At 38.3% G+C, this 121,896-nt stretch overlaps 4 protein-coding genes across 11 annotated transcripts; 3 read left to right on the top strand and 1 right to left on the bottom strand.

The window, feature by feature from the left end:
* Positions 1–9,183: 9,183 nt before the first annotated feature.
* Positions 9,184–23,885, top strand: LOC103049204 (sulfotransferase 1B1-like). Of its 3 annotated transcripts, XM_025175878.2 has the most exons (9): positions 9,184–9,340; positions 12,394–12,493; positions 14,883–15,029; positions 15,154–15,282; positions 17,237–17,334; positions 19,103–19,229; positions 20,711–20,805; positions 21,355–21,535; positions 21,732–23,885. In XM_025175878.2, exons 3-9 carry the CDS (start codon positions 14,885–14,887, stop codon positions 21,842–21,844), a joined length of 888 nt encoding a protein of 295 aa, XP_025031646.1. In that variant the 5' UTR covers positions 9,184–9,340; positions 12,394–12,493; positions 14,883–14,884; the 3' UTR covers positions 21,845–23,885. The 3 variants fall into 3 exon arrangements, with proteins under 3 accessions (XP_025031646.1, XP_007442605.1, XP_087991127.1); XM_007442543.4 differs by lacking the exon at positions 12,394–12,493; XM_088135001.1 differs by lacking the exons at positions 12,394–12,493; positions 14,883–15,029 and having other exon boundaries at positions 9,192–9,340.
* Positions 23,886–32,083: 8,198 nt separating this feature from the next.
* Positions 32,084–57,390, top strand: TSBP1 (testis expressed basic protein 1). Its single transcript, XM_088134447.1, has 6 exons — positions 32,084–32,226; positions 37,565–37,622; positions 38,959–39,037; positions 42,065–46,278; positions 48,305–50,742; positions 57,286–57,390. The coding sequence occupies exons 1-5, from the start codon at positions 32,211–32,213 to the stop codon at positions 48,375–48,377; spliced, it is 4,440 nt and encodes a 1,479-aa protein (XP_087990573.1). The 5' UTR covers positions 32,084–32,210; the 3' UTR covers positions 48,378–50,742; positions 57,286–57,390.
* LOC103057215 (UDP-glucuronosyltransferase 2A1) lies at positions 51,480–73,578 on the top strand. 3 transcript variants are annotated; one of them, XM_088134803.1, is made up of 7 exons: positions 51,480–61,068; positions 61,159–61,750; positions 67,762–67,910; positions 70,917–71,063; positions 71,884–71,971; positions 72,086–72,305; positions 73,061–73,578. In XM_088134803.1, the coding sequence occupies exons 1-7, from the start codon at positions 60,982–60,984 to the stop codon at positions 73,338–73,340; spliced, it is 1,563 nt and encodes a 520-aa protein (XP_087990929.1). In that variant the 5' UTR covers positions 51,480–60,981; the 3' UTR covers positions 73,341–73,578. The 3 variants fall into 3 exon arrangements, with proteins under 3 accessions (XP_087990929.1, XP_087990868.1, XP_087990904.1); XM_088134742.1 differs by having other exon boundaries at positions 51,481–61,750; XM_088134778.1 differs by having other exon boundaries at positions 51,482–61,750; positions 70,917–71,048.
* Positions 73,579–75,430: 1,852 nt separating this feature from the next.
* YTHDC1 (YTH N6-methyladenosine RNA binding protein C1) lies at positions 75,431–106,984 on the bottom strand. Of its 4 annotated transcripts, none has more exons than XM_025173256.2 (17): positions 106,827–106,984; positions 93,641–93,730; positions 92,462–92,793; positions 91,767–92,172; positions 89,277–89,366; positions 88,753–88,806; positions 88,096–88,190; positions 87,120–87,228; positions 86,921–87,038; positions 85,302–85,386; positions 83,643–83,809; positions 81,288–81,370; positions 80,514–80,550; positions 80,390–80,429; positions 80,234–80,296; positions 76,932–77,066; positions 75,431–76,393 (listed from the first exon to the last, which is right to left on the bottom strand). In XM_025173256.2, exons 1-17 carry the CDS (start codon positions 106,909–106,911, stop codon positions 76,175–76,177), a joined length of 2,208 nt encoding a protein of 735 aa, XP_025029024.1. In that variant the 5' UTR covers positions 106,912–106,984; the 3' UTR covers positions 75,431–76,174. The 4 variants fall into 4 exon arrangements, with proteins under 4 accessions (XP_025029024.1, XP_007438410.1, XP_087990794.1 ...); XM_007438348.4 differs by having other exon boundaries at positions 93,629–93,730; positions 106,827–106,983; XM_088134668.1 differs by lacking the exon at positions 106,827–106,984 and adding an exon at positions 105,984–106,238.
* Between the last annotated feature and the right edge of the window lie 14,912 nt (positions 106,985–121,896).

Here is a 121,896-nt window from a genome sequence, read left to right as displayed (position 1 = left end):
TAACTTGGGTCGAGGCCCCTCCCAATGAACATGGAACCAGACTTCCACATAGGGTTCCTGTGTTAACATTTTATGTTCCACAATGTAGTTTTTTAGTTGGGTCACCCAGTAATTACTGGGGATTCCAAGAGTATCCCAATGGTAGGGGAATTCGGGGTCCACTAGTGGATATTTTGGCCATTCTTTAGTGCACAAAGTTATCATGGTCGGTTTTTCCAGACCCCTGGTGAATGGACACAACCAGGGTGTCTCCCATTGTTGCAACAATTGTCCTAATGGAGAATCTGTGGGGATTCCCCCTACTGTGTTTTTCCCATTGGCCCCTGGCCTCTTACTCTGTGCCTTACCCATCCTTCCTGACTACGTTTCCCACCTTACAGAAGGTCCCGGACTCTTCTGTCCCCTTGCGGCGTCCAACGCCTCGTAACCACGCTAATCTCCCCGAGATTATGGATAGGTTGTACTCACCAGACCTCCCAGAGGTCCCCTCGTCGGCCGACTTCCTCTTTACTTCTGTCTGACTGGCGATTGGAGTCCCGTCCCGGACCCGACTCCGGGGAAAACGGGAGACACCTCAACGGGGTGTTACGGCCGATTACTCACCGGTTCCCCACAGTCCAGTCCATGTCGAGGACTCCTGGCTGGCTCGCCAATTTTGTCAGAAAACGACAGACACGGGTTCGGTTGTCCAGTAGACAGAAGTTTTTATTGGGCACGTTTGCAAAGGTGGGTCCCTCCCGCAGCAATGGAGGAACCCCGAAACAAAGTCTGACAGGTTTTTTTATACCCCCTATCTGTCCTCCCCCTCCTACGAGGGCTTGGCTCACAATCTCACCTTTTTTACCGCCCCGGAGCGCCGCTAATTAACCGCAAAACCGCAGACATTCCACTTTCCGAATCCAATCAGCGCAATACACATTGCAATACCCACTTGACCCAACAGCCGCCCCCTGCCGTTTCTCTTCACTCTGGTGCGAACGTGCCTTTTGCCTGCAGTATTTCCTCCCTCCTGCCGTCCCTCTTCACTCTGGTGCGAGTGTGCCTTCTGCCCATCCTCCCTCCTGCCGTCCCCCCCAAGGCTGCCCCATGGTGCACAGCGCTCTCCCCTAGCAAGCATGGTTCGTTTGAGGCCCTCACTTCTCCCTGCCTTCTCACAGGTGGGAGTCATTTAGACTCTGCGGTGACCAAAATGAAGGAGCGTTTAATTTGAGCACTTTAAAAGTAGAGTGGTACAACTTGCATCTCAGCTTCAAATCAAATACAGTGGTACCTCGAGTTACGAATGCCTCTGCTTACGAATTTTTTGTGTTACGACCAGCTCTGGCCCCAAAAATTTACCTCGTGTTGCGAACCACCTTGAGTTACGAACCGGATCCGCGGCCATTTTCCGCCCCGACACGTGGTACGCGGCCATTTTTCTGCCCCTGACACGTGGTCCGCGGCCATTTTCTGCCCCTAACCCTAACCCTAACCCATTTTTCCGCCCCTGATATGTGGTCCACGGCCATTTTTCCGCCCCTGACACATGGTCCGTGGCCATTTTTCCGCCCCTGACTCTCCCTCCAAGCAATAGCTGCCTCCCTGTCCTCCACGCCAGAACGGATTAACGGTAATTACATTGAACCTTATGGGAAAATTTGCCTCGTGTTGCGACCAATTCGAGTTGCAACCAGAGTCACGGAACGGATTAAATTCGTAACTCGAGGTACCACTGTACTACATTTTTGCCAAACATTAAATACACTACATTCTACACTTTGCAGAAGCATGTGTGTGTGTGTTAATTTGTGTGTTACTTTAATAACCATATTCCTTCTATGTAATATTATCAGAATTCTATAGGATATTACTGCCTAAAGCAGAATTTCATCCCCCTAAATTGGGTGAGAGGCTAGTAAGTGTATCTTTATACAGCTGTCCTCTCCAAAAGAAATATGAATTTGAGAAGATTTCAGACTCAAGCACTTACTGTACTGAGGTAAAGCTAAATATTAATTACTCCAAGACCAAGAAGTTGTTCTGTTTAGGTTTCTAAGAGCTATACTTCAGGATTCTATATGCTCCTGAACATGCTTGCAAAATCTTACACGCAGCATCAAAAGACTTTGCCCCAGTTCAGTATTTCAGTACTCTTAGTATTTCTGAAAGGCAAGTATGGTCACATCCCCAAATCTGAATGGTTCTTGACCTTGTGAAGGAACTGTATGCGTGTTGTTCTGCTGCCCTTTGCATGGACCTGATAACCCCTCTTCTCAACAGTTGCCCAGGTACGATAGCCTAGTGCTCTGAGACTGCCATGACATTCTTTTCTGTTACCATTGTGACATGTCTTAACTTACTGTAAATGCCCTAGATTAAGCAACCATAAAATAGTTTGTTCATGGACCATGCTACACCTGGGGTTCTCTAATCACTTTATATTTTGGAGGAGGGAATCAAAATAAATTATGACTGACTGACTGAAATTAAGGACAGGTAAGAAAGCTTGATTAAAACTTATTGACAGATCAAGTTTCTTTATCAAGAGCTAATTAAATCATCTTCAGTGCTGCCAGTATTCTGTGGATGACACACTCTAAAACTATTTTGATTTCAGGAGAATTAATTATTTTATTTAATTCTGTTCGTCTGCATATGTTAAATTATAAATGGAAAAGAATCAGAGCTGGAAGGGATCATGAAGTCATATAGCACAACTCTCTCCACAATGCAGGGTCTTCCGTACAAGTTTGCCACTACAGGATGCCTAACAGATGGCTGTCCAGGATTGCTGTTTCTGCGCAACTGTCTCTGGGAGTCTGAACTAGAATGCAGGAATGGCTCATGAGAACAGAGCCATGCTGGTGAGGTCTTAAGAACCTTGATGTTCCAGATGTTGATGAAAAGACAAAATCACGTAACAGTCCCTAGAAAGAAGAAATCCATGCCAGGAAGCCAGCACTGAAACAATTCAGATACCACTGATGATCACTGCTAGTGTAAAATCTGAGCACTGTTAGAGCTTAATTTCTCCATACAGCTTCTTAGAGGAACTAGAGATTGCGAAGTGAAAGCTACTCTGTGCATGAAAGGGTATAGCTCCAATCCTGAAGGCATCATAGTATATATACATTTTTCTAGTAGGCTCACTAGAGTTAGGCATTCTTTATTTTATTTATTACTTTGGTTTTTCACCAATATTTCCAGGAGCTCATGAATATGTCCAAACTTTCTACAGTACTGTAATCCCAACAACCATACAAGGTAGACTAGGTTGTGACATAATTATTGGCCAAATAAAATTTGTATCCAGGCCAACCTAGTCTAAACCTACAGTCCTATCTATTACTTATCCTGGCTCTGTTTTTCAAATAGCAAGATCTTTGGCAAAAGAAAGAGGGACTTCTCACAGTATCATAATACACAGCAAAAACATGACAGTAAGTGTGACATAATAATTCTCTTTCCAATAATTTTATTAAGATTTTAAAAAGAACAGTAAAAGATAATACAAAGTAAAAGAAAAAAGAAAAGAAAAGAATACAAAAAAATCTCCCCCTTTTAAGAAAGCCACTTCCCACACTCATCCCGACAAATAATAAACAATTTCATAATTTCACCCCTCTCAATTGAGAAATATGAAACTCTTCATCCCGTGACTGAATAATTCACATACAGCTAATGTTTTATCTTGCTCAGTGAGCAACAGGGTTATATAAAAGGGTGTTAGGTAACAGGATTACACCATGGTGATAATCCTCGGGGCTTTGATTTTCCCAAGAACACGAGAAAGGTATGTGAGAAGCTCTACAGCTGTTTCTTCCCCTGCCCAGGAGAAATTCTGTTCAACCCCCTGCGGTTTTCAAACACTTCAGGCTTAACACTTTATCGTCCAAGCACTTCCTTTGCCTACCATGCTAACTGTTAAAATTGAAAGATCCATATATCCTGGTTCTTCATATATGATAGGAAGGAATTGTCCACTGTTGCTGTGAAGGAAGACTTCATGGTGGCCTGGAGCAGAGGCAAACACAAGTCAGCATTGTTACCAAACTACAAAATAATGCATTGGTAGCTTCTACATAATTTGCAATATTCCCCATATTTCACTGTTGCAGTTGAGGGTTAATAACACTTTTTCATAGCCAAGAGTTTCACGACTGTTCAGGAGGCTAATCTCCAAGGTCCTCTGCTATTACTAAGTAAACAATGATGTCATGGAAATTAGAATTCCCTGCCATTATCAAGGCACTTTAAGCCACCACAAAGTATTAGTCTGGTTGATTATACATGTACCAGAAACCCTGCAGCTGGGAGAGATTTCAACTTCATAAATACCTTTTACATCACTGTATTTTCTTTATTCCTAACGGACCTATTTATTGCAGATAATCTTTCTGTATAATAATGACAAAGGATTTCATAACTAGGATATATGTGCGATTTTGACAAAACTAGAAATCCATGCTGCGTTTTACTTGTCAAGGCCTATCTCATTCCAAAGCACATTTGTAGCTGGGATAATAGTTGTTGATATATTTTTTATTGGCTTTCTTCCACTGATGGCAAAAATAGGACCACAATCTATGGGTTGCAAAAACCTTGATGACCATTAAATTGTAGCAAAGTGATATAGAAAACAGTAACTCTTTGCTGCATCTAGTGGCCCTTAGATATGGTAGACTTCAGATCAGGCATGGTTATAAAACTCTGTTCTTACAGAAAGTCAACCATGCATTCAGGAACTAGTTAACAGTGGAACTTGAAAGACTTGATAGGGCTAGATAAATTGCTTTATTGCAGACAACATCCTTTCTTTCTCTTTCTACCCGCCTCCCACATCCCTTAGAATTGAGACACCCACATTCATTCTCAAAAGGATCTGTGGCAGGTTTCATTTAAATTCCTAATTTTGGGGACATAGAAAGCAAACCAATAAATAAGCAAACAATTGCTAGCATTCTGTGGAAAAAGGTATATGTGCAGATAGGACTGACTTTCTTTCTGCAGGATCCAAAAGGGAACTGCAGAATGTGATTCATTTTCTGGAAATAAAAGTGCTAGATGAGGTGACAAAAAGAATATTTCACTATACATCATTCCATAAAATGCAGAAGAATTCAGCTTCAAAGTAGGAAATGCCAACATTTGCTGAAATGCATCATAGCCTAACACACTTCATGAGAAAAGATTGTTTTAAACTACCACTTTCTCAAAAATGGTGACCTGAGATCAATTTCTTGTAAGGACAGTGGCTTAAATTCTGCTGAGTTATTTGTATCATTTTTTCAAGGTACTCTCAACAGCGGTAAGAGTTATCAGATTGAAAATAAATTATGAAAATGCTTATACCTCTTAAAGTCATCCCAATTTAAAAGAAGTACCAAATGATGATGATGATTAGCTCTACCTAATAGATGGCCTCAGTCTTATCTGTGCATTCAGGCTGAAACAGATAGGATCAGTGGAACCAATCTCTGTGCTAAAGAGATTTCAGCATTGGTATTTAACTGCAGAACAAGTCCTAGGCCTTAAGCTGACCCAGGATTCTGGTTTCCTCATTGTCAGTAACTGGAAAAAACACTTCACTGTAACTCTGAATAAGAAATCTGATAAGGCCGCTGCAGGTGGATTTCTATACAAGAGAATCCATCTTGTTCTTTTTGTTTTTGTTTTTGTTTTCAGGTGGAGAAGGGGGGGCAAACATTTTCTACTACAGCTAGGAACTTCTCTTTATAGATGAGTATGAGATATAAAGCAGGGAAAACTTTGGCTGGAGAAAACAGACACCTTGCTTCTCTGCCTGTCATCTGTCTACACAGAAAGAAAAAGAAAAACCTCCAGGTTACAATAACTTATTTAATTATTTAAACAAGTTATCTGGCTTCCCATCTTACAACATTAAAAATATAATTGAGTGGCTAATTATTTGTCACCAAAAAAGAAGACATACATTAAATGAAAGATAGAGAAGTAATCTTAGTTAAATGTCATTCAGTTTGGGCAGGCAAAAGTACTGCTGTAGACACTTTCTGGGAAATACTGGGCGGGTTATATCCGGCGGCTCCTGCGCTGCCAACCGCTGCACTGGAGCAGCCTATATCAAATGTCCGAGCGCCCTTTAGTGAAGCTAAGAGTCCTGTGAGTGCTGATCTGAAATCTCTGTAATTTGCGGGATTGAATTTGTGTCTCCCGGTGGTGTATTCAAATCTTCAGTGACGCAAACTGGTTGTCCAGTTGCCTGTCTTCAAGGGGTGCTGGAGATGAACTCATATTAGTACTGCTTTTGCAGCCTTCTGTATAGGGCACAGAGGCCAATTCAATTAGTGGGGCAGCTGTCTTGTGCACTGTGGTTAAAGTTGCAGGGTGGAAATCCAGAAGTAGAGTTCCATCATTTCTGGCATATATCTCCAGTTACGACATAGTTTTTTTCCAGGAAGCATGGTTTTTACCTTCTTGCCACATTGCAACAGTGGCTGATGACCTTTTCCCCACCCATGCTAAATGGACATCTCAGCAAATAATTACTAACTTTGTTAGAGGGGAACCAGCCAAGTCTCTTTATTCAGTAATAGTGGATGAAAGAGAAGAATAAGGGTATTTGGATGATGAACCACAAGGCTGGGAGCAGTGTTATCTGAGAGCTCAAACTGGAGGTGTAGTTGTGCCTTGTATTTTTCCACTGAGATTACCCTGATATCTTTGTTCAGGGTTTAAAAGAATGAATTTTCCCTTCTTACTTCCAGAATATACTACTGATTCTTTTGTTACTATCCATTTTGAACCATTCTGAAAGCCTTCTAAAATTGTGTCTACACTTCGTTCTGACTTCTACAACTGCTTTTAGGCACGGGCATTAGTGGATGCTTTTTAAGTTTGGGGCCTCAGTTCATTTTTGGCTTTTAGATCAAAGACTGATTCAGGAATCCCTTAGTCTCCAAGATCATACATTCTGATCTAGCACTAGGCCAGGATCTTGGGTGTACTTTGATGCTTTTCCCAGGACTAAAGTTATCCATTTTCTTTTCTTAAATTATTTTGTTGCTTTATGAGTAAAATGATCCATTTAATTTGTTCATTTGAAAAGAAGAGTTAACATCTTGAAAAGTGCTTGTTGAATAAAAATCCCGGTCCTATACATGGTATGAGGTAGGCTTCTTCTCCCACTTTTGGTGTTTCACACCAAATTTAATCCTAAATATGATGCCTACCAAGCTGGGTTTTGTAACCAATGACTGTGATGGTTTTATTACCATTTAGAGACTTGTTATGTCCTGAATTGCATGTGGTTCTACAGTAATTTAATAATAATTGATCCTCAATTTAATTAAGAACCTGCTGGGAGAACCTGCTGTGCTAGAACCTCTATTGGATATAACATCCAGTACCTATTTTATACAACAGTGTTCTTGTGTTCTTGGCCAGCTTGAGACTTTTTATGCATTTTAGATCCATAATCAAAATTATTATTTCCCCAATCTCCATTTTTCAGTATCTCTCTGTTATAATTATTAGAAATAGTATGCTTGTCCACATGTTAGAAAGTGGATCTACCTATCAAGCTGTTTTATTCTGTTGTAATGTATTTGCCAATGTGCATGTGTGTATTTAAATTGTTTTAAATAAAACAAACATGTATTCTCAAGAAAAGAATGACCCCGTGGTGCTGAGAAGGAATTTCAAGGACCCCACTCTCCCCTTTTATTGTTATTTGTCTTTAATCCAGACTTAGACCAAACAGCTGTCAAACAACAAATGTCTTGGAAAAAAACTGCCTTGGGTCAAGTAACATAATACAAAAGTATATAGTGTAACCAGACTTATTAACTGTGGTATTTAACGCACCAGCACAAAACTTGCTGTGCCCTCCATATTGGACAGTTGAGACTGGAATTGTCACTTCAACTTTCCCAGTGCTCTTGAGTGACTGATGTTGGGCACTCTTAGGCACTGTGAGAAATTAAAAATGGCAGGGACTGTGCTTGAAATTATTATTATTCATATGATCTATACTTGTGCTATTTAGAACTTCCCTAATTGATGAGGTTAGGTTTAAAAAATGATTCTGTATAAATGGCCTTAGTCAGAAATGATCAGATTCTCCCCCCATTTAGCAACTTCGGAGAACCTCAGGAAAATGCCGTCTCCAGATTTTCTGATGCAAATGGAAGACTCAGCACCACTCATCCCACTATTACTGAGCAAGTTTAGGCCATCTTATTTATAGATGTGGTGCAATTCTACCATCAGGTACAAATTGTAAAGTGAAACAGTTGAGGTCAGCGTTGCTGTTCTGGACATCTTGTTTCAGGAAGAAAACAGCAAAGCAACAAGCAATCAACAGGGTGATGAAGCAGCAGAGGAAGAGCTGGTAACCCTGCTAAATTGGTGAATAGTATGTTCTCTGACTGCTTTTTCTATGACCCTCCACCAAATCTGCCTCTCTGGCAGAAACCAAGTCATGTTTCCCACCATATTTGGGTGGATGCAGTTTTGATTTTGTGCTGAGGTACCACAGTGCTGAAGAGCAGGTGACAGATGGATCAAAGGACATCTCTGCATTCAACTGAGCTACATCTGGCTGCTGAGAACCACCAAAGAAGACACCCTACTCCTTTACTGTGTTCTCAAAGAACCTCACCAGAATACCTCATTTTATTGTGCTTCACTTTATTATGCTTCACAGATATTGCCTTTTTTTTTACAAATCGAAGTTTTGTGGCAACTCTGAGTCAAGCAAGTTTATTAGATGATGATTAGCATTTTTTAGCAATAAAGTATTTTTAATTAAGGTATGTACATTGGTTTTTTAGACATAATGCTGTTGTACACTTAACTGACTACAGTATAGTGTAAACATAACTTTTATATGCACTAAGAAACTAAAACATTCATGTGATTCACTTTATTGTGATATTCGCTTTATTGCAGTGGTCTGGAACCGAACCCACAATATCTCCAAGGTGTGCCTATATGTAAACTTGTCCGCTTCACCAACTGCTTCTAAAGGTCGGTGGGAAAGGAAGAAGGAATCTTTTGGAAATGACTGGGCAGAAAAGTAAAACAAGAATCAGCAACAGGAGGCTTCACGCTGTGACTGCTACTTCCTTTTTTGAACCCTTTCCTTTGACAAGAAAAAGCAAGTAATTCAGCTTCGCTCACTGGCTCTCCTCCCAGTTTGCCTTCCCAGCTCCACCCATTGAGCACACAGAGATTAGGCAATGGGGACCTTTGGTTTCCTTGGCTGTATTTCTGAGGGCTTCTTCCTCTGACTGGCTAAAACCATCCACAATTCCTTCCCAGTCTGTAGAACTGGAAAGGAAATCACACTGCATTGTCAGTTTTGGCCACAAAAGACAAGGTAAGGCTTTATTTCTAATTCGCAGTGTTAAGTAACACGGCTTGCAGAAACTTTGGGCTTGTTTTCTGCAATCCCTAGTCAAATTGTCAGGCTTCTTTCGTGATCTGAGACCAGGAAAATAATGAGACCCCTCCTCCCCTACCTCCCAAAGTTGAAAAAGCAAAGAGGAAAAATCAGCTGTCAGGATTTATAGCTTTAGTAGCAGAACTCTACGGTACAATTTAATGAGAGGCTGTTTGAATTATTTCTGCTGTGATTTCTTTAAAGTGATTTGTGGTGAATGGGGCAAAGGCCTTAATCCATTGCTCTGTGATGGAGGAGTGGGACTTGTGGCCAGCTTCGGGCAATGTACTAAAGCAAACTCCACCCAAAGTTACCATTTTATGGCTTGCCCGATGTGTGAGCCTGGCTATTGTGGTTTGTAAACTGTGCTTTTGGATTACCTTTGGAATCCAGTCAGCTGTGGGTTATTAACAAAATAGTGGTTTAGTGGATCCAGCCTCTGAAGCAATACTGAGGAGAGTCTTCTGACATGGGAGTGCAACCCCACTTCCTGATTTACTTAAATCACTTAAGATGAATTTACACATTGTGTTTTGAATTTTTAAATTATGGTTTATAGAACAAGTCATAATTGTGGGTTCACGCATCTGAGTGAAAAACCAACAAACGTGTAATCTAGGTTGTTACATGGAACAAAGGTTGCTGTGGTACATCTGTATGCTGAAATACATGTTACATGGAACAAAGCCTGGTACATCTGTATGCCGAAATACATGCTCAGCCTGAACTTATCTATATAAGAATAAAGTAGTAACCAACTTCAAAAAATCCTTCTCCGATAAGCAAAACAGTGGACTTATGTGAGGTATAATTTATTTTTATTTGTTAAACAAATATTTTTAGTTCCAAAGTTTTCTGCTTCAAAGATTTTGCATGAATCAGTTATTTTCAGGCTACAGTGCTGTTTTTGAAAAGATGGCCATCAGAGTATTATCAGAAAGGTGATGGTGAACTTAATTATGGTCTACTCAGTTAACTTGATTTTATAGTGATGATGCACCGAACTATAAACTAACAACCAGGTAAGTTTGCATATCACATAGGCTAAACTATGATTGACTGATTTGTGGTTCAAGGTATTGGGTGAACACAGCCAATATAAAGCCTTCCACTTGCAAAACTACCATTCCCATAGCATCTAATTTTTGTGTGTCTGTGTCTGCCTTTGAGTCAGTCTTGACTCCTGGTGACTGCCTGGACAAGTCCCCGCAGTTTTCTTGGCAAGGTTTTTCGGAAGTTGGCATTGCCTGCTTCCTAGGGCTGAAAGACAGTGACTGGCCCAAGGTCACCCAGCTGGCTTCATGCCTAAAGCAGGACTAAAATTCACAGTCTCCTGGATTCTAACCTAATGCCTTGACCACTACAGCAAAGTGGCTCTCTAGTATCTAAATAAAGATTCCGTCAACCAGAATATCAAGACAAGTTTTGATTATTGTAATGAGTATAGAGGATGGCCTTGAAGGACAGACAGAAGATCCACTGCCAAGGCAACAATCAGATAAATGAGGCTTGAGTCCAGACGAAGAAAGCGGTTTACGAAAACACCTGAGACAGCCCCCCCCCCAATTCACATTAAGATAAAAGAGGGAGGAGGGGAAGCACATTCAGACTTGCAAGATTCTGTTACTACAGCCATTCTAATAAAAGTATCTTCAGGTCTACATGGTATCTGTTTCTTGGTCTGGTCTTGCAGAGGAAAAAGGGAATGGCCTTGAAGGACAGGAGGAAGAGCTGCTACCAAGGCAACAGTCAGACAAATGGGACTTGACCCTGGGCCAAGAAACTGATTTGAGAAAATGCCTCAGACAAGCCCTTCCCTAGTTTGCACAAAGATAAAGTGAGGGAGGGGGTAAGCACATTCAGATGTGCAAGATAGTATTACTATAGCTGTTCCGATAAAAATAGTCCTGACGTACTGCATATACTTGTGTATAAGCCGAGGATTTTAGGTTCCAAAATACACCCCAAAAATTGGATTAGGCTTATCTGTGGATGGGCTTATCTGCAAGTATAAATGGTAATACTTTTTTTTTAATGTACCCATATATACTCATGGATAAGTCCATCTGCGGATAAGCTGACCCTCATAAGCCAATTATGAAAATTAAAATGTATGAAAATTTCGATGATTGGCTTATCTGTGGGTGGTGCATTTTTCATGGTATTTTGGTTAAAAATTTGAGGGTTGGCTTATCCACAGATGGGCTTATTCATGAGTATATATGGTATATGGCATTTCTTTCTTATTCTGGTCTACCTTGTAGGGCTGACATTTATAAAGAAGCTATAGTTTTTTTTATGCAGAGAGAATAGAAAATTGCAGTTTGATAAACCATGTCTTATTGGGAACACAGGGAACTGCGCCAATACCAGGTTGGAGCAGCCCTTACATGTGGAGGGTGTCTAAATTTGCCCTTGGGGTTTCTGGGAACTCAGTAAAGAGCAACTGAAGGAAAGAGCTTTTTTTCAAGAGACTCCTTCAAGCATCTGCTAAGATATGTTCCACAAGAGAGTGGAGAGCATTAGGAACAGCACCAAATAAGGTATTTCTACTAAAATAAATTTTAACAGTCCATATTCTAATGTAGTTTCAGATCCATTTGGCTTCATGTTATTGTTAAATTGGTGCTCCGATCTCTGTGTTCCATAGTTCAGGGATTTTTCTGATGTTGGGAGCCATCCCACCATTTTATACACAATAACTCAGCCAAATTTTCTTTTCTCTCTCTCTTCCACTCAAAGAAAAGAAAAATCATTTGAGATCTTACATAAAATCTCAGCAATTTGGTATCTTTTGAGGATTATATTGATGGCCTGGTATCTGTGGGCACTGCATTAGCAACAATTGCATTAGTTTATACTGGAATCAGTTCTAACCAAATCCCCAGTGATTTGAGTTCTTGATCATTTGCAGCCTTTCCCTATCTTTGACTGATCCCCAGCATGTTACCTTTTTTAATATTTGGATTTCCATCTGTTATCATCCCTAGACAATATGACCAATGGCTGTGCTGATGAAGGGATAAATGTTGATATAGAAAACATCTAAAAAAAACAAGTTTGGGAAGGATGCCCTCTGGGATCAACCTGGTACGCAAATGGTATTTCTCAGTCATTCCCGATAGCACTGTTCCTATCCTTGCAGCTATAAACTGAGAATCTACAGACCAGTCTATATCTAATCTATTTCAGTATTACATGGATTCATCTTCTTCAGCCTGTCATATTTCTACATTATTCTACAGTCATTTTATTGGAAGAAAATCACATTTATTTTCATATACAATCTTCCCTAATATAAACTTTTTGATGAGCATATTAGGATAGCATTTGACTTTTGTACAAAAATTGATCAAAGTATGGCCAATAAATAACAGGAAAAGTGGAATCTATCAACAGAGCACTGTGTCCAGTCTTTGCTTCATGATGGCTTATTCTGATGTTCTTTATCTTGGTGCTGAGGAGGGCAGAGATAATCCAGGCTGACTGTACTGCCTCTAAACATGTTGGGTCCAACACAAGATACAGACACTGATTGTTAACTCAGAACTCTAAGCCCTAGAAATTGCCCAGTCTCACCAAGTTTTCATGTGCCAGCCCTGAATAATTAAGCCTACGGTACATTTATGCTCATCATATGAGAAGCAGACAGACTCCAGTTGATGAGAATCCTAAAGAAAAAGTTGAATTGCATCAAATCTGGCAAGCAGCAACATTTGCTTCCTAATGTATATGTTGTTTTCTGTAGAAAACTGGTGTGAGGCCTGATGTAAATCAGGAGCATTGTAGTCAAAACTAGCAGCATAACTACATAATGTTTAGTTAGATCCCAAACTTGTGGCTGTTATATACTGCATATTAATATGGATTCCCATCTTCCAGAAAGCAACTAAAATACAGGTACTCTTTGTTTAATGACACTCATTGGGAAAGGAAACCCCCTCGTTAAGCAACGCAGTCATAAGTCGAAAAACCATGTGACCGTGTCACTTAGCAACAGCAGTTGTGGAAGTCCTAGTTGCCATTGTTAAGTGAGGATTGCATGGACCATTAAGTGAGGACCTCACATAACCACGACTTCTGACTTCCTGCCAGCTTCCCCACTGACTTTACTTGTGGAAGCTGCAGGGAAGGTTGCAGATCGTGATCATGTAACCATGGTGACAATGTGATAGCCGTAAGTACAAGGTCCATTGTAATTACCACTCGTTCAGCACCATGGTAAGTCTGAATGGTCACTGAACGAGTGATCGTTAAATGAGGATCACCTGTAACTTTCAATCTTAGCCAATAGTTTCTTTATATCTTGTTCTTTTTTCCTACTTCTATTTTTTTTCTTATTGCACTTTTAGCTTTTCTGTTCTTTCTTTCTTTTTAATTTTCTCTGTTCTTAGTTTGTAGTAGTTCTTATTATAGTTCTTAAAACTTTTAATAAAGATTATATAAAACAAATTAAAAAAATCTTAGCCACTTGTGACTTTTTTCACTACTACTTGTATGTTTGCTTTTGATTTCCTCCTGAGCTCTTCCTGTGTCTGTGCTCCTATTTCATGGTATCTGCAGTTCCAGCTTATCACCGGTACATAAATCTTGGTCACATGATTTAACAGAGTACAAAGTTGTGGAAAGAGCAACCTCTCTTGAAAGAATCGTATAACATGGCAACAGGTTGTCTCCCCCATTTAAAGAGGGGAAGATATAGATACAACCCTGACAGTTAATACAGGAGTAGGTAATCTTTCTGTCTTGGTGGATTATTCAAATGTTAAAAGCATGTCATAGGTGGTCCCACAAAATGACTTCTGGTGAGGATTGGTTCCATGAGGGCAACCACCAGGCACAAAACATTCATTTTCAGAAGACAAAATTATGAATGCACCCCAAGTGTAATCTATATTATCCCAGCCATCATTTTTATTTTCTAAGAATGCCAGTGGGCCCATGGGCATTCTTGTAAACAAAGATGATACTATCTAGTTTTTCATTCAATTATTTTTAAATTGAAAGAATATTTAAATAAAAAAGTCAAATGGGGTGTTGCAAGAGAAGTATCTTTGAACACATAGACAACATCTCTTTTAGAATTTTAAAGAAATATTTCCATCATAATATAGTACAAGATGGACTTCTAATTATACAACTAATCTCATAAGTATGAGTGTATTTAACAATATTTTACTATAGGTGATTTTTTTTTTATTAAGTGTGGAAGGGAATAGAACACTGGCTTTTAAAAGCCCTAAAATGTGAAATGTTGGTAAGAAGACAGCTTATAATATCTAATCAGAAAGCTAAAAGATAAAATAAGTTTAACAAATGTGTACAGAAGCAGAAATCAAGCAAAGGAGCAGACACTAATCAACTGCATCTGCCAAAATCAGGCTTCCCAACTTATTTTGCCAAACGTTTGATAAGGAATGGATATTCTTGCATATGCCCTTTTTATTTTATCTGACTACATGGCTTGACATTTCTCCAGGGATGACTACCCAGGATTACCTTCGTCAGGACTGCCGGATGGTCCATGGTGTTCCCATGGTCTATGCGTTCTCTTTTGACTGGGATAGAATTGATAATTTCCAGAGCAGGCCAGATGATATTGTGATATCTACATATCCCAAATCTGGTGAGTTTTCAGTTCAGGAAAGGGCAACTTGATAGTTTGTCATCTTTTCATGATGTCCTAACTATATGAAGGTTTTTTTTTCTACTGCAAATTCTGGCAGACCTAATGGGCTGTTTGTTTCCAGGTACAACATGGATAAGTGAAATTGTGGATATGATTCTGAATGATGGTGATCCTGACAAATGCAAAAGAGATGCTATTTTCAATAAAGTGCCTATGTTAGAATTTGTTGTCCCAGGGAAGATGCCAGCAGGTAAGCTTCGGTACTACTTATTAATGTGTATTTAGAGAGACAGGATAGAAAAGAGCCAGAGGTACACCTGGCAAGTCAAGTTCTGTCCTCCCTTATTTAATCTCTAGGAGTGAATCAAAGCATTTCTGTTGTGAGGAGTGGAAATATGTAGGTAAAGTATTTTTGGAGGAAGGTCTATCTTTGTCCATTTACTGCCTGAAGCAGGAGAAAAAAACATGGGAAAATTAGCCAAAGATCTGCGCATGTTGTGTTAATATAAGCAAGGGAAGCCGAAGTTTGCATGGCATGGCATGGCATGGAATGAGTGTGACAACGGTGAATGGCAATCCAAATAGATGTTCTGCTTCCGGTCTTACCTCTTTGTTCCTTTAGTGTGCTTTCAGGATAGCCCATAGAAAGAAGCTTTACCATCAGACCCTGCTCCTACAAGGCTTACTTGATGCTTTTTTGGAATTAATCTGTAATAGTAGCTGCACTGATCCAGGATATGAATACAAGGATATTTCCTTAGTTAATGTTATAGATCCCCTTTTTTCTCCTGAGCTGTGAGTAATAGCACATAGGAAAAATCACTACCAGGTGTTATTTTCTTAAATTTGATGTAAAAAATATATCACTACAAAAAGGAAACATTATAGTACACAAAGCAAAATATACTATTTCTGAAAGCCATTTTTCAAAGGAAGTTTCTGAGTCCACCAGATGGATAGTGGAAGTAAAAAGAAATAAAAAGAGATCAAATATCCTCCAGACAAATCTCTACGTTCAGCAGCATACAAAGGGGGATCAAGGGAGGACAAAGGATAAATGCATTGTAAGCTTGTACATGCATCGTGATGTCACACAGAGATATGAAAGGGGCAGAACTTCACTTCGATGGCGTGATGTTGCTTTTGTTATGTTAACAAAACCATTGGATCGGGTAGACATCTGTTTAACATTCTCATATTTTTTAACGTTTGAGGCCACATCCAAATTCCTCATTGTCCATAACCATTCCTAAGGCAGATTGCCAGTGGGCTGCTGTTTCCAGTTTAGGCATACTTTGTGCAACAGCAGAGAACTGCAAACATGATAACATAGAACAGGCCTGCACACTTAGAGGGGAAAGGGCCACATAGATAAATTTAAAATCCTTGCAGGCTACAAAGGAATACCTGGCACACTGATCAGCTGAAGCTGGTAGCACCAGTGAGGCCTGAAGGCAATGGAGGCATTTGGCAGTGCGCCTTTTGGGGTGGTGGTAACAGTGAATTTACTGACTTTTTTCAAAAATGCTGGGGGGCCTGCACAAGGCTGCATGGCAGGCTACATGTTGTATAGGCCCAATGTAGAGACTCATTTTCTTTGACATAGAAGAATGAGTGTCCTGCAAACCTGATTACTTCAACTCACTGTATCTTCAATTGCTCACAAGACTTCTCCCCAGAACTCGTTAATCTGGGGGGAGGTTAGCCACATATACCATAATAATATGCCAAGTTTCCCACAAATTCTCCAACAATTGGGAAAAAGGCAGGCAACACTGAGTGCAATGTATTAGGGATGTCTATGCATCAATTTGAGGGTTTTTAAAGCTGCGTGGAAACTGATTTTAAATCTTGCTTATATCAGAGGCTATGCAAGAGTAAACATGAAACTGATGTACAGAGACTGCTGCTCAGGTGGATTGTAGAGTTCAGTTCTTAGTTTTGTAAAAATTCAATAATCATTCACCTTTGGATGATCTCTTTTAGTCATACTATATTTTTCAATGTTTATCAGTGGTCTTATAGCCTCCCTTTTAACCACTAAATACAACTAAATGGTGCCAGGAGTCCATACTGACTTGAAGGCACCCCCCCACCAAAATCTGTAGTCAGTTTAAAGGACGCCTCCTGTGTTGCCAATTATTTTCTACATTGACAGTGTCTATATGATACGCCTTACCATCTCTCACTGTTTTGCTTGCAAGGCACAGAACAGTTAGCTCAGATGCCCTCTCCTCGCATGGTGAAGACCCACCTTCCAGTAAACCTACTTCCCAAGTCTTTCTGGGACAATGGCTGCAAGGTAATACATTTGTCAGTATGTTACATTGTCAAAGGGTGGGGATGGCAGAGGGCTTCTATTCCAAAACACCCCAAGCCCTCTAGAAATAGGTTTCCCTCAAATACTGTCATCAGAGATGCAATTTACTTACATCTTTTTATGGGACAAGGTGGTATCTCTCCAAGGACTAGATGTTGCCTGGGGGATGTCAGCTGTCAATCCTTAAACCAGCATATCTGGCTTATTTGACACTAGAACTATGTGTTGGTACTCTTGTCTTCATGTCATTTTGTCCTTTTGGTAAAGAAGTAGTCTTGCTATTTCTTTGGTGATACTGGTATCAAAAAAATTAACTTTGGGGGGGGGGTACTGCCAGGTAGAACAGAAATGTTTTTTTTTTAATTATTGGTTCAGAGTTCCTTACAGAGGCTGCTTAGAAAACCTATCTATAAAGATTAAAAAGATGAAATCAGTGGTATTTCTCATGAATAGAACCGGAGAAAGGGCAACACTTGCTTAAAGCCATGGAAACAATTGATTAGGTACTAATAGCCTTGATCAGGATTCAAACCCTTTACCTGCCAAATCCAGATTATGTGTGTGTGCAGTCCTCAATTACAGATAAGGAGAAGTGGTTTTACAATCTGGAATTCGCTCTTATACCTTCCTCAGAAAAGTGTTGGGAGAAGAAAAAAGTAAAGTGTCTTACAGATACAGTGGTACCTCGGTTCACGAACTTAATTCATTCCACGACTCTGGTCGCGACCCAAATTGGTCGCGACCCGAATCAAATTTCCCCATAAGGTTCAATGTAAATACGGTTAATCCGTTCTGACCCCTCCAAATTTGGTCGCGACCCGATTTTTGGTCGCGTCCCGAATCAAATTTCCCCATAAGGTTCAATGTAATTATGGTTAATCCGTTCTGAACCATATGTTTTTTTTTTTTAAACCGCAAAAATATGAAACAAAATACAGTACGAAGAGAGAGAACGCTAACCTTGCTCGACGTGACTTCTGGCATGGAGGACAGGAAGGCGGGTGGGGAGGCGGTTATTGCTTGGAGGGAGAGTCCCCCTCCTTACAGGAAGCCGCGACCACGTGTCATGGGAGGGAAAATGGCCACGGATCCTGTTCGTCACCCGATCCGGCGTTCGTGAACGGAGGCAAAATTTTGCGACGGAGCTGTTCGTGACCCGAATTGGTCGTGAACAGAAGCGTTCGTGAACCGAGGTACCACTGTATAATTATGATTAATAAATAAATATCCCTCTAGTAAAACTAAATGGCTGACTAGGATCTTAAGTCATGAAGAGAAGGTTTGGAGATGATGTATGTTTCCCTCTGAGAAATGACAATATAAAAAGAACACTCTGAAGTCCCCTGTTTATTACTTCCTGGATGAAACACTTGATATTATAAAAGAACATATACACGGCTGCTTTCCGAGTCAGTTCTGCATCTGAACACATTCTAAATGCAGAGATATAGAGACAAGATCACTAAGTCTTTTGATTTGCAGCCCCATGTTAGTAAGTATTTACTAGTTGTACTACAAATCATAAGGAATCTGGTAACACCTTTTCAGATTAGCTATTTTATTTTAATAAAGGTTTAGTGAGGCCCTGGGCATCCACATGGAATTCTGTGAGGTTGTCTGGTTGAACACCACTGCTTTACAAGACTGTCATAATCACGGGTGGTTTTTCACTGCTCTAGACTCATCAGTGGTGAAAACCTACCAGTACAGCTTATACATACTGTATGTTTTTTCCTTTGCTCCGATGAAGATGATCTATATGGCTCGCAATGCAAAGGACGTTGCTGTCTCCTTTTATCACTTTGACTTGATGAATAAGCTACATCCAGATCCTGGCTCCTGGGGTGACTACTTGGAGAAATTCATGTCAGGAAGAAGTAAGTTTTCAGGAAACAAAGTAATGAGACTGAGCTTGCTGCTCACTAACAGAACACTAACCAAAGTCAGATTATAGATAGAACTTTCTTTTTTAGTAAACAAAGAAAATTTCTCCTTTTCAAGTGGGAACATTGAACATCTGAGTGATGCTTGTATATCTGGTTAATAGTGACTGAAAATTCACAAGAATAGTAAAGGAGATTAAAGTATTCTCAATATGTTCAAATCCATTATATCCTTTGTCTCCACAGCTGAGTTCTGGAAAAAAACAACATTAAGCATTAATTAATTTCAGGCAAATCTGGCTGTGCTAATATCTCTCCTACTTCCATACACTGGAGTGAATAAAAGCTTCCCCGCCTATTCAGATTGCAAGGGTTTGTGTGTCTGCAGGAGTGGGATGAGGGTGTTAAAGAAAACCTATTCTTTTTACGCTGCATCTTACCTTCAGCTCTGTGCTTAATTTAACAAGTAGTTCAGCCTTAAGAACCCTCAGTCCCAAACAGCTTTTCACTTTCAGCAGCTGCCTATTTTAATAAGATGGCAAATGAACATAGAAATATACGTTGCCTGAAGTTAAGGGCAACCTTCGTTGTGGAAAAAACAAGCATGATAATTGGACCAATATTTAAGTTGTCATTATGCATTTCTCCTTTCAAACTATGCAGTTGGGAGAAAGTTGTGTTGTGTTATTGTTGTTGTTTACAGGGGTGGGGGTTGTGCCTTCAAGTCAGTCATGACTCCTGGGGTCAATTTTTGGGAGTGGTTTGCCATTGCCTTCCTAGGGTTGAGAGAGAATGACTGGCCAGCTGACTTTGTACCCAAGGCAAGACTAGAATTCACAGTCTCCTGGTTTCCAGCCTGATTATTTTAACTGCTATACCAAACTGCCAGATTACAGTAATTAGGTTCAGCCTATTATTATCCATGTAGATAAAGCTAAACCAAAATGTTCATACCCCAGCATATAGTGAACTTGAGTATAGTTTGGCTTTATTTCCACAATCAGTTTGACTCTTGGTAGGTAGAGTTTTCATTAAGTTTTGATATAGCTACAGACTGTTAGTCAGCCATATATTGATAAAAAGCCTAACTTTGCCAAATTAATAGCATCTTTATCCCAAAAGCTGACTGGTCTAAATTCAGAGCATGCATAGAGGTGGCTGGCAACAATACTGCTAGAAGTCAGTACAAGCTGTTAATTGCAGGCTGAAACAGCTGTGAGATTACTAATAACATTTACAATTTAGAGATGTTTTAAGCGTTCTTTATGCATATTCTGTCATATAGGTCAGATTATTCTTGCCAGGTTCGGGATGGAATTGAGGCTGAGAAGCATGTGATGAGATGAGATGAGATGAGATGAGATGAGATGAGATGAGATGAGATGAGATGAGATGAGGTTTAAAACACTGACTTCCTAGCTCATACTTTAGGTCCTTCAGCTTGTAACTGCTTGTCTCTTTCTTTCAATATGCAGTGATCTTTGGCTCCTGGTACAATCATGTGAAAAGCTGGTGGAATAAGAGGAATGATCACCCCATGTTATACTTGTTTTATGAGGACATGAAAGAGGTAATAGAATAAGAATCCCTCCAGGTATTTTATTAATGATGGATTTATTTTATTTATTTAATCAATTTTTTAAGGCAGCCTACTTGCTGGGCAGCTTACAGAGAGTTAAAACTCTTTGAATACTCATTAAAAAAGCAACCATGCTGGGAAGAATCAGATTATTAGACCATTGTTAGTGCTTACCAGAAGGACAGATAAAACTAACTTGGAGCTTGCTAGAAGAGCCAGTTCCTGTTCCTTCCTGAAGCCCAGCAGGGTCAGGGCCATATGGACCTCAGAGGGGTTATTAGGACAGAAACGGCACAGAAGAAACTTTTTTTTTACAGATAATAGCTTGACTTTTATGTGTAAGATTTTAAGAATCTATTTCTTGAGTCAGATATTGGGTCCCTTTAGCTCAACAAAACATATAGGATTGTTTATTTTATTTTATCCTCCAAGAGGTTTCATGTGGGCGGCAAAACTTTGTGACAGGAAACGCCTTTGTCGCATGGAATGAATATGAGGACCTCATCAACATGGATGTGATTTTAATATGGTTTTCCACAGGATCCAAAGCGTGAGATTAAGAAAATCATACATTTCTTGGGAAGGAACCTTGACGAATCAGTTGTGGATAAGATTGTCTATCACACATCTTTTGATATGATGAAGAACAATCCTGCGACAAACTACAGGATGGCTCCAACTGCTGTAATGGATCACAGCATCTCCCCATTCATGCGCAAGGGTAAGGGGCTGTATGACCTCTTGGATCATTATTCCTTAATCTCTGAATAGGGACATAAACTGATTTTTAGAGATTGTTATTCCTTTATCATTCATTTTCAGCTGATTAATGTTCGATCAGAGGCAATATCTCAGTATATATGCTTCAGTCTCTATATTTTCCATGTAAGTTTGATTCATATTATTTTGCATTTTAGGAATTGCTGGAGACTGGAAGAATCACTTTACTGTGGCTCAGAATGAGGCATTTGATGAGGACTATAAGAAGAAAATGGCAGATACAACATTGCAATTCCGAACTGAGATCTGAGGCTCCCTTTAGCTGTCACAGGGCTGCTGCTTTTCCGCAGTTCCATATAGGATATGTTTTGGGCTCTTGCAAGTCCATCATTTTAAAAGAGGAAGCAGATTCTGACTTGGCAGGTTGCAGAAAATATGTACATGGATTTGGCAAATGCTTCCAGGCTAAAGGGCAAGAGTTTGTTGTGACTTTACTTGGCTTTGTTTGTTTTTGTAACTCAGGTCATAGTCCTCTTTTAATATACCTCCATAGCACTACATTATCCTTTTTGCTGTTTTTAAAAGCAGCTTGGAAAGAACAATTTGGGTAGACAATTTCAGGAAGTCAAAGGATTCATTAGCCCCTTCTGTTATATTTTCAAATTGCAGTGTTAGTCTCATAGGCTGCTATTAATTGAAAAAAGTATTAGGAAAAAAACTACAGCTAAGCATGACTTGTAGATGAAACATTAATAATTTTCAAATACGATCACATAATTTCATCCAAAATTAGGTACCAACAATTATAATGTATAAAAGACATACCTTCAGCAACTTTGAGGAAAAATAGTCATACTTAGATAATAATTTTCTTTGTTTTTTAACTTTCAGGTTATGGTATTTGATCTTATCATTCCCCTCAAATATAAATATATTATGATTTTTAATTACAATAGTAAAAACTAATAGAAACTAAACTTAGAGAAAGAGGAAGATTCTGCCCAGCCCACCTCACAGGGTTGTTGTTGTAGGGAAAATTGGAGGCAGAAGTATTAAGTACAGGTAATCCTTGTTTAGTGACTGAAACTGGTTCCAGTGAAATGGTTGCTAAGCAAATCTCATGACTGAGAGAGAGAGACGCTGCTAAGATCACTGTTTGCTGCTGTCTCATTCAGATAAAGTTCTCTCATACAGTGTTCTGTGTCTGACCCATTCTCCCCACCTTTTTTTGCCCCTTCTCAGGGCGGAGAGATTGCTTAAACAAGCTATCTCTTCCTGAGCTGCTTTTCTTGCAGTACAGCTTGTCCCTAAAAAGTGCTAAGGGTAAGTGAACAAGCTCAGCTCTTAATTAGTTGATTAGATTCACTGCTGCCTGAAACTGACTAGACCTTAATCAGTTTCACCCTGAAGGCTTTGGTTGTCCTAAATGGCGCATTGGTCAGAAAATAAATTTTTATTACCGTTTATTACAGTCATATTTGTGAATGGTTGCTTTTCGAGCAAGTTGCTAAATGAGGACTACGTATATGTTTTCCACTCTGAGCTATCTAGATAGATAGATGAAAAAGAGCAGGATAAAAATATAACAGCAACAACAACAGAGAAAAGGATTTCAATCAGAATCTGTTTTATAATCCATAAAGTGTAAATGTATGTGATTCTGATGGGAGAGTTAAATCATATTTGTTTCTATTTGTTCCTTTATGATGATTTAAATTTAATGTCAAACGAGCCTTCAGCATAGCATTATCATGTGTTATAAGAACTATTAAAATGTGAATGATGACACATTCAAACGTATGTTAGTACAATACCAATGTCTAAACTGAGAAGGCCACTGCACAGGCAAATGTATAAACACGGGTTTCCATTTAGCCTGAAAGTGCAAGCAGTTAGCAACTGCTTTGATTGCCATAAACAGAATAATTTTTCTCCCACCCACCACCATAAATTTTCTCCCTGAATGAACTGTTGGGTAGAAAAAAAACCACTTTCCAACTCATAGGGTAGGTTAGGAGAGTGGCTGGGCTGCAGGAAGGATAGAAGAATTACACCTCTTTTCTCAATACACTGCAGTTTTATCAAAGTCAGTAGGGGTCACACCTATAATTACATACATGACATTAAAACAGCATGACTGCAAGCAACTTGATTAGCAATGCTTTTTTAAAACTTTGATCCACAGACAGGCAGCAGACAGCTCTGGAAGGCATCTTCAGCCTTCAGGAAAAAAAGTTTTTTTTTTTTAACTTGTTTCTTTTAGTACTTTAAGATTTTGAACTGTCTTGAGTGCATTGGCAAAGAGGAAAAATCATAATGTATGAAATAAATGCTGTGACTGCCCCCCTCAACTCTTACTATTCTGGCTTATCATGACTGTGTGTGTGTGTGGTCCTGGGAGAAATAACTGAGTAACGTCAGAAGTGTACACCAATAGCATACATTTCCAGCAAGATCAGCCATGGTCACCCAAGGCAGCCCTGCTAAAGCAAGCACTGATACAAAAAGATGTTGGAGGTGGATGATCACTTTAGTGACAATAGCAAATGCATTATTTCATGCTGTGTGGGAGAAGGCAATGCTAAGTTGCTCCTGCATTTACCAGGAAAATTGCACGATAGACAGTATACAGCCAGTGATGGATAATGGGTTTCCCAGGTTGGATGGCACTCAACGTACTGCTGAGGATCTTTCAGAATACTAATGGTGTTTATGACATGACTAGATTAAAACCTTTAGGACATCTAGTTGCTGATGTCAGGCAGGAAAAGGAAATCTGAAGCTTGAAAGACAATTACAGTGGGAACATGGAACATAAGCACAAACCTGGGAAAGGTCAACAGAGTGGAAAATGAAATAAATGGACATTGGCATCTTTGGTATCAACCAATTGAAATGGACTGAACTAACTGCACAGTTAGGAGATCATATTGTTACTATTCAGGACATGAAAAACAAGGAATGGTGTTGCTTTTATAGTTAGGAAGGGTATAGCAAGAACACTATTTGGCTACAATACAATCCATAACCAAATAATACCAATTAGACAACCCATTAATATTACAATTATCCAAGTTTATGCTCCTATCACTGATAGAGAAAAGGAGATTGAAAAATGTTATGGTCAAGTTCAACCTGAAATTAACAGAATATGCAAGCAAAACCCTGCTTGTGGTTGGAGTTAGAACACCAAAGTTGGAAATATTAAGAAGGAAAATATGGTTGGACTCTATGGTCTAGAAAAACCAAACTGAAGCAGGAGAACGACTTATCAGTTTCTGCCAATCCACTGGTTTCTTCATTGCTAGCAGATGCCTACATACATGGACATCACCAGATGAAGTCCACGGAAATAAAATTGACTGTATTAATTAGTACAAGGAGGTGGAAGAGCTCATTTATAACAGCAAAGAAGTTGCCAAGGGCTGACGGAGGAACAGATCACAAACTGCTTACATGCGAGTACCAAGTCAAACTAAGCACAAAAGCAAAGTTAACCAGTTTCCACGATACCATACGGAACATATACCCACCATTTTCAAAGAGAACATCAGGAATTGTTTTGAAATCCTGAATCTCATTGTTAAGGAACCAGATGAACTGTGGAATGAAATCAATTTTTGTTAAGGATGAATGTGAAAAGAGATTGCCAAGATGAAGAAGCAGAATAAAGCAAACTGTTAGATCAAACCATGGAAATTTCTGAGAAGCCAAAGCCAAGAAAGTTAAAGATCTTAGGAAGGAACTTAACAAAGAAATTTAAGATGGCTGTTAGAAGCAGTATTGTAGTGATATCTGTAGATATTGACGATGGAAACAGACAAGAGTGGGTATGCTCCAGATCCCCTCTATTAAATGTTGTCATCTTGTGGTACCAAGGAAGTGTGCCTCTGTTGCAGCCCCCACCCTCTGGAACAGCATTACCCCAGAGATGAGGACAGCACCCTCTCTCTAGGGTTCCAGAAAGCTCTGAAAAACCTGGCTTTGGTCCCAGGCCTTGGGCTGATGTTTTATTATTTGTCTAGGGCCTGTTTTATTTTGGTTGATTTTGGTATCTATAAGATTATTTTAGTCTGGGCTGTCCATCTGATTTGGTGCTTTAATCTGTTTTTATGTGTTTCTAGTTTTGTATGCCACTCAGAGTCCATTGGAGTTGGGCGGCTAATAAATTCAAACTAGACAACCCTGTGGCCTGTTGGGTCATCCTTTGAGAGAAAGGTAGTGCAGTCAGATGTGACCAGAATGAACATTAAATTTTAGGCTGACCGTATTTTTTTTTACCCCAATGCTGGATGGTCCCGTGATCATCTAAGAAGAGTATATATCATAAATAGAAAAATAATTGTATTGGCAAGCAGACTTCAATAATAAGCCAATATTTACTTACCTAAACAGATAAACAGAATGACCACGGACAGGCAAAAAAGCAGTGGGAGTGATTTCCGACTTCCCCATTGACTTTGCTTGTGGGAAGCTGGGTGCATCAGAAATCACGATCACATGACCACAGGGATGCTGCAATGGCCACAAGTTTGCAAATAAAACTGGTGTGGACATATGGAAATTTCAATTTCACAGGAGTAATGGGTCCTTTTTTACGCATTCTTTAAGTTAGTGGATTTTAGGTACCCGGATTCAAAAATTGTTGCAGTATAATGTACCACTTGCACTAACTTGTGGGTACAGATAAACACAATGAGAGTTTTAGTACTATATAGATAAATAAATATATAGTAAAATAAGGAAAAACAACATTTTTCCAAAAGATCTCCAAACTCAGAAGGAGGTTCTAACCTCAAATTGGTATGCTAAATGATGGCAATGGATACTGATTCAAAAAAGATAAAGATGAATGAGTATACTAAAATTCTGTACAGTAGAGATGTCAGTATTCAAGATACCTTAGAAGTTATTTCCTATTTTCAAGAGCTTCTAATACTAGAAAATGAAGTTAGATAAACACTCTGGCATTTCCATGTTGGAAGGCTGCAGGAATTGACAGAATACTTACAGAAATATAGCAAGCAACAGAAGAAGAAGGTTCTAGCCAAACTATGCTAGCAAATCCAGAGAACAACACATGGGCCAATATATTGGAAGAGTCAGTCTACACACTAGTAGCAAAGAAATGAGACTTAACAAACTGCAAACTATTGTGCAATATCCTTAATTTCATATGCTAGCAAAATAAAGCTTAGGATCATCAAATGAAAATCAGAGTCCTACGTGAAAAGGGAGATGCCAGATCTTCAACGTGGTTTTTAAAAGGCTGAGGTACAAGAGATATTACTGCTGATGCATGCTGGATAATGAAAAAAAGAAGTCAATATCTGCTTCACTGACTATAGAAAAGCTTTTGATTGGGTTGACCATGTCAAGCTGTAGAATGTCTTTAGGATAATGGAAATCCCAGAACATCTCATTGTTCTCATGTGAAACTTTAACACAGGACAGGAAGCCATAGTCTGGATGGAACACAGCAAAAAAGACTGGCTCCGGGTTGGTAAAGGTGTGGGACAAGGCTGTACAGTTTATTTATTTAACCTATATGCTCAATACATATTGAGGGGGCTGGATTGGAAGAAGATTAGTATGGTTTTAAAATTGGAAGAAGAAATATCAATAATCTGCACTATGCTAATGTCACTACTCTGCTGAAAATGCAAATGATCTGGAAACTCTAGTAGTCAAAATAAAAAACACAGTGAAAAAAATGAAACTATTAAATATAAAGGAAAAGCTACTGAGAACAGGTACAGCAACCAGCCTTAGAATCAACAATAACTATCAGTGATGTAGTGGTGGCTAACGTCTACCCTTTAGGATCAATTACCAACAATAAAGGAAGCAGTAGTCAAGAAAGAAGCTGCAGACTTGGTCTTCTTGCATAAAACAGAAAAAAAATGAACTTATGATGTTTTGCAATTAGGCTAGATTATAGAAAGAAGAGTATCATGATGTAACTTCAGAGAAAGAGGTAAATCTACAGGTGTACTTATAACTGCTGTAAAGAAGATCAGAAGCCACTTTATATCTTTTTTCTTTTTTCCTCACCTTTTCTTTTTGTTCTTTAACTTTCTCTTTCATTTATTCCTTTTTCTTTTTTCCTTCTTACTCTATCTCAGTTTGTATTAATTTTTACTCTTGTTTTTAAAACTTTCAATAAAACTAAAATAAAAGAAAGATGCTGCAGACTAGAACCTGGTAGGGTAGCAATGAAGGCCTTGGAAAAGATACTTGAATGCCATGACTTCAATGTCTATATAGTAATCCCCTATGGAAGTGAAAGTTGGAATTTCAGAAAGCAGGATAGAAAGAGTATTGATTCTTTTGAAGTTTGTTGTTGGAGAACACTCCTGAGAATACCACAGAAAGCCAAGAAGTCAAACAAATGGATAATTGAACAAATAATCGAGAATTGTCACTCAAGGCACAAATTAACAGGTTCAAATTTTCATATTTTGGACACATTATGTGCAGATCTAGTTCTCTTTAGAAGTGAATATCGCTGGGAAAGGTGGAAGAAAAGATAACAACCAGCAGCAAGGTGGATGGACTCAATTGCAGCAGTGATGGGTACACTATTGGAAGACCTGAAGGGCCAGATTGGGGATAGACTATCCTGAGGAAGGTCTATCTATGTGGTTGTTAAGAGTTGACACTGACTTGATGTCACATAATCAGTTCTTCAACAGAAGACTTGCCTCAGGACTGGACCATCTCCTACTTTTTTCTTAGGACTAGCAACACTCATGAGGCAACAAATGGAGCTTCTCCACTCTTCCTACTGAATTCAAAATTGCAAAATATCATGAGGCATCCCTCTCTTTAAAAGTGTTTCAACTGGGAAAGGTGGAAGGAAAGAGAAGAAGAGGATGACCCAACAGCAAGGTGGATGGACTTGATTACAACAGCTAAGAGTGCACCACTGGAAGACTTGAAGTTCCAGGCTGAAGACAAATCCTAGAGAAGATCTATGCAGTTGCTAAGAGTCAACACTGACTTGATGGCACATAATCTGATTTGATGGCACTGTGATTGCAGATTCAGATGACATGCATACACTTCCAGTCTGAATTATAAGATGCTTAAGAATTAAATTTTAAAAAGATGGGGGTTTTTTGGAGGTGGCTTTGAGTCAGTGTTGACTCTTGGTGACTGTCTAGACAAGTCCCTGCAATTTTCTTGGCAAGATTTCAGAAGTGGATTGCCATTGCCTGCTTCCTAGGGCTGAGAGGGAGTGACTGGCTCAAGGTCACCCAACTGACTTCATGCCTAAGGTTACACCAGAACTCACAGTCTCTCATTTTCTAGCCTGATGCCTTAACCATTACAGCAAACTGGCTCTAGTGTGGAATTTAGTGCTGCACTAACTGAAAAATTCTTCAGTTGCAAGTCCAGGTTCTCTGCATAAAATACCTCGGTTCACGAACGCTTCTGTTCATGAACAATTCGGTTTGCGAACAGCGGCGTTCGCAAAATTTTGCTTCTGTTCGCGAACTCCGCATCAGGTGACGAACACGACCCATGGCCATCTTCCCTGCTCTGACACGTGGTCGTGGCTTCCTCTAGGTGAGATCGCGGTTGCAGACGGACACTTGCAGTGAAGCTTTTTGGTGTCGCCTCAAGCAAGGTTAGTGTTCTCTCTCTTCATACTGTACTGTACTGTACTTTGTTTCATATTTTTGTGGTTAAAAAAAGATACATATGGTTCAGAATGGATTAACGTTATTTACATTGAACCTTATGGGGAAATTTGATTCGGTTCGCAACCAATTCGGCTCGCGACCCGAATCGTGGAACGAATTAAGTTCGTGAACTGAGGTACCACTGTATTTTCAATCTCTTTTGCTCTTTACTTTGTTAAGAGATTGTGATACAGTAATTGTGGTAATAAGGTAATGACACCATTGAATTGAGCTCTACTCTGAGTGACTGTATCTGTGGGGTTTTCTTGTCAGTGTTAACAGAACTATGTGTTCTGTTACACTTTCTTCAGGAAAGGATAAAAATGAAATCCTTTGTTGCAAATAATGCAATGGGGGTGGAAAATGCAGCAGAATAGCCATCATGTAATAAATCTTTATTGAAATTGTTGCCCACCTTTTCTGACTCTTCCACCAAAGAGATTGTATAGAAGTGAAGAAATCCATCCCTGGTCAGTGGTGATATAGCAAAAGTTGTGTACAAAATTGCATCCCTGCAATCTTGCTGATACTGCAGTAATAATCAGTGCTTCACACTGCCTCTTAATGGGTATTCCTAAAGTAACATAAAGCACTTCCATTCTCCAATGCCTCAAAAGTAGTTTGAAATTGATGTTCAATTATCTTCACCTCTATTGAGTTGCACTGAGAACAAAGAATCACTGAACACTCTGTCAATTCCTACAGCAACAAAAAGTTTGTATTCCCTCTCCATTCTAAGGGAAATCCCCCATATGTATCCTTCCTTACTTCATATTGCATCCCACTACTTCCTCTGAGGAGGGTGAAGAAAAACTTTTATGCTATCTTTGAAAGACATGGTAGCACAGCTGCAGCCCAGAAGCTGGGAGGTGTGGTGAGCAAAGTTTCTGCAAATGGTAAGCACTTGCCAATAAACTTGAGAGAGTTGCAGTGTCTCAAAAAAAGAAAAAAGCAAACTAGCTTTTCAGCAATTTCAGCTATACTGCAGTTGAAAATAAATTAGTTCAGCTGACCAACAGGGATGAAAGTCTGGTATGACAAACTCTGAGTTAATCTTGCAGTGGTACAACTATTTCTGGAGGTAGTCTGAGATTAGAACTAAATTTTGAGAAAAACCAAGGTGTCAGAACCTTAGTCCATTTGAAAATTATTTCCACAAGATCTTTGCACTTACTCAAGAACTGATTTCATATAATCTTACTGGATTGCTTCTTGGCCTTTTGTCTAAGATCAGCTATCATGATTAGTAGCTCCTTTTCCCTGAAATGCTGGAAATACAATGAGCAGATTGGATTTTCCTTCCATATGTAGTGGCAATGTTGCAAAACTCAACAGTACTGAGAATTAATTCATTGTAGCATAGAAGAAATTTTGAAAGTCTTAATTCCATTCCAACCAGAGACATTTTTATTGAACTTCACCAAGCCACAAATTCCTTCAAAATATACTGAATTGGCATTGTATATGATAAAAGCTGAAAAAGTATTATATGCTTTTTATTGGAAAAGATCTCTGATCACCTCTATGGAAGAATGGTTTAACAGTAGGAATATAGGAATGTGCTTCAATGTCTAGAGCTGTGTTTCTCAACCTTGGCAACTTTAAGAAGTGTGGCCTTCAACTCCCAGAATTCGCCAGCCAGCATGCTGGCTGGGGAATTCTGAGAGTTGAAGTCCACACAACTTAAAGTTGTCAAGGTTGAGAAACATTGGTCTAGAGTAACTTCGTATCTCAAAAATAAATGTGATGCACAATTTAATCTTATTTTGAAACTGTTTCAGGACTATCATTCTACACATGGAATTGTGCTACATCACAAATGTGGGTTCTAGAGTCTTTTACACTATTTTTAAAACATCATGTGGGTTCTAGAGTACTTACATTATTTTTTAAAACATATTATTAGTTTTTCTTGTTCCTTTTATCGATTCCAGTTGGGTCAACCACATACTGTATATTAGCCATATGATACTTTACACTTGCTGGTTATTCGAGATGCATTATATATATAATATAATAATAATATATATTTATATATATTTAAAAATAAGACCAAGGGTAAGGTGCGATACAGTCTGCTGGTTTTGCCAACAGGGGCTGGGGCTAATTCCTCAGGGAGCACGCATTCAATCTAGCAGGGCTGTAGGCCTGCATTTGAAAAGGAACCTAATTCTTTCCTCACGATCAGGTCCTTTTAACAACGCCGCAGATCTGAGGGCCAAATGTTCATATGACCCCTCTGCGTCCACCTCTTCGGCTGTATCCTACCTCAGTATAAATTTTTTTTCCTCCATTTTTTTTGCCCATCGATGTCGGTAGCCCAGTAATCGAGGTGAGGAAGGAAACCTGAACTAACTCTTGGCATTCTTTTGTACCTTGCAAGTTTTGCTACTTTGAATGAAAAATACTGATCCATGGAATCACTGCAAACGCAGGATGGAGCCGCTCCTTGGATGGGGTCCGGCTCACGCAGTTGGCGTGACCCCCAGCCTCCCACCCCTCAAAAGGCTCAAGGCGTGAAAGGGCGCCATTCTCTGCCCACGAGCGAGGCCTTCGGGGTCTGGCTGAATTCGAGCTCCAAGGCAGCTTTTGAACTGGAGACTCCCTGCCCGGCTGCGCACCTAGTTGATCAGCCCGCCCTCCGGCTTTCCCGCCTGCTGTCCTGCAGCCCATTCCCCAGAGGCGGTGGGATCGTGGCTAACGAAGGGACGGCTCGGACATTCCCCCAGGAGCCAAACGAGCAGAGGCGCTCTCTGGAGGCGCTCGCCGAAAAGCGGCGGCGGCAAGGCCTGGGACAGAATCCCAGCGTCGTGATGTCAAAAAGCCTCCCGGTGACGTCGGCCCGCCGTCGTGCGGAGCTGTCCCTTGGTAGGCTGGGCGCGGTGCTGGGGGCGCTCAGTGCCGGGCCCGGGGAAAGCCAGCAACCCGCGCCTTCCTGCTGCTGCCGTGTTACCAACTACATGCGGGACTACAGCGGGTGTTGAAACCATGGGGAAGAATAAAGGTGAGGGGCTCACGTGGGGAGCCCGCTGGAAGGATCGGGCTGTTTTTGTGCGAGCGGGAGAGGTTCAAGGACCGGTTTATTACCACCCACGGCGACCTCTGGGTCATAGGGAGGGATGCCCCCGAAACTCAGGGGCGACTTGGTGTACTAGCGAAGTGTCCGAATAGGACTGCGAAGACAACTCAAAAGCCAGTTTCAAATCTTTAGTCAGCCCAAAACTTCTCTGGGTCAGTCATTAACCAGTTTAGCATATTGCATACTGTATGAGCAAACAAACCTCATTATGACTGAAGCAAGATGAGCGAATCCAGACCTTGTTTCCAGTTTCACGGACAGAAATAGGTTGCTGTGAAGATAAAAGTGGGGGTGAGGAAAGGCTGCCATCTTCTGATCCTTGATCCTCTTGAGACAACCTTCCATAATTACAAAAAATAAAACAGCTGCAGGAAGAGTGCAAAGTTTTCTGGTGCTTTGGACCAGTCATGAGTCCCATCTACCTCACAAGGCTATAAAAATGAAGTCATACTTAAGAAAATACAGTTATAAGGTTGATGGAGACATCACAAATATCAACAAGTTTTGAGATCTCCAGACCTCTTTATTGGGAAGATGTTAGGAAAGGTTGATTGACACCCAGCGTGTTGGAGTGAGGAAGAAAGGCTAGTAGTGTTAAAACTGGGAAATTGACAGATGAAATGTGGGAACAGTGTAAATATTCAAAAGAGGATCCTTCTGGTTCTGTGATATAGGCAACCTCTTTTGGTCCACAAATATTCGTCATTTCTACACCATTCCTGAGGCAGCCTTAAGTAGTTCTTAGCTGTTCTGGTTTTAAAGTATAATAAAACTTTGATTTAGTGAATTTTGATGTAACAGACTTTGGATGTAGCAGATGGGTTTTCGTTGCATTTGCACCATTTTATGTCATTTGCATAACAGTGTCACTGTGAATGACATACTTTTTGATTTAATAGTCAGCCTCAAGTATAGGTGTATAACATTTTAAATGAACCACAAGGCCCATAGTCTTTCTCCCCACATAGCCAAATCTGCTTTTTGTAGTATCTTGTCTGAAGCCTTCCTTAACATGGGTTTTTGAAATTCTAATGATTCACTTGTAAGGAAATCAACATGCATCTGCTGAAGGTACACCTTGTTTTGGCTGTAGACAATTTAGAATTAAGCCCTGGAAGTGAGAAGAGATATTAGGACAGAGCTATAGAGAATGTTGGCAGAAATTAATCTGATCTCCACATTGCAAGATGATCTCTGCAAATCAAATCTTAAGGAAGCTAGTAGTGGTGGTATGGGAACTTACCATCTGAACTACATGTGCCTGGCTCACAATTTTTGCCACGTCAATTGAGTTGGCTTTAAGGTGACATTTGGAAAGCACAAGTAGTGTTAAATGCTTCTGTTCAGGATCCCCGGGATTCTTTCTACTATCACAAACCATTTTTACACAATGATCCAATCTGAGAATTGAGCATTCCATGTTCAATGAGAATACTCAGGCTTCACTTGGCTCAGTTTTTGAGGTATGTATGAGAGGGGGTTTCTCAAACCTTGGGACTTCCTCAAACTGCTGGTATTTCCCTCGTTTTGGCTATGATAAGAACTGGGATCTGAGACCTGAGATAACTATTAGTATAAAGAAGCAGAACCTGTCTGGAATTCTTTCCAATTGCATCTTTTTACTCTGGACACTGCTTTCCATTTTCCCCCTTCAGTTCTCTACTCCCTACTAATAATAATTTATCAGCCATTAACAGCTAAATGGAACATTTATGTTCAGTGTCACTGATTCACAAAATACAATTTTTAGGAATTGATAAAGGCATGGTTCTGCAGCCATAATGAATATTTGTTTCTGTTCTAAAGCAGCTGTCACAATGTTGAAAATATTTTTGTTTTCAACAGCAAGGCAATGTTCCTGTTGTTCCCAAACTTGACTAAGGTGCACTTCCTCAAAAGTAACGAACCTCTTCACGAACTGTGGATCAGTTTGTGTTGGTTGACACACTCTTGTGCATCCTTTGTATCTATGGCCACTTCTGGCTCATATCAGTCCTGGCCTCCCAGTCCTGCTCCCTGCAGAGACCCAATCATAGTACATTAGAAGGACACAAAAGGGTTCATTTTGTTTCCCATGCATTGATGCGGGATAGATTATTCTGAGAGTTGCATGTGTAACACATTAGGAGGGGCCCAGATGAAGCTATAGATTGATCTCTTGTGTGAAGTAACTCTGTAGGGAGAGGAAGGCAACCTTTGAGGGAACCTATTGGCCATAGTGTGTTGGCCTTATTTTTTCCCTGGTTACGTGAGTCTTGGTTTCATAAACTACATTAAGCTAACAACCCAGTGGCCAACTGATTGGAAGAGGTCAGTCTACATTTCAATACCAAAAAAGGGAGACTTAACAGTGTGTGCAAACTATCATACAATATCTTTAATTTCACATGCTAGCTAAATAATGCTTAGGATCATCCAATGCAGATTAGAGCCCTACATGGAAAAGAAGATGCTAGATGTTCAGGCTAGGTTTAGAAAAGGCTAAGGAACACAAGACATTATTGATGATGAATGCTGGATAATTGAGAAAGCCAAAGAATATCAAAAAGAAGTCACTATATGCTTCATCCATTATAGAAAAGCCTTTGATTATGTTGATCATATCAAGCTGTGGAAAATGCTCAGAAAAATGGGAATCGCAGGACATCTTATTGTCCTCATGAGAACCTTATATACAGAACATGGTGAAACAGACTGGCTCCTGGTTGGCAAAGGAGTGCGACAAGGCTGCATACTCTCTCCTTTTTTATTCAACCTATATGCTGAATATATATTAAGGAAAGCTGGATTGGAAGAAGATGAGCGTGGTTTTAAAATTGGAGGAAGAAACATCAATAACCTGCGCTATGCTGATGACACTAGCCTGATAGTTGAAAATGCAAAGGATCTGTAAGCCCTAGTCAAAGAGCACAGTGAAAAAATGGGACTAAAATTAAATATAAAAAAGACCAAACTAGTGACAACAAGTAGAACAATCAGAATTGACAATGAATATATCAAAGTAGTGGATAGCTTCTGCCTTTTAGGATCAACCATCAACACTAAAGGAACCAGCAGTCAAGAAATACGCCGCAGGCTAGCATTTGGTAGAGCAGGCATGAAGACTTTGGAAGAGATATTTAAATGCTGTGATGTGTCTATACCTACAAAGATGAGAATCATGCAAGCCATGGTATTCCCTGTGATACTCTATGGAAGTGAAACTTGGACTTTGAAAAAGCAGGATAGGAAGACTATTGACGCCTTTGAACTTTGGTGTTGGAGAAGATGCCTGAAAATACCGTGAACAGCCAAGGAAACAAACCGTTGGATCATTGATCAACCCAGAGTTCTCACTTGAGGCACAAATGACCAGGCTCAAATTATCCTACTTCGGACACATTATGCAAAGACCCAGCTCTCTGAAAAAGGCTCTAATGCTGGGAAAGGTGGAAGGAAAGAGAGGAAGAGGACAGGCAACAGCAAAATGGAGGGATTCAGTTACAGTAGTGATGAGTGCACCTTTGGGAGACTTGAAAGAACAGGTTAGGGACAGATTGACATGGAGAAAATCTAGATATGTGGTCGGTAGGAGTCAAAAATGACTTGATGGCACATAATCGTTTGTAGGATATATATATGAATAATTTTTAAAAAATCACATGGTTGCACTCTTTTTGCACTGAATTTTTCAACACTATAGGCAGCGTATTGCTTCTTTTCATGATTGATTATTTGTGTCTTATTAAAAAATTCATTCACAAATAGACAACTGTAAAAACTATTTATCATTTTGTGTGTTACCAGTTGGGATACTCCTCATGAATATGATGTGTGAATGTGATATGTGTTGGGAAATTGGGCACTTTATTACTATTTGAAAAATCTCCATCTTTTGGGTCAGGTGGATGCACTTGGAATCTTGAGGATATGTTACAGGCACTATCACAAAATGGCTACTTCAGTAAGCATGGTCAGTAAGCATGGCCATTTCCCTGGCAATAGTGTGGAAGTTGCTTGCTACAGCTTTCTTCCATTTTCAACATTCTAGTCTAGCCTACAACTCTGGAATTTCCAAATACTAACCATATCTGCACCTGTTTAGATTTTCTGAGATTTGCCAACATAGCTAAGTGCTAAGCATTTTATTTACCAATAAATATGAAGCAAGACCCCTTCATGGATCACTGCCTTGTCGTGGCGAAGGGACTTGCGTAACTCAGTGAAGCCATGAGCTATACCGTGCAGGGCCACCCAAGACGGACGGGTCATGACAGAGAGTTCTGACAAAATGTGGTCTACTGGAGAAGGAAATGGCAACCCACTCCAGTATCCTTGCCAAGAAAACCCCATGGACAGTGTTGAGCATGAAACTGAGGAAACTCAGGGAGGCAGTGAAGGACAGGAAGGCTTGGCGCGATATGGTTCATGGGGTCACGAAGAGTTGGACACGACTTAACGACTGAACAACAAAAATGAGGCAGGGAGTTTGATGAGCACCAAGAAAGATGGTTCATGGACACATTGGTGCCCACAGGCTATACTTTGGGGAATTTTGCAGCCGGAACCTATGTGGTAGCATAATAAATAATTGTACAATTTTTTTTATATGAATTAGATTGGAGGGCTGTTGCTATTTACAATTTTACTGTAATTAAAAAAAAATTCTTTGAAATATTTTGTTGGAAAATGTTTTCAGGGAGGTAGGTATATCTTTTACTATTTTCTTCCTTGGCCTCTATTAGCACTTTGGCATTCAGTAATTGGTAGTTTCTGATCCACCACTGTGTACATTTTACACAAAAAAGGATTATATCAAGCAGCTGGCCATAATTTTTGTTCTTGGCTTCTGGTGCTTACAGGACTGCTGCCCAGAGTCACTTGTTGAGATGGGTGGCTATACAAATGAAATGAATGAATGAATGAATGAATGAATGAATGAATGAATGAATGAATGAATGACACGCTAAGTAAACCATAGAAGGAACTATGTTAATTTGCTTAGTCACCCCCATGCAAGGAGATTAGGAGCAATGGAGGTTCATCCACAGAAGGGCAGAAATTTATATTACTGTCATACATTCAATTTTTCTGTTTCTTGTCTTTGACTTGGTCAACTTAGACAATGAAAACCAGCCCATGGGGAAAAAAGCTATATTGAGATTTTTAGCAATTACTTAAATTCAGAGATCTCATTACTAATTATCTGATTGTTGGGGTGCTTTCTTAATAAAATGTAGATCAAAACATTTTTCCCTGAAATTGTCTTCCATCTGTTTTATAGGCAGTTGGAGAAAATTTTTCTGTTGTGCTGTTCCATCAGAAACTCAGTCCTCAACTTGGTAAGATCCATCCCTCTTTCTTAGTTAATGGTACCTTTTAGAAGTTGCTTCAGACATTGATTTTATGCCTTATTGCTATAGTATATTATTGTACATACATAATAATTGTATGAATACACTGAATGTATGATAGTTATAGTTTGCTTCTTGTTTGTGTGGCTCTCAAAAAATTGTGGAATAAATGTCATGTGAGAAATGATAAAACAAAAGAGTAAAATTAATGGATGTACACTCTGCTATCATAGTGATTTGATAAAGAGAAACACTTTGTTAAAGACAAATAACTCAGACTTTGCAGATTGTATTATACATTGCTCAGCCAAAGAAAAAACTGTTGTACTGGAAAATATGTTTAAAAGAAATTATTCTTCATTGTTTCTGGTGAGTGCTGATCTGTATTGTGACACTTGCTCATGCAACCTGCAGATGCAAACTGAGCACTGAAGTATTAAGGCTAGCAGGGGAGTGGATCTCCATACTAGCCTTTCCCAACTTTGGACAATCCAGATGTATTTTGGAAGTGGAACATTCAGCATGGTGTTTCACCATGTTGGTGCAGAATGCTGGGGTTGCAATTCCAGTATACTTGGAGTCTGCCAGTTTGGGGAAGCCTGGTCTATACAATGGCTCCTGAAAATTAGTGGTGGTATGGAACAAATATTATCAGACTGATTTGTACTGCAAATAGTTCCCAAGTGTGGAATGATTTCCATTCCTTGAAATGGAATCAAAACTAGCCTTCAAAACTACCTATAAAGGTAATGTATAAGCTAGAGATTTCTCTGTAACATGATGTAGAGTGAGGCAATTGTCAACAGACAATTACTAAAACAGCCTATTCAGGATTCTGTCCATCCAGGACAGTTTTTCTCTTAATAAACTAGCGTATATATTTACCCCTATGCCTAATAAATTGATATGCCACATTCAAAAGATCAGTTTTATTTCCTTTTTTATAAACTGAAATAATACCATAAAGTAGGCAATTGTTAAATTTTACTCTCGTGGACTGTTAATATTCAGAGGTTCAGTCCTGGATTCTTCCCAGGTTTTATTTCTGCAACTATACCTCTTTTTATTTTAAAAGGGTTAGCAGTCAGGGGTTTCTTATTCTTTGATTTTGCAGTAATCACAAATTCTGCAATTTCAAATGTAAATATAGAACAATTTAATTCATGAACTAGCATTTCTTTAGTTAGTTCTGTAATGTTTTCCCAATGACTTAATTTTTTAAAACTTTCCATAATGCTGATTTATAGTCCTGAAGTCTCTGGTATCTGTTAAAGATGTAGTTGCCTACCAGGCTCTGAAAGCTTTTGTGTCTTATATATTTCAGCATTAATATTACTGGGCCTGAACACTTCAAATCTTCTTCAGAACTGTCTGAGCCAGATCTGGAGCTAGACCAGGATGAGGTAATTCAGTGAAGAAGCTAGCTTTTACAGTGTTTTCCCCAAAATTGGAAATGAACAGGTTGATGTCATTACAGATATTTAGTCTTTAAGTTACTGAAATGTACTTTGTGAATTCTTTATTTACATTAGTACTTGGCAGACTGGAAAGGGCAGTTGGGGAAAGAGTGGTGATAATGATGGCTGCTTGCTGCTTTTTACACTTAACACCCACAGCAACATCTATTTCAATAATGTCTCTTTTTAAAGATTGAAAGTTGATAGGGTTGACAAACTAATCCCCAAATGGTTTTGGCAACAGGTTACCTTCACTAGAAAACCAGAGTTTTTTCTCTCCTGCCTAGCTAAGCAGCTGTTTCTTCTGTGTGAGAAAAGGGGGGAGGAAAATAAATATAAGCCCTCCCTTGAAATAATTCTTTATGTTTCTACCTTCCCCTTCAAAATTATATTCCCTGTTGTGGGGATAGAAATGTCCCCAAATTTTGGAGAAGCACCAGGCTGAACGAATGTACGTCAAATGCAGATAAATTTATTGCAGCTTTCTTTTGTTGGTATGAGTAAGGTTCTTGGGCACTGTAACAATCAAAACAATATATGTAATGACAGATTTTGTTGAAAGACATGAGATTTGTTAACTGGAGGAACTATCTTCCTTTTAAAACTTCATCAATGAATGACTGACATATTTTCTTGAAAATCTGGAGGTGATTAATTTTTCTTTACCCAGACAGATTTGCTTTTGGGATAGTTTTTCAACAGTGCATATGTGGGGTAGAAATGCAAGCTGGGCCTTCCCAAGTGCCCCAACTCTTTTTCTCTCCTCTTAATTCTATCTTGCCTGATCAGGAGTTCTTGAAAACTGGAAAGTTTGCAACTATTTTGTGAACTTTCAACTGGTTTAATGAAGGTGTTACCTTCATAATGGATATTTTTTCTCTCATGACCACTATGACCGCTGTTGTTTTTAATGGTTTACCTTTGCATGTAAAAGAAGAAAATCAGCTTGGTTAGGCTGAAAATTGAAGAAAGAGAGGCAGAAAGATTGCTTGACTTTCTGCCTTCTAGCAATTGTTAGTTCAAAATCACTAGGTTATAGGGAAATATTTATTTATCAAGCTTAATTTAATTTCCAGTAAACTCTGAGCCTCCATTAATAAATCAAACTCATCATTTCTGGCTATGGGGGATTTTACAGCATCAGAATAATTAGTATCACTAAAGTGTTTGTACTATAATTTCCTCTGTTTCCAGTAGTCAGAATATGAATGCTATTGATTAACCAAAATAACATAAAAAAGGTGTTTTGTTTATGTGTTGGTAGCCCTTGCAATAACATATCAATAATAGAAGTTTGATAGTACCTTTGCCTTCATTATTAAGCTTTTTACAAGTCCATCCTCCCATGTAACAACAACATTTGGAATTCCATGTCAAATTCCAGTTGTTGCTTTGTTCAAAATTCTTTCTTTTTCACAAAGTAGAGGAAAAAAAAGAGTGGCTCTACCATTGTTAATAAAGGGAGGGGGAGGAGAGAGACATAGGTAACTTAAGTGATTTATTTCGTTCTGTGGAAGCAGATATTTTATTTCATCTAGTAACACAATAACAGCCAATAGTTTTTCCACTGTGAGAAAAGGATTTTTATCTGTAAAGACAACATATGGTTGTTAAAAGTTCAACTCAGTTTCCAGGTGCTAACAGTTTCTGTACTGTATGATTGTGATGCATTATATCACTTATTTCTTCCCAATTTTTTACACTTTCTGGGGAAATACATTGCAGGAAAATATTCTGATGTTTTATTAACTAATAAAATTCATACCTATTATTTAAATATGTATATTTGTCATTTTTCCATTTTAAAAGACAGTAATTGCTCCATCTTTAATTGGTTTCAAGAATACACCAGTTAGTCACAACTGAAAAACTGAACAGCAGTATGACTAGGTGGGGGTCTACTGCTGTACTGACATATTTTAAAAGTTTCATGTGTTTGGTATGGAGTTTTTCTACTGATGATTCTACTGTCATGAAGAAATTCCACTAGAGAATCCTAACACTCTGTTACAAAGCAGCAGATTCCAGAGAGGTATGCTAGGATTTTTGCAGCAAAAATAAGAAAGTGTCTTGTGTTGGGACCTAAACTTTGGTGGTTGAGAGCCAGGTTCAACTGATCATTAAGGTTTACACCACAGATACAAACAATTAACTTTAGGATAGCACAAGACTCTCCCTTAAAAAAAAAAGATTGTCACATATTCGTTTGTCCTTATAATGTACTGTACACTATAATGCTGAATCAGTTTTATACTAATTTTAACTACTTGGCAGAAGGAGCATGTTCTGGGCCCCATTTGTCAAAGAGTGTTGGCTGGCAGGGCCCAGGAGGAGAGCCCTTTCTGTCATGGCACCTGCCTTCTGGAATATCATCCCTCCGGAGATCAGATTGGCCCCATCTCTGCTGGTGTTCTGTAAGGCCCTGAAAATCTTGAGCCTGGGGCCCCAGATATGTGAGGGATCCTGCCTTTTGATTATGTTGATTGCTGTTTGTTGTTTATGATTCTCTGCTGCTATGGGTTTTATGTTTTTAAATGTTTTTATTATTTTAGTGTTGTAAGCCACCCAGAGTCATTTATTTGAGATGGGCACCTAAATAAATCTGTGAAATACATACATACATATATAAATATCTTGGCATTACCCAAAGGAGGCAGGAAATTGTAATTTGGTGAGAGTGTTATCTCAGAGGGTTTCCTGAGAAAAATGAGTATTATCAAACCAGATTAAGAACTGATGTGCCCAAAGGTTAGATCTCTGCTTAATGTGAATTAGCAGTTCAGTGCAGCCAGAAAAAAACAGCTCTATTTATTTAAATTGATGTTCCCTTCCCTTTGGCTTGCCTCTAAAGACTCAAGCAGTACATTACTTAAGAATCCAGACTTTTGGTACTTGCAAGCAAAAAGTGTCTTTCTCAACTCCAGAAGGTAACTTTTACTTTGAATATAAGATAATCATATTTTCTCCAAACAGGATGAAGATGAATTGTATATTGAAGCTGAGGTACAGACATCTAATGTGGAAATTCCAGAAGGAAATAGGTGGCGGTGGTCACGACTCCATAAAGAAGTCGAGTTGCAAACTTCCATAATTTCAGTACCCATTGCAGAAGCAGAGTCATCATCTGAGGCTGATGTTCAGATCCAGACTTCATTTTCAAGCATACCTAGAGAAGTTGATGCTCGTGCACAAACTTCATTTCTCTCCCTGCGGAGCCCAACCCCAGTTGAAACCGATGCCCAAATCCAAACCTCATTTGCTGAATTACGAAGAATTGTTGAGGCTGAAGCTCAGGTGCAAGCATTGCTGCGTTCGTTACCAGAGGAAAAGGAAGCCCAGATGCAAACATCACTGTCATCATTACGTGGAGAAATGGAGGCCCAGGTGCAGACTTCACAGCTGTCATTACCTGAAGGAAAGGAGGCCCAGGTGCAAACATCACTGCTATCATTACCTGAAGAAAAGGAGGCCCAGGTGCAAACATCACTGCTATCATTACCAGGAAGAATGGAGGCCCATGTACAAACATCACTACTGTCACTGCCTGAAGAAAAGGAGGCCCAGGTGCAAACCTCATTTACTTCCCTACCAGATAGGGACTCTGCAATATCTTTGGCAGAGTGTATCCAGGCCCAGCCCTCTTATCTAGAATTGTTAGAGAAGATTGCTTCTTTGCCAATACTAGTTGAGGCTAAAGTGCAAACTTCACCTACTGATTTTCTCATTCCTTCACGGACAGATATGCAAGTGCAGACTTCATTTTCAGACTACATGTCAGAAAAGGAGGATGTATCCTCTGTTGAGAATGAATTCCAGACTAAGTTGTCATCGTATCAGTCATCACTGGTGGAACTGAGCAACTTATACCCTACATATGTTAATGCTGAAGTGCAGACTTTACCTGTGCAAGTACCACCTGGGAATGATTGGCGCACTGCACGATTGAATGCTGAGGCCCAGGTTCAGACCTCATTTACTTCAGTGATAGAGGAACCTGAAATCCAGGTACAGCCATCACAGCTTGAATTAGAAGAAGAAGAAGAGTTGGGAGCTCCTCTGCTCATAGAAAAGAAATCTCTCCCATCTCATTTGACTGAGGCTTCTGCACAAACATCTGACACTTTGATTCGGCAATGGGACAAGTGGCATTTATTACATCCGCAAGCTAGCGTGCAGGTCCAAACATCAACTGCTGAATTGCTAAAGAAGCTTTCTTTGCTGTCACAGATTGAGACCACAGAATCACTTTCCCGTGCTGAATTACTAAAGAAAATTTCTTCACTGTCAGTGGCTGAACCCCAGTTGCAAATGTCAAGCCATGAATTAATGCGGAAGGCTTCTTCTTGGTCAGATACTGAGGCCCAAAACCTGGTCTTCAGTGATGAGCTTTTGGAGAAGCGTCCCTTTTCAGCACAAGCGCTACCAACCTCAGATTATGAATCTGCAAGACCACTTTCTTCATCATCATTCAAAAAAGAAGCTCAAGTGCAAACATCTGACATAGAACTAATGAAAAAACTCTCTTCCTTGTCACAGACCAAACTCCAGGAGAAGTGCTCCTCTTTGTCCTTGATTGAGGCTGAGAATGAAAAGCAGGAGGTAACAGAGGGAAAGGAGTACCTTGTTACACCACAAGTAATAGAAGCTCAGATCCGCAAATGGTATCATGAGCTGCCAGAAGTTCAGACATCAGCTTCTCAGACTCCTTTTCAAAGAGACCGTCTTTGGTCTTCAGCAGTTGACAGTGAGGTACAAACATCATATGTTGAAATACCATTTGGAAATAGATGGCGGGAGTCACGTCTGCAAGCTGAAGCTGAAGTGCAGACTGCAGGACTTGAATTGTCCAGAGAAGAAATAGAATCTCTTTCCCCAAAACAATCGGAATCTCAGAGACAAGCCTCCTTGCTTGAAGTATGGCGAGCTAGAGACTTAGCTGATGCCCAGATGCCTACTTCAGTATTAGACTCACCCAAGACAGTGGAGTCTCCTGCTCCATTAGTAGTTGATAGTGAGGCACAAACATCACTGCTTGACATCTGGAAAGTAAAAGAACAAATGGATGTTCAAGTGCAAACTTCTGTAAGTGAATTGTCAAAGCAAGGAATTATATCTCCTCCCACAGAACAGGTAGACAAGTTGGCTCAGACCTCCTTTCTTGATGTATGGAAGGCCAAAGAATTGGTTAACATTCAGCAGAAGATATCTGAAACTAAGTTAGAGGAGACAAAAGTGGAGCCTTCTCCCCAACTGAAAGCTGACTTTGAAATGCAGACATCTTTGACAGATATATGGAGGAAAAAAGAACAATTGGACACCCAAGCACAAACCTCCTTTGTTGATGTAGTAGAGGGAAAGGAAGAGCCTTCTCTTGTATCTCAGACTGGTGATGCTGAGGTGCAAACATCAGATATTGATATTCCATCAGACTTGTATGCTGACTTTCAGCAGCAGACTTCACTTGAACTAGATGAGACACCTCCACCATCACAAATGGATATCCAGCCACAAGCCTCTCTCCTTGACCTATGGAAAGCAAAAGAAGAGTCTCATCTAGTGTCACAAATGGATGCTCAGATGCAGACCTCAGATACTGACATGCCTGGGGAGGATTCGTGGCATCCATCTCACTTGTATGCTGACTTTCAGCAGCAGACTTCACTTGAACTAGAAGAGTCACCTCCACCATCACAAATGGATACCCGGCCGCAAGCCTCTCTCCTTGACCTATGGAAAGCAAAAGAAGAGTCTCATCTAGTGTCACAAATGGATGCTCAGATGCAGACCTCAGATACTGACATGCCTGGGGACGATTCGTGGCATCCATCTCACTCATATGCTGATTTTCAGCAGCAGACTTCACTTGAACTAGAAGAGGCAAAAATTGAAGCACCACAGATGGACACCCAAGTACAAACCTCCCTCCTTGACATATGGAAAGCAAAAGAACTGAATAATGCCCAGCTGCAAACATCTTGGATTGATTTGCCAGAATCCACAGAAAAATCTTCTTTCCCCTCTGAATCTGAGATCCCAGTTCACCCATCCCTGGTTGTAAAGGCAGAATCTCCTCCTCCAGCCCAAGTCACTACACAGGTACAGACCTCCTCCCTTGATATATGGAAGACAAAAAATCTAACAGATGCTGAAATTCAAACTTCCCTGTCCTATTTGCCACCAACTACTGAGGTACTTCCTCTCTCACCACAGACTGAAAGCTCAAAGCAACCACCTACACCTGAAATATTGAGGGTGATAGAGCCAACGGAAGATCAAATAAAAACCACTATGACTAAATTTCCAGTTACCAGTGCTCAAACCTCCCCAACTGATATGCAGGCTCCAGATGACCTTCCAAATGCCCAGGTACAATCTCCTGGGACCACTTTACCAAGTTCCCCATCATTCACAGATGTGTCATCCATCCCATCACGAATGGATGTGTCTCCTGCTCCTTTGCACACACAGGCGTCTCCTGCTCCATCACGCACAGAAGTGCCTCCTGCTCCATTGCACATGGAGGTGCTTCCTGTCCCATTGCACATGGAGGTGCTTCCTGCTCCATTATACATGGAGGTGTCTCCTGCTCCTTTACACACAGAAGTATTTCCTGCCCCTTTGAGAACTGAAGTGTCTCCTGCTCTTTTGGGCATTGAACAATTGCCTGCTGTGTCGCATATAACTGAGTCTCCCACTCTTCCATGCATAGCTGAGTCTCCTGTTCCATCACGAACTTGCAGTCCAAAGAGACCACCAACTCCTGCCTCAGGATGTGCGAAAATTGAGACTTTCCACCTAGAACAGAGTAGTGCTCTGGTGCAAAAATCATTGCTTGAATTATGGGCCCTGAGAGAGGAAGCAGTGCTCCAAGTGCAAAATACCAATCTTGGCCTGTCCTTTGAGGAAGATTTGCGATTGTTTCCAAGGCTAGTAGAGAGTCCAGTGAAAATTGCAGATGTTAAAATACAAGAAGGGAAAAAATTAGATCAAATTTCCAAAGTGGAGATGAAGTCAAAAACTCCTGTATTTACTGAAGCTCAGGTTCAGACCTCATATGTTGACATACCACGAGGAAAGAAATGGCGTTCGTCTCGCATATGTACAGAGGCACAGGTGCAAACTTCTTCACATGAAGTCCATGTGAAAGACAGGATTCCAGCCATACGTGATCATACAGTAGCCAAAAGGTAAGGAAAAGGAGACTCTTCTTTATTCCATATCTTCCATGATTTCTACCTGTGTCTAGGACTGAGAGTTAAATGGATGCCACTGTGGCTGGACCAAATGATTTGAGACTGCAGACAGAAGATTTAGTGTTAAGGGGCTCCCCTGTATAAACTGTTCTCTGTGTGTACCAAGCTAGAGATAAAGATTTTAGGTGGACTTTCTCCTGATGTTTTTGTTTTGAATGTGCTGACAATATTTCATATATAGAAAACTATATGGGAAAGTAAGGGGTCGCTACATTTTATATAGGTTTGGTAGATAGGAAAAAATTGTGATCACTGAATATGGCCCTTGGCTGAGTGATGAGGTTTAGTATGTTGAGCTTTTCAAACACAGGTATAATATTCTATTTTCCTACCCAGTTCCAAACTCCTTTCAGAGCTCCTTTGAAGTCAAAGCACAGTGAGGGAAAACACCTGCACCAGTCTTCTCAGTATCTCTGTATTTCTGTGTGGTTTGGGACACCCTTGACCTTCTGGAGTCTCATGAGAACATTGGTGGCCAGTGATACCTGATACATATGCTTGTAGGACCCCCAAGAAGAGCATTCAAATATTCATTCTGATTTTCCTATCCGCAGTCTCAAATTATGCAACCCAGAATCATATTATTCAAATATGCTCCTGCTGATCAGTGTTACATGTTGATGTAACAGAAAAAAGTGCTATGAAAGATATCTGTGAGGTTGTTTTCCCCATTCATAAGTTAGCTGGTTCATGGTCACTAAGTGAGCATTATGGATATAATGGGATTTAATTCATGTTTTCCTGACCTCAGTCTAAGACAGTATTTATTAACTCCACAGGCTCCTTAGTAAGTCTGCTGAATTACTTTTGAAAGTTTCACAGTTTGTTTTGTCCATCAAGATCTTTACAAGGTAAAGAGAAATGGATTTGAGCTAAGTGGAACTCTCAGAATAAATTATTAGTCTGAGTACAGACCACATTAGTTGCTCTTAGGTCCCACTGAAATGAGTATGAAATGGTAACACATTTCACATTGAGCACTCTTTCAGTTTGTGTTGATACCTACAGTGAAATCCAACTATCTCAGTGTGGAAGATAGTAAAAGTGCTAAGAAAGCATATTCTAGTTTTAATTACTGATGTCTTCTTTGAAACTAAAACAGTAGTTCACTTTTTTTTTAAATTATGTTTTTGTCATTTCAATTATACAATTCTAATCACAAAAAAACTTCCAAAAATAATACTTGCTGCAGAGGCATTAATTAAAATTAATTAATTAAATTTAAATTAATTAAACAGGGAGTAATTAAAATTTGTTGCAGATGTGTCATTGCCTCTTGAGGGGTAAGTAAACAGGAAATAATAAATGACAATAACTGAAGACTGAAAGATCTGTGAAACTTCAACAGTATTTGCCTGTCTACAGTGAACAAACTATTGCTACAAATCTGTTCTGAGTAAAGGAAGGATGACTAAGAAAACATTGGAATGTGATGGATTGTCACTGTCTGGATTCTTTGTAAAAGTGGAGTGGACTAATATTTATTCCAGACTAAATATGTAATATGGAAGCCATCCATTCAGGTCAGGAAACATAATAGACTGGATCCACTCCTGTAGCTCTTAAGGCCCATTAAACTCAATGTGCCCTATGTTACTTGTGTTACCATTTCATACTCATTTCAGTGGGACCTAAGAGCAACTAATGTGGTCTGTACTCAGACTAATAATTTATTCTGAGAGTTCCAAGCAGTATGATAAATCAGCTGCTTATATTATATATGCATATGACAGTTTTGTTTTTCAGAAACAGGTGTATTGGCTGCAGATATTGTTTCAAAACAAGCAAAACCTGTTTGGTCAGAGACAAGCAAGAGAGACGAACAATATATTCTATACCATAGAAAGTAGATTCCCTCTAATTTAATGTTAGCTTTACTAAGAAGTGTTTTTTGCATTCTAAAACATGAGGGGGACTAAACCATTTCTTTCTTTTTTTTTTTCCATTTCTGGAACTGCAGGGTACCTAAAGGACCAAGGCGAGCAGCACCACTATCTGTGCACTTACACATAAAGATGGCTCCAAAGCGTTGACCTAAGAATGAAAAAAAATAGCGAGTACTTGAATTTAAAGAAATAAAAGATTACAAAATACCACAAACATAAGCAATGGTTACTTCTGTAGGCAATGTGCAAGAATAGATTTTTGAGGATGCATGTGAAAGAACATGGATATGAATCTGTGAAGCAAAACTGCCAGTAAAAAAATGGAAATAGAGTAACAATCTCTAGTTCTGCCTTCCCAACCTAGTACCCTTGGATGAATTTGTCCATCTTTGGAGGGGATGAAACTCTAGTGAGTTTCTTTTTTTAACTCTGTTTTAAAAAAAACCATGATTGTGCTAAAAATATCTTCTGCATTTTTGGATAATTCTCATTCAACTGGATGAAACTAAATTACTTCAGATAAATGGAAAAGAAATTACTGCAAAAAATGGTAATGTATAAGGTATGTATTTATGAGATAATTGGAAAGTTCTGTCTTTCATTCTGAAGTCATCTCCAGTTGTCTGCAGTCTTCTTGTTTTCTCCTATCAGCTGCTAAAAATCCAGGCTGCTTTTTCAGATCAAGAGGGGGTGGCAGCTAATAGGTTGTGGCATGGTGAGGAGATAGATCTATACCCACCACTGACTCCCTCCATAAAGTGAACTCAAGTCAAGGTCAAATGAAATTCAGAACAGGAACAAACAAAAGCATATTAAGCATGCATATGATTTTAGCCTAAAAAATATACATGCATTTATTTTAAACAAGTATAACTCTAAATATGTATAGTGCGAGAGAACTGCAAAATGCCATGGCTTATTACAATTTGCAGTTAATACAATTTCTTAGCTTTTAGTATCTAAGAAAATAAAGTCTCCTTCAAGTCAAGCTCTACTGCTAATGACTCCATGGCCATGGCCATGTACTTTCCTGGACAACAGTATATAGATTGTTTGCCAATTGTCTTCCAGGATCATTTTCCCAGGCTAATTTATAGCGCTGGAATTTCTTGGTGGTCTCTCATTCAAATACTAACCAGACCCAACCCTGCTTAGCTTCCAAGCAAAGACAAAATTGGTCGGTGGAATCACACTATTTGAGAAGGAGGGGAAAAATTACAATGGAAATAAATTGAACAAATTGAATATATTCTTTTAACATGGGTACAATTTCTTATAGACTTTGTATACTCTTCTCATGGGAACTGATGCTATATGCAGAAACTTATCTTGAATTTGAATATTGCGCATGCTATGTTATGTGCAGATTTCTGTTGATGCTGTTTCCTACTAGATATTTTCATTTAATAAAATAATGTCTTTAATGGGGTGGTGGAATAACATTGGTTCTCTAGTGAAAGTCTTAACCATTTGATGGCTTCTTATGAATCATGAAGTGCAGCAAAACTGAAACAATTCCTGAGTGAAAGCTCTTAGTTGTAAATACTCTTTCCATACTCTTGGACACTCTTATGGGACAGTTCAGTTGCTTTGGATTTTGTTATCCTTTCTCTCATTTTTATATATCTTATTAAAGAGAGTAACATATTTAACTAGTAAATACTGTAAATGCTTCAAATTGCTGGACCATGATTTTCTTTTTTATTTCTGAGAAAAATTATATAATTTCAGTTACAATCTTTCCTGTTTGTTGTGCTATTTTTAGAGATGGAAGATTGCATCAAAGACTTAACACGTCCTAATTACTTGCAATTTACATATAATTCAACATGTACTGTAGTGAAAAATAAAAGAGTAGTGAAAGAAAAGAAGGAAACTGAAATGTCCGGCATGCTTACTTTAAACAAGTCTAGAAAAAAAGAGAATCTTCTTTCATTGAGATTAAGAGAGTTGCAGTATTATATACCCAGAAAGGCTCTCACCAATTGCATTTTGAGATTAAATAAATGCATTTTGACTGCATTTTGAGATTAAATAAATGATGAATGGATCAAACAATAATACGCAGTTTATGCTTTTTTAGTGCTTAAACTAGCTAATGAAGAATGAAGAAATGATTCAATGAAGAAATGATTCTACTAAGTCAATTCATGCAGTATGTACAGTATTGTACCACGGCTATAGAATTCCTATATGGATACATTTGATATTTCTTCCCATTTCTGGGCATCAAAAACATGTCAGATTAATTTTGTTCATCCGGTAGAGTTTGAAATCAAATCACGCTAGTACAATTCACTTTGAAGAATGTAATCTCAGTCACTAAATCACTGAAGCATAGTATAATCATTATGCTTCAGTGAATATTCTTTTGTCCAGTTCTCACATTTCTTTTTTTCCATTTAAGACCCCTATTCAGAACAAATCTTACTTAAGGTTCTTTTTTCCTTTACGCGATGAAGAAAGGCTGCAAGAGCAGAAAGAAGCTAGGAAGGACAATGTGGAATATGAGGTAACTTGCTGACTTTTTTTTAAAAAAGGAGTTCCTATTGATTGTAAACATGGTTGTATGATTTCAATTAAAGTAAAAACTATTTACCTATTTTTCTAATTTTGTACCAGTATCTTGAAAGAAAGTGATTTTGCTCCTAGCAGAATGATCCTATGTATCTTATAGACACATGTATGTGTGCTTGGTAACAAATATTTTATCCTGGCTTTTTGTCTTCCTCTACTGGATTTGTTGATTTGGATGGGAAAGGAGTGTCATTTGAGTGAATACAGCTATTGATGGATTGATGCAGGTCATGGAAAATAGCTTTGGAATTTCTGCCTTTACACACACACGTTTATTACAGCCCTAAGGCCAGATACAATCAAAATATACAATAACAACCATCTTAGATTTATATATATCTATAAAACAAAACAATATTATTTAATCTAGTAATTAAAATAACAGTGCTAAAATATATCAAAGTAGGCTACTATTTTGTGGAATTTTAACTCTAAATATTGGTGGAGCGTATTGTACAGATGGTAGCACAGAAATGGGCAACTTGGGAGGATATTTCCAGGTCTTTGTCCAAAAGGAGTAGCATTAGATAGAAGTCACACTCCCTGCCAGGAAATCTCTTCAATATCGGATATATATATATATATATATATATATATATATATATATCTGTCTAGAATCCTTATATAGGGAGCAATATAATAGCATATGGCTTAGTGTTTCTGTTGAGCCATCTCCACATGGACATAATTGAAGGTGCATGGGAATGCCCTTAAAACGTCCAAAAAGGACTGCTGAGGGCAATGCGTCCATTCTAGCTAGGGTGAAAGCTTTGTGAAATTTCAGAATTGTAATAGATGTTAAATAAGCTGGAATGAACCCTTGTGGTAGAAATGGACAAATATTGGGGTACAGCACCTTACTTAAATTTGTTTGTAAATCTATGTCCCAGATACATTGTTTAAGGGCAGTTCTAGCATTATCAAATCCTAATGAGCACAGCGTTTGCATAGAGAAGCCCAGCAATTGAATTCTATCTGAGGCTTGTTTTTGCCACGATGATTTGAAATGATCTCTAAATACTAACGGGGCTAAACCTATAGGAGACAGTAGTAACTTTAGCCAGAAGGTAAGAAGAAGAAACCATGCTCTGGCATCCAATGAAACTATACCTAATTCTACCCTTAAGATGGCATTTTTAACACTTTTTGGTACCATCAAAATGGCTCTCATAAACTTATTTTGAATAATTTCAATTTTATTGAGCTTTGCAAAGGAGCAAATCTGAGAGCCATAGAAGAGCTGAGGTATTACTTTAGCGTGAAATACCTTGCATGCTGCAGGGATATAATGGGCTCCTTTTGAATGGTAGAATCTTATAATTGCTGATGAAGTGCACTGTGCCACACTTGCTCAATAAAGGAAATGTGCATTCCAGAATAGAGAAGCATGGAATTGCACTCCAAGGTATTTATAGGTGCGCACCTGTTCAATTGGGGTCCCATTTATTTGCCATTTATGGCTTTTATGATAGTATCGGGCAAAAACTAAAACTTTAGTTTTCTGATAATTTATTGAAAGTTTTTGATCTGTGCAGAATAAAGCTAGTGCCCTAAGTGCTCTTCTCATTCCCACTTGTGTGGTAGACATAATGACTACATCATCAGCGTATAGTAGTGCTGGAGTTGCATGGTCAGCCAAAATAGGTGGATGATGGGCTGCAGCAGCAAGCGCTTGAATTATTGGATTTAGATACAGATTGAAAAGTAATGGAGCTAATATGTAACCTTGTCTTACACCTCTGTAAGTTGGGACTGCTCTAGATAAGTGTCCCCAAGGGGTGCATCTAATTTTCAGGGAGGTATTTGAGTAAAGCGACTGAATAAGAACTAGGAGCCTTTTATCAATCGTGGTATGTCTCAACCTATCCCACAGTCTCTCCCTTGGTATTAGATCAAAAGCTGACTTAAAGTCAACAGAAGTTGCAAAAAGAGAACCACGAGGGGGAGTAGAATATTTTTCTGCTAAATGGTGAAGAACTAAGCAATGATCTAGTGTTGAACATTCCTCTCTAAACCCAGCCTGTTCTTCAGCAATAATATTGTCGTTTTGTATCCAATCCAATAACTTTAAATATAGAAATCTGGCATAGAGTTTATTTATTGTATTTAGTAAACTGATAGGCCTGTAATTTGTAGGGTCAAGTCTATTTCCTTTATTTTTGTATATTGGTACTACAATAGCCTGATTCCAATCAGCTGGAAATTGTCCTATATTGTTAATATGTGTAAATAAGGTAGCCAAAACTGGGGCCCACCAATCTTTATTTTCCTTTATTAATTCTGGGGGGATAAAGTCACCACCAGATGCTTTACCTGGTTTTAGTTGGGCAATAAGATCTTTAACCTCAGCTGTGGATACCGGTGGCCAATCTGGGAGGTCATTACAAGGGGGAATCACATCTGAAATTTCAGCAGATTCCCTTTTAAAGATATTATTAAAATGATCCTCCCATGTATCTGCAGATATTTGTGTAATAGAGCCAAAATGTCTATCCGTAAGAGACTGATTTATTAAATGCCAGAACCAAGTGGAATTCTTGAGCTTTGCTGCTAAGATTAAATTATTCCAATTCTCTCTTATAGCCTGCCGTTTCTTTGTCTTCAGAAGGTCTTTATAATTTTTTTTTTTTTTGAGTCTTAAGTAACTTTAGAGCAACTGAAGAATTTTCCTGGCGAAAGGAGATTATTGCATTTAAGAGAGCCTTTTTAGCTTTAATGCCGTCATTATCATACCAAGATTTAGATCTTTTATATGCATAAACATACTTTGGTGTTGTACATCTTGTCAGGGGGGCCTGAAGATTAACACTAATTGATTGATACAATGATATTACTTGTTCATATGAATCAGATGAACAGATTTGGGTATGTATGTGACAAAGGGGCTCTGAGGTCAGAATTCCAGTCATAATTTTAGCTAAATCTTGAGACCATTTATTTTGTACTTGTCCCTTCACTGTGATGTCAATGGAGCAGTGGGCCACTTCTAATGGTTCAAGGTTTGTTTTAGAATCAAAAAAACAGATTAATGGAAAATGGTCACTATCAGGGCGAGTTCCAATATAAAAATAAGATATGACATATAGAGCTCCAGGAGATCATAATATAGTCCACCACACTGGCCCCATTTGGGCACCAGAATGTAAACTCCCCTTTGAGGTCACCCCTGACAGTGCCATTTAGTATAACTAAATCTAAACTATCCACCAATTGAGCCAAACAAAATCCTGCAACGTTACATTTTTGATCTTTAGATTGGCTAGTAAATATCTGACGTCAGTTTTAGGGGGCATTTGCCAATTAAAATGAGTTTGTAAAGAGAGATCAGATTGGCCCATGCGTGCATTGAAATCACCAGCTATTAATATGATGGAATCTGGGTATTGACATAATAGCAAATTATGTAAGTATCAAACTGATCCCACAGATTATTTATTTCCCTGTGCCCATGAACTGGGGGCAAATATACATTGACAGGTAATACAGAATAAACTTTAAATCTGAGTAGGAGGGTTAGAGCCATATTTGAACAAGAATCCAGCATAAGTACTGGAGCATTGAGCTTAACAGAAATCATAGTACTCAGGCCACCTGATGGTCTACCCATTTTTGTACTGGGAATTGCATTTAAAGTGAAGGAAAGGTATCCAGGTATTAATAGATCCTCCCTACTCCATGTTTCTTGAAACAAAAGGATATCAAAAGAAGAAATATATTCCATAAATGAAACATCTAACATCTTTGCTTTCCAGCCTGCAACATTCCAGGAGAGGATAGAAATACCCCCTTCTATAGGGTAGAATCATTTAGGGTCTGAGGGTACTATCAGTGAGTTAGCCGTACATACAGAGTTTTCCTTCTGGAATGGGTCCAAAGTTGAAGTTTCCTCTAGTGCTACCTGGTGTAGCACCACCTGAGTTTGCGGAACAGCTTCTGGTTGGGTGATTTTAGGACTTCCAGTAATAAAATCCAGGTCTGAATTTTGGGAAAGAGAACTCGTAGGTTTCAAAGGATGTAATAAAAAGCTATAATGTGAAGAAGGTCTAAGATCCATAGAGCATTGTTCAGCATCTGCCTGTGATATGGGAAACACTTCCTCGATAGTTAACAAGGGCTGGTGCTCTCCAGCAGGCTCCCCATTCCTTCCATGGGGGCTGGGAGAATTATTATTTGGGTGGCAATTTCCATCCATTTCATTATCCATCAAAAAGTGGCAATTTGTGTCAGTATTTGAAGACACAAGATCAATAAGTGGTTCTGCTGTAGCAATGGTGAGCAGTAAAGTTTCCTTGAGGTTTTCTAGTTTACGTATTATGTTGTCTTGTTCCTTCCTGGGCAGATCTCCAAAAGCCTTAATAAGATCACCTTCATCTGAGTCTGGCATATCTTCATTTTGTGAGAGTGACTGACTCCCACTGCCTTGCTTTTTCAAGGTCGTATGTGGGAAGGAGGGCTTGGTGGCCTCCATTACAATTGTGGAGTGAGTATGCAGTTGAGATGAGTCATGACCAGATAAAGAGTTAATTTTAACATTGCGAAAAACTCTGGTGGGAAAGATTTGAAATGATGCTAAATATGGTCTCATCTTTAATAGCATTAATGGAATGGTAGTCTGGTTAAAAGATAGCAAAATCCGTTTTCGGTTTTGAACAGTGGGAAGCCATTCGATGGCATGTAGGTCTATCTGACTGTAATGACAATGCAGAAGTTGACCTAAGGAAGTTTTAATTGCTCTCCTAGAATCCCAGCGTCCAATATTGAGACTATTCAGGGAGATACAGAGAGCAACCTGCTGTGTCTGAAGTAAGCGGTTTTGCTTATGAGGGATTTCCTCTTTTGTATCCAGAGGCATTGGTCTGTATAGGACTACTCCTCTTTACCTTATCAGTGAATAAGGATTTACTAGTAGAGTCATTTAATTGTTGCATACTTTTGTCAGCTTTTTTAACTTTATTGTCTCGTCCTTTATCAGAGCACATGTCAGAGATGTCTTGCTTTATTGGAGTTTCTGCATTAGTTTTAATGGTTGTGGCAGGTCGAGCTGCATACTTACAAGCAAAAGTCTCAAAGTCTTTTTTCAGCAGATCTAGATAATTTTTTATAGTTGACAGTTGTTCAAATAGCGAAATAACAGTTTGAGCTGTAAGAAGACATTGCCTTGCCGTCCACTCCGTTGTATTTTCCCAGGGGAGCCTCTCCAAGTTTGGATTTTGTATCTTATTTTTAAACTTATTTTTATTTCCCTTAGAGTTATTAGGAGAACTAACAAGTTGTACTGGAGACATACAGTCAGAGACTGAAAGGAAGTCCAGGTTTTCATTGAGCTCTTCCCTGACAGATAATGAAAGTTCTAACAGCTGTTGTTGCTCTTCTGTTTGTAAGTCCCATTCAAGTGATTCAAGGGCTGCAAATTTGTTGGAAGAGGAGGGAAGATTTGCTTTACTTACAGTTTCATTTCGTGTAAAAAGTTCTTCTATCTTTGGTTGTTTAGCTGATCTTGAGGAGGAGCGAGAACCTGGGCTAATTCCATGTCTCTTCTTCCTTTTTCCCATGTTGGGCAGTCAGCTCAGACACTTTTACTCCACAATCATCTCGTTGTAGAAAATTGTAAATATATTTAAAATAATCTAATAATAAAAATCTAATTTAAAATCTACATTAACCTAATATACGTATTTGACTGGAGCTATCTAAAAGGAAAAAAAATGTAAAATATACTATTTAAAATAGTATAAAATTAAAAGGCAGGAGCATAGAAAAACGTGTGTTGCTGGGCTGGTGAGTGAGACTCCACCCCTCAATCTTGCAAGTCTCTTTCTGCCTTTACAGAAAGGTGCAATTCACTAATATCTTAGATTCCAATTCTAAAAATTACCTTATAACCCAAACTAGCCTGAAGCTTTCATGCCTTATAGAATGTGTAATACCCTATCCAAGCCTCCTCGCTCCAAAGGTGACTTTACCAAAGGCATGGCAAAGAAAATTTTAGGAATGAGGATTTCAAGAGACGTTAAATACTTACACAGGTGTGGTAATGGATAAGAGAAGTAATATAACAATATAACGAGAAATAATATATATAGTTGCTTATTCCTCTTGTTAATAAAACTGAAATCACTTGTTCTTGTAGCAAGAAGCAAATCTGTAGATAGGAGTGAATTTAGTTTGGTTTTTCTTTCTTATGTTGTAAATTTGGCACATTCAATTTGTCATACTGTTCCCCCCCCCCAAAGCACTGTATGTACTTTGGTGCACATTTCTCCAAACATGTGCATTTTTGTTTAAAGTTTTCATAACTTTAAATATTTTTGTATAGACTTTTCCTAACTAGGTAGACAGATTTTGGTAAAATGTAGACATTTGGTGAACTGTGAATATGAATGATAATTACATTTCAGTTTCCATTAGATAATTAGATAAATTTGCATTTCAAAATGAATTAAACACTTTTCTTCACCATCTTTAAATCTTTCTACAGTTTTGTTAAGATCAAGAGACTTTGATGAGTCTCCCCTCTCCCTCAGTTTTCATAACAAGCAAGTATCTCAGTCAGTTGCTCTGTGCTTTCCCAGGTAAGTTTGCACCCATCACAGGCATGAAAATGCTCTTTCACCAGCAACTGTTGATGCAGGAATGTTAACACATCTCACGCATAATTTATGTGGTTCACAGAAAGCAAGTTTGCATGGTTTCAAAAAAGTTAGCTGTAGTAGACAGTCTTGAATTTCTCATCTTCATAAATGTTTAACTTCTCTCACATTTTGGACTAAGGCCAAGGACGCCATTAGAGACAAATTTCTTTTCAGACAATATTTCTTCCTTTAATCTCTGCAGTTACTTTATAAAGTACTGACAAAAAGATGTTTTTGAAAGGAGTCATTTATTTCTTCAAAGGTTCATAAAATCTAAGTTTTTATTAGGTTTAGGTAATACAATCAGGACTTTTCCCATGAATCTGGGATCTGTTTACTGTTTATAATACTATTAAATAAGGCAGTTGTGGGCCAAGATGACACCTTCTATTTTCTTGTAAAATAATTCTGTAAATCCAATTTTCACTGGTTTTATCTTCTGATTAGCCATTTTAACCATTTTCTCTTATTGGTTTATTAAGAGTTTTCGTTTTATCTTTATCTTTTTAGAAACATAAAGCTACCCGCACTGTTCCTCACTGAATTAGTAGGCCTAAAACCCATGAGGTTTGCCATCCAGAGTGCTACTTCTCTGGCCTTAGAGTGCCATTGCTTAAAAAACATTCTCCACAGGCAGTGTATGGTATTTTTAACACTATTTCTTTTTTGATGTGTTTCCTCTAGCCATATGGTATCTGATTTACTAGAATTTTACTACTTCTTTTGCACTTAATTACTGATCCAATCCCATTAAGTTTCCCTGAGACAATATTCAAATTAGTCATATTTCAACAATTCATATATATAAAACAGAGGATATATTTGAGAGAGCATAGTAATTTGTATAATATAAAATTCAGCTTCTAATGTATTTCCCCATTTAAACTTAACCTTCCCTTCCCTGTTCTCTACGTTCCCAACAATGCACACCCACCACCTCCAGAAGTGACAGAAACTTCTTGTACCGGTAAACTTGTTCTGGGATTCAGTGGAGGGTAAATATAAACTTCTGCTTCTCCCCTCCAATTTCAAGATACAGGCATACATATTATAACAGTAATGAATTATTAAAAAATAAAAATAGGAGGAAATGATTTTTTTCTTTATTTCTTATTAAGAAATTAATATTTCATATTATTTCTTATTCATCATTAAAACAACCTCTCTGTGTGTATGTGTGTACAATCTCTATTTCATTATGTTTTATTACTTTATCATTTCCCTTTGTATTTGTTAGGGTATACTCATAAGTAAAGGAATTTTACTGTGTGAATAACACAGAGAATGACAAAGCAAACCACGTAGCTGGAGCTCATGGCTAATGAGCTAATTGCCAGCAACTGACTAGGAATGAATCAGCACAATGTAAGGAACATAAGTAGCGTGGGTGGAATGTACGCTTGCTGAGTGTTTCTGAGTGTTGTTGGTTAGTAAGTAAGTTAGGTGTGTTAATGTATATATAGGAATTACAGTATTTGCCTGTAAGAATTAGCTTGGGTATATTATTGCACATAATCTGTGGATAGTACAAAATCAGAGTCCAAGTTTTCTTCCAGCACCACTCGTAGCCTGGCATATAGCGCTACTCTGACGGTATTTGGCTTTTTAACTCTTGTTAGCTGCCTGGAGTTACATAGTGAGTGGGCAGCCATATAAGTTGGACAAACAAACAAATATAAGCCTCGAGACTCTCTTTTAATTAGCTTAATTGTGGCTGAATCCCTTTCAAAGATTTATTCATTTTAAATTGTTATTTATTTATCATATTTATATAGCCTCCCATCTCACAAAACGTGATCTCAATTTGTATGTGGCAGAGCCATCTTCAATCTTCAATCTTCATGATTATGGTATTTTGCCTGCCTTCATTGTTATAGGCTGAAAATGAGGTGAGACAAGCAAGAAACCATAGGTGGAAATAAGTAAGATATACTGAAACTTTCTGATAACCACAAAAAGGCACAGTAAGAAATGATGAACTTCCCAAGTACCCAAGCTCACTTAAGCAAAAGACATGTGTCTGAATCTGCCTAGGAACAAATCTTTGTATAAAACTTAGTGAAACAACAAAAGGAATTGAGTTGCTTCTGTGTCTAGACCAGACTTCTCTTTTTTTTAACAAGACTTTTATTAAGATATATAAAAAGTACAATTAAAATACAAATCACAAAGTATAGAAGAGAAAGAAGATAGAACTAAAAGAAAAAGGCAAAAACTAAAGTGAGATCAAGTAGAAAGATAAAACAAAGTGACTTCTATCTCCAATAGATATAAGTACAAAAAAAAAAAAAATCTTACCACTATTTAATCCTAATTCACATTATTTCTATCAACACAAATAATTAAATCCCACAATCAAAGCTTCATTTTTTCCCAACCCAAGCACATAATCTAGGAAGGGTTGCCATGAGGAGACAAATTTAGAAACAGTATTATCTCTTATTAAAGCTGATAGCTTCGCCATTTGAGCCAAGTCCATTAGTTTAATAATCCATTCTTCCACTGTAGGTATTTGTAAGTCTTTCCATCTTTGCGCATATAACAGTCTTGCAGCTGTGATCATATATAGAATAGACCAGACCTCTTATTGCTCTGGCCAGTGCTTTGGCCACATCTGGTTTTGTGAGGGTCCAGGCATGATTGGATGTAAGAATGGTGTGTGGAGCTAGCTTTGCTTAAGAAAATCAATACAACTTTATTGTGGGTCTGATTTCACTCAGGTACTGGGTATTTTTATTTTAAAAACCTTTAGTTTATCTTAAGGATCTCTCCACCTGTTTTATAGTGTGAATGCATGTCTGCAGGGCAGGAAGTGAAGCGTGTCTGACTATAAGTGGAGCAGATTCTGTAAGAATATAGAATTCTTTAACAGGTTTCAGCAGTGTTAACTATAGTGGAAGATAACTTGGGAAATTGTTGCAATGATTTAATTACTTTTGACCAATCATTAAGTCTTTTTTAAAATTCAGGAACTAATTCTGTTAGTAAGAAAGAAGCAGAATCATCACCTTCTTTGTGTTACAAAACTTTTATTGCCGTGCTTGATTGCCCCTCCTTATTGGAGGTCTTTTAAGATATCCGCTATCTCCTATTTTCTTAAAAAGTAGGATCTGATATTCTTTTCTTTGGCAGCCTTTGTTCTCCCCCAACAAAAAATCTTTATCAGGAGAGGGAAATAAATCAGTTCCTTTTCTGGGTAGTTTAAATGTAAGAGAAGAGAGATGGAACAGCAAAGTCAAGACACCATCTCTATCGGTGATTGTACCATTGTATTGGTTGATATTCAGAGAGAAGATTATTCATGTTTACTGGATGAGGATAAAGTTTTTAATGATTTTTGTGATGTAAAAATAAATGTTTAGCAGAAATTGTGATGTAGTAAAAAAAAAAAGTTTTGTCTTTTCACTCCAGAAATTGTCCTTGAACAACAGAATTTGACTAGAGGTTTTTAAAATTGAACTCAACCACCTTGATTAAGGACAGGAGGCTTTCTACAGAAATGATTCACTGAATGTACTTGAGGAAGAATCTGTGAAGAAAATATGGCTGCCCAAGAAAAGCATATAGTGACTTCTTCCTCAGCAAGATCAGCTGTAATAAAACTTTTCATCCGTTTATTGACAGTTCAGGTAATGCTGGTAGGAAATGTTTTATGTGGGCATGTGCTTATTTGGCCAACAGAAGCCAGCCATTGGCTAAATGTTAAAATCATCATTCAGGAACTGATAGACAGAGATCACCATGTCAGCATCCTGGTTTCAACAGCATCTATCTTCATCACACCTGGAGATATTTCAGCTGCCAAGTTTGAAGTGTACCCTGTGCCCTTTACAAAGGAGGAGTTTGATTCTTTGATCACGGATATCATAAAGTTGTGGTGGAATAACAAACCAACTACTCCAACCTTTCACAAGTTTTATCAGGAGCTAGGGAAGCTGATGGAGAAAGCAAATAAACTCAATAGGCAAATGTGTGAAGCAGTCCTGTCTAATCAAGAACTCATGTTTAAGCTAAAGGAGGCGAAATATGATGTGCTTCTTTCTGATCCTGTGACAATATGTGGTGATCTGATTGCTTTGAAGCTGAACATCCCATTCTTGTATACACTGAGGTTCACTCCAGCTTCAACAGTGGAGAGACATTGTGGAAAAATACCTGCCCCTCCTTCTTATGTTCCAGCTGCTTTATCTGAGCTCACAGACAGATTGTCATTTGGAGAAAGGATAAAAAATATTATCTCTTACCACATTCAAGACTATGTTTTCCAGAAATACTGGGGGAAATGGGATTCCTATTACAGTCAGGTTTTGGGTAAGTCAGATTTATTTATTTATTTACTTTCCAAGTATCATTTATTGGTATAGTTTTCAGTACAGAAGGCAAAAAATTAAATTGTGGCCCTCTCTACTTAAACGAACTTTCATGAAGCAAAATTAGAAAAGCCTCATTCTGAAGTTATAAGTTAAGCACATTACTACAGGTTGGAATAGACGTGCCTTTGTCAATCCTACTTGTATTCTATTGGCTGGGGTCAGTGGGAATTGTGGTACAAGATGTGGAGGAAAAACTAAAGTAGGTAGTTCTAAGCATAAGAGTCTGAATCACTCAGAAAGAATAGATTGTTCTGTGTCTTTAGTAGGTTTACTCCAATTAGACTTCTACTCCCCCTGAATTCTGGTTTAACTTGCAGGATTTATAAAATTAATTTCAGAACTGCTTCAACTTTCAATTCTTTTATTCTTTCCCATTTTTATTAACAATATATACATACATACATATCACTCAAACTTTCTTAATGTGACTATATTTATGATTTCATGCACCCAGAATGTTTTGTGGAAAGTTTTACAGTACTGATATACACATATGTGCATTAGTACAAGGCCACACAAAGCAATATTGATGCAATAAATGTATAACGCCATAACATTTGTTTCTCTTTTTGGTTTTGAATAATACGTCATGCACATTTGTAGATGTAGAAGAGAGAGGTGTAGAAGAGGAAGAAAAATGCAAAGTAATCAAAAACGGTAGTAATTTATAGATTCATAGTTCTATACAAATTCAGTATTAAAATTTAGTAACAATAAAGGAATCCTAATGTGCATTAATTTTAGTGCCTGAACATAATTTCTTTTGAGCAAGTGTGGTGTTTTTTTGAATATCAAAAACTAGATGATAAGCTGTTCTCCTTTCAGAGGTGTCCGCTACGTGAAGTCAAAATGGCAGCTGCGCTGGTATGATCAAAGCTCGACCTGTTTCTTATGTGTATCATGTGTGCAACACACATAAAAAACAGGTGGAGCTTTGATCACCTCATTGTGGCTACCATTTTGACATTTTTGACCTTACCCTGCGGACACCTTGTCTCCTTTAGTTCCTTTTGGCCCCTTTGTTTTGTTTAAGCTTCTTATTTTTCTGACTGCCTAATTTCTATTTCTGGCCAAACATGGCAGTGTGACTGTCATATTTTGTTTTCTGTTCCTGAGATCTAGAGATGTGATTCCTATAGAAACTCATAAGTCCTATAAATTGGATCTACTGTCTCACTTTAAATTTGGGTTCTGCATATTTATTTTACAGTATAGTAAATAAAAAACAAAAATAAAACCCAAGCCAGCTGAATGTTGTCTATTTAACAGCAGGTGTAATTCTGTCATCTTCCTGTATTAGGGAATAGCACCTTATTATGAACACTACTTGTTCTGTTCAAAAATTCTTTCTGCAAAACTGATAAGATATGGGTCACCTCATATAGATACAGAAAAATAAGGTGTCCTAAACTTCCTCAAATATTAGCTTTATTTTTGTTAATAACAATGGGCTTGCAGCACAAGATGTGCCTCTAAATTTCTGTGTTTGGGTAGTGTTAGATCTGTCTGCCCTGCCTTTGCCAAACAGAAATCTCTCAGATTGTCTCAGCGTTAAGCTTCATTTTGAAGTTTGCCCTTCCCTTCACTTAAAGCTGAGGTCTTCACAGGAAAAAGATGGTGATCTGAGTAGCTGGCCATACAGTTGGTCAAGAAGAAGCACAGAGTACTGAAGTATTCCAGGCCTGGGGGGCCTACAAGCTCTCCAGATACCATTTGCATCAAAATTGCCACTGTCACAGATCATTGGCAGAGTAATTGGAACAGACAGGAATTGGAGTCCAAGACAACTAAAGGACTAGGGATTGCCTACCTCTGATCTGTGGAAGTTTACTTATGTTTCCATTTCTAGACCTTTTTTCCATGGCAATGTTGGATATCAACTTTTTGAATTTTCTTAGGAAGAAAAAAGGTGTATGAAACTTCAGGATGCTGAAGCTTATCCAAATACTGTAGTGTCAAAATAATTCATTGGACTTAAAAACCACATGGTGCTGCTGTACCAAGAATTAATTCACCTGCAAATTGCAGGGGTGGGAAGCACTTCCCAAAGACACTCTCATGGGTGTCCCACTCTTCTAAGCTATGGAAAATCATTTTGCTGCCACTTCATGTACAATAATGCCCTAGCTCTTCAAACCAGTTGTGCTTTGAACCAGAACAGATGTAAGTGTGACACTGTACATTGATCATATCTTGCTCTTAACATTAGGAATTAGTTCTAACCTGTCATTTGAAGTGATTGCAGTTTTTTTTAAATTAAGGAAGTAAAAATTGTCCATCTGTTAAAAACTACATGACCTGCAACTTGTTGCTCTCCCTCCCCACTGACAATTATTGATATTCTCGACCACCACTTTCACTGAGAGGCCCTGGCACATGTGAAAAAGAACAGTTCAGCTTTGCTTTTAACAAACATCCAATTTAAAAAGATCCAGGTTTTTCTGTCCCTTTCCTGTTCTAGTGGGAGGTTTAAATTCTTTTTGCATAATGTGGATGGAAGAAATATCTTGGCCAAAAGCAGTAAAAGATCTGACCTCTATTGTCATTAATAAACTTACCCAAGTTTATTCATAAATAAATAAAGGATTTAAACATCACATTTTCTGGTTCTGTTTGAATACTCCATCTGTTAGATTTGGCTTCATTTTCATTTTACACTTCTAGACAATACTGGAAGAATTGAGTGAAACTCTTTTTCCATATACACAGAGTACATTTTTGCCTATCGGCCTGGCTTTATGATTAAATATGGAACAAAGAAAAATTAACTGGCTCTTAATTTCAGTTATTTCAGTTTTTATACTGGCTGAGTTGTCTAGTAAGTAAGTCACTTTACTATTGTTAAAAAGGATAGCAACAAAGATTAAATACATTTACAGGTTTATATAATTACATGTGGGGTTCTGGGAATAGATACACTTAAAAAATCAAAATGTAGGACTTGTACCTCTTCTGTTCCAGCTTGTATGGGTCAAATTTCTGAAATTTTCTTTGGCTCCTCTATAATCTCTGAGGCTATTTCTTAACTAAATTAAATCCCATCACTGTCAGTCGAGGCAGTTTATGGCCTCATGCCACCATCCCTTTTAGTGCTTTAGCACTCCATCCTTGTAGTGTTTCGATCAGCTCTATTTCCCAATTTCAAGCAGATAGTATTGGAAACAAAATAATATATAAGGCTATGCTGACTTGATGGTGAATCAGCTTACCAAGCAGTCATACCAGGATATGGCTGGGGAATTTCAGTAATGATACTGAGCTTCCCTAGTAGTGTAGCTCATGGCCACTATTATTGGTATATTACTGGTATCTTATACCACACATCTGCATTCCATAGTAGCTTTGTAGTTTGTCTCCTGTGTGACTCAGATGATTGAAGCTTAATTTTGGAAACAAATACAAGTCTCCATTTCTAATTCAAACTTGAGATACGTACCTCTGAATTGAGTTTTTTTAAAAAATGGAAATGAAGAAACAACTTTTTTTCTGCCATGAGTCTGAGTTGCCATTTCCCTTTTAGGACTTATCCACACTGTCAGTTGCCCCATCACCAGAATGGGCAAACTGCTTCAGGAGAGCAGAAACAGATGGCATCACCTTCCATTCATCTCTCACTTATCATGAAAGTGACTTCAGGGCATGTTTTTCCTTGTGACTTCTGAAGTACACTTTTCCATCTTAGATTACCTCAAGTCTTTATGTTTGGGATAGTACACTTCAGTTGGTTGCAGGCTAACTCCAGCAGATCCTTGGCTTCTTTGCAGAGAGAGGATAGGAAACCTCTTCAAATGAGCCAGTGCTTACCATGCTCTTTGATAGTTTCCATACCTTCCTATTTAACATTGCTAAATAGCAGGAAATCTTTGCGAAGCATAGAGAAGATTGCTGGTTTGAAACTCAGCAGGTATTTTTTAAAATTACAGTATTTTTCTTGAGTGGTTAGTTTTCCCCCTAAGCTTTTTTTGAGTCCAGGGTTTTACTATTTTATCAATCTCCTGAGGTAAATTCCACCCCCAGCACCCAGAAAGCCTAAACAAACCAATGCATTGTTTTGAGCTGCTCACTGCCTGTATGTACTGTATGGGCAGTTGATGTTGTGCTTTATGACTGCACATTCCGGTCCCATTAGTGTTGTAACCCGAGGACTACCTGTAAGTTAGACCTGTTATAATTAAGGCTTTCCTGTTTATCCTGCTGACTGGACCATTAGGTATCTGCCTCAAATCCTGTCCTGAATACTCTGTTGTATGAACACAGTATCATAAACCTGTTATCTTATTGTAAATCTCATATAATTTTATATTGTGTGATGATTTCTGATATTTCCACTCCATTTTTTGCTTTTTGTGAATAAAGGTATGGGTTCAGAAATTAGCTGATGTTATATTGTCAATGTTGAGAAAACTTGATTCATTCTTCTCCAGTGTTGGGCCTAAGAATGCTGAGAAAACCATCCCAGAATTTATTATGTGCCACTGATGTTCACCATTTTAAGGACTTCTTTTTCCTTTTCACTTAAAAATGAATTGGGGATGGGAAAAATAAGCCCCAATTTGTGGGATAATCAATAAATGGGAAAATCTTGTTGTTTGCTACCATGCTGCAGCTACATGCAGGTTCATGTGGGAAGGGGAGGAGTCTAGAATGTCAGTCACTGATTTAACGTGATGCCAGTGCTCCATCTTAGCAGAAATTGTGCTTTCCCTACTAGACTACCAGTCTAATGTAATCTTTAGAAAAGATGCAAAATTTTACATTATAGGAATTCCAGTTAAACTAGTTGGGTCCACAATTCCCACATTGGCTTATGACGTTTGACAGCCCATTTTTATATTTGACTATTATTTTTACTAATATTATCACAATTTTACTTTCTTCCCTTTTGCTTTTTATATTCACTTCTTAATCTACTGCTATTTGTTTTATCTACTCTATGTAATTTCTTTTGGTCTATGACTGTATTTTTAAGAAAAAAATCCAAATCAGATCCATGATTTATTTAGCTTAGTATTGTCCACACTGAGAACAGCTCTCTAGGATTTCAGGCAGGAATACTGTATTTCCATCCACATCCTTAGAGGGGAATAAAAAAGAGATTTTCTGAGGGCAAATGTAGTTTCCCTCTGGTGGTGATGGAGGGAATCAATGGATGTGGAGGCTAAAGGAACTGTTCCTCGTTGAAAGGTGAAGAAAGTTTTTCTTTTTAGGTTGCAAAAGTACTGTTTGAAATTCTAAACCAGCAATGTCATCTATGGCAAGGCTGAAACATAGCATTATCTGCCTAAAGTACTATACTATAGTTCCTTAGAAGCAATGATCTCCAGAGCAACTTTACAGTACGCTCAAGCCAATGGTTGTTCAGTTTATGGAATCAAGATAAGGCTGAGATCTGGACTGAAAAAATTGAAATGACCACTTGATGGCAGCAAACAGTTGGGTTTTTGTCTTTTTGCTGCCATCTAGTATTTCTCCAGACATCTGCATCCTAGATCTGGTAACCCTAGTTAGGAGTATTTCCTATTTTTGGAATACTCCCATTTAGATGTAGAAAGATGAGAGAAATACATTGGAATTGGGAAAGTATAAGAGTTTTGTAGTAATCTGTGCACAAAATGCTCTCCTCCCTGTAGAATGAATGGGGATTGTCCTTTCCACATGTTTTCCCTCCGATTTTAGCTATCATCCTCCACAATATTTGTTCCCTGTTCTGTAGAATTACAAGGTGGTTCAACGTAACTTTTTCCTACTGAGAAACATGTGTCACTCAACACTGCCAAATCTTTAGAAACAGAATCTAACCACGTTGTGTATTTTAAAGCTGTGACTAATGTTCAGTTGAAAACATAATGTATTGATTTTCAATATTTTTGAAATCAGCATCTCCAAACCTGTTACATAATAATGCAGGAGAAACAAGCAGAACATAACCTCAGTCTTTTCTATCTGTAGGGAGACCTACAACACTATGTGAAACAATGGGTAAGGCAGAAATATGGTTGATCCGAACCTACTGGGATTTGGAATTCCCACGACCTTTTCTACCAAACTTTGAATTTGTTGGAGGTCTGCACTGCCAGCCAGCCAAGCCTTTACCTGAGGTAATTATCCCCTTTGCCATTTACCTGATAATAACAGAGCGTTTTCAAAGAAAGTACAATAGGAAAAAAATGCCTCAGAAACAGAATTTGTTTCAATAAAGTAAATTTTGGATTGTCTTCCTTGCCTGAGATAGTTTGTGGCTTCAATTATTTGCAGCTGAAAAATACAGGGAGCCATAGAATAAAGCTGATCTGAAATGACATTAAGATTGGGAGACAGGCACAATCTATTCTTGTACTGCAGCTTGCATCCCAGTGATGACTAAAAAGAGAAATGGAATGGTAAAAAGAGATTTCAGTAGGGAGTCAAACATGAAGGAGGGTCCAAAGGAACTTGAGTACATTCAGAGCTAACTTGCAGATCAGCTGACTATTTATCACCACTTGCAATGGGATTTTTTTACTAGAATAACAACCCCAGTGGGGTAGAAAGATTAGAAACTCCTGCTGTATTTAAATATCAGACTGGAAAAGAGCAATAGCAAGAGCCAGCTTAGCAACTACACAAAAAGGACTTTGTGCTAGTTGTCAGAATATATGCTACCATATAGATACCAGTAAATAAATAAAAATATATAAATGAAATGCCTATCTAAGGCAACAGGCCTTTAAAAAAAAAATTAGCCCTTGGCTGTCTTTCTTTCCTGCTTCTTTGCTTTTGAACTGGCAGATTTGGGCAGGGGTGAAATGAATCTAACTCTGCTTCTGAATAGTAGCCACTAGTTGGATGGGTGCTCCAAAACGTGTTTCCAGGTTCTATGGATTAGAAATCACCCTTCTTGTTTGGTGATTTGACCAGAGATAAGGATACTCTTGAATGGTAATTATTTATGGTTTAAAAAGCTAGGTGGAAGAAGCATCTTACTATTTTCCTCAGTGTTGTCTTTTTCATAGATTTTGGGTTAAGACAAGCTCACCCAAAAGATGCTGTTGGAAACCATACTGTTCCCTGTGCATATGTTTACTTTTTTGGGGGGGGGGACTAGAAATGTTGAGTGGAACTTGTTTAATAAGAGTTCTGGGCCCCTCTTGAAGACCTGAAAGACCAAGTTAGGGGCAGATCGTCATGGAGAAAATCTATCTATGTGATTGCTAAGAGTTGGCACTGACTTGATGGCAAATAATCAATCCTCCTTTTGCTTAGATTCAAAACATAACACGTTCTGTGTGTTAGAAAATCCCATTTCTTCATGCAACTCAAATTCTGAGACATTGTAAAGTTTACAGGTAAATCAAAATACGTTGATCTGCATTTCTTTCTGCATTATTTAGTCTGCTTCCAAAAGTTAATTTTTCAAAGAAACCAAGTGACTTATGAACAGGAATCACTTGCCTGTCTTGAATGCCAACACAAATAAATAACTGATATCATATAATATACATCATAGGATGTAAAATAAAATCAATTACAAGCCCCTTTGAAAACGACTAAGTAGACATATGCCTTTTTAAAACTATTTCTGAGTAGATATAGGGTTCTTATGCATGGGCCAATTGTAACTAAAAGCTAATTGCTTTAAATTTTAGTTGGGTTGGGGAGTTGGGTTGGAGTCTAAATATCCTTAGATGATACTTAGTTATATCAGACCAAAAATCTCTGCCTCCATCACTCCCTGCAGTTAGGAATTAATTGTACAGACATTGTGACTTAGTTCTCACATAGTTAGTGAAAAATAAGAGAAAAGCTGGCATTTGCAAAAACAAGAGAGAGATAGAGACAAGCTACGCCATTCAAAGAGGGAGCCAAATATGAAGGGTGAGAAGAGGAAAGAAATGCGAGAGTTTGAACATTGTTTCTATATAATCATGAATTACAACTGTTGCAGAAATTCTATTGGTTATGGATTCCTAACTTCCTTCAATAAATACTATTTATCATAAGTTCTGGGATTTCTTGTGAGCTTGTCTGTCTTGAATGCCAATACAAATAAAGAATTGATATCATACAATGGCTCAAACTATAAGATGAAAACCATCATGTTTCCAATTCAGATCCTACTTTAATCCAACTGATCCAAGATAAATATAGATATAAATGTATGCTTCTAGTTCTGTCTGCCGGGGTGAAGGCTGACACATTGTAGTGGTTTATAGATGCAATGTATGGAAGTGCTTTGATACCTCAAGGTATACATATATGCATGTACATGCTAAATTGTATTGCGCAAGTTTTGTTTCTTTGACATGTTTTCTAAAGAAGCGTATTGATTATTTATTTTATCTTTTTGTTTCCTTGCTCCTCATTGCTGTTCTACAGCATATGAATGCAAAGTCACAAGCAGTAATAAGATAGTCCTAAAGAGATGTATTCTGTAACATTAAACTCTCTTGGGTTCAGAAGAGTTTACTATTAGATTAAAATTTACAGAATAGTAAAGACATTTGGATTGTACAGTGTTAACACTTGCATGGTTGATTATAAAGCATGGACATTTTTCTAATAGGCCTTTAAAGATAACAGCACCAGCTAAACTATTTTTGTGGTACAGAAGATAGAAGCATCTTTCTCAGGAAGTAAAAATACGACAGTAACCAATCACTTTTATTTTGATTCCTAAGAAAACATGCTTTTAAATTTCCTGGCACCCGAACATTTTGATAAATGTCATGACATGTAGAATCACCTGACTGAGGCAGCTGCCCTATTCTTGCCCAAGGAATCAGCCTTTGGTGAAACGCAGACTGTCTTCTTCCTTATAGCCAATTAAGTACAACAAATTGGGGTTGAATTCTGGTGACTGGACAAACATTCCCCATCTAAACTTCACCCCAGAAGGAACTTGTAGTTCTTTCAAGGACAACCCAGGAAACTCTGTAATCTTGACCAGGCACCTAATTTGGTTTGATTTCTTTTACTTCCCTCAACCTTGCCAAATGTAATTTTCCCCCCTATCATATGGCCAAAAGTATGTGGCTTGTGCATATTGATCAATGCCAACCAAGGAAAACTCATTAACATTCCATGCAATGATAGGTCTGATTCTTTCCTCCCCTTGCTTTTAACAGGAAATGGAAGACTTTGTACAGAGTTCAGGTGAACATGGTATTGTAGTATTTTCCCTTGGTTCAATGGTTCAAAACTTAACAGATGAAAAGAATAATATAATTGCGTCAGCACTCAGCCAGCTTCCGCAGAAGGTCAGTTTCCTGGATGTAAGTTACACACACAAATTTCCTGGGAGGTAGAACACTATTTGTGGATGCTCCCTGACACACAGGACCTATTGGTTTTTATTCTCATTTTTATTGTAAACCACCCAGAGTTGCTCTCTGAGATGGGTGGTGACTAAATTTGAAATATAAATACATATACAGTACTTATTTTCCTCTCCAATAAATCGCTAAATGTTTATGGATTTACAGGAAATGCTTAACATTTCTTTAATTTTCATTTGTTAAAAAAATCATTGATCTGTATCTGAAATTTTCTTATTGTGATAACTTTTAAGTTGTGTGGAGTTTGACCATTTAGTACGTATGCATTGTTTGTATGGATTTTCAATTAATTTTTTGTAACTTCACTCTCCTCTTTCTGAAAATTCCCATAGTACTGGGAAAGGGAAGGGATTGCAATTACATTTTTGTTAAAACTCATGTTTTCTATGTATTTTATGGTAAAAGGCACAAGAAGTACCAGTAGACATCTGCTAAATTCTGGTATGCAACATAAATGCTTTAAATTGGCAAGTGGAATTTAAAGCACAATATTGAGCAAAATGAGTTCACTATTTTGCCATCATGAAAAAGAATGACAACATCTAATTGTATTCATTTAGTGCATTTAAATTACCTTGCAATCCCACAGGAGTCTCAGCAGTTTCACAAGGATGCAAACATTAAAAGATCCATGGTCTAATAAAATCCCCAAAACCAACATAAGCTAGAAAATCTGGAATTCATGGGCCAGCAAAAATCTTAACATTGTTTGCTATTTGGACAACATAGACTAGCATTCCAATTACTTCTATCCTAGGTTATTTGGCGGTACAAAGGGAAAAAGCTAGATATGCTTGGAGCCAATACAAGGACCTATGATTGGATACCACAAAATGATCTTCTTGGTGAGACACCTTATGCTGCTTTGGTGGTGGCTTCAACAAAAATGCAGTATAAAACTGTAGGTATGCTCATATCCTAAATGATTTTGTCAGAACATTTTCATCTTTCCATTTCAGGCCACGCAAAGACCAAAGCCTTTATAACACATGGTGGAACAAATGGGATTTATGAAGCTATTTACCATGGGATTCCCATGGTAGGGATCCCTATGTTTGCAGACCAGACTGATAATATTCTCCACATGAAGGCAAAGGGAATGGCTGTGGAACTGAACATCCATACAATGAAAACAGAAGATTTAGTAGATGCTGTGAATACTGTCATTCACAATGCTCTGTGAGTTGTTTGTAAATTCTCTTCTGAAAGTGAGATATAGATTACTGTCTGTAAATTATGCCTAGGATATTACTTCACAGTAATCAGCTCTGCTGGTTTTTTCCTTTATGATTTTTTTTTGTAAAAATTATAATTCTGGTTACTGCTTCTACCACTTCTGATATTTTATCTTAACCAAGCATCTTCCAACTTGTAATGGAATTTAAAGATTTGTGGCTATATATTTTGACCTCTTGTGTCTTCTTAAAGAGATAGCAGTGGAATATGCACTGTCTAGATTTTACTGGACTGCATTCTCAGTAACCCTTCCAATTGTCTATGCTACCTAGGACTGTTTGGAATTTAGAGGATCATGATACTTACCCTGGTACAGGATACCTTTGTGCTCTGTTCAGTCTTTCTAAATTTAAGGTTCAGAAAAGGATCTTGAAATTCTAGCCAACTTTATAATAATTTTCATACATGAAAATGAATAGAAAGCAATGTAAATGTCAGGGAAGATAACAAAATAGTATTTTAACTGAATGTAATTTGTGAATTGGCTAGCTGTTGGTTACAATAGTCATGAAATTGATTTTAGGTAAGTAACTATAACACAGGCACTAAGCCACTCTGGGCTTGGTAGATTGTTCCATGTAAAGTCTACAGGAACTTGAACGTTGTGGTTCTTAAATGCAATAGAACGCTGATTTCTGGCTCTTTCCCAATTTGTTCTTATTCTTTTCCTCTCTTTTCCTTGCTCTCTCGTTCTCCAGTTTTAAGAAAAATGCACGAAGAATATCACAGATCCATCATGATCAACCAATAAAGCCACTGGACCGGGCTGTCTTTTGGATTGAATTTGTCATGCGTCACAAAGGTGCTAAGCACTTGCGAGCAGCTGCCTATCACTTGACTTGGTACCAGTATCACTGTCTGGATGTCATAGCCTTCTTGATTGGCTGCACAGTAATTTTTGCATTCATAGCTTTTAAGTGCGGCTCATATTGCTTTTGGAAATGTGGCAACATCTTACAAAAATCAAAAACAGATTAATTTTTCTGGGATTCAACCTCCAGTACATGATTTACATAGTTTATGCTCATTCTTAGTACCCTGAAATTTATGTTAACTGTTTCCATATTAGGTTCCATTCATAAAATTAAATTTTATTTGTATGTGTAAATGGTTAACAAATCCACAGTTATTTTTGTTTTAGTTAAGATAATTGTGAAGTCAGAGAGAAATTGAAGCCATGACTGTTTGCAAGTAATGGTAGCTTCTCTATCATTCTCCAAATCAAACTGTTACTTAATTTAGAAATGTAGGTGTATTATGTTGTTTTTCCCTAAAATCCCAATCATTGTTTTCAAAAAATATGCATGGAAATATCTAATATAGAAGAGAGAGGTAACTAGGCAAGATTTTGGTGATGTACTTATTTCCCCTGCTGTCTTCCATAACAAGCATGAGGAAAAAAGTCAGGTTAAAACAATAATTTGTACAAAACTCAAAATACCATGTCAGCTTTATACTTTAGTACAGAGTTCAGACAACTCCCTATGTCATTTTGGTTCTATCTTGTGCTTTGGCTCTTCAGATGGACACATCTTTTAACAAATACACAGAAGTTGCTGCTTTTACCATACCAGTTTTTTATAACTCCTATCTGAACATACTTGCTTTTGTTTAAGGAAAAATCCCAAATGTCTCTGAGAACCTTCATTGCATTTCACTGCCTTTTTTGTCTAATATTCTAATCAACACATGGCCTTTACCAGAGGTAAAAGCTTGGGGAGAAAATTCAAGATTTTTGTTTTCTCAAGGTTTAGAAATATAAAAAACCAATTATGCATTATTTTCTTACAATTGTGAATAAAATGTTTAAGACAAGACATTCATATACAAAATATTTTGCTTCCTGTAGCTGATTTGGTCTTTTGACTGTAATAAGCTTACAATAACTCTCACAAAATTATCTTCCTTACCTATGCAGAGGAAAAATAGTACTTCCCAGGATCATTATACACTGTCCTTGGAAGAGCATAATTCATTTTTTACCCTCAGTAGGATATCTTGTCCTCCTGCTAGCATGACTAGACTTCAAAGGATAGAAAGTACAGAGGAGAGAACAGCAGTCAATTTATTCTCCTAGATATATTTTTTCTTATCTGGAAGGGGATCATTTTAAATTAAGGGGTCTCTTTGGGTACATGCGGTATTAGACATGAGTTAACCAACTGCTTTACTTGTTTCAGACACTGTAAATGTAAAGGCTTAGGAACAAATTCTTCTCTCTGGTCTTGTAGTTCTTCCCTTTATTCCATAAAAGAAGAAAACACCACAAAAATGTTCAAAGAAAACACTGTATATTTTTTAATTGAAATACAAAGGGTTCTGAAGTCAGGATATTAACCCTTTTTTGGCTACATCAATGTATTTTCATTTCCTATATAAATTATAACTGATTTCTAATCTTATAGTTTGTTGCAAAATTACCCAACCACACTTTCAAATTAATTAATATTAATTTAATGTTAATATTAAAATGATTTTATGAGCAATTATACATAAACTGTATTATATTCCTATGGGGACAAAATAACAAGATTGGTAAAGGGTGCCAGGTATTGCAATTTTTCCAATTTTTTGTTTTGTTTTATTTTTAAATCAGGAAAAAAGGAGAAATGTTCTTTCTGAAATCAGAATGTCCAGAAACTTTACACCTCTAGCTTTCTCATTAGTGTACTACTATAATTTCAGACAGATGATTTGCATCCTCTCAGGCATGAACAAGAGTTCTTACTGGCAGTAATAAATAACATGGGGCTTGGCTAAATAAACTAGTATGGAACTGTTCACTGGCCACTGTTCTCCAAAAGCTTTCTATAACAAAACTATGCATTTTCCTGAGTCAGAGATTCTCACACTTTCTACTTTTATGGAGTTGTTAATTTATATGTCACAAAATTATGTATATTAGATAGGAATGGAAATTAATTTTATCCGGGTAATCTTCACCACCTAGGACAACCCCATTGGTGCCTCCTTTTCTCTCAACACTAAGCTGAAGACATTAATATGCCTGAAATGATATTTTCAAATCAATCTTTCTTTTCTTAGAAGCTAGAAAGCATGAAAGTCCATGGAAGTTGACTGTTAGCAATTTATTATAAAAAAAGAAATGGTAGCAATGTAGAATACAACAGTATTTGTGCTCACGCAAACGCACACACTCGCATACAAACACACAGTGGACATTCTAAACAGAATGGACAATCTAGAGGAAAGAAGGGTGCAAAAGAGGTGATTAGACAAGAGCACTAACCAAAATACCATCAGAGCACAGGTTCAATATCATCTTACTATTGCTTTCATTATTGAACAAGCTTGACTTTACAGGAAGTTAAAAAACAGAAACAGAAAAACAAAAAGTGACTGCTTCAACACTGCCATACAGCCAACTATCACACACCCAGTTTTTGCATACTTGATAGCAGCATTCCACCCCACCCCCCACAAGAAATAGTAAAAGCTACATGTCAGAAAACCAGAGCAAAAATTATGGCAGCTATTAACTCTATTCAAAGGAACGTATAATTAAATTACTGTTAAGATAAACATACTGGGAAAATTCATCTACATTCTTTAAATGTTTGCCTCCTAAACTGCTCAAATGAAAGTATCAACTGAAGAGTCAAGCTTTGCACATGTTTTTGGCCGATAGAAGTTTTCCAGTTCACAGCTTATGGCATGCTTGGAACAAACAGGGTCAATTATAAATCCTTCTACACAATCAAGTATGACTTAGGAAAATAAAAGTTTACTACCTGTAAACACGCAAATATACAAGCCTTTGCTTCCTTAAGTAACTGTAGTTTCACAATACATTATCTTCTGTATCTTCCTCTTTCTCCTCTGTCTCTGTCCCGATCACATATCCTTTCCCTCTCCCTCTCCCTCCCCCGTTCTCGATCTCTGTCTCTTCGGGTATCTCGGGGCCGATCTCGTTCACGATCCCGCTCTCTCTCTCGAGGCCTGCTTCTCCGGCCACTGACAACTGCTTGTGTCCGACGTAGAAAGTCATCTACCCTCATGTCATAGTCATGCTATGGGAGACAGAATCACTTTAAATATCACTGAGTTTAAAATCACAAGTCCTTCTACCAACTTGGAATTCCTAAAAATTATACACTAATTATCCAGAGAAATATAGCTTCACAGTCCTAAACTTAGCATATTTAATAAGATTGTTAATATATACTAAAGACTACTTTTATTCAGATAGTAACAATCTTGCAAGTCTGATTGTGGTCCCCCTCCTCTCTCTTTTATAACCATGTGATTTAGGGAGGTGTCTGTCAGAGATGCTTATGAACATGTCCCAGACTTAATGTTTTTCTTCTCAACTCTTTGGTAACTCTTCTTCCCTCTCCCTCAAGATCATCCTCTTTAGAGTTTCCACATGCTGATCTTTTTTTTTTTAATAAATGAAACTTCTGAAATATGCTTGCAAACCTTACCACGCTGTTTTAGAAAAATGGAAATATCTAACCCTACATATATTCATAATTAACATAATGGTTCTCAACCAAATCTGATGTATGCATTTTCTTAACTTGCCACAGTCACTCGGGCTGCACTTACCACTCGCTTATCCCTGTACCGTGCATCATGTGGTATGGGATGGTGTCCTGAGTAAGGAGGGTGAGCCTGTGGAGGAGGAGCATGGTGCTGGTAGTATGGGTGATGGGGAGGCTGTTCTATAGCTGGGTAAGGAGGCTAAAAAGAAACATTTCCTTGTTACTCCAGTAATCTGCAACCCTCAGAACATAGCAGCATCAACAGGAAAGTATAATTCAACATTTAAGCAATACTGCAAGCATGAAAATGCTTCAAAGGAGATATATCTAGGATGGTATTTGGATTCTCATATGATTAAACCTTTTTGCAACAAGCACATTTTCATAACTGTCTACAGAAAAAGGCTGAAGTTCTTTAAAGCATTTTCTTACAGCTACTGCTAGTAAAAGACTCTTAAGATATTCTGTAACATGATAAAAGAAAAGCAGTGGCAGGGAATTGTTATGAACCTTGAATAGCATTCCATGAATAAGGAAGGTCAATTGTTCAACTGAAATCACCCTAATCAATGTTACTGCATTAGGACTGTGCATCAACTACAAATTTGGTTTCAGATCCAATTTGGTCATTCAAAAACAAGGTTTGTTTTGGGATGATTCAAAAAATTCTCCACCTGGATCTTGATTAGAAAACACAAATCCCCATATCATTATCACTGAGAAACAATGATTACCTTTCTTTTGTTTGATACTATTTATGATTTTTTTTTTGGAGGATCTCTTATGAAGGATAATGTGTACAAAATTATGTATCAATAGTTTCGTGGGAATTCACTTTTCAAAGGAAAGAAACTGCTGGCAATTTAATTTCTTTACAGAATTAAATGAATACTGGTTGACCATTATGAGACTGCATCTGCCAAGTTTCATATGATTTTGCTCAGGGAAGCTGTGCAAAAGTAGACTCACAAAGTAGGCTTTTTGTGGCTAAGTTTATTAAAACAGTAAACATTAAGCTAGTGCAAAACATTCCATGCACAAAGTAGATTATTTCAGGTCAACGGTGGTTCAGTCATCAAACTCATGCATTTTGAGTAGATATTCTTTTTTGGGGGGGCAGGAACTGGAGAATGAGAAAAGTTTGTTGATGATATCTAAGGGGAGATAGGGAAAGAAAGCCACTAGGAAGATTGAGGAAAAGGAGGAGTGGGTAGACCAATTGGATATGTTGCCCTGAGAAACTGAAAAATTCACAAGGACAGCTGCAAGAGCTAAGGAATTATGAATGAAAAATAGATTCAGGGGTTTTTTTTTGTATTCAGATCAAGTGGAATCAAAATCAGAAAATACATCAGGAGAGGATGGATAACAGATGTGAACCACAACAGAAAGTGTATCTGGCAGGTATTCTCAGAATATTGTATCTTTTAGCATATTATACCTAAAGATGATGACTAGATTTTCATACTACCTGGCATCAAGATCTCAATATTGGGATAAAAGCCCAATGAAGCTCTAGATTAGCTTTAGTAGCTGTCCTGGAAACGGCTACATTACTACTTGAGATATGAATGCTGATTCGTCAGTTGGACAATAAAATACACTTGAAATCATCTATGGCAAATGATCAGTTTTAGTTATACTGCACAACAGATCCACTTAAAAAAAGATTTTGGAGTAATGAGAATAGAGGTTGGAGGTAAGAAGTTCTCAGCTTGACTCAATAGGAAAAGTTTTTAAAAGGTTTTTCTTTGTTAGAAATGCAGCAGGAAAACTAAAATACTGAAACCATAAGGGCAGTTGTGTTGCAATTGAACATTCGGGAATGTTCGATTTCTCTTTCAAGCCATGCGGAACAGTTTTGTGGCATAGTTTAGTAGTTTTCTTAAAAGTTAATCTTTCTGGAAAACCACCATCCATGTTGAACACCATAAATCATTTTTAATTTGGGAGATGAACTTCCCCAAGAAAACAGCTGGATCACCTAGACGAGAAATTGAATGTTTTGGAAATGTTCTGGAATCACCTAGTTCATGTCAGGTAGTCTAGATAGGAAGCATACCCAGATGAACTAATTCTACTTTATTGTAAGGTTACATTAACAGAATCTTGCAAGTCTGAAAGTACATTTCTCACCTGTTACTTTTACAGCCCAGGAAACCAGGGAGGGTTCCTTCCTTCAGAAGGAACTGAGATGTTTGCCACCCCCCACATTCCTGCTGCAAGCTAAGCTGCCTCTTATCCAACCGTTCCCCTGGTTGTGGGCTCTTCTCAATCTCCCAAGGTCATTCCCACATACCATTGCATTCCCACATACCATTGCATCTATGACCTCTTATTGACTAGTTTTTTTTTCCTAGTCAATAAGAATTTTTTTTCTTCCTCATACTCATCTGAAGTGCTACTATTTCTACCAAAGCATTTCTTTGGAGAGATTTACATTTATTTTTCAGCTACTGATTTTATTACTGTTTTTCCTCAATTATTTACTGATTGTGGTACAACCCCTCTGCTTTGATTGTGTAAGCTACTTTAGTCCAGTTTCTCTTTTAATCTCTATTCCATGGCTATACAGCAGAGTCTTTTCTGAGCTGTTTTGCAGGTTTCCTGCCTGAGGGTGTAACACTAATTTTTCAGGGGCTTTGTTTTGCCTATAGTCTTGGCAGCCTCAACACATCAGTTCAGTATTAGGAGCTTTAACTTCCCAACTACTTCTCACCCATTGGTTTCTGTTTAGTTCAAAGGTGCAAAAATACAGCTGTTACCATCCTTTTGTGGCCCAAGAAGCTTCTCTTCCCAAAGTGTAAGGGGAAAAACATGGACCCTTTCTTTTGCCCTAGGGTATGTGTGTATGTGTTAAGGGGAAAGCACCCCACAAAGAAGCACTGGGGATGTTTAAAACACTCATTTTACCTCTTAAAATTCCTGAAGTCCTTTCATCAAGTCTCTAGTGCAGTCCTCGAGCCAACAGATGTTCTGTAGGCCTGATCTAGTTCTTTCCCACTAAGGTCATGTATAACAACTTTTAAATGGACTATGGCATGAACAACATTACGTTAAATGTATAGTTACTACTTTAACTTGTATCCTACTGATTTCATTGATAGAAACTGTTATGCCAAGAATGCATTTTCACAGAAACTACTTCTTGATTGGACCCCCCTAACTCAGTCCTTTTATTAAAATTAGTAATTAAAATTAGGAAGTTACACCATAAAGTTCTACCCAAAATTTTCAAGTTTGGCTTCAAGCCATAGCAAAATGCTATTTTTCATATAAATGAGAGGAACAACTGTGCACAGCAACATCACCTAATAATACTGTGGTTGTAGTTGTACTGAAATTAAAGAATACAAAATTACAAACCATTCCTTGCCAAGGTGGTGGTGGTCCCATGTTGTGAAATTCTCTCACATAATCATTGTATGACTAGAAAAAAAGAAAATGCATATATAAGAATGTCAAAATCAAGCAACATTAAAACCATCTACAGCTACCACACATGAAAGATCATATACTTACCCCATTTAGGAAGACATCTCTCCGAACTCCTGAAAATCGTCTGTTGGGAATAAGATTTGTTAAATTAGACACAAATACTCAGATACCTTAGCTTAGAAAACAGTATTGTTAAAACATCTCTTACCTGTCTATATCTTGGTATCTGGGGTCTTTTAAATACCCTGTTTAAAATCAAGCAGCATTACGTATCATATTTATTATATCTGGCAACATAAATAACCATTACCATCTTTACCTTAAGCATGCTACTGCCTTGCTATTCATAAGGAGTGATCCTTCTCTTCCCAACTGGCCCATGAATTTCAATTTTAGGATAACTATATAACACTTTATGGCAAAGGTGGTAAAGCTGTTGCCCTCCATGAGGCTGAATTTCAATTTCTTCTATCTTTATTTATCTTGTTTTGTCTTTAACTATCTTGTATCTTTAGCCAGACTGGCTGGGGCTAGTGGAATCTGTTCAGCCATATATGAAAGACCACTGCCTCCCCCCAAGACACTGTGTGAAATTAAGTGAACAGTCTGTAAGACGCATGAGACTATTCAGAATACAAGGCAGTTTATGTAAACTGATTCCTTTGGGTTGCCTTGCACATTAACAAAAGCTAGTACATTATTTTGAATGCCTCTACAGTACTTGTCTATTCATTCCAAAGAGACTATGTTATTGCATAACTATTTTAGAGTCTTATTAATGTGATGGTTACTCCAAGAAGGACCCCTTATTCATATATACATTCCATTATATTCTCATATTTGTAGTTACTTTAATCAGAGCCCTTAAGACTCTGTCCTTAAATATTTTATTTAATATTCACATTCCCACATGATCTTATGACTATTTTAATACACAAATCTGTAAATTTGTGCATATACATTTAAATAATAAGATATTAACCTGGTCTTTGGTGAAACTCAGGGGGATAATCAATCCTTGGTTTCTTTCTGCTGTTATGAATATCATAATCCTCTGGTCGACGCCTACATAAATTAGACAATAATTAAGAACTGTTTGGAACAACCTGCATAAATAAAACATCTTCAGAAGGACCCTCCGAAACAGCCCACAACAACTTTTTGGAAGCTTTTTTTGGTGTGTTTTCTGTAATTCCCTATATGAGTTTCACAGAATTTGTTACAAAGAATTTGTATTTCTGGTAGTAACAATATGTACATTCTTAACTAGAATGTTATGATGTGAAAATTTTAGATTCTTAATACGAAACCTGATCCAACCATAACTAAATCCATTCTTAATATGAATTTCTTTAATAATCCCACTGACTTTTTAGGGTATTGGTCTCCTGTGTCCATAGAACTTGCAACATAAAATCTACTTGATGCTTATACAATTTCTATATTGAAGTTTATCCTGCAAGCATAAGCCACACAATTTGTGAACACCATTTTATATATTTGATCTGATTACTTGATCTGTCTTACTTGGTCTGTGAAAAACTTGATCAATTTCCAACATGCAAATCCCACCCCTGCCTAGACACAATTACTAGTTACAGAGAAAAACATTTAAGACATGAATATTTTAACAACATTATACTCTTGGAATTGGAGCCTATTATTTTAGGCTTTTCTATTTATTTTAGTAAAATGAATTTTAAATTCATTTTACTAGTAGAAATTGGATTTGTTTTTGGAAATGGTACTTTCAGATTTCTTACTCTAGTTTGCTTTTCACTGTTCATTAGCATGTCACCTCATGTTCCCTTCCAAATGCACCTTCACAATTTCTATTACAGGGAAACACGAACAGACCATGAAATGATTCCTCCCACCTCCCCGCTTATTATTTAAGTTATCATTCTTAAGAATAAGTTATCACAATTCTGAGAAAATAAAGCAACTGTATGTATAGCAAAAAAAGAGATTTAGAAAATAGCTGGTGTAAAGAATAAACATACCGCTTTCTTGTAGTTTGAGTGTGCACTTACGACCGGTATAATATATGATAGTAACAGTTCATATAGTAGTCCAACTACTGACTTTAAGCTGAAAGCCACATACATAAATGGAGGCCCTGGCAGGCTTGAGAAGGTGTGATGGTGTTATAATGTATAGTTTGCAGTCCATTGCAAAACCTTCACTTGTAAATACTTTATTGCACTGGAAATCTCTTAGGGCTTAACTTCAAAAGCCATCTTGGTGCTCAGTCCTTTTATGCCCAAAGAAAGGGGGGTTGCTGCCAGGATTCCTCCTACCTACAGGTTACAGTGTCCTTTAAGAGCAAGGATATGGGGACTCGTTGGATATCTGTACCTACCACAGGACATTGCCACAAACTGGAAACTCTAACCAAAAAGGTTTCAGCCCAAACCACACAGTCTTTAGCAGAAAAGCTTTAGATTTATCAGAAAGCAAAGTGGCTACACAGGGATCAGGGAAACGTGTTGGATAGAAGGGATTATTATCAGTCCTTTGCAAAGACTCCTCCAATTCTGTAACAAGATATACCCTTCTTTCTGGGGAATGTTGGTAAGTTCATAGAGCAGTGATCAATAACCATGGCGATCCTCTAAAACCACTTTTAAGTCCACAGGTGCTGCCAGCATCTGGAAAGGTTGTGTACACAGACACAGCAACAGCCATTCTTTTTGGTTTGTTGCCGGGTCTCCAAGGGCTACTTCCTTTGGAGAGAACCTACGGCTTCCAGAAGCTCAGCAAGATGTAAGAGAATATTTGGCAATGGGCTTAACCACAGCACGGTGATACAATTTGAAACAGTCCCAAACACGCTCTTCTTGAACAGCAAAATATTATAAATATTTTATCCTCAAAATGAGGCGACCATCTTCTGCAAAATTATAAGTGATCCTGATAAAAGTCCCATATTTGACAAGGCTTATCCAGAGATATACCTGAAAGAAAAGGCTTTTACAAGATATTAACACATTTTGGAACACACAGACTTGATTTTCCTCCACCTAACCTGGTCTTGAAAAAATCAGCTTACCTACAATTAACAGATCCATATAATCTGCATAAAAATCTAGTCAAAGCTAGATTTACATGAACTTATTTTCTGTGTAAGCAAAATGTCCCCATTTTCCTCTTGAAAGTGACAAACGGGGAGAGGGACAATGTGAAATCCTCAATGAAGCCACAAACCCGTCCATGCAGCTTGATGTGAGGATTTTCTCTCTTCTTGATTGCAGGGAAAGCTTTTTGATGAATCATATTCCTCCATCACGTTATTCTGACACATGTGCCTATTATCAGTCCAAAGAATGTTTCTAACCTTCCCACATCTCGGAGTGGCTCTCGACGGGATGGACGTCCTCTTGACCGGGGCTGAGAGTGCATTCTTCTCTTATGACGCATTTTATGAATGACTTGATACAAGTCAATACTTTCATCAGGAGGGAATAGGAGACAAAGTTGGGTTCCACATTCAAGCTCAATTTCCTGGAACAATTAAACATTGATGTTATAAGTTCATATCAGAGCCCATACAAGGGTATCAATGTTTAATTATGTGGTTTCATTCTAAGACAATAGGTATATATTTTAGGAGTGCTAACACCTAATTTAAGAAACATGTGAAAGCTCAACTTAACAAAAGCTCATTAAGCCATTTAAGGCATATATGTTGTAGTGATCTTAGTGAAATTTATTTATTTATCATATTTATATGGCCACCTATTGCACAAAAAGCAACTGGATCAAGGCAGATGAATAATTATAAATAGTCCTCAACCTATGGCCATTCATTCAGCTGCCATTCCAAGTTACAACGGCGCTGAACGAATGGTGGTTACAACTAGTCCTCTGAGTTCTGGCCATCCAGCACTCCCCTGGCCACATGATCATGATCTGGGTACTTGGCAACCTGTTCGCACTTATGACCAGTTGCTAAGCGCCCTGCAATCATGATCACCATTTGCAAACTTCCCAGCCAGCTTCCCAAGAAAGTCAATAGGGAAGCTGGCAGGAAAGGTTGCTGCTGGGGTAAGTCTCCCCACCCACGCCCCCTCCCCTAGCCCCTCTGCGCTCACACTGTACCAGCCACTCAAGCCCCCTGTGCCCCCTCACTGACCCATGGCGCACCCCCACGCCCCCTCCCCAACCTGTGCAGCACCTCTCATGCACCTTCCCTGACCTTCCCGTGCCCCCTTGCTACCTCCCCCACTGGCAGCAGCCACTTAGCTGCCTGCGAGCCTGGGACTTGCAACTTCCTGCCAGCTTCCCCACTGACTTTGGTTGTGGGAAGCCGGCAGGAAGTTGCCTCATCTAACAACTGTGGGATTCAGTTAACAACAGCAACCAGAACTGTAGGGATTGGCATCACTAAATGCAGTCACACTTTAGGACTGCATCACTTAGCAACAGAAATTCCAGTCCCAATTGCCATTGTAAGTTGAGGACTACCAGTATATATTTCATTTAACACACACACACCCCAATTATAAATATCCATGCTTAGTAAAACAGACCATTTTCATACAAGTTCTTACCTCATAATTTGAAATGGGGGAAAGCCAATCTGTCATGTGATATGCTGTGGCTGTGATATGTTTACCACTGCTGTTTTGTCATCTTCCCTCCCACCAGCTCAATATCTGTTATATCCTTATTTTTCCTTCATTATGAGTGCTTTCACTAAATCGCTGAATGACAATTCTTCTGGCTTCAAGAAACCTTGTTACAGAAACCTGCTTACAATGGTATATTTTATTTTTAAGGAACTTACTGTACTTCCCCAGATGCTTTAAATATTTGGGAGTGCATTTTTTTTACCAAAATGTTATCATAATTATCTATGATATTGTCAAACAATATTAGCAGAAGCAGTTTTCAAAGATGGACAACTGTATCATTAAAAAAAAAGGATCTATTAAGAACATTTTAAGATACTGGGCTTAGTGTTTTGAAGAGCAATCAAAGGCAGTTGACAAACCTGTCCATCACGTCCAATCTTTACTGGCTTATGTTCATTCCAAGGATTGGTCAGGTGAGCAGATTTTGTGAATGGCAATTCACGCCTAAAAATATGATATGACATACTTTCTCATACAATGAAGTGTAATTTAAAAAAAATGAGGATCCAACTAGCAGTTGATCTAATCACTGAAGCAGAGCGTAGAGGCTAAATCTCATGGGGTCATAATGCTCACCTCACAAAGCAAATATTGCAATCTCCAAAATTTGTCTTCAGTTCTGAGGCAGATAATAAATTTCCACAATCCCTGTGAGCCCCTCATCCATACCCTTGCTCTAGCAACAGAGGATGCAAAGAGTGATAAAAAATGTAATTTTCCCAACATAAATAACATAACACAATACTGGAAAACTTTGTTATCCAGTGTTCCTCATGTCTGCCACCCAACAAAGTTAAGCAAGGCAGGAGAAGAAGGAAAAAAAAGAGTCTGGGGCAGAGAAGAAAATATTGGATGCTATTGGAGAGGCCGAGGAAATTATCAGTCTTGTTTTCCTCTCACCTTAATCAATCAGAATGATTATGTGCCATCAAGTTGTTGCTGACTGTTAGCAACCACATAGATTTTCTCCATGATTATCAGAGACAGGCTAATCTATTGAAATAGGATCAGTTTTTATTTTCAGAGAACTAAACTTTCTACTCAGTTTGGGGAAAGAGTATGAGCTATTATCTTTTAGAATCAAATTCCAAGCTTAACTTTGGCAAACCTGTTTATCATAATTAACAAAATCCTCTATGCAATTTTTTAAAACTGATATAATTAAGTTTCACTATTTTCAGTTATATTTCTAGTGAAAAAAACTGGAAGGCATTGCAAGCTTTGGAAAAAACGGAAAAGATTCTAATCCTTAATGAACTGGAAGGGACAAAACATACAACCCCTAAATTTTCAAACAATCTTTCCTCAAGTCTCAGAGTCACATTTCTGGCACAACTTTCCACTGCAGGGAAAAAAAATGCAACCTTTGGCTCCTCTTCCCATTTTACACTTGATCTGCTTCAAGATCCACCCAGGGGCAGGAAAGGAAGCTGTCTATCATCAACAGAAGACACATAAGAACATAAGAATGATTCTACAACAAAAGGCAGTTATTCAGAGCCTGTGAATATATTGAAACCAAAACTACAGCAGAAGTATGGCAATAATAAATTATACGGGAGAAAGAAAAATGGGATATCAGAATCCCTGACTTTGATGCACCAAAATATGTACCTCCAGCAATTTAAATGATTTTATCCTTCAATGCCATACTCTCTTAAGTCAGGCTCAACTCTTGGTGACTACATGAACATGTCCATATTGTTTTCTTGGTAACACTACAGACATTGTTCACATTGCTCTCTTCTGAGATGTTTTTCAACTCCCCACTTGATCCTACAGCTCTAAGTTTTCCTGGTGATCCTTCATTCAAATACTAACTAGATCTGACACTACTATTTTTTTGTTAATATCAGTCAAGGTTGGGTAGTGGCTACGGCATGCAAACAATTATTTGTTACTAAACATTATATATCTGTTCTATACCAAATAGCCTATCCAGCCACAATTTTCATTTTCTAATTTCCACCAATTTTACCTGCATATCCAATCTATCTTAAATACTCCTCCCAGCATTTTTGCATTCATTCCTGCAGGTAGCACCCAATGTATGGGAGACCCTCCGTGATGAGATTCAGAAGCAAGCCTTGCAAATCCTGTAAGAATTAAAACATTGTGATGAGGCCACCTATCCAAATAACTTTTGATTTCCAAATGCAAGTATTCCTTTTACATACCTTGGAATTTTCCACTCTCCCTTACAGAAAATATCAAGATCACACTTCTTGCTGATCTGAAGGCAGCATTGAGCTTTTTCTCATTGACCGGAAGGGTTGACCAAACACCCTGTGGAGATATCAACAGATAATTTACAAACCAAATACTATCTGATGGGTTCAGGTTCAGCAAGATTTTGGAATACATTCAGCAACGCAGCACATATTTTATATGAAGAAAGTCTCAGTTTCTATCCCTGCAATCTCCAGATCCAGAGAGCAGATCCAAGACAGATATCTGTCAGAAAGTGCAGACAGTATGAGACAAGCTCAAATAATGTCCAACTAAGAGAGCTTTATATATTTATGCATGCAAAAAGAAATTTGGAAAGGAGCCAGAACTATTCACATTCTCAGCAATCTACAGATAACATTCACTAAGTTTAAAGCATGAGAAAATATAACTCATTTAAACCAGGATGTGATATCCTCTTTTCTCCTACCCAACACACACAAAAAAACTCCAGAGAAAAAATGCAACAGCTGAGACACTAGTCAATTATTTCTAATAGTTAGGGGGAGAACAGCCTATGACACATATATATGTTTCTGCAGATCTATTTGGCATTCCCCAGAACCCTAAGATTGAAATTGTGATTTTCAGCAGTGCATTTTTTAAATTTAAGCTCTAAAATAGGTGTATTATGACAGAGGCTTAAAGTGTCTATTTTGCACAAAACCTACAAAATATGGGGGAAACAGGAATAAAAATTTTACTATTACTCATCCTGGTGACATTACCACCAAGTGCCCAGGACTTCTGGTGGTTGAAAATAATAATTTGAAACATGTAGCTGAGGGGAAAAAAAGTTATCCATTCTCAGATCAGGCAATGAATTAAAAAGTGTAATAATTAAAAAGAAAAGCAATTAATGTGATTCCATACTTTGCATATGTACTTGACTTTACACTGAAGTAGGAGTGGAATCCAACATACCTTAGCTTTGGCAAGTGAGACATTTTCATGATTGTTACTTTTTATAAGAAAAAATCTTGCATCTTGGAGAATATATTTAAGTTTGCTAGTTTGGTCTAGAAGGAAAAAGCAAAATAGATAATTGTATTGGTAAACTTTCCTTGCCAAGGAAACATAAATATTTATAGGATTTGTGTATAAAGTCTAATTGCTATCTAGTAGGGCATATGTAGTCTCATCCCACGAATTCCTTCTTAATAAAAGGAAGCTATATGGTCCAAACAGAGAATCTGTGCTCTTCAAATTAGTGAACAGCTCAATCCCACCAAATTCAGACTTCAATCTGTTTCATACCATGCAAAGCCAAACTTTAAAAGCAAAATAAGCTATTTAAGGCAAAAGCCAATGTAACATTAATAATGTTCCGACATTTGTAACAGCCAACATATAGCCTTCAGACAAATCATTTTTACGAAGTTTGTCTTTCAAAAACATTAGATTACTTGTTTGCTTGCTAATTCAGTGATGAAATATTGTTTTTTCCACTAAAAACCCCATGCAAGTAAGTATTCATTTTGCTGTACATCGGAACATTACGTTATCTGATATAAATTAACAAAGTCAATACAACAGCTTGCAATGGATGCATGCATTAAAAAGTTCAAATTTAAATTATACCTTTTTGGACAGCACGAACGGAAGATGATAATTTCTCATGCTTCTTTTCTGAACCTGTATTTAGCCAAAGTACATTTGTTCAGATTGAGCCTTAATAGAGATACGATACAAATTCTACAATCTTTTCACATACTATTTTCATTCATGACAAATTATTCCTCCTGATGCGCACCCACACACACAAAAAGAATGCTGCTCAATGTGCACGAGGATTTGGATTTTAATTTTTTTTAGTTGTTTCTTTTTGGGTTTGATTTGTTGGACCAGTTTTCTATAGAGAAAACTAGTCAATGAATCATCATCTTCCAAGTTTTAAAAAGTGAAAATTCCATTTAAGCAACAACATAGAATTAACATAAGAAAGCCCACTTTGTCAAATTATTCACACAGAACATGCCAAAATACCAACTATGTCGCTTCAGCTACATGTCCAAAGCCTATTATGGCCTACAATTTATTTTTACCAATGCATTTCAAGGGTTTGCTACAGATCATATCAATGAAGATAAGCAACAACAGAATACCTGCATATGACTCTGATGCAGAGCTTCCACTTCTATCAAAAACAATTGGAGAGATGCCTCTAGCTCTTTTCCTTGCCTTCTTTTTCTCATCTAAGATCATCAAAATAAGCAATAGCAGTACTTTAAAGGTTCACACCAAAAAGAAATATTTGCAAAAAAATATTATTTGAAATATTTAGATATACAGTTAACTCTCAAAAGGTTTAAAATCTGTTTGAATAATCTTTTCTCATTAGGCCAGAATTCAGAGAACTATGACACTAGTTCCCAAAGCACAAGAAGTTTAGACAACTTGCTCTGAACAGAAACATTGCCTGCCAAAGCTCTATTTGAAACTCAGGGAAACTTCTGGAGTGTGTGCTGGAGTGTGGGCTACTGCTCAAAATTTTTTAAAAAAAAAAAAGCATTAACCTCCATTTGAAGTATTAACAATTCTTCAGGTCATAGCTGTAATACAATTAAGTATATTCTTATTATAAACATAGTGGCATACCTAAATCAGGTCCCAATGTATACATACTAATTAATTGTAGTTGCCTCATTTGCATGATTAAAAGCCCCACTGGTAATATCTGAATAACAGAATCACATAGGAAACTCCTATATCAGTGCTGCAGATTCTCCATCAGAAATATGAACACTTAGGAAAAAAAGAGAATGTCAGGTGTCTATTTCACCTTCTATTTAGATCTTTTCCCTCCAAAGTAAAATTAAAGCTTGCTATATTCAAGCAATACTGAACTGGGTGAGATTAAACCCTGAAAAATGGCAACCAAATCACTTGTAATATCTTATGATTATTCCAATCACAATGTTTAGAATTATTAGAGAAATAATAACATGAAAAGAGTTGAGAAAGTGAAGAAACACATAGCTTATATAAAATAGAACTAGTAAATGCATGTACAGAAAAAAGTCTTCAGTTAGTCCTCGCTTAATGATGGTAATTGGGACGAGAATTTCTGTTGCTAATCAATGTGGCTGTAAAGCACAATGTCATGTGACCACTTCACTTAGTAACGGCACTACTGGCAGTCCCTGTTGCCATCGTTAAACAAGGATCACGGGTTGTTAAGCAAGGACCTCCATGCAACTTCCTGCCAGCTTCCAAGAAGCAAAGTCAGTGGGGAAGCCAGCTGGAAGTTGCAAGTCCCAGGCAGCTCGCAAGTGGGCTGGCAGACAGGTAGGTGACTGCTGCTGGGTGGGGGAGGATGCATGGGTGACAAGTGAGGTGAGGTGCGAGCACGACCAGATGTGGCTGGTGAGCAGGTGGCCATTGAGATGTGGTGCAAGCACGGCCGGGCATGGCTGCTGACAGGTGGAGGAGGGATGTGCGTGGCCGGTGTGGCAATTGTGGCTGGACCAGGGGTGGCTGCTGCCAGGTTGGGGAGGGTACAAAGGTTGCCAGCGCGGCATGAGCTGGGCCAGAAGTGGGTCAGGGAGTGTACACGGGAGTCTAGCGCAAGCACGACTGGGCTGGGGATGGCTGCTGCCACGTGGGGGAGACTTAGCAGAGCGACTTGCGATCTTCCCTGCTGGCTTCCCCATTGACTTTATTTGTGGGAAGCCAGCAGGGAAGGTTGCAAATGGTAATCATGTGACCATGAGATGCTGCAACTATCTTAGGTGCGAGCCGGTTGCCAAGTGCCCAGATTATGATCACGTGACTGTGGCAGCACTGGGATGGCCAGAACTTTGAAGACCAGTCTTTAGTACTACTTGTTCAGCGCTGTCATAACTTCAAACGGTTGCTGAACAACTGATCATTAACCAAGGACTACCTGTATGGCTAACAAATTATACAAAGCTCAATGATTCAGGAACAGAATGTCCTGGGAAACATTTAATGTCCTGTTCCCCTTGGGACCATGCTAATTTTCTTCCACAATTTACCAATCAAGTGGTTTCTGGAAGTAAATCCTCCAAACTGGAAGTAGTTTTAGATGACCTAGACATGGCATTCCAAGACTACACAGACCTGATTTAGGGCCAGACCACCCCCAGGTTATCCTGAACTACTTCATGTGCTTTACAGATGGCTAACAATTTGAAAAACTGCTAGATCTTTGCTATCTGTTTTATTTTTATTCTCACTGTAATTTTTACTAGCTCTGTTTCCTGTGGAAACTGTAGGTTTAAATCTTAAGCTCACTTTGTCTGTTATGATTAAAATAGGTACAAGTAAATATTCAACATAAATAGAACCTGTACTACATTCTGGTTTGAAGAATTTTCCTTACCAATATAGAGATTTTTAAAAAGAGAGGATTATAGGCAAAAATAAATAATTGCACCAGCAGAACATTCACATTATGTTTACTGCTTCTGTTCTTCAGACTTTGGCCTGGAGATCCAACCCTAGGATGGAAACTTATGAAGTCTGCCATTGTGTTACCTGTTCTTTTCTGCCCCCACTATTCATAACAAAGCCAGTATTTTTAGCTCAAACTGTTGAATACTGACATAGGACAGAAAAAGTTTATTTCCTACCTGATATATCTGAGCCTGAACCAGATCTGACTGACCCATCAGTAAAGGATGCAGATTCAGAATCAGAATCACTAGCTTCACTTCGTGTATCGTAATCATTTCCCTCCTTCTGATCTCTTTCATCTTGATCATACTCTTCTTCCTCATCATCTCCATCTTCTTCTACTTCCTCCTCTTCCTCCTCTCCATCATCATCTTCCTCTTCCTCTTCTTCCTCCTCCTCCTCTTCCTCTTCCTCCTCCATTCCTTCCTCCTCCTCTTCCTCTTCTTCATTTTCAGTATTTCCTGGATCAGAGGAACCACTACTACCTGTTTCACGGTCTGAACCATACTCCTCAGAATTCACTTCTTCTTTTGAAGAGTGGCTCGACCTGCTTGGCCTTCTCTCCACATCATGCCTTAGCCTCTGTTTATAGAACACAATCAGCAATCAATGCCTACTATTTTGAGATAAAGAGCTCTAAGCACTTACTTTAAATACATATTTAATATGGCTGCAATGTATTTATTCAGTTTTTAAAAAACAAATCTCTCTTTAAACATAGTAGAGAACAGATTAAAAATTAAAAGCCAAATATTTGTACTGCTTAAACTGAGCAAGGAAGGTAACCATCCGAAATGCCTAATATAAAGCAACATGCTGTTGCAGAAAAGATCCTATCCATTTAAGTACAGATTCACACTCTATTACTTACTGCAGAAGCATCTGGAGTAGAAGACTTTGCCCTTCTGTCAGCATCTCTTTTCCTCATACATGCCTTTTCAGGCTGTCCCTTATAGGGATCTCTGGAGGTGCTGCTTGTCATACGTATCTTTCTATCACCTTCTGGACGCTTACTTCTGTCAGACCTTCGATAGTCCTCACTCTTGTATTCCAATACTGGCTTTCCTTTTGTGCTCACAATTCTTTTGTTGTTGCTAACAGAAGAGCTTGGAGGTTTGGGTAAGATCTGTCTTGAGGAATGTACAGATGGTTTTTGTTTTTTAATTTCAGCTGCTTCCATCCGCTCACTTTTCCTTTTAGATCCTTAAAAAAAAAAGTTACTAGTTACTTAACTGGTAAAAAGCTTGTTGCAAATACTTCCAGGAAACAAGTTTTCTCATTTAGCATAGGACAAAGCATAAAAAGACATTTGATCTAAATTTTTGACAGCCATAATTCTGCAGCTATTAACTTTAGCTAGTTCATGAGAAATCCTAGGATTTCTATTTAAAGCTTGGGGAACTAAGGTATGATTTTGAAAATTACTGGATAAAGATAAAAAATATAGGAAATTATCTGGAACAGAATTCTAGGTTTCTTTTTTTCCCATTTCACAACAGGGAAACATTTCCTACATACCTGCCTTCAATGACTTCAAATTATTAGCTTTATTTGTTTACTAAGGGCAGCAATTATTTATAAGAAATAGTACTAGTTTATTTGAAATATCATTTTGCATAAGGAGTTTGAATAATTGTTTAGAATGTTTAAAAGTATGAAGGATATAATCTTGAATATTCTGCAACAATCTTTTAGCCCACACTGGAGTGTCAAGATAACATACTCTAAATAGCCCAATTTGTATTTAAAAAGCCAGGAGTGATGGGAAGAAAGAATATTTCACAGGGAATTTGCATCAAAAATTGCTTTTAGGAAATGAAAAAAAGAAAAAAGAGAGCACTCAGCAAGTGCAAGCAAGACCTCTTGTGTGTTGAAAAAAGCTTTCAAGCTTGCCACCAGAACACCACTGTAAGGCCTTGACTAGATGCAAGGCCTTTCACACAACTGTAAATTATTCAACAGGTGCCATATCTAGTTTGGCTCCAAGATCTGGTTACCCAGCTCTCTAGAGACACAGCCAAGATGTAAAGTAGCATACCCTTTTTCTCACTTTTATCTTGTTCACTATCAGGGTTGTACAATTCATCATCATGATCAGGTGCATCAGTCAAGATATCATCAAGAACATTCAATTCACCATCTATGAAGAAATAAAAAAATGTATTTAGATATGATACAATATTAGTTTTTAAAAAGTTGAATGAAAAGATACTACTACAAGCCAACATCCTACACATTTTTATTAGTACCATTCCATGTCTATTCCATTCAAGCTTATCTAGAATCACAGTGGAAACTGAGTACCGAGTTCTTTGTTTAAATAACTACATCGAATAAATGGGAAGCGATAGGATGTAAACAAGGCAATAAATCACTGTATAAAACTTTGTCAGAATTCTTCCAAGGGAAGGATTAACTTCCCCCCTTGCTGATGTCACTGGCAATGTCTAGCTGTCAGATGAGGCAATAAGTAACTTCCTGCTATGCCTAGAATCAGGAACTCAAGCTGCTTTTGCCACAAGGTTATTGCTATAAACAAATGATTTGATGAATACTCTCTCAAAGAATAATTAATTTTATGATATTTTTAACAATTCTAGAGGGCAATTCCTAGTCCACTCATCATTAATATCAACTGCTTTTTTGTATCTTGCTATCTATTTTCCCTTTTATCTCTCATTTCCTTTTTAAAAAGTAGAAACACTGGGAGAACCATTGTTCATAGCAGATTAGCCTAAAATATCAAAATATATTCAAGGGCACTCAGAGAAGTTAATGAATGAGTAATAGGCTCCAACTATCCATGAGAATGTATTTCATTTATTCAAGTTCCTAAATTAGAACTTAGAAATTAATGATGAAAGAAAAAAGAAGCTAGTATCCGTTGTCCAAAATCTCAAATACTGTTCTCAAATCCTCTTCATAGATGTATAACTTCACACACTAGTGTCCAGACTACTTTGCTAACACAGTGATGAAGAAACTGAGGCATCATACCTGATAATCAGGGCTGACTGGAAATGCAGTACAGTCTGGTGGACTGCTCCAGGAATTTATAAGGTACATGGACAATAGTGGTACCTAAACTAGTAGTAATCTGTACCACGTTTTTTGAAGCAGGACTATGACTAGGACAGGATATGCTTTATAATTGTTCTAAGATCTATTAGGGGTTTCTTGCTGGGTAAATTTGATATATCTAGCTAGGAATATATAATCTATACTCTTATTGGGAATACAGGTAGTCTTTAACGTACGACCGTTCAGTCAGCGACCATTCCAAGTTATGACAGCACTGAACGAATGGTGATTATGACTGGTCTTTGGAATTCCGGCCATCCCAGCACTCCTGTGGTCACGTGATTGCAATCTGGGTGCTTGGCAACCCATTCATATTTACGAGCGTTTGCCAAGCGCCCCACGATCACGTGATCACCATTTGCAACCTTTCTTGCCGGCTTCCCCAGAAAGTCAATGGGGAAGCCAACAGGGAAGGCTGCAATTGTGGGATAGTCTCCCCCAGCCGCACAACCTCCTCCAGCCCTATTGCGCTTGCACCACGCTGGCCACTTGCACCCCCCCATGCAGCCTCCCCGACCCATGGTGCCTCTCGTGCACCCCCACATACTCTCCCTAACCCCTGTGGCATCTCTTGCACACTCCCACAGACTCTCCCTGACCCATGCAGTGCCTCTCGTGCACTCCCTCACATCCTTGCACACCCTCCCTGACCTGCGTGGTGCCTGTCACACACCCTACCCAACCCACGCAGTGCCTGTTATGCAATCTCCGACCCACGTGGTGCCTCTCATGCACCCTCCCTGACCCACTTGGTGCCTCTTGCATCTTCCCCCACCTGGCAGCAGCCACTTTCCTGTCTGCAGGCCTGGGACTTGCAACTTCCTGCCGGCTTCCCCACTGACCTTGGTTGTGGGAAGCCAGCAAGAAGTTGCCTCAGCTAATGACTGTAGAATTCAGTTAACAACGGCAACCGGGACTGCAGGGATTGTCATCGCTAAGTGATGTGGTCATATTTTATGACATTGCTCAGTGACAGAAATTCCGGTCCCAATTGCTGTCGAAGCTAAGGACTACCTGTAAAGACTCAGGATCCAGGCATTTAGCTCAATCTGTGCTTATGATAATGAGTACTTTGTTAAAAAAAGATTTGGAAGGAATCATAATTTGTAAGACAGCCAGGACAGAAACCCAGAGACTGTGAGTTCTAGTTCTGCCTTAGACATAAGGCCAGGTGGGTGACTTTGGGCTAGTCAGTCTCTTTCAGCCCCAGGAAGAAGACAATAACAAACCACTTCCAAAAGTGTTGCCAGGAAGATGTGTCTAGGTAGTCACCAGGAGTCAAGTCTGACTTGAAGGCACATACACAAAAGTAAAACACCCTTTATGGGTCAAAATATTCAATTGATTAATACAGTACTGTATGTATTAGTGAATCCACACCAAGATGAAACATACCAATATACAGGTAGTCCTCATTTAGTGACTGCCTTGGACAGCAACCATTCACAGTTACAACAGTGATGAAAAAGTAACTTTGCGACCAATGCCCGCATTTATGACCTTCGCAACATCTCTCTCTGTCATGTGTTCACCATTACAGTTAGTACATGTCCTGTATCTGACCCATTTTTTCTCTCCCCCCCCCCACAACTGCAGAGCATTGAGATTACCTAAACAAGCTATCTCTTCCTGAGCTGCTGTTCTTTGCAGCAGCACCACAAGTTAACAAGTTCAACTCTGTGACTTTAACTAGTTTGGCTGGCAGCTGCTGCCTGAAATTGACAAGATCCTAATCAGTTTCACACTAAAGGCTTTGTTTGCCTCCTAAACTGCTGGTGACTTGGAGCAGCTAGCACACTAGGCAAACAGCTGGCACTAGCGCATTCCTTTCAATGTGTATTCCCTATTGTGTGCCTACTTACTCTTTTGTAATCCCTTCCTCTCCAATGAATTTAAATACAAACATTAATTCTCTTCTTGCTAAGAGCTGTAAGATTTGCCCTTTTACCTGGCTTCCTCGTGAGTCAAGTTTGAGAAAATGTCCCTGCTGTTTGGGATCATATCCTTCTGACACTAAACCAAAGGAAAGCTGAAATAAAATTATAAGCACAGTCATGTGATTTTTTTCACTTAGCGACTGCTTCACTTAATGACCAAATTGCTGGTCCCAGTTGTGGTTGCTAAACGAGGACTGCCTGTACAGTGAAGACTTGGACCTTGAAAAAAGATAAGCAAACCATTAACCTTTTCTGTAATATGTGATTCTGAGTCTGAATTCTCCACTAAAATTCCCTTTGATCAAAGAAGTCTTCCAATTCCAATAAGAACTAAGGGCTAAGTCTCAAAAACCAACTGAAATATCCTTCCCAAAATATTAAAAACTGCCTACAAAGTACTTGATTTCAGAGTGTGTGTTATCTGAAGCAACTTGCATGAAGAATAAAGTTGGATTATGACTTAATATGATTAATGTTATAGTCTTGTGAAAGCTAATTGACACATTTATCATTTCTTAAGTGCAGTGTCAAACAATGATTAGTATGTGTATATAAATTATTGATAATTATAGAGTATTAGTATCAGATCTAAAAAAACTTTTCAGAGCCAATTTATATATTCATCTGCCAGTCACCAAGTGTATATTATATACTTGCTATTATCACTTACATTGAAGATGATACTGCAGAAACATCAATTTGGTCAATAATGGCCTATTGTATTTCAAGAATAATTTTATGTGAGTTCTTAAAATGTCCCCATTAAAAATCTAACAACAAAAAGTTTCTGAACTGCTAAAGACAGACACACACACTTTGTCAAGAAGTTGGAGAAAACAGCATTTGAAATGCCTCCAAATTCTAATAATCTCTTCTTTGCAAAATAACCACCTATAGTAATTTTGATAACCAAGATTTCTTGGTCCTGACCACAGACTGGCCATAAAATGAACGCAAACAGCCTGAAAAGAATGCAGAAAATGATTTATGACTGAGGTTACACTAGGCTAAGCTATACTATGGCTTGTTTCGCTTTGACTTAGCATGTAATATTAACCCAAGCATGGTGATTTGAAAACTCTGATTTCAGAATTAATGTGATGTGTGAACCCAGTCACTGGGGCTTACTTAATAAACCAGTTAAAACAAGCCATGGTTTAGTCCAGTATATGAACCCACCTGCATCTCATTTAGTGACCAAAAAAAATCTGATTTGCAAGAAACTGAATTTTTTAAAAGTGTGAAAAATGTGCCATTTTCATCACTGTATTGATTTAACAAGTTTCTATATTAATAGCTGACTATTATTTATGGCAAACCACTTTTGAAATATTGCCAAGAAAACTACAGGGACTTGTCCAGGCAGTCGCCACTGACTTGAAAGCACAAAAAATGAAACAAAACAAAAAGCATAATCTATGCCCCCCAAAATCTAGCCAAAGGTGACTGTAAGGGGAAATTAAGGTAAGTAGCCAATATGATTGCTTAAGTAAATGCAAATATAAATTAATGTTTTTCTTGGCCCGTCCTATTTTTGGAGTGCATCACTCAAAAAGTAAAGGGTGATGCTTGATTTGAAAATATATATATATATTACTCTGGTTTAGGGGAATCTAACAGGAATGACTTCTAATTTTTATTATTATTATGCAAAATGTTTTGATCATTAAACCTTCCTATCTCAAATATTTCCAGTGTTTTGGCCATAAAACCAAATACCCACGGTTCAAGAGTTTTTGTTTTGAGGTGAAACAAAACCTGGTTGTTTCAAACACAATCATATTGAATGCTCTGACTGTTCTGAGGATTGCAACTAAGCTGCTGTTTTGTGGCTTGTGACTGGGTTGTTTTCAAACTCTGTCCACCCTAGCTAGCAGAGCAGCAGAGAGCAATCATATCCCTGCTGCTATTGGTTTGACTGGATGAGGTGATGTGAGAGAATGTTGAAAGGAAAGGAACAGTTAGGCACATGGCCCAATGAAAAAGGATGACTGCTCTCAGCTGCACACATGTCTGGTAAGTTACTACTGCTTGTTTAAAAACAAAAAAATACCAGAGGAACTTATCAGTTCATGAGGTAGATTATAGATGTGTTATGCTATGCTTTATTTTGCAGACAGGTAATATAAAGGTGAGCTTTATATGCAAATCTTGCTGAAGCTGATGAGGCTGTATAAATATGTAGATTACTAGTACAGCGTTGGTTTGGATGGCTTGTTAAGCTCTGGATGTACTCTATGCGCCTTCATGTATCCTGCTATGTTGAGTTTAAGGAGGCATTTAAAAATCCAAGTATTGTTTGTTGAAGAGGGCTGGTTTGTTGAGCTCTGGCATGCTTAGGTACTCTGTCTACTCTGCCTTGTTCTTCTAATGCTAATGTTACTTGTGGAATTAAGAACATCAGCAGTCAGCAATCACTCAAATGTGCAAACAGAAAACAATCAGCAGAGAACATTATTGCTTCTGCTAAACTTGCATCTGGCACACAGGCTGCAAAACAGAGGCTGCATAGAAATTAAATCTAGAACCTGAATACCCCAGATTTTACTATGTAAATCTCTTATCTTAATTTGATCACTGACAAGATTTAGAGCTTTAATATAATGGCTGTACTTTCATTCTGATGAATCACCACCTATCTTAAGAGGAGGACAACACAGAAGCTTCTATTGGCTTTTGTCTACTTATACCAGATAATGCCCCTCTCTAGCATGTAAATTCAAATGCAAGCGCAGTAAGCTATAACCCTAACCCATTAATCTAGAACTCATGAAGTTAATGTTCTACAAGTGGTAGAGACAGAAGATCCACTAGAAAAATAAATATAATTCTTTCTAGCCTTACAGTCAGCAGTGCTCTAAGAAATTTAAAAAAAAAATGCTGGCTGGCCTTCACTGAGTCATTTTATAGCTTTTAAAGGAGGGGAGCCACTGAGATTACATCTAGCATTTAAATTATCTGGGGAAAGGACTGGCCATCCACTGATAATGTTTGAGTGTTTCAAAGTGTAGGACTGAGCTCAACTGGTAAACCCTTTGTTGCACCAGGCTGTATAGTTAATATCTCATTAACTGACAACTGCATATTAACAAAGAGGTCTCTTGAGCATACTATGATAGCCCACCATAAATTTGTCTGCATTACTAGGCTAGGAGAACTGGCTAATTTATATTCCTGAATATAATTTGCAATAATGATATTCTTCTGCTTGGAGATTTAGTTATCAGAGGTAATTGTGTTGCAGGGTTTTTATTGTGTATTCCTTCACTGAAGTGCAGGTGGTGAATTATTAGTATTAGTATTTCAAATAGTTTGCAGGTTTCTTATGTACTACATGTGATTCACTTCTACCTGCAATCATTAATATAGACAGGTGCATGCACTTGATTGTTAATACTTATCTCCTGCTAAGAAGTTGACAGGTCAAACTGATGTGCCATTCAATGCCTGGGACAGATTAAAGCAATTCTTGTAAAAGTTAATATAAGAGTATCCAGATGCTACCATTTGGTTGGCAGATCTTAATGCCATATTAGGACATAACAATATGACTCTTTATTCCCATGTTCTTTCTAATAGTGCTCTTGTCTGTCGACCTCACCATTTAAAGATCATGGAATTAGTTTGCAGATTGGTGTACAATACAAATGATAAACACCTTGATGGACAGTGATGCTCCTGGATCATATATTTATGGAGGAATGAGGTTCCAGCATCATTGATTATGCCATGGTTTCATATGATCTTTTAGTTTCATCCTTCAGCATTGTTATATGGCTAATATTGAAAACTGACCATTAACAATTAGCCTAGGTATCAACAGAAAGGCATACAGTTAACAGAAAATAACCTGCACAGAGAATGACAGAAGCAGCTCCTGAATGAAATGATCTGCAAAGATGGAGAAATTAATTCAAACATATCTAACCTCCAAGAAGGGTCTAGTATTACATAACATCTTAACTGAAGGAAAAAACATCCAGACATGATAAATGGACATTTACAAGCTATCCTATGGGCTTTACACCTAGCTCAGGCACAAAACAAAAACAAACCCTCCCATTTCATGATGAAACCCTGGTTTGACCATGGGTGCATGCATTTCAAGGCTAATTTAGTGAAAGCCTTTAGAATAAACAAAACCAAAAATTATTTATTCTCACAGGGGCAAAGATGTGAATTTAAAAGTATATGTAAAGCTCTAATCAAAAGAAAGAAAATAGATATGCAACTTAGCTGGGAACAACTATTTAAGCCCACTAATAAAAAAAATCTAACGCCTTCTGGGAGATTGTGGGTTATATACAGCAAGGATTGCTTACACAGATGATAAAGTAACAACCAACAGAAGGGAGAAGTTTATGGTAAGTTATTTTGTGGTTCTTTCCTAAATCTTTAGCTTCCATCACTGCAGTACAACAGTATTCTAAGGAGACCTGCCCCCCGGCCTTACTGGTATCCCAGTATTTCCCTCTCACATTCTCAAATTGAATAGACAACTTAAAAATGGGAAACCTCCTGTGTGACTTAATTTCCCCTGACCTGTGAAAAAGAATATGAATTGCAGGCCTCAGTTCTGGCATCTATATTTACATGTCTTAATGATACTCTGTAGATTCCTAAGGATTGGAGCTACCCTGTATGGTTCTGATGTAGAAGAAAGGAAATAGATCTGATCCAGCTATTTATTGTCCAATCAAACTTTTAATCATTATAAGTATAAGTAACCTATATGAACATTTTTTTCTGAAAACCTCTGGACTAACTTCAGTGAGAAAAAAGTCCTGGCAGATGAATAAACAGGATTTAGGAAGGGAAGTGTTCTATTTTATACTTTTCAGTAGAAAAGTAGAGCATTCTCCCCCCCGCCCATTGCACTCTGTCTTTTGTTTTGTTTTTTGGATCCATCTTCAATCAGCATTTGACTTTATACCCAGGAATACATTCTGGTAGAAACTGACCCATTCCTGCATAGATCAGAGATGGTTACACTCAATTAAAAAGCTACATGAAAACACCTCCATCCAAGTTAAGAGTCAGTGAGAGTCAACTGCTGAAATCCCCACAGATAAAGACGTGAAGCAAGACTGTACTCTCCTTTTTAACACTTATTTTAAATCTATAGTTTCAACTCTAACTAAAAGTGAGTTTTATTCTCCCATACTAGGTAACAGCCAGGTAGCTGTGCTTCTTTATGCTGATGACATCACTACCCTCTCTATTATACTGACTGGATTCAGAAGTTTTCAAGCCTTTGCAATCCCTTGTGATGAGGAAAAGCTAACTACAACCTACCTCAAAAGTAAAGTTATGATTTTTCAGAGAGAACTTCACATCATTAGTATTGCTGTCAAATAAATGACATTTAAGAGAACAAGCCAGGTCTTTGAATATCTTGCACTGATTCTTCCTTTCTCCATGATCCTGGAGAGAACTAATTAGGAGAGTTACTGAAAAGGCAACAGGAGTGCAAAGGCTGTATGGACGCTACTGTATGTTAGCCACTATTAAGACTTCAAAGCAAAAACAAATCTCCCAGATACTCTAAGGCTTCCAGGTATGTGCTTATAAAAGGTTAAATCTAATGAAAACTATCCAACCCAAAATTTTATGAATCTTAATTCAAGACTTTGCTTCATTTTTAATGTATCTGTATGAATCTGAGCTAATCTCCCTTTTTGTGAGTGCCTATATCTGCTGGCTCAAATACCGGTTTAAAGTAAATTTTACAAGCTGCTCAGTGAGAGTTTCAACTGAACCTGGGGGATTTGTATAATCTGAAAGAAAAAAAAAAGAAAAACAGAAGAGTTTTTTTTTTTTAAAAACCCATATTCTAATCTATTGAGATTCTTGCTAAGTGAGAACATAGCTACATTACTGTTTTTAACTCTGGAAATTAATTCAATGTTTTAAAAAACAACCTCACTTTTGTACCCATGGGGTGATGAACAAGGGAGCATAGGGCAGGTCCCAAGAATTTAGGGTAGGCCCAGAGACATTTAAGTTTTTTCTCCTTTGGAGAGCAACAACTTTCTTCAGTTTCAGAAGAAAATTGTCATGGACATAGGAAATATATGTTTGCAGACAGTTTGGATCAAGGCCAGATTTTAGGAGAGTGTTAGTGGATAGTAGACACATATACACAGGAATATCCTATGGAACTTATCTTATTTACTATCTGTACATTTAGTGGAGGTTCTCTCTGTAGAAGAGATTTATGCAGAACCTGCACCTACCAGAATGGAAGATGGCAGTGGAATTACAATAATCCTCCACAAAGTATAACATTAAACAAAGAAACAATTTAAATGATTTCTCTGAGAATGCATACCCTTAAGTGAATCTTTACTGGTATGCCACTTACATAAAAACCTTCATTTAGAAGTATAACATTCATTAATTTGAACATGTACAATATGTAAGATACAGGTTGGAAAAAGCCTGAAGGTAGGATTTTATATAATCAAATTAAGGACATTTCTTTGCCATGCATACATAAGCTTGCAAAATATAAACAAAAACATTATTCCAAGAAAAATATTTAAAATTCCTAAGGGCCAGCTTAGTTTTTGGTGGAATGTCCAGGATTACTTCAGACTTTGCTGTCTATGTCTTCTACTCTCAGTAAACTTTCAATTTAAGAGACTAATGAGGGAAGGAGTTTCATTAAACCAAAGTGTCTGTTAAATGTTTCAATCCTTGTATGATGTTGAGTCACTTTTGTGAGATGGGTGGCCATATAAATTGTTTAAATAAATAAAAATTTAAAATCCTGATGGGATTTTATGCATGTCTAAAACAATGAACAGGATTTATGCATGTGTAAAGTAGCAAAAGGGATTTTATGCACATGCAGAAACATACAGTATACAGATTTTGTCCGTTGCACCTCAAATCAACAGAGGGTTTATTATAGAGACTTGCTGATTCAATCTGCAGTGATGCATAGAAAATGCAGACCACCATCCCTTAGTTATTAGATTTATATCCTGCCTTTATTTTGTGCAACTCCAAAGAGCATACATAATGGTCCCACTTCCTATTTCACCCACAACCACCATCCTGTGGTGGGCTGGGCTGAAAGTGACTAGCCTAAAGTTACCCAGCCAGCTTTCATGTCTAAGGAAGGGCTAGAACTCATGGTCTCCCTGTTTCTAATCCAGTACCTTAACTAGGTCACCAAACTGGTTGGCTTCATATTAAAAATATGTACCTTGAACCTTGAAAAATTAACTGGATCTTACTGTCATAAAATTCTTCCAAGCACAAATGATGCAGAACTATTGCAGTCATCACTCTGCATTTATTTGCTCTCATAGAATGGAAAAAAGGAAAAGCCTTCACTAAATCTCTACAGGTGTAAGAAGCTTCCTAAAGCTAACACATGTATGAAATAATTCTGGACACAGATATGAAAGCTTAGATTTTTTTTAAAAAGTATAAATGCATACTTTTAATTAACAGTGTTTGCATGGTGTGTGTGTCTGTGTGAAAAAATCAAGCTGGCAGTCTCAATAGTCTGATTAAAGCCCCACCCCTTTGTGTGTGCATGCAACATCAATGGATGTACAATGTGGTGGGGCTCTGATTGCTCTGCCATAACCACCATCTTGATTTTTTTTACCCTTGCAGATGTCACTGCTTTTAATGGCACTTCATAGTGTGTGGGGATGCAAATGTAGCACCTGTCTGCAACTACTTAAAGCAGCTACTTCTTTTCTCTGGATTATGTGGTAGTTGCAGTGGACAGCCAAGTGATTCTGAGAAAAGACATAGCAGAAAGAGATGCTCTGCTTGTACTCCATACCATTCTTGATTTCCAAAGTAGAACTGCAAACTTTCTAACCAGATACTGGCCATCACCTGCTAGTCTACTGTATCACCTAATACTATAATGTCAGTGAAATAAATGCTGACTCTCCCAGTAATCCAGATCTTCAAGCACAGATGAAAAAGGGACCTGAGTTTATGCAGAGGCATATTTATTTGATCGGTTTGCTTTTTATCTCACCTTTCCTGCAGGAATTCAAAGCAGCTTACATATAGATCTCTCTTCATTTATCCTCACAACAACTTTGTGAGACAGGCTGAGTTGAGAGTGATTCCCCAAAAATCACCTAATGAGCTATTGTGGCCAGGGCTGGCCTAGAAACTGCCCCCCCCAAGTCTTAATCCTACATATTAACCACTATACCACACTGGATGTCTTTCTCCACGTTCTAGAAATCACAGCTTTTCCTAGCATGTAGTTATAGAATATTAACAGACAGGGTGAATGTTAATGTTTTCCCTAAAAACTGTACATGAAATCAAAAAGCTGACGTACAACAGCAGCTGCACGTGCAAGCTATAAAACCAGATATCCGTATTCCAAATGCTACCACAAAGAATGGCTTTACCATTTCAGCTTCACTTCCATTTGTGAATAGGATAGGGTCACCTTGTATGTAAACTGTGATTACTGAAACAATTGTTACACTCAAGACAGGTAATAAAAACCAGAATCAATAACACAACAATAAGCATAGTTCATGAAAATTAGGCACCTTTACCTCCTACAGATTTTAAGGGAAAAGCTTAACTCTTTTCAACTCCAACCATACTTGTCTTCTGGCTCAATCCCACGCAATACAACTAAACACTTCAGTGTTGCCACCTGGGCAGTTTTCACACCCAATTGGGCTAGTTTTGGAGATCAGCTCAGAAAGGCTGGGGAATGAAGGTGCAGGGTGCATGTGATCACAAGGAGGCCACGGAAAGAGGGTGCGAGGTGCATACGATCTGAGTGTAGGGAGGTCTGGAAAGAGGGCATGGTGCGTGTGTGAGCGAATAAAGGTGGGGAGACTTACCCGAGTGATTTATGACCTTCCTTGCCAGCTTCCCCATTGACTTTAATAAAAAGTTAGTTATTAATAATTTTAATTAAATTAATAAAGTTAATACCCACATCTGCAGAATCTTTTTGCATAACTTCTTCTCTTCAGACTTCTGAGCTAAATTTTGAGATTGGTTGGGCTATAAAAATTTTGGGCATCTGGCAACACTGAAACTTTCCCAGGCTCCCACTCAATTTCCTGACCGAAGCCTCCAAAACCATTGTCTCTGTCCGAAAGCTCCCCCAGCTTGCACCCTTCAAGGAGAGGGAAGGTGGTAATCAGCGTGAACTCTTAAACCCTGGCCGAGGCTTTTCGTAATGAGGGAAAGGCGTGCTTCACCTCCGGGCAGGAAAGGACTGCCAGTGGTGGGTCGGGCCGACTGCGCGACGCTCCCACAGCTAACCGCACCTCCCACAGACTCGTGGGCAATCCCGTTGCCATGGCAGCAAGCGGTTCAGGAGGAAGAGGGGGATAAGGAGGAAAGGGATACATTCCATACCTTTTTCCTCCCGGCTCTCGGCCGCCATCCTTTTCCTACAGCCGCTCCGTATATGAGCAGAGCGCTTGCCTCACAGAGAGAGAGAGAGACAACCCCACTTCGTGACGATGGAACGAGGAAGCAAGCGACAGAAAAGATGGAACAACGATCCAGCAAGAAAAAAAAAAAATCTCTCTTCAGCGGCTGCCCGGCCAAAATGGAGGCTTCCTCCACAGCCCACTTCTTCCTCCTCCTTCCTCTTTTCCGTCCTGACTTCCTACGCGACAATTCTCCCTTTCCCACAATGCCCCACGCGACGGACGCCGCCTACGTCACAAGACGCGGCCCTGGCGTCGGCCGAACTGGCAGTTCGCACCATAGAGGAGGAGTCTGGAGAGCTACACACGTACAGATCCGCACGCTCTCCTTGCCCGTTCGGAGACCCTGAAAGCCTGCAAATCCTTCCCGGCCTGAAGCGAAACCCGCCCAGGGAGATCACGCCCAGCACCTTAGGATCGGTCTGAGGGAGCAGGAAAGGGTCACCTCCGCCCTCCCTCCTCCCGTCCCAAAGCAGCGCTAGCAGATTCCGGCGCTCCTACCCTTTCTACCCAAGGTTGTCTTCTGGGCTGTAAAATGTGGCGCGCAGTTGAAAAGCCATTTTAAAAGGCAGCAGATTGCATTTGCCTTCGAAGAGCTGTCTCCCCTGACAAATTGGTAGGCGCAGAGGCCGAGGGAGGAGAAGGCGTAAGACAAATGCGCAATTTATTGCAATGGATACGTAGAGGCTGAAGCTTTGAATCCAATCACCTCTTCCCTCTTTGTTTTGTAGGCAAAAGTCCGTTTCAGAAAGTATGTTGCTCTCACCTTTTTCATTTCTGTGGCCGTAAAGGGAGCGGGTTAAGCGCTGGGCTTTGCTGCCTCTCCTTGACGCTCCTGGGGGTTCAGACATAGCTGAGGTGGCCCTCGCGGCAGGCTGCTCGTCTTCCTGGGCGTTGCTCTGTTTTCTCTACGCCGGCTGGTTTAGACAGCGAGAAGTGAAACTGAAAGAGAGAGAGCCTCTGAAAACAATACAGTCTCATCCGTCTATGGGAAACGGGCTGGTGGTGGAATGCGGCCCCTTCCGAGCCCGTGGGAAAAATCACTCCGTCCCCTAAAAGTTTCTGGTGAGACCAACACTCACGCCTTTGCATTCCTCCCTCTTCAGTTTTTCCTCCTCCTCCCGGGAGTAACGGAATGCAGAGATTTGATCATTTATAGCAGTCAGATACATATATTGAGACTGTAAAGGAAAAACGCTAATACTAAGATAAGCTCTGATCACTGCTCCTAAAGGAGGTAAATAGGAAAAGTAGATTTTTCCTTTTGCCTATTTGTCTCAGTTCCCCCACTTTTAACAATTGTTTTAATAGGTTTTTTAAAAATCTATAATGCTATTTTAGGATTTGTTTTTTCTTTTTCTTTGGAAAGTTTGTAGGTTACCCGGAGAAAATGGGGTTTGAAAAATGCTATATAATAAATTAATAAAATATCTGCTGTGTTTTGGAATGTATCTTACAATTCTTAATTTCCATATTTGTTACTATTGCATTTTGCTGGTCACTGGCTTCTGTAACTGTAGTCTCACAGCTTGTTAAACTTAAATCTGTAATTCAGACATGAGTAGCTAACCCAAAGTCAAACAAGCCCACATTATATATTAGCATATTATGCTAATATATATTAGCATATGTGAACGAGGCCATCATGATAAACCATAATGGGGGTTGTTTCTGTTGGCTTAGAATGTTGTGCAATACCAGCATGTATTTCTCTATGATATCCTTTAGAGCCAGTTTGGGGTAGTGGTTAGAAACCAGGAGACTGTGAGTTCTAGTCCTGCCTTAGGTATGAAGCCCACTGGGTTACCTTGGCTCAGTTACTTTCTCTTAGACCCAAGAAGCAGGCAATGGCAAATCACTTTTGAAAAACCTTGCCAAGAAAACTGCAGGAACTGCTCCAGGCATTTGCCAGGACACACACACAAAGGGCAATCCTTTATCTATATTGTCAAATGGAAATTATTATTACTCCTTTTATTTGACCAGTAGAAATGCAAACTACAGTTAGCATACTCATTTTTCAAAGCACTTTGTATATATTCTCATTACAACAATCCTGCAGGGGTTTATTTATTTATTTATTAAATTTACATGCTGCCCAACTCCCAGTGACTCTGGGCAGTTTACAAATTGTTAACATTAAAACAAGAAAACAACACAAAACAAAGAACAAAGATGGCAGAGGTAACAAACCCAGATGACAACAAAGAAAAAGAAGGCCTGGGCGAAGAGACAGGTCTTCAGGGCCCTTTGAAACATCAGTGGGGTGGGGGCCATTCAAATCTCGAGGGGAACCCCATTCCAGAAGGTAGGCATTGTTACAGAGAAAGTGTGTTTCTGGGATCCCCATAGATGACATTGTTAATGTATTCTAGTCGCCAACAGGGAAATTGTATTTTTAATTTAATTTTAATTTAAAGCAGCAGCATATCCCTGGCTTACATTTTAAGGAGTAGCCTGTGCTTTCTTCCAGGGGCATCCTTGGATCACTCCTCCTACTTACTATTATGTGACTGTTGCAGCATGATGGCATAAAGGTCAAATAAAAATAGCTGGTAACCTCCAGAAGAAGATGGAAGGAAAGAAGATTTTGCCTGAGCAATCCTAGCAATTTATTTTCCCTTCTTATTGTATTTTTATTTTATTTTGTTTTGTTTTTAATATGGGAAAGGGATAGGTTTATAGGCATGAAAGTAAGGGTGTGGGTTAAGGCACTCAATAACTAGTCAGTGAATAAGCAATGATTGGCTAGCGTTTCTGTATTTAGTTATAGACCAAGAAGGGCAAATGCTAATTGACTATCAGTTTTCTTGCAAACATATACATAGCATCTCAGTGTCCACAAACAGTCAAAATAGCCTAACATAATCCTGACTGTTTTAAAGTAGAACCAGAAGCATTAGGTAGATGGAAAATCTGGTTGTGTGGAAGTACCCATAGTTACATGAGAACTCAGCAATAAAATTCTCTGACCCATCAAGAATTAAGTTTTATTCACAGGAAATGCTAAGCAGTAAAGTATGATTAATGAATACATACTTGATCCAGTCTTATTCCTTGTCATATATGTCTCTTCACCTGAAATCTTAGGCTTATATGTCATTTGAATTCAAAGAGACTACCATTTTAGGATTACAAATATCAGAAATTCAAACCTTAAACAATCCTTGGTTCAATTTCTGGTTTCCCTCAACCCCAATTGTACTGTTGTAGTTTGAATTGTGGAATTAGCCAAAACATCTGTTGAAGAGCCATGCACAATGGTGGATATTTTTAGCTAGACATTTTGGATTGGTGTGTTGCCAACATTATCTTAATTTTTCTGTATGTGAGTGAGAAGAGTAGCAGAAAGGACAAATTTTTGCTGTTCTGGAAGTATGGAATATGGTAGATTTGTGCAAGTTTCATGTCTGAAATTTTTCAATCTCCAAACACCTGACTTTGAGTTTGAAACAGCTACTCTGATCTTACTGAAATTGTTCTGCTATTTCAAGCTTGGTGAATTTCTGGACTGTTTGGAACTGTAAATAAGGTGCTTAGAATTTGAAATGTTTTAAGTCAAAATGTTTTGCACAGCTCTAAAACATGGCCCAGTCTTCAGTTGCTTCTCTTCACGTGTCCCTTGGTTGCAGGGCAAGCCATATATTTCTATGAGAGTTAATCATTTTGAACTCAGAGCCAAGTTGTAAGTAGAACCAAGTAGGTAACCAAATGATTTACCCTTCTACCTGTTATTTATTTATTTACAGAACTTATATGACTGCCCATCTCATACAATAATTCTAGGTGCTGCACAAGAAGCAATAAAAACAGGATAGAAACAAAAACACATGCTGATTATATTCTTTATAATTTAATGCACGACCACCAAATCGCTTTTGCATCTACCAGTATTTGACGTAGGAAAGCAATGAATGAGGAATTAGTCACTAGATGGTGCTATTATCACATATTTTTGTGTAGGCATGCATTTTAGAAGAAAATCCACTAGGTGTTTATTAATAAATTAACATTATTAACAAGGTCTGTGTTAATCAGTGAGGCACTGGTTGAATGCTTTTCTTTGTCCTGTCCTATTAGATAGCTGGAAGAAAGAATTGAGTGCCTCATATTTCAAGACTGGAGGCAGTGAAGACAACTGCAAGTCAGCTTCAGAATGCTTTACGAATTAGATTGGAAGTGCCCTACATTTACGAATAATTGCTTATAATATCCAGCAGCTGTGGTGGTTATTGAGACATTCTGAAATATGTTCAAACATTTCAAGCTACTTTATCTTTGAGACTGCTTATTTTAAGATGGTGAGACAAAGAGCCTTCTACAGTATAGCCAGTTCAGTAAGCTTCCATCTCTATAAATAGAATAGATTACAGAGACAATATGCTAAGCTAAAAAGTTGCTTAATTAGTGCATGCCACCATTTTATCAGCTGCTGCACTTTGCATTTTACTCATACTTTGTGGCTTATGTATTTTCTTAGTCCTATATGGATGAATTTGGGATTTCTAGAAACTCGGGCTTTTAACCAGTGAGAATTCTTGATTGCAAGTGCCAGTTTCCAGTAAACTACAATGTTTACTTCACATACATGTACAAAGAGGGATAAACTATCAGTTTATGTATGTTAATAAAGGTTTTTCACTGAAGTCATGCATATAGTTCATATGATTTCAAAAATTTTGGAGAAGGTCATTTTTGTTTGGAACAAAGGAACGGTTATGACATGGCATCTTCTGAAATCACAAATGTTCAGCCATCCTTCGGTAACTAATTAAGGCCGTTTTGTATCACTGTGATTCAGTACATACACCTGATTTACAGATTGTACAAAATGTGGCTTACTTATATATGAACATATGCAATTCTCCATGTTTATACAACCTGCTAAATCATAAGCCATGGTTTACAAAGTTCGGTACATTAAGCCATATATGATTTGTTTGATTTGAGGCTTAACATATTATACAAAGCGGTAGTTCAACTTGACATACAGAACATGTTTTGCATGACATGCTAAGCCAGGCCTGGTGCTTATGACAGCTAAGCTATTTATTGTTCTGTCTGGCGTAGTGTCAGCTGTGATTACCTGACATTTTGGCCAGGATATGTTGCAATGGCTAGCAGATGCTTTTTCTTTTTTGTAAGCACACAAAGCACATGTACAAATTGCAAGGAAGCCTGATTGGAGTCAGAGTCATAACAGGGGGTCTGGAGGAACACTTAAGCCACGTTCTTCCCTCTTTGTATCCCTCTTTCATCCTCTGCTTGTCCAGATAGGTTGAAAGCAGAGCTGAGAACAGCAGAGGCAACATTTTGCAATTCCTGCCTCCTACCTCTATGCTGTGAATCTAGAAGGGGACTTTAAAAGTAGATAAACGCACCCCACCCCAATTTGGATATTACATCAAACTGGATCGTAGTTTAAGTGAATAATCATTTGACAAACCATAGTTATAAATTATTTATTTGTTTGTTTGTTTATTAAATTTGTCCCCCCTCCCATCTCCCCCCAATGGGGGACTCTGGGCGGCTCACAACACATTAAAACAATAAATAAATATACAATTAAAACCTATAACAATACACATTCACAAAAATAAAAGGGAAAAGGGAAACATTATGGTTAAAGTGTTCCTTATTAAGCATATAGCTCTAGCCTCATTTGAAATGTTACATTAGGTCTAACCAGATTATGGTTTACCACAGAAGAATACCAGGGTTGAAGATACTGTACTGAATATTGTCAAGAATTTAAGATGAATCAAACTTACTGTGCCCACCTAACAGAAATCCATCAGGATAAACAAGCAGTTCCTATCTTGAAGGCAAAACGAACAGGCATCCAGATCAGGTCCAGCCAGGAAAAGCTAGAATTTATTACTATCTCTGATCTTCAAATACATACCTAAATTCTGAAAGACATGTCAAGAGATCTTTAACCTTGGTGGTACACATAATTGGCCAGTTCTCACAATGAATCATACTTGTACCAGTTGTTTAAAATGAAACTGGTTTATTTCACAGACCTAAACACACAAACAAAAATCCAAATACTCAAATTAGCTAGTGTGGGGAGAACCTGTCACAAATACCTATAGACAAGTACATTGATTATGAGTCCAAATTATTTTATTTTTGTGGCATGGAGAAGGAAGGAAGGAAGTTCTAAAATTCACTGACCACTGAAGTTCATAGGGAGGACACTTTGCTACTAGCTAGCTTGGAGGCAGCAAGAATGAGTGCTTATTATTTGGCATTTGCTGAAAGTTTTAGACATGCAAAAATATCAATATACCATGATAATAGGTTGTTAATTTTTTTATAGATCTGGAAAAAAATGAAAACATTCTAACTTGGTTTTGACATCAGATCTAAATGCTTAGGAAACAGGTAGTCTGGCAAGAACCATTGTATGAATTGCCTCAGGAATAGGACCACCATTTGGAGTTCAACATATTTAGAAATTGGGCAAGTAATGAGGCTTTTCACATCAGAAACCCAATATGAGCATATTTCCTTGCTGTTCAGCATTAAGGTAGGTCCCAGGCTTCCATTATTCCATTTTTGAAGGAAAAAAAGAAAACCAGTTCAAGTGACAGATACGTAGGTTCATCAACGGTGTCATATTTCAAGCCTAGCAATATGAATCACTGCATATATTATGTATACCTTGCTTGTGAGGTTTGAATAAACAAGTAGCAGAAATTGAGCAGTAGTAACTAGTTGAACCAGTGAAGCTAGCTTGGTTAGCTAACTAATATTGGGGTCTGACCAACCAAAAAACTCGAGGTATACAAGATTCTGTCTATGAATTTCCTGGTCTGCTTAGCACCATCTTTAGACTTACTCAGCAAATCAGTATTTTAAAAATTAGAAAACTTACCATATTAACAGCATTCTGTTGGAATTCAGAGTGGAAGAGTTTATGAAGGGGGGGGGGTCAGATACAGTTGATTCATTGTTTAAAAAAAGTGAGAAAGAGCTTGAAGGGTTGACAGACCTATTTAGGATAAAAAACTTCAGTGTGAGGCAGCAGAAAAAAGAGAAGGCTGACCCTTTGAAAGAAGGGGCAGAGTGAACATCCTAAGGATGGTTCTAGTCCTTCATGTGTGGGCTAATAGAAGTGATCAGTAGAATGAGGTAGAATTTCTTCTGAGTATTCAGTTGTATGTGGCTGTTTTATTTTTGAAAAGTTAATCTCCCAGTGTTGGATGAATGAATTACAAAATATATATATATATATATATATATATATATATGGCTCATATTTTTATAACTAAGGGGTTAGCCACACAGCCCCCTTGCCCTGGCTCAGAGATGGCCACTTTACTAGTCATTGAGAACATAACCTCAAACCAGAGCTTCTGTCTTGAGGTCAACCTACCACTGAGGCAAGCTGAAGCTCTATCAGGGTGATCTGGCAAGAAAGTAATGTTTTCCAATGAAAAGCCATACAAGCTGTCCTTTCTGCAAATGTTCTGTCTGTCATGGAGGAGCAGCCTGGGGGAGGTTGGTGATCTGCAAGGTTGTAGTTGGCCCACTGCAAGTCTGCCCCTTCTCATTCAGTAGAGGCTTGTGTCTCTGTGGCCCTTTCTTCTTTGGCTGCCAGAGACCCTTTCCTGGCAGACCAAATGTTCTTTCTTGCACTCTGACAGGGATACTGGAAGGTTTTCTCTTGGAAGGTATTCCATGAGGTTGATATTCCTGCCAGTATCCTGCACCAGCTCCCACCAGAGTGATTCCTACTTTTACCTCTGTCCTTGCTACAGAGTAGTGCTGCTGCTGTGTAGCCATGGTCTCCAGCAAAGGCAGAGGTAAGGGCAGGGATTGCTATAGTGGGCAGCGGTGAGGGATCTCTGCTTGGGGTGGGAGACAGGCAGGCAGCAGAGAAGGGAAGAGTCCCCTTGTCCGTTTCTTGCTTCTACAGCACCAGCAGAACTTTCTGCCCCTGCTGTCATGCCATCAAATATCCAGATGAGGTGTGGAAAACATACATTTTAATAGGATGGATAATGTCAGTGACAAGAAAAAATGTTCTTTAAAAAAAATGATGTTTCAATATACCACTTTATAAAGGCAATTTAAAAAATCCTTTAGTTTTTTTATTACTGCTCTTACTAGGTAAGGATCAGACTGCAAGAAATGTTGAAGATATAGTCAAAAGTTTCTGCTTTAATTTGTATAATGAACTCAAATATCTTTGTTCTTTGTCCTTAGCAGACTCTCAACAACACATTTTAATAATTGCCATTGAGGAACAAGTTGTACTGTGAATGAAATTCTGGTGACTGTTTGCAGTCTGGTTAATCACAAAACAAAACAAGAACAAGTAGCAACTTTTCTATGTATTAAAAGCATTAGAGATACCCAGAAAGCTCTGAGTAAACGATAGGCATTAGACGGAAAATAATAGGAATGATAAATAGGTTTGTCCAAAACCCAACTATATGTTTGCCATAGCAATATTAAAAAAATACAAACATTTACTAGAATGAGCTTACAAGACGATAGGATGGGAGAAGCAACTATTTTGTGGCTATGGGCCATATTTTTATTTTTGTTTTCCGCCTCTGAGAGCTGTACGGCATGTGCTTGGTGATATAATGATATCTCTTGGGGCAGGGCATGTTTTTTTCCTTTTAGAAAAAAACTGAAATGTAAAATGTGATAAACCTTGCAGGGGCTCAGTGCACTCAACTGGTACTTTTGAGAAGCTAAAAAAAAGTTTTAAACCCTTTTATTAAAATAATTGTTTTTGCCACTGAATTTTTGTGGTATACTATGGGGATACTTTAGATGACACAGAAACGGGGGCTAGTATTTCAGTCCTGCCTTAGAATGATTAGGAAAGAGAAACCATCTGTCAGGGAAGATAAACCTAACCGTGCACACTCAGGGCAGGTGATTTCTGAGTCAGTTGCTGCGCTCGTTAAACATGGAGTAACCTTCGCAGTTGTTTATTAGCTTTCCGAAGGATCAGAGCTGTTGAACTCTGTGTGCATATAACAAGGCAATTCTTAAAACCATAGAAATGGTCAGAGCAACTCATACTGCAAATGGGTATTTTGGCCCATTTATTTTCCTTGAGTGATTATGTGTAAATGAAAGAGGGAGCTGCCAGATTCTTTTTCTTGGCACGCTTTGTAATTTTAATAGTTGCACCAGAGGCAGAAATTCAGAGGTTGCATCAAGTCTTACTCATGCTTAAATGAAAATAACTGACATTAATGGAAAAATTACATTATTTTGACTGCCTTAGTGCATGATGTGCATCAAGATTTAGAAAGGGGGAGTTTGTCTCTGTTATTTATGGTAGACCTCTCTGCAGCTTTCAGTACCACATGTTAAGGAATCTGTATGAGCCACTTGGCTGAGGTGAACTTGGAGGGACTGTTTCACAATGCTCTTATTGTCTTGAAAGGATGATTTCAGAAGGAGGCACTGGGGAGTCTTCTTTGATAGTACAGCTCTTAACTGGAGTATCTAAATTGCAGCTCTAATTCTCACTGTCCAAAATAATAGGCACTGAAAGGTGGGGGACTTGTAGGAAAAGAGGACATTTCACAGGGAGAACCAAACGAAGAATGTCTGAGTTTTTTAGTTGCTAAATATTGATATTCCTGGGTAAGACACTGTCTTTTATGATTTCAGCTTGTCCCAATATTATTGAGTATGCTGATGACACTTAATCTTTCTGTCTTTTTTTTTTTTTTAAAGCTATTCAAGTACTAAATCAGTGTCTGATGTTAGTCATGGACTGGATGAGAATAAAGAAAATCATGCTTAATCCAAACAAAATGCAAGTACTCCTGGACATACAAAAGACTAACTGGAAATTCAAGCTGTCTCGGTGTGATAGAAAATACCAACAACTGGAGAGGATCTAACAATCATATTATTAGTTTTAATGCCAGCAGATTACAGCAAGTCACTGATTTGCACCCAAATGAGCCAAGAATAAAACAACCTCACCAGAGTAAAGTACTGTATCCCTGTGCTTTGGCCATAGGATGCTGGCAAGATAAGAAGCTGCCAAAAAGATCTGTTAAATAGATCAGAGTGATACAGTTTGGGGCTGGAGCTTAGACCTCTCTGTAAATCTAAGTCAAGAATTCTCTGATTGTGCTCCCTCAGATCCTATCAAACTTAGATACCAAGAGGAGGCCACAGATTTTTAAATCTTAATAATCTCCTAGAACACTGCTAGATGGTGCTCTAAAATATGAGATCCTTTTTTTCCCCTAAACAAAATTAGGAAATATATATTATTTTCCAAGTGACTTGGGAATATGAATTCCTGGCACTTGAAGGCTTTAAGTCCCTTTCATTATGGGTGTTACCTAGTTCTAATGATGGGAGACCCTAGGCTAGTCTCAGTATATTAATATCAGATAAGTTACAACTAATTGGCTCTGTTTTGCCTGCCTCTCCTTTACTTGCCATGGCCTTGAGTCTGGAAGGGGTGACTACTAATTTATGTCATTCACATCTGTATTCCCCTTCATCTGGGGTGCCTTGAGGAATTTATTTTAGATCCATCTCTGCAGTTTCCTGACATGGCTATTTTAATGGTGGGGAACTTTAATGCAAGACTTCAAGCAAGCAATAAATTACTGCTTGGGTGATTTAATAGTGTCCCTCTCTGCCATAATAGAACTAGCCCTCTCTTCCCTTGGTGCTCTAAATACTCTAGAATAAATTACAGGAGCTAGAGGATATTTCAAACAGCTGCAAAATCTGATCTTTTTATTCTAAATGGATCAGTTGAGAATTAGTGATATGAAACACCCCCTTAATGGGATGACCATGGTTCCAGTTCCACTGATTTTTTTCTAATGGTTTCATTTACACTGTTTTTCAACATAACTTCCATTTAAATTGATAGCTTTCTAGATAGTGACCAAGTTCCTCTATTGATAAAACCTTTATCCAGATAACCAGATAACCGTTATCCAGAAAATGACAGGACCATCAATTAATAGTAAATGTGCCTTGATGAACTATTAACTGATACCCTGCATCTGTCCCTGAGTCTACCAATCTTATTTCTCAACTAAAAAAAGGTAAAGCTATTGGATGTGATTTAATCTCAGCAAAATTACAGGTAGTCCACTGAACGACCACAATAGGGATAAGAAAATTTGTTGCTAAGTGGAGTGGTTGTTAAGCAAGTCATGCCCAATTTTATGACCTTTTTTGCAGCTGTCATTAAGTGAATCATCATGGCCGTCAAGCAAATCACGCAGTTGTTAAGCAAATCATGTGGTTCCCCATTGATTTTGCTTGTTGGAAGCTGGCTGGGAAGGTCGCAAATGGCAATCACATGACCCTGGGATGCTGCAACCATCATAAATGCGAGTTGGTTGCCAAGCACCTGAATTACAATCACCTGACTGCAGGGGTGCCGCAATAGTTGTAAGTGCGAGGACAAGTTGTAAGTCCCTTTGTTCAGCACCACTGTAACTTTGAACGGTCACTAAACAAATTATTGATACATGAGGACTAACTGTACTGCAGGCTAATATTGATTGGCCAGCTCAGTACAGGCCAAATTATTACTATGTATATATTGGCTGCGCACTTCAGCTACCAGCAGACTGGTGCAATTCTATCACTGTCCTATTAGTCAAAAGAAGTGACAACAATAGTCCATCATACCACCACCCAATCATTCTGTTGAGTATCATAAATAAATTATGTACCAGACTGATGTTGCTGGATAAGATCTTAGCTGAGGAAACAAGCTAACTCAGAGAATTCTAGTTCACTGCTTTTAGTTCTCCAGCATTTAGCTGAGAAATATGCTACCAAAACTTGGAAAAACGATGTGCTGCCTTCGTAGATCTGAAGACAGCATTTGGTTTAATAGCAAAGTAAGCTATGGGAGAAATCTTTTTTTGCTTCTGTCAATCACCATCTCCTTGTTCTAATTATGAAACTTCACAAGAATACAGTGAAGGACTGCTGTGGTTCTCAAGGAGTGAAACAGGCTACATTCTGGCATCTATTCTTTTCATTCACTATATAAATGTATTAATGCAAGCCTTGTCAAAACAAGAGTTTCACAGATTTGTTTTGGTTTGACTGTATACAGGCGAGGCAGCCATTTTCTCTAAATCTCAAGTCGGCTTGAGAAGGTGTCTCGGGGCTCTTTTTCCCTCATGTAGGGAAAATGGGCTCATTGGTCATGACAAAGTAGGTGAGTTTTCAGGAAGTGCCACAGTATTGTACATAATAACTCATGGAAAGTATCCTTGAGGCTTAGTCTTTTATATATCTTAGGGCTTCCTTCTTTGCCTCAACATCCTGTAAAGAACAGATAAGGATTGTTTCTATGGAGACTCCAAGTCCCATAGCATTTTGTGAGTCACCATTATAATAACCAGGTAGCTGTTGACATATACAGACCAAAGGTGCACAGGTTTATAAATATTGTAGTGTGGTCTTATCTGTTGAGCTGCTTTTTAAATATAAAGCAAGGCATTTAGTTCCCTCCAATATCTGGTTATAATAGTAGAAGATAGTTCATCTATCTCACCCTGAACAAGATTCACAGGCATACGTGCACACATAGACACACTTTTTCTTATAGTTGAATGTTTCAATCTTTTTTCAGCTGAGATGAGAGTACTGTGGTTGAATTATTAATAGTTCACAAGTATACACACATCATCTTCTCCCCCCCCCCCACATTTCTCCCTCAATAACTCTTTAAATCTTTTCCCATCTTTGTTTATTTTAATGTATGGAAAGTAGAAGCAGACAGTAGGGGAATCATACATAAATTGCTCAGTTGTCCACAGAAGAATGATTCAAAAGATATATACAATCCTCTGTGCAGCTCAAATGAGATTATTCATAGGGCAGAGGTAGATTGGAAATTTAAAAAAGAGAAAGAGCACTGACAGGGTAGAGTTGCATTGGAGTTTTTTAACATTCAACAATGAATTCTGTTGAATCCTAGTTATAGTTCAGAATACTAATATCTGCTCAATTTTTGCTCAATTTTTGCAAATCTTGCTTTGCTGTACCCTGCAGTAGATGCTAAATGTACTAAGTTCAATAACCACAACATGGTTATGCCTTTATCAAGATCAATTTTTTTCTAAGCACTTCATATTTTCCAGAAATCTACATCAAGATGAATGCTGAGGTCTTAAATCGTATGAAATGTAAAATTTAATATGTATATATTTCAAACCACCAACCACTGAATAGCTAATCATCAGACTCTACTGATTTTATTACTTGATGGTATGATTTTAAAAAACAGGCTTTTGTATACTTTTGTTTGAATTAGTCCCAGAGATCCTTGATGTAAGACCTGCTCACAAGGACCTTCATTCTATCGTTCTAATCTGGGGAAAAGCAACACAGATTTCTTTTGACCCCCTACTGTACCTTGACAGATTTTATGAGATTGAAGGAAGCTGCAAATTATATTTTTAATAAAAATCAATCAGTATCTTACATTACTGTACTTTTAGGACAAAGCGCACAGGTATTTCCCTTCACCTAACACAAATACATTCCCAAAGTATACAGTACAGATGAGGAAATCAAGTAGCAAAGCTGAATTCCAGCAAAATCTCTAAGGGGGAAAAATGACACCTCCCCTCTACCCAAATGTTGAAGTCACATTTTTATATTCCTGCCAATATGGGGTTCCCCAGAAAGGGAGCAAGGTGAGATGTGTGACAAAATACGTATTGTGACTTAAGGTCCACCAATTTTGTAGTTTTGTTGTGACATCATACAAGTACACAAGGGGTGCAGCTTGCATTGTAGTGTCAAATACATGTTTCATTACTGGGGCTACCTGCACATGCTTCTCCCTATCCAAAAAAAGACCAAAGCTTTTCTCAACTTTTCTCCTCAAAATTGGCAGGGGCCATCCTCAAACATGCCTGTCCTTCTAACTTGCAGTTTAATTTATTGTATCGTTTTTAAAGTATAAGCTGGGATACACCTAGGCATTCCTAATTTTTAGTTCTAATAGTGAAAGGCAATTCATCTATCTTGCTCTTACAATTGAATGGGTAGAGAAATCCATTCATCTTACACCTGTTAAAAGCATAATTCCATTACTGAGAGTGCAAGGTGAGGATTCTTCTACACTACATTGCCTTAACTGATGTTAGGCAGAACATGTCTGGGCTGCAAAACCTGAGATGACCACTAGCTGGCAGTAAGGACTTAGAGTTTCCTGTTTCTCTTTGCTGCCATCTAGTGGCCTTGCAGACCTTTTGCAGCCAGAATATGATATTTCTTAATAAGTGAACAGCACAGCTAACACAATTTTCATGGGGAAAAAGGAGTGACTTTCACATCCCTTACACACTGAGGTGTCAAAGACTTGTCCAAAGGATGAAAGCACATTGATCCATCATGATGCAGGCTCTGCCTCTTTTGTACATATGTACCTCCCCCTTGTCCCCTTCTGGTCACACATCCAGGAGAATGAAGTTAAGCCTGCAATGCTGTGTGCTTTTGTCAGAAAGGAAGCCTGTTAAATGCAAGAATGCTTGCTTTTGAGATACTGGCATTATCTCCTTGACAAGATACATTCGGCTTATTCCTGCCTGCAACTGTGTGTGTACATATGTATATGAGTGTGTATGATGAGAGAAAACAATTAATTTTTGTAAAAGGAAGCTGGAACATCAAGGAAATACATTTTTTTTCTGTTGTGCATAAAGGCAGCTACTCCCTATTTCATCTTGTCACTTGGAAACAAAGAGGTTGATATTTTCATTCAGTCATTCTGGCAGATGAGTAATAAACTGCAAAGGGCAACACCTAAGCAAAACATAAAATGACAAAAAGAGTTCCACTGAGGATATTCCTGGTTGTTCTTTACCGACAGTAATGCAATAGCAGGCAATTACTTAATTTCAGAAAAAGATACAAAGTGATGCTAGGATGATTTATGATGGTGTCGTTTCTGGTGACATCTTTGGTACTTTTTCCCATTATAATAGCAAGGAATGGGTGATTCATTTAATTCACCTGTCATTCCATCCATTTCTCTCCCTTTATTGGGTCAAATCTAGGTATACTTTATAAACGTTTGGGGGAAAAAGAAGAGAAATAAATCATAAATTTCTGGACCCTGGAGGATGCAGCTTATGCCTGTGTTTATGAGTTTTCAGCACTTTGCAATCTGTCTGACAGGGTACTTTTGATATTTTGTCTCTTGCTCCATGTTTTCTTCTCCATTTTCAATATTTTAATATTGTGGATGTTTGTTTATATTACTAATTGCCTTGAAGAACTTTGGAGAGAAAGATGGAACCTATTCATTTCTCAAATGAACGCATAAATCCTTATTTATGACCCGGACACATTCTCAGTTTTTTCACAAATCAGGTTTCTGTAACTAGTTCCCAATAATAATTCCATAATTCAGGACAAGTCTGTGGGATTATAAAACGAGCTGTTGATGATTAAATTACCTATCAAGGAATCTGTCTGAAAAAAGGAATCAATTCTAAGAAGCAAAGGAACACTGCTACCATACTGAATCTTCCATATCTTCAGCACCCTGCCCTCCACACCAGCATGGATTATTCAATTCCACATACAAACACCCACACATACACACTTATATAAAGAATCGGGGCCCGGCTATTATGCAACAGACGTTAGAAACTTGGAGTTGCTTGCAACACACAATTCATTGCAGTCAATTAAGTTCACTAATCCAGTTGCTTAAAAGGCTTGAGTGAGTCATCAGGTCTTTCAGAGTTCACCGCAATATCTGAATGGTAATAGACATTGTTAAAAGCAGTCTTCATTTCAGTGGCTTGCAAGTCAAGATTGCTCCACACCTTGTT

The sequence above is a fragment of the Python bivittatus genome, unplaced genomic scaffold (assembly GCF_059951505.1).
Source record: "Python bivittatus isolate LINGU-HERP-01145 unplaced genomic scaffold, Pbiv_v1 ctg000000_np1212, whole genome shotgun sequence".
Classification (NCBI taxonomy): domain Eukaryota; kingdom Metazoa; phylum Chordata; class Lepidosauria; order Squamata; family Pythonidae; genus Python; species Python bivittatus.
The sequence above is the reverse complement of the archived record's forward strand: the minus strand, read 5'-3'. Positions and strand labels throughout refer to the sequence as shown.

What these genes read in the sequence shown, in the direction of transcription:
- LOC103049204 (XM_007442543.4), top strand. Translation starts at nt 14,885, where the DNA reads ATGACTACCCAGGATTACCTTCGTCAGGACTGCCGGATGGTCCATGGT. An exon ending in CCCAGGGAAGATGCCAGCAG is followed by an intron (nt 15,283 to 17,236) that starts GTAAGCTTCGGT and finishes TTTGCTTGCAAG; the next exon opens with GCACAGAACAGTTAGCTCAG. An exon ending in CTCCCCATTCATGCGCAAGG is followed by an intron (nt 21,536 to 21,731) that starts GTAAGGGGCTGT and finishes TTTGCATTTTAG; the next exon opens with GAATTGCTGGAGACTGGAAG.
- TSBP1 (XM_088134447.1), top strand. An exon ending in GAAACTCAGTCCTCAACTTG is followed by an intron (nt 37,623 to 38,958) that starts GTAAGATCCATC and finishes TATATATTTCAG; the next exon opens with CATTAATATTACTGGGCCTG. An exon ending in TGGAGCTAGACCAGGATGAG is followed by an intron (nt 39,038 to 42,064) that starts GTAATTCAGTGA and finishes TTCTCCAAACAG; the next exon opens with GATGAAGATGAATTGTATAT.
- LOC103057215 (XM_088134742.1), top strand. Translation starts at nt 60,982, where the DNA reads ATGGCTGCCCAAGAAAAGCATATAGTGACTTCTTCCTCAGCAAGATCA. An exon ending in ACCACAAAATGATCTTCTTG is followed by an intron (nt 71,972 to 72,085) that starts GTGAGACACCTT and finishes TTTCCATTTCAG; the next exon opens with GCCACGCAAAGACCAAAGCC. An exon ending in ACTGTCATTCACAATGCTCT is followed by an intron (nt 72,306 to 73,060) that starts GTGAGTTGTTTG and finishes CTCGTTCTCCAG; the next exon opens with TTTTAAGAAAAATGCACGAA.
- YTHDC1 (XM_007438348.4), bottom strand. Translation starts at nt 106,911, where the DNA reads ATGTCTGAACCCCCAGGAGCGTCAAGGAGAGGCAGCAAAGCCCAGCGC. An exon ending in CGGCCACAGAAATGAAAAAG is followed by an intron (nt 93,731 to 106,826) that starts GTGAGAGCAACA and finishes ATTTCTTCATAG; the next exon opens with ATGGTGAATTGAATGTTCTT. An exon ending in GAGATGTCTTCCTAAATGGG is followed by an intron (nt 80,297 to 80,389) that starts GTAAGTATATGA and finishes CTTTTTTTCTAG; the next exon opens with TCATACAATGATTATGTGAG.